At 38.3% G+C, this 129833-nt stretch overlaps 2 protein-coding genes and 1 long non-coding RNA gene across 6 annotated transcripts; 2 read left to right on the forward strand and 1 right to left on the reverse strand.

Moving 5' to 3' along the window:
• Nucleotides 1-324: 324 nt before the first annotated feature.
• MET (MET proto-oncogene, receptor tyrosine kinase) lies at nucleotides 325-69702 on the forward strand. Of its 2 annotated transcripts, XM_053942196.1 has the most exons (21): nucleotides 325-1529; nucleotides 13672-13863; nucleotides 25716-25850; nucleotides 27248-27421; nucleotides 32696-32856; nucleotides 34024-34126; nucleotides 34337-34473; nucleotides 36931-37104; nucleotides 38003-38102; nucleotides 46274-46492; nucleotides 52348-52494; nucleotides 54540-54696; nucleotides 55515-55655; nucleotides 58048-58278; nucleotides 60678-60758; nucleotides 61382-61563; nucleotides 63119-63228; nucleotides 65768-65933; nucleotides 66829-66965; nucleotides 67106-67319; nucleotides 69329-69702. In XM_053942196.1, the coding sequence occupies exons 1-20, from the start codon at nucleotides 330-332 to the stop codon at nucleotides 67314-67316; spliced, it is 4158 nt and encodes a 1385-aa protein (XP_053798171.1). In that variant the 5' UTR covers nucleotides 325-329; the 3' UTR covers nucleotides 67317-67319; nucleotides 69329-69702. The 2 variants fall into 2 exon arrangements, with proteins under 2 accessions (XP_053798171.1, XP_053798172.1); XM_053942197.1 differs by lacking the exon at nucleotides 52348-52494 and having other exon boundaries at nucleotides 68111-69702.
• Nucleotides 62267-89751, reverse strand: LOC128787770 (uncharacterized). Of its 2 annotated transcripts, XR_008430833.1 has the most exons (5): nucleotides 89519-89751; nucleotides 86485-86582; nucleotides 84421-84497; nucleotides 70156-70225; nucleotides 62267-62407 (listed from the first exon to the last, which is right to left on the reverse strand). It is a non-coding gene; the product is annotated as an uncharacterized LOC128787770 (long non-coding RNA). The 2 variants fall into 2 exon arrangements; XR_008430832.1 differs by lacking the exons at nucleotides 84421-84497; nucleotides 86485-86582.
• On the forward strand, nucleotides 89460-121193 carry CAPZA2 (capping actin protein of muscle Z-line subunit alpha 2). Of its 2 annotated transcripts, XM_053942199.1 has the most exons (10): nucleotides 89460-89548; nucleotides 102902-102965; nucleotides 104902-104953; nucleotides 105601-105664; nucleotides 106226-106432; nucleotides 107577-107656; nucleotides 110462-110540; nucleotides 114033-114104; nucleotides 116653-116715; nucleotides 117589-121193. In XM_053942199.1, the coding sequence occupies exons 1-10, from the start codon at nucleotides 89510-89512 to the stop codon at nucleotides 117727-117729; spliced, it is 861 nt and encodes a 286-aa protein (XP_053798174.1). In that variant the 5' UTR covers nucleotides 89460-89509; the 3' UTR covers nucleotides 117730-121193. The 2 variants fall into 2 exon arrangements, with proteins under 2 accessions (XP_053798174.1, XP_053798173.1); XM_053942198.1 differs by lacking the exon at nucleotides 89460-89548 and having other exon boundaries at nucleotides 102857-102965.
• Nucleotides 121194-129833: the final 8640 nt, after the last annotated feature.

Below are 129833 nucleotides of genomic sequence, written 5' to 3' on the forward strand. Positions count from 1 at the left end.
AGTCAGCTGATTTAATGGCATTGTGGAAGTACTCCTCTCTCTTTTGCTGCTCTACAACATGCCAAGGGGTCTTAAGAAATTCATCATAAGAAAAACCTTCTGTGAATTGTTCTAAAGGCAGTGAAATTGGTACCTACAGTGATTGTAGCGGTTTCTAGTACAGCTATTATGACACTAAGCAAGATTGCAACACTTCTTAAACTGAAATAGTTCAGCTACTACATGCAGCCTAGAAACAGATTTCTGTTGTCTGATAAACTGACGGTTTAGTATATGAAATATAACCAGTTTTTCCATTAAATATATTTTGACAGATTAGATCTCTGACAATGAAGCCTTTTACTGCATATCCTTCTGGGTTTATCGTATTCCTGTTTGCCTTGCTGCAGAGGAGCCATGGGCAATGCAAAGAAGCAGCTAAAAAATCAGAGATGAATCTTGGTGTAAAATATGATCTTCCTAACTTCATTGCAGACACACCAATTCAGAATGTAGTTTTATACAAGCATCATGTTTATATTGGAGCAGTCAATAAGATTTACGTACTAAACGAAACTCTCCAGAACATTTCTGTGTACAAGACTGGGCCTGTTTTGGAGAACCCTGACTGTGCACCATGTGAAGACTGCCGAGATAAAGCCAATTTATCTAACAGCATATGGAAGGATAACGTCAACATGGCACTGCTTTTAGAAACTTATTATGATGATCAACTCATTAGCTGTGGTAGTGTGTCCGGAGGCATCTGCCACCGTCACATCATTCACCCTGACAACCCTGCTGACATTGAAAGCGAGGTGCACTGCATGTACTCACCCCAGGCAGATGGAGAAGCAGATAACTGTCCTGATTGTGTTGTTAGCACTTTAGGAACCAAAGTTTTGGTGACTGAAAAGGACAGGTTTGTCAACTTTTTTGTTGGAAATACTGTGACATCTACATTTCAACCTCCCCATGTGCTGCATTCAGTATCAGTTAGAAGATTAAAAGAAACGCAGGACGGTTTTGAGTTTCTCACAGATCAGTCTTATATAGATATCCTCCCTCAGTTCCGTGACTCGTATCCTATTAGGTATGTCCATGCCTTTGAAAATGATCACTTTGTCTATTTTTTGACTGTACAGAGAGAAACTCTTGACTCACAATCTTTTCACACTAGAATTATTCGCTTCTGCACTTTAGACTCAGAGATGCGTTCCTACATGGAAATGCCTCTTGAGTGCATTTTTACTGAAAAGCGAAGGAAGAGGTCCATCCGAAAGGAGGTATTCAACATTTTGCAAGCTGCCTACGTAAGCAAGCCTGGTGCAGCTCTAGCACACGAAATGGGCCTTGGGCTCAACGATGATATCCTCTATGGTGTTTTTGCACAAAGCAAACCAGACTCTTCTGAACCAACCAACCGATCTGCTGTCTGCGCCATCTCTGTGCGAACCATCAATGAGTTCTTCAACAAGATTGTTGACAAGCAGAACATGAAATGCCTCCAACACTTTTATGGGAAAGAGAGCAAATACTGCTTGAACAGGGTAAGTGATAATTTATTTGTTACATTTTGGGACTTTTGTTCTCTCTTTGCCTATTCCATTGCCAAGTATCCATCCCTTCAGTTTCAGTTACAAAATGTAAGTCCCTGATCATTGCAGATTGCTTAGCATTGCTGTTGATTATCCCTAAAAGGATTAGTTCCTGTAAATTGAGTATAAAAATTGCTGAGGTCCTATGGGGCTAAAAAACATAGGTTTTTGTTTGAGAAACTATGATACAGATAACTGGAACATTTAGGTAGTTATTTTTTTTAATATTTTAAAAAAGTATTGCTAAGCATTCATATTTATGTGCACTGAAGAATCCCTGAAAAACATCTCTTACTTAAAAGCATGTTAATGCTGAATCACTGCCCTTCTCAGAAGAAAATGAAAGAGCTGGTTTGGAATATGGCATGAAGAGCCAGATTGTAATGTAGTTACTCATGCTTGGTACAGAAACAGTTCAACTGACATCAGTTCTCTGCTAGAAAGTGTCAGTGAAATCTGTATCAGAATGAGGGTGGGAGGGTTGCATTTCTGTACACCATGACTTCAGGAGGTTGCTGCTCTCCAACCATATGAAATTCAGTAAGCAGAGGAAGCACAAAAATTTCCCCTTTCCCGTCTGGCCAGTGCCTGTGCTGGTTTTAGGTCTTGTAAAAGAAATACAGAATCTGGGAATTGGGTACTTAGAACAGTTACTTTGGAACATGGAACTTTCAATCATCTGCTTACAAAGCAGGCCCCTAAATATCCTACCTGGGGAACTTTCTGTTCTCCAAGACAAGAAATTTAGAGCTCAAAGGTGGCACACTGTCTTCTACCAGAGGGCCAGAGCCTCTGTGGTGGGGCTCTGCTCAGCCAGTATGAGGCCTGTGTCAGGACAGATCAACAGCTCAACCTGCATTTAGAGGTGTTTGGTATGTGTCATATCCCATTGCTGGGACAGCTCAAAGTGAGAGTGGGAGCCACAGACCCTCTTCACCCCGACTATCACCAGTGTCCCCTTCTGCACAGCTGCTCAGCACAGGGCATCGGGTTAGGATTTTGATGCAATGCCCTGGTTGGAGGTGAGAGTCTGTTTTGTCAAAGAGAAGAGCTGCTCCCCACTGCCAGAGGTGAGACAGGGCAGTCTGGGGAGAAGAACCCATTACAGAGACCCTGTGGCTTCTCCCCAGTAGCAGGAATGCACTCAGAGGGGGTCTGGAGTGGTCTGAGCATAACCACAGCAGCCTTGGCATGTGGGGATGACTGCTTATAGCAGTCTCCAGGTGTTCAACACAGATATAGGTATTGCCAGTGGATGCTGATACAGCAGCCCCAACAGACATAGCATTTCATTCCCTTTTTTTGTGGGAGGAGGACAGGCAATTTGCAGAAACTAAAAACAAGTTAGAAAACATTCAGCACAGTACCTTATCTCTCTTCACTGTGTTATTGCTATCCTAATTTTTCATTTCAGGTAGTAATATCTTCTCTTTTTTTTTAAATTTTTTTTTCACTTCATTTTTAACAAGAACCATTGTCCTTCTCTGAAAGTATTTTATTCTATATTCCTGGGGTATATGATTTGTGAATGACTGTCTTTAAACCTCGTGGCCTTTATCTCATTCTGCTCTTGCCTATACGCACATTTCATAAGGTGATCTCTTCAAAGCAAAGTGTACCATTAAAATATTGACAGTATAATTTGCCGCTTTTCACATGCTGGGAAGTACTTTTGTGTTTCAAAAGCTTTTCCAGAGTCTGCTGCTGCTTTGCATATCAGAATGAATGTCTTGCACTGCCGACATGTTTATTATAGTTGCCTGTTTTCAAGAAATGTCATCAGAGCTCTGATTTCTGCTGCATTAAATTGATAAAGGGAAAAATGTTTCTATGATTTCTTGTGATTCTTTTAAATGGCATAAAGACAGTCAGAAATCTTTGTCCTGATTGTTTGCTTAACACTGAAATATCAAGACTCTCAAGCTTTGCTGTACCATTTCCTTTGCCTTATTCCAGCGGGCTCATTAAGGCTCCAGTAAAAAGTGTTCTTTGAGGTTTTTCAGGTTTCAGCTAGCCAAAGAGATTGGCAAGAATTTGCCAACCATCTTTCGTACACCTGTTTTTCTCTGGTGTGTAAAGTAGACCTGAAGGGTTGGAATGTGGAGGAAGCGAAGGAGCAGGCAGAAGAAGGAAGGCGTGTCATTTCTTATGCTTGGCCCAAAAATGTCAAATCTGGTCTTTCCTGATCCTGCTGGAGATTAAATAATAATTAATAAAAAAAGATTCTCAAACACCCCAACTCTTCTTAGGCCCTTCTTTGTACATTGTAAAAGTGTACATGAGGGCATAAAACATTTTCCCCCTTTTTGTAAGTCACCTTCAACTTAAAAGAAAGCTTTTATAAAATCTGAGAGTTTGTCACAGTTTATTGTTGCGAAGTTCAAAACTTGTTTTTTGTAATGTAGCCAAGATGATCTTTCTCTTTGATGTCAAGAGAATAAAACCACAGATCACTCATGCAAGTAAAAGTCACTGACCACTGCATAATTAAGTCATAGGACAGTGAAAACAGTCCAGCAGTGAATATGGTATACCACTAACTTCAATATTAAAAAGAAAAATGAGCCTCTAGCACTCTTTGCAAGGAAATGCTCTCTGATAATTTACAGTTAGAGTCTGATTGATGAAAGCTATTTCATGTTATCAAAAAAAGTCCCATAAGACAATTGTACATAATTTTGTTTGACTTCAGGTAGTCCATCTTTTTAAGTGGCTGTCCCTCAGGACTGTTTCATCTGAGGCTTCTGAAGGTAGAATTAGATCAAAATAAACCTGAATGACAAATCCAAAACACTTCCTCAAATTTTTCTTCTCAGATTTAAAGCAAAAATAAGAAAAACTTCCACTCATCTTGATGTATTAGGCAAAATTTGTTCTGTTTTGGCCTTGTTTTCTAAAGGAATGAAGTTTATATGGTCATGCTATTTTAGGTCTGTCTTTCTGTTAGTTGTCCTTACAGCCTCAGCAATAAGAAATCTTAAAAATGTGAATTCAGGTGTGAATCCAGAGACAGGTCCCATATAAGCTCAGGCTATGGAAACTGATGAAATTTTAGGATTACCTTTCTAAACATCAGAAGGAGTCACAAGGAAGGTATTGCCCACCCATGGGAATAGTCTCCACCAGAGCTTAGTTGAAGAACAAAGTCAACCAACCACAAGATATAAATCCTGACAAAACTGTGCTTCACTTACTCCAGTGCTCATGGAAAACTTCATAAAATCAAAATAAAACATTTCCAGTTGTGTTTAAGTGTAATACATATTAAGCCAAAATCTGGGCTCACTGAATTCAGGGTTAGGAACAGTGAATCCGATGGAGCATCTGATTGATGTCAGACGTACTTCAGCAGAGCTGTGACCAGTTAGTACTGCCTAATAATTTCCTTCAGGGAAGAGCTGGCTAACTCTTAAATGACAGCAAGATGGAAACAGAACTGGCTTTGAATTAAAAGAAAAATTGGGAGTAATAGTAAGGAGGTTTTATTGCTTGAGTCAGGACAAAGATATCTGAGAGCTAGCTGCTGTGGGGGGTTTTGAATCACTGTTCAGCAATCTCCCACTACAAAGAGAAAACTGGATGTAGTCTTGAAGCAAAGTTTATTTGGTCAGTTAGTCATTATCAGCCCCAGTGTGGTATCCTCAAAGCAGAGGTGTGCTTAGATGAGGAAAGGAATGCTTCTTACTTCATTTGCAGACATAGTCCAGTAGTGTGCATCTTTACCATGTATTAAATGGGATTTTTCAAGTGAGGAAGATGAGTTGATTTTAGCTTTGGCAATCTCAACTATACATTTCAGTTGTCATTAGACAGATCAGGATCTTACAGGCTTTTTTTTGTCCTTTCTGCATCTCTTATATGATAAACAATAAATAATATGGTAAGCCAGATTACCTGACTTTAATCATTATGGACTTACATGATAAAACACCTCTAATGATGAAGTCCAAATTCAGCTCTGTAAAGATCTTATGTCTTTGTTTTTTCTATAGGTAAGTTCAGGTGAAGGCCTAAAATACTTAGCTCTTAAAGGAAAAGAGAAGTCACAGACAGGCTTTTGCCGCCATGCTCCCAGAAAGTGTCATAAAGCAAGACAAACTGGCCACAATTCCTGTTAAATGAAAGTCACAAACAGTTGGAAAACACGAAAGGAAAACAGAAGATCACCAAAACAAAAAATAAAGGGAGGGTAAAATAAACATATGGTGATGCTTCTTTATTACAATTACACACATGACAGACGAGTAAAATTAGGTTATGCTTATATTGTAATGGAAGAAAATAATTGCTGCCTTCTATCAGGAAACCGCAAAGGCACTTATTGATCTATCATCTTAAGGCTTTGTCTAAGAATATTTAATAAAATAAACAGAGACACATAACTCTTTTGAGGCCCTGTAACTATAATATTTCACACCATTTGGCATAAAATTTTGTCAGTTTTAAAAATAGCAGCACATATCTCTGATTAAAATGGGTTGTTGTAAATTACTTAGGTAGTCTCACAGCATGGAGATGTTTTTATATTGCAAGTAGAATGTGACTGAATATTTTCCCTAAAAGTCAGATACCAGAATCCATTAGATTTTTCGGGTCCTTTATTCCTCTGGAAATGCTATATCAGATGGCATACAGCACTCTGCCTGGGCATGAAATCTGTTCCCATTTGTATGCAAGTTCCTCTGTGGGGTTCTGACATCTCAGAACAATAAATGAGGAGGGCAGAATGATGGGCAGAGTGCACTGGCACCCTTTAAGACATGCTAAACCCTAGTAACAAGGGGATAGGCTGCATCCTGTTCTGCTCTCGCTGCATGTCTGCTGTGAGTCCTGGCAGTACTGAGGGTCTCTGCTGTGCCTGTACCCAGTGGAGGGCAGGCAGGGTGTTCTCACCAGCCGGCTCCCCTCCACCTTTAAGTACATGGCCACCTACCCATATGGCCATGGAAAACCTGACTGGGGCAAACAGCCAGGCATAAGGGATTGCAGGGAGAGTCTGGTCTCCAGTTGAACTGCATGGGAGAGACACAAGTATGAGTGTGTAGGGGTGAGGTATGAGCATGGCTGTGGTGCTGGGTAAGGTTATCTCAGGCTGAATCAGATTTAGCAAACACTTGGCTACAGAGGTAATGGCTGATCCATTTCTGGGACTGACCACATGGACACCCACATGAGGGACAGGACAAGGAAAAAGGCAGGTCAGGGAGTTCTTTCAGAAAGTACCAGACCACCCTGAGTGGTAGGTACCTGTGCAGACTCTTCCAAGCCCCAGGAGCTGTGGAGTTTGGGGGCTAACCTCTCAGTCACCAATGGCTGCAAAAACTACAGTTTTCCTTCTCCTGGTGTCCAGTTAGTGACCTGTCTTTCCTTGCTTCACCATGCTGCATGGCGTTTTATCATCTTCTTGATGAAAGCTGGATTTCTCTGTGAAAAAGTAGTATCCATTAAACTACCATTTTCTGCAAAGGGCATAGCTTTATCAGCCAGAGTTACTAATAATGTTCCATTTCCAGACTTTTTAATCAAATTGTTCCACTGAAGGCAGGTTTCCCTATTGGTTATTAGTGTGGAAAAGTGACTCTGCTGCTTTCCTCTGGAATTGCACAGAAATCATTTCAGGCAGAAAGTAATTTTAATTTTGTTAAAATTAATATCTGGTCATGTGGTTTTTATGTCTCAGTTTCTGAAGGCCCTTAAATAAATCTAAAGACTAGAACTGGACAAAGTATAATTTTCTTAGCCTATGTAGCTTTGCAAATTAGAAAAATTCTACAGCCTCACAAAAAGAGATGTCCAAAATGTATGCTAGTAGTTATATAATACCAAGGACACTACCTGAAGATGTATAATATACAGATTTGAGCCGCTTTTCCTGGGTTCAAACCAAATTCTAAGACTCCTTAATCCCTGATTAAGTTCACTTCAAAGCTGCTGATGACTATTCTGCAATGGGACCATCTCAGCCCCTTCTGAAAGATCTGCTTGGATTTCTTTAAGCACATTTCCAAGTTCCAGAGAAAGAGAAGCTGATTATGCAGTGCGCTGTGTGCAGATCTAAGTCCTGGATTCAACCCACCTTGCTTTGGCAGGTGGTTGACACATCTAAGCAAGCAATGAATTTTCCTCGTGTTCTGCTGCCAAACAATGAAGAGACGCATAAGTCCTGACAAAGCAGACATCTGCCTTTCAGCTCACTCAGCACCCACCTTGCCTCAGCAGTTTTCTACTTACTCTACTTATTGTGACTCAGGACCACATCTGGCCATCATTATTGCTCACTAAAGCAACAGTAGGTAATTACTATCCAGGAGAGAGCTGTGTTACTCAAACTTTCTAGGTGGCATGTGGGTTTCTGATCTCAGACAGCTTTTGCATGAGACTGGAATTACTCCTCATTTCCAAACATACAAGTAAAACCAGAATCAAATCCCACAGTAAATTAAAAAAAAAAAAAAAATAATGCTGAGGCAGAAGATCCATGGCATAAATGGTTCAGAAACCAAGTGTAAGCCTCATGAAATTATTACTTGCACTGTCTACAGGGTATGTGAAAACAAAGAAATGCTATGATCTTGCAGGAAGTGATAACGACAGCTTAATTTTCTTAAGGCAGATGTCACCTGCTTTTATACGCAGCCTGTGGAAATTAGGGCAGATTGCATGATTTTCTTCTAGTTTCTTGAATTCTTTCTATCCCACACATGTCTTGCACCACTGTTTTGGCTAGACATTCAGTTGTTGTGCAATGTTTTGCTGGAATAAGGGTCTCCACACTCAGCATTATCTTTGGATAGCTGGTCTAGATGGAATTCCCAGCTTTTCTATTTTACCACAGCTTTCATGTCAGTAAGGACTTCTATGAAAAATGCACCTAATAGACACTACAAATGTACAGCAAAACTGCTTTCATCAGCACAATCTCTCCAATGCATTACTTTATTTCTTAAAAAATGTGTAATTAGTCAACACCTCTTCTTTGATAATCTGTATACTGAGTTAAATGCTAAATTAATATAAAGGAAATCAGCAAAACACAAAGATTACTTAGGTCCATTTTGTCTGCTGAATCAATAGGATTTACTTAGTGCTAATGCACTAACCAGATTATGAGAACTAATGCAGTACTGTTCAATGACAAAAGCAAATAACTCTTTGAATGATCTTGACAAAAGAACATGAAATCATCTTAATTTGTATTAACTAATTACATTTAACATAGATGTTTTTTTACCTATTTCCTTAAGTGGAGCTTCAGTACAGTGATTTCCCCATCTCATTTTAGTAGTAGGTCATAGCAACAAGTATTAAGAGCTACTGAAATGATATTGTGTAAAATTTACACTGATGGAGTTATTTTAAAAAATTTACTCTGAGAAAGGAACATGCTTTCTCTGTATTCCATGTAAAAATCTTCGAATTGCCTTCAAATACATGAGGAGTATTGGAAGAGGGGAAAGGAAGAAGAGAGAAACATTTCTTTGTTTAAAACAAAAAGAGGAAGAAACTCTTTTACCTTTTAGAGTAAAGCTTCATTTGCCTCAACAGAAGTTCTTAGAAACAGAGAACCCAGTCCCCTGTCCCAGACATGTTCTGTCCTGCATGAACACTGGACTGAGTTCACAGCACCCACACACCCTCAAGGTGTTGTTCATCAGTCAAGAAGAAACCAGAATCACTGTGTCTCTGCTCCTATGGGAACTGTTTAGCACATGAATTGGTTTCCACTGGCAAAATTGTGCCCTTCAATATGATTAATTTTTCCCTTCCTTAGGATTACAAGAATCATAATTACCATGATGATGATCAAGTCATTCTCGTCCTCAGACAACTACCTGGCTTCACTGAATTATTTGGGCCAGAATTGCATTCTTGTGTTTTCAACAGAGAGAAGCAGTGATCAAATGCACTTCTCACCTGAAGATAAATAATGCAAACTACCCAGAAAATTAAGGTGTATCAAGAACAGCAAAGTTACATTGGCTGAAAATACATGGAAATATTTAGAGAGGAAAATATGATAAGGTTCTTCTGTGTTCCTCATGGTTACTTTTCCTGTTTAGAATCTGTTGTACATGTAAATTCTTCACCATTGTGTGTTTGATTCCAACAGGACCCACTCTGAAAACTGTAGTTTGATTATTCATCTTAATTCACTGACTTCCACAAGAGAAAAGACAAGGAACTTATACACTCTCATAGGTTTTAATGGTCTTGGTAACCAATTTGTTATGTAGAATCACCTTTTCATTCAGAAACTCTACAATAGTTTCTTTGGAAAAAGATTTTTGCCATTTGCAGACATCTGGATCCAGGTCATTTAACAATAGCTTATTTCTCCCTACTCCATGTTATGCCACAGACCTCAAGGGTCTTTTCCAACCTAAGGGATTCTTCAGCTCTATGAAAGGAGAAATGCTGTTGGCTCTTGTAGGTGACCACTTCTCTTGAGGGAGAATCCCAGAGTTCCCAATAGCAGAAAAAAATGTTGATATTTAGAATTCTGGTTCTTGACAGCCAGCAAGTTAAAAGTCATATAAACAAACCAGCAGGAAATAAAACTCATGCATATTCCTACTTTCATTGAGCTTTACATCATGACTGCACTATTTTATGATTGGCACTAGGAAATATTACCTAGTTACTTTCAGACCATTTCTCCAATTTGTCAAATTAAATTTTAATTTTAATGTTGTCCTCCAAGTGGCTCACAAGACAGTATGAAATGTTCTGCAGTGATTAAGTCATTGATCTCCAGTTTATTCAAGACATTAAACATAATATCAAGATATTATACATAATATCACTTTCTATATGAGCACTGCACTTAACTAAGAGCAGGTTTTGACTAGCTCTAGAAGAATGAGCCTGGAGGAATGTTTCTCCAATTTGCAGTCACTGCAAATTAGAGAAAAGCTCACAAAATATATTTGGATTTTTGTTTTTTCATGGTTATAGTATTCAGACCAGAGACTAGACTTTTGGAACATTTTTCTGACACTGACCTAACCAGGTATTTTTCTGAGATTTTTCACAAGTTTTTGTAAGAATTCCTTCCCCGCTTTGCACTTTTGGCTTCAAATATGCAACTCTGTCTGAAACATTTTATTTTTATGCTTACTGAATATGACATATAAACCATCAGTTAACTGCAAAACAGTGACAGCTCCTGATAGCTCAGCTCAATGATGTCTAGAGACATTTTTGGCATGTTTGTCTTCTGTGGACCAAATCAGTGGTAAATTGCAGAACACCACAGCTTCCCTTATGAACAAATAAGATAACATTAACTATCTTCTGTCCTTCTGGACACAGCTGTAAGGCAGGGCTTGCTCACACCTCACTGCATTCCAGCAGCACACCTGTGCCAGCTTAACAGGAACAAAGCCGTCTCTGTGAATCACAGGCACAATTGGCACCTCTTGTCCTACAAGAGAAGCAATGTAGCTGAACCCAGGCACTTACCCATGCTCTAATTGTCCATTTCAATAGTTGTGTGATTTCTCAGTGGAACTTGGCATGATATCCAGAGTGCATCGTCTGACATCAGTTATTTTTCCACATTGACGGCCAAATGGATAGTTATGTGTATACTGGGAGGGAGGGAGGAAGAGAGAACCAGACTTAAAAGTGTTAATTTAAAGCAGCATGTTTCACAAAGTTTTCCCTGTTATCAATCTTCCTTTAGTTTTCTAAGTAACCTTTTAATCTCTACATTTCTACTCAAAGATCAAAGGCTTCCCATTTCTTGAACAGCCAACCCTACATTATGGTTAATCCATGAAGTGCCAGGTTTTTTAAGAACCATATGTGTAACAATCTGCAGGTTCTTCAGTAGATAGACAAAATTATGGCATCTGTGAAGAAGGCTGAGCTGACTTTGTGGCTAGCTGACTTTGGAGAATCTAAGAAAGTGTCAGGGTAAATAGGAAAATCTGACCACTTTTTCCGAAGAGCTTGAACAGGGTTTCATGAGGCAGCATGTTAAGATGTTTGAATTGTGCTGAAATGACTATGTAGGATGAAGTACTTTAAGTTTAGCACAGAAACATCTCTCTGCAAAGTCTTTGCTTATGGAAAAAAGCAGTTACAGGAAAGAGCAAAGATCCCATGTTGGGGGAGGGTAAAATCAGAAATCTGCCTTATTTCAAAAAGCATGAAAACTGTACATCTTTCTGCACTTGAACTATTCATACTCATTGTATGAGTAATCTGCACAGATGTTTCAGAAATACTTTTACACTGGGTAGGATATGAGTGCCACAGAGTACAGCTTTTCGCTTGTTTGATGGCCAAAACAAAGAAAAGCCAAACTTGCCCACTGATGATTTAACCCAGTCAAATACTGGGTTAAAAAAAATAAAGTGTGTTCAATGTTCCTAGTTCAAAGTATTAGTTCAATTCCTGCTGAAAAAAATACACTGTATATTAGCAGTTAATAAGAAAACTAATACAGTAAAACCTTTAGTATGTGGATAACCAAACTGTTAAGTCACTACTGTACCACATCTAATTTAGAAGCCCTTTTTTTGTATCATTAAGACACTGCACAGAGATGTCAACTGCTCATTTGGTCTGATGTAGGCTTTCACCAAATGCTACAGTAAATTGACAGGGCGCCTTCAGAAAAGCTGGCACCATTGCTGACTGCAACTCCTAGGGACCACAGAAAACCTCACTCACCAGTGCTGTTGCTGGGCTCAGCTCAGAAACTTCACAATTCAACAGCAAAGGGCTGAGCTACTAGGTTGAACATTTCGTTGATAATATTTTCAGTGCCTTGGGTTTCAGTCCAGAATTCACCAGTTAGGCCAACAAAAAATTCTTCATTCATTGCTTTCTTTTTCATACTTTGAGGAAAGACATCTAAATCTAGAAAAGAAGACGATAAAATTTTACTTCTACATGCTCTTTAAGGGTATGATGCAGATCTATTTGACTTAGTAACTAGACTCTTGACTGTCTTGAAAAGGTTTCATTCAAGCTTCTTAAAAGATCTTTTAAAAACATGTTTTTAAAACATATTTTGTGACAAAAAGCAAATCAATTAAAAAAATAGGAGAAGTTAAGCTCACTACTTATTTCAAAAGAGGGAACCACCATAAGATCCTTTATAATCTTCCTAAATGCTTATTCATTAAGTATGTCACAGTGGGAACATGCTACATGACTTCCAAATTTGAAGTGGGTAAAGATAACTTAAGGGATTCCTGATTATTATCCTTATACATAATGTCCCCAAAACAGATTATATAATATCAATAATAATGAAATTATCAGTTAATAGATTACTATTGAATTGTTAGGAGGTTATATTCTTTTTCAGAGATAACTTAAAGTTCATTGTTCAAGACTTTTTCCAATGAAAATTAAAAACATGCAATCTCTATTCCTCAAATGAAAGAGAAAATCCTGTAAATGCAGCTATTATTTTAGTACATTCAAGACATCTAGAGATCAGATGAAATAGTGCATGAGCCATAGATGATTAGTACAATAATCTGAGTAATTATCAAAATCTGTCTTTCCCTTAGTTTCATTTAAACACACAATCAGAAACCTATTTTTCCTAACTTACCTCCTGTTTCTTTCTCTGGCTTCTTCTCCACTTTAGTGTCTTATCTCTGAAAAAAGGTGGTGAAAATAGAGGGAGAAGAATATTGGAAATTGTTATTTTAATGTAAAAAATCACGTTGTTGTTAGAGAATCTTTTTTTTAGGAAACTGTTTCAGAAGTAGGTGTGTCACTGGGCAGGCTCTGCAGTACAAGAATTCTCAGACTTTTGGAGAAGCAGCATTAAAGAAGTCACTGTGAAAAAGGATAGCTTGATAAATGTGCTTATACACGTATCATCTAGTTAAATAAAGACCCTATGTCTTATTCCTGCAGACATGATTTTAAAAGTTAATAGAAACATTCCCATAACATTAAGAAGTTTTTGCCTTCCTCATGGAACATCATAACTGATGAAGCAATTAAGTTTGAAACATCTTAAAATACTTTTGGTCGAATGCATTTGTGCTAAATGACTTCATTCTGACAAAGATCTATTGCTACTCATAAAGACAGTACTCATCTGTACTTCATTTTCAAACAGGCTTTTTCAAGAAATGCTTCGTACTGCAGAGCACAAGATGATGAATATCGCTTAGAAGTTACGACTCCTCTGCAGAGGGTTGACTTGTTCATGGGCCAGTTCAACAGTGTCCTGTTGACTTCGATATCCGTCTTCACCAAAGGGAACCTTACCATTGCTAACCTGGGAACTTCAGAGGGCCGCTTCATGCAGGTAAATATTACCATATTACTACAGTAACTTCACCATAAAAAGCCATACTAGCGTTTAGCAGGATGGTGAAATGGCAGGAGAATTATTACCTCAGTTTAAAAGGGCGTTAGAAAATTGAAATTACCAAATAAAATACAGCTTCTGGAATATAAGTAAAGTGTCTAATAGAACATTCAGTATTTTAAGTGTTTACCTGGAGTTTGTGGTTTGAAACAGTGGTTGAGGCAAATTCTACCATGATCTCCAGCTGTCTTAGTTCACAGAACACTTCTGGTCCATATAAACAAGAGTTCTTTCAGAGAAGACTAAACTGAAATTATGGTCTTGGATAGACATCAGATATGCCTCAACTCCAGCTGGGGCAGAAAGGTCTAAAACAGTGACTGATTATTTAAACAGCTTCAAAAATACACTTCGTATGTATCTACACTCTAGAGGATCAGATTAAATCTATTCAATGTAAAATGCCAAGACAGTTTATAACGTAGAAGCAGGAGCCTCAGCATTAGTTGTTTCTCTATACTGATCCACTCCTCTGGCACCAAATTCCTTGCTAGTGTACCCATAGCTTATGATTCAAAGCTGTAGAATTGAGATTAGCTCCTTCTCCACCTACTTTCAAGTTTCTCTGAATGTGGATTAGATTTTCAGGCTCTTGCTCACTCCTATCTCACTCTGTTCTTTTGGATTACTGTTCTTCCTGTCCTAAAACAAGTTTTTCTTTAAAAAGTGATAAGTCACCCTCCTGAGTAGTCTATCTCCCTCCATTAAGTACATAACTAATCTAGACAGGTAGATTATACTACATGACTTCTTTGTAGGTGACTAATTAAATAGATATAACACATACAAGCAGCAGTCTTTTAAAATCTTGGCAGTCAAAATCAAATACCAGAAGACAAAGACAATATACTTTGAGTTCACCCAACTTACTTCAAGCACTATCATCCTGTAGTAACTTCTTTGGAGAGCTTGGCTCCTCCAGGTGCCAGAGGTCAGCCTGGATGTGCATCTCAGCCTGGATCCTTCTTGCACCCAAGGAGCTGTGTTATTTCAATTTACCAGTACTATTTGTCTTTTAGGAAACTCCCTGAAATATCAACAGCCTTCCAGCCTTCTTGCTCTGTAGGCTATAGAGAGTCATCAAGGTTAATGAGAAGACCATCAGTTGCTGTGCCATTCCAGTTTTCCCATTTCCCATAAGCTTCCATTAGAAAATAGTTGGGCATGTGTATCCTTTAATAGAACTAAGCCTTTCCTTTCTTCTCTCCCTTCCCTTCATTTTCTTGCTACATGCAGTGCATAGGGTTATATATTGTTCTCAGTATATGCACCCTGTCTGGATAAAGGGAATCCTATGCCTCCAGTCTTCTGCTCAGACTGGACACAGAACCAGCTGCATAATACAAATTCTGTAATGTTTCTACAGGCAAAGAGTTCAAAGTGATTTGCCACAAAGGACAGATGAAAAAGTAGAGAAAATCATGTTTCACTTCCCCCCCCTCCCCACCGCCAAAAAAAATTAACAAAACTTTCAATGGCGACCCTGCCAGTTTTATCTTAATTTCCCATGATGACCTTGGTAAATTTAAGCTGCAGTTCGTCTTCTGTGCACAAAAGGCAAATGCTAAGAGCTACACACTGAGCATGGGCCCAAACTGCACTCTGTTCTTGGAAGCAGATAGTGATTCACACAGCGAAATGAGCAATTTGTTTAACCTTTCTGAACTAATTTCCTTATCTACAAAATACAATTAATAACAACTACTCTCTTACTCCCAGCATTACTTCTGGGCTGTCACAAAGCTTTTAGGAAGGTTAGGTAGAAAGCACAAGGGAGCATTATTTTTATTTATAATGTTCTTTAAATTATTCATTCAAATCCTGCAGCACACACTTCATTCAGATGTTTGCCCAACTCAAGGAACAATTAAATATTTCCAGAATACATTTCCCATTCCAGGTTCAGTTACAGATCAGAAGAAAAGGCTATTGTGTAAACTGCACATGGCCATTAGCAGAAATATTCTCATCATTGAATCAGACTGGCTTCAGCTACAGGGGGAAGTCAGCATTGGGCTCATATTGTACTAAATCAGAGCTCTTTCTTTGAGGGTTGGGTGCAGCTAGCAGGAGAATAAGCATACTGACTACCTTTAATGATACTACCTCCAAATAAAAGGTTAATTTTATTTGTTTTGTCTTTAAATGATTTTGGAAGGGATACCGGATCTGTAGGATACAGAAAACACTGATTTTTTTCAGATTTGAATGTCCTCTTACTTTTTTTTTTTCTCTAATAGTGATCTAGGAGCTCTTTCAAACATGGTCATTAGGAAATGCCCAACTAAAGTAGATTTGTAGTGTTTCTATGGAAATATAGCTATTAACAGCAATGAGATTTAGATCATTAAAAATTAAGCTATTATATGACCATTACTGAAGTAAAATGGGTAAAAAAATCAGGATAATCTAACAATGGCTTAATTCATCAAAAAGATATCCCCAAAGACTTACACATATTTTTAGCAAAGAAATGTAATGTTCTTTTTTGTTTCATTCACAAAACTGTTGGAATATATCACAAAGAATCCTCAGCTCTTCACTTATGCATCTCACTTTTGCACAGTCATTTGCACTGATTTTTTTAGGTCTTTGTACAACCAAATACTGAATTTTCCTGTGCAATCTCCTTGTAACTTGTAGCTATTCAAAGCTGACTTCAGACACAGGCATGCTTTCAGAGAAAATTAGTTACAAAATTCTACCTATCAGGGAACCTGTTTTAAAACTGGTTGTAATGTGTTAGTATTTTGAGAACATACTATCATGCCAAGTATATTTAAAAGCAAAAGAAAAAAATACTAATATATAGCTTTTTATATTTAGAAAATCAGTTCAGCCCTTCAAGAGCACCCAGTTCATCTTGTATCTTCTTTGAAATACCAAACCTTAATGTATTTAGACAATTTGGTTTCTGATATATATATATATATATATATATATATATATATATATTTCAGTACTAGCAGCCATCCATGAGATTAAAAGCAGTAGTAATACAGTAGCTCTGTCTTTGACAACAGCACCCTGAAGTGTCCAGGTATGCATCAATTTGGTGAAAGTAATGCACATTTGAATCACATTTTTTCTATATTAATTTAGGGTTTCTTTTAGTTGTTATGAAACACTTTGTGGGGGGAGCAGGGGGGTACTTTTGAAAATTTGGTGATCTTGCATTTAAACTGAGTTGAAGCTCCGAGCCTGCGCTGTGGAAGCCAATAGGTGCAGCAGCAAGCTATTGAACCTGAGAGAAATTTATTTGAAAATGTTTCTCATATATGCCCATTATACTTGCTTATACTTGATCAGCAGCCAACCACTTGTGTCTGTCTTTTTTTTCTTTCCTCTTTCCTGTCATCTTTCCATCTCCTTTTGTTTTTCTTCTACGCATCACTTTCTACCTTTCTGCATTCCTCTTGTCTCCAACTCTATCTCCATCTATTTTTATCTCTTTATCTCATGGCTATAGCACAGCATTGCTGCAAAATTCAACAGAATTAAGATGTATGTTTTTCCTTCTGTAGGTGATGGTTACCAGATTCTGGGGTTTTGATGTATTTACAGATTTATCACAATCAATAGTTCCTAACTTTACAAGTGATTCCCCCAAAGCTTACAGCATTGCCCATCAGAATTGCTAATAACCCAAGTCAGAACATAGCCCACATTTTACTTACTTAAAAAAAGCTTTCTAAAGAACCAGTAATAATCAGAATGCAAAAGCAGGTATGTTTTATCTAACCAAGGAATACTTACCTGTTGTTGTCTGCTTTTAGTTTGATAGAATAGAATTATTCACTTGAACAGCTTTGGAAAGCACTAATACTGGAAAGTAAATATAGCCTCTTTCACTAAATGTTTATTTTTTTTCAGCCAAAATCTGGAACTAAAATAAAATCAATCTGGATGGTCCAAATTCAGAAGATGCATGTGTTCTTCTAAGGAGGATAATTAGGGCCACGAGGCGAATTCCAGATCTCTCCTGAAAAGCACTGCAGCCCATTCACATACTGAGCATGTTTTGGCTGCCTCAGAAATGTCAAATCTGTATTTGACCATGAATAGATTGGAGTTTGTAGTTTACTAAGTATTGTGGAGTTTCTGTTACAAAACAGACCAGTAATAATTTTTCTAAGACAGCTGACATGCATGAGACAGAAAAGAAAAATGGTTTTACTTCCTTCCTAAGCTGGAGCCTGACAACAAACTTTTTTTTTTTCCCTTCTCTTTTTTTTTTTTTTCTCTGCTGAGAAGTTGCAGCTGTTTCAGCCTTTCTTATTGTGCTTGTTTTCAGACTGTGACTGGGAACACAGACTGTAACTACAGCTGTTGGGTGCAAAGTGAATCAGGTATTTCACAGTGGTTATTTGATTAGAAAACAGCACCCAGTCACACTGCTATAGTTGAGGGAATCAGATTTTCAGCTGGTGTAAAACAGTCTTACTCTGCTCAAACCAAGCTACTCTGAGAATACAGAGTATTCACAACTCTCTTCACAACTGGAAAAAGACACTTATATTACCAGCCAGTATTTTGGGAAATTAGAGTTTTGAAAAACTATAATTTTGTGAAAAAAAAAAAAAAAACACTCCATGATATATTGAGATAAAATATCTTTTTTTGTTTTTAAGGCGTTTTGGGTTTTTTCTACCTAAAACTGGCATTATTTCAGAGAGTGTTTTTAGAGTGATGATGAAATGAGTTCTTCAGGAAGGGGAAATCTTTGTGGTAGCTCTGGGAAGTGGGAACGTCTACCAAGATTTATTCTTAAAAGCTCACATTTGGTCTGGCCATAACATGAACAAGAGATCGATGCCCTTGACATAGCAGAGGCTGGATTTCAGCCTGAGAGTATGTTTGGAAGCAGAATAGTGCACGTGCCCCCACACTTGACGCTGGCCTCAGCAACATAGCACCCCAGCAAAAGCACCACAACTGCTTGTTGGTGACCTTCTTGAGGAAGAGGGGACTAGAGAAGTTTTTGCTGTATGTTTTGCAGCTACAATGGGCAACCACTCTCAATAGATGCAATTTTGGCTGCAGGGCCACCTCATCCTTCTGATTATGCCAGGGAAACTCAGTGCACAGTGGGGCAGTAGTAGTACCAAATGAGGGACCCCACCACGGGCCCTCTCATCTTCATGGTTCAGTGGGACATTCATCCATCCTGTTGCTTCTGGAGATGAGGAAAGGGTCTTCCCATGGGCATATATAGACTCTTTGAGGTGCCATCAGCCACCTGCTGGCTGTAGTCCTGTCCCATCTGGCTGAATGTGAGCCAGCTCTAGCTGAAAAGCCAAGCATTAGCAAACCATGGTAATGCGCTGTCATGTCTGAACAGATTCTGGACAGAAAATGGCTTTGGGCACAAAAATCAAAGTGTGATGGTACAGATAGGCCCTGCTGAAGTACTGCACACCAGGCAACAGGCCACTCATCCTCCCAGGAGGTTCTCTGCACTTGTTAGACATGCAACAGTACAGATTAATGTAAGCCTTATTCTAGAACCATTATATCCCAGTATTTTTAACCAGACTTTTTGCTACGAAAGGTTGTATGCGGTTGTAATGAAGGTTCAAGGAGCAGAATTCTGGCAGGGGCTAAGATGCATAAGGGAGAGGTATGAGGCAAGTAAAAGCACACAGTCATACCTTTCTCAGTGCCCTCCAGATTCTGGCACTTAGTGACCCAGAGATACTCTGAGCTGGAAATTGCACCCGTATTTGTCACTTAATAGTAATTTATGGACTCCTTTCTCTTCAATTTTATTGCTGTTTTTTAAATTCATTTTTGTTTTCTCTTCTGTGGTATGCTGTGACAATGACTTTCATAATTTTATTCTGCTTTGAATGATAAAGAGCTTTTGGGGTTTTCCTTTACCTGCTGCCTTATCATTTCTTTTGTTGCCTTTGATTCTGTCTGATGAGGTATAGGAATGGGGCACTCAAAAATCAGTGGTTTGGGAAATTCTCACACACTAAGCACAAATTTGTTGTCTTTCACATCCAAGTAGACAGAACACTTGATAAACACACTCATTTCCCAGGAATACTTATGATTAAAAACAAACACCACAACCAAACTTTAACACATCTCATTTCCCCAAAAAGAGAGAACTTAGCATGTGTTGTAGCTGTTTTCATAGACTACATGCCAGGGAACATAATGTGTGCTACAGAAATCAGTGAAAAAAAACCATCACATCTGCTTTTTATTTGTAACTGCATTCAAGGATTGGGAAAATTTGTCCCAGAATTCAGCAAGAGAGCCAAGTCTTCAACATTGCTCGCCTCTTGCAAACAGCAAAGCAGCAAGACCTCACCACTCCAGGAATCAAGACTCAGAGCCATGGTGCCTGTCAGCAAAATGAGTTGACACAGAGCAATGAAATTCAGAGCTTTGCATCTTTCACTATGCTCAGCCAAATCCAGTTTATACTGTAGTGTACTAGAAGCCACATGCACCTTTGAATTTATCAAATTCCTCTTGATCCAGTTCCTGTCCCTCTAGGCAAATGCCATTGTGATAAAACCCACCTGTGCAAGTGGCACGCCATATTGCAGTTGAAGCAAGTGCAAGAAGGTCAAGAAATACATGAGCATGGACTTTAAACCCTACAGAGCCTGGAGAAGGAAAGAGTGATGGGATGCCCATGGAGTCAATGCAAAGGCTGTCCTCAGTGCCCACTGTTGTTCTATCTCAGTGGCCCAGCAATTCATCTGGCTTTTCAATACTGGCAGTCTGACCTGTTTAAGGCTGCTAAATTCAGACTGTGCACACAAGCATTTGTAGGAATGTGAGTAGCTGCAATCCTTCCATCTTTAAGCCAAGAGAAAACTGTGGCAAACTCTTGATAAAGTAGCATTTTCATATTGGTAGCTCAGCTTTTGGCATTTATGATAGCAAGTTTTTCTGTGGTAAAGAATGTATCTTGATTCTCCCAGGGGAAAAAAAGGTATCAAACACTGCATAATGCAAAATCCATGTAGCCAAATTAAAATTAACACCTGGTGCTGAATAACTGGTTTGAGAGCACATATGTTTTAATATTCAGTTTGAGTAGAAAAGCTTACACTCTTCAGAAGAGATCCATTATATTCTTCATGGATTAGAATGATATACAGCATTTAGAGAGCTACATATGTGCCCTTTGCAAGGCTAGGCTGCATATCCCAGGGCATTTGAGGCGCTGCACAATATAGTTAACCCTGAGCCTATCTCTGCTGGATAATGGCATACACCTGCCAGACATCTAGGGAAAAATAACAATATGATACTTAGACTGGATTCCTTTTAGAAGGCCTCTCATTTTTGCAAAGATATTTCAACATGTAGACAGTAACATTTGTAATTCAATCCTGCTGACTAGCAGAACTGAGCATCAGAATGATTTTTAAAATAAGCTGTTGCATGCTGATTTTTAACTCAAGTTATTACAGTCTTAATTTGCCATATTACAGACAAACCTAGACTCAAGTCTTCATGTTTAACATTAATACTAGCTGATGGCAATGAAATAATATTTAAATTAATGATTTTAATGTTCATGGACCTAAGTGATCACTGACTTCAGTATAAAGAATACATTAATATATTCATTAATTAATTGACTGTTGGCTGTTATCTTCATAGAAGTATTTCATGGAAGTAGTCTGAGCTATGCTGGAAGAAAATTGTTTTCTTCTAAATGGAGAGAAATAAATATTGTGTTTGTCATAGTTACTGCTATTGAACATGATTCTCAAAAGATATCAGAACAGCCACACATTTAAATGAAGGGTCCATCTAGTTCAGTGCTCTGTCTCCAGTGGTATTGACCAGTGAATGCCTAGTGACCCAGACACACATCGCTACCTTCTGCTTCAAGTCTCCAACTATTTTATTTTCTGGGAATTTCCTGAGCTATTGATTTTTGTCTGTTTAGCTCTTTTCATGTACCCGTGGAGTTTCCCTTTGAATATGCATTTCTCTTGCATTCTCATCCTTTGGCAGGGAGTACCATAGGTCATCAGATATTGCTAGGATGTCATATTCTTTTGTTTCCCTTGAACCCAAGTCTTGTTTTTGTCTTTTGGTGGTGTTTAGAATTTTTATTATAATTAAATCATGGAATAATAGAATCATGTAGGACTGGAAACACCTCTAGTATCGAGTCCAACTATTAACCTAACACTGCCAAATCCACAACTAAACAATGCCCTTAAGTGTCACTTCTACATGTCTTTTTGAGTCACCAGAGACTCAAACACTTCTCTGGGCAGCCTGTTTCACTGCTTGACAGCCCTTTTAGTGAAGAAATGTTCTGTAAAATATAATGTAAACCTCCCCTGGTGCAACTTGAGGCCATTTCTTTTTTTCCTATCACTTGTTATTTGGGAGAAGAGACCAACCCCAAGCTAGTTATAGCCCCCTTTTGGGAAGTTGTAGAAGAGAGTATATGGTTGGTCTCTACCCACTCATGATTTTCTATTTCATTTTCATAGAGATTCCACATGTACCATACTCAATCATTGTTCATTACAGCCTTTTGATCATCTCTTTTACTTTCTCTGAGATTTTCCCCTTTTTAACATGCTCTTTTTTGCCAGAAGGCAAGTAGAACTGCACAGAGATTTTAAGTTTCAGGCAAACCATGAATTTATATGATATCAGGGTGTTTTCTGGTCTGTTCTCTAATCCTTTTCTAATAATTTCTAAGTTTTTATTAGGTTGGTTTTGGCTGCTGCTAAGCAGTTAGATAACTATCTAACATATACTGCTTTAAATTAATTTTCTTTGTTGTAGTTCAGCTGCCATTTTATTGCCTTGACATGCTGTCTTGTAAAATCCTTTTCTTTTGCTGTCCTTCATAGTCTGTCCTTATCCTAACCACCTTGAATACCTTCGGATCATCACAAAACTTTATAACTGGACTGCTCAACCACTTTTCTAACTCATTTATGGGTGTATTGAACAGTATGGACCCCAGCACAGACAGCTTGTGGAATACATCTGGTGACTTCTTACTATTGCAGTCCCTGACCATTTACTACAAATGTCTGTTTGTTCTCCTTTGGTTAATTATCGGTGCTAGACCTTCCTCACTCCTAATTGCTTGAGTGGAGGCATGGAAATAAGCTTTCATTTCTCTTATACTCTGGAGAAATGCATGGTTAATAAATTAATTACTGAAATTAAAATAAAACAAAAAAAATCCAATACCCACTCTCCCCCCACAAAAAAAAAGACCCTCAAAACCCCCAGGATTTTATAGTCTTTGCAGAGGGAAATTCTCCTGTAGTACCGAACCATTTTCATGGTAGTGGTCCCTGTGTGTTGGTGTGTCCATGACAGATGAAATTTATGCTGCGCACATACCAGCTCAGTTCCAAGCTATAAAAATCAGAGCTTTATGAGAACGACATTGGAGTCCTAAGTAGCCTCTTCCTCCTGCTGTAGAAGCTTTCTTCAAATTGCTTTTTTTTTCAGGATTATGTTGGATAAGGGTAAGATAGAATTTCAAGGACTGGGCTGATGTGTGCAAAAATCACACACTTGTATGGACCAAAAAGAACATTTTTACATCTAGTGTCTGTTATAGCAGCACTGTAGGCTGGTAGATTAGTTCTAAGCAAAATCTGAACTTCTATTCCATGAGCTAGGAAGTGTAATCCGAGCTCCCTGTATGTCATGAGGTCAAAGTCTAGTCACTTGGGCTTTGAGCAGGTGATTTGACTATCAACCTCAGTAAAATAAAGGTCAGTCAGTGTTTAAAGTACCGAGTAATTTTTCCAAGATTGTAGAGATGTATCCAAATTTTCATGTATTGCTCTGTGGTTGGAATGCAGATGTGTTTAAAGAGTTAACACTGTGGCTCAATCAGAAAGAATGCTTGGCAATAAGAGGAAGCCTGGATTAATGATGGAAAAGAATTCTTAGCATTTTATAGCAGTGGGTATTCGAGATGAGACACGGCTAATGATCAACTAAAAAGGTATTTGCAGCTGTGGTGCTACCTCTCCCCATAATGCCAACATTAATCAAGCTTTTTCATGCAGCTTTCCAGTCCATTCTATTTTTCATTGTCCTGAATAGAAAAACAGAGCTCATGCCCTATTACACTGAGTCAGAGACCATACTTCTGTGTCACCAGAAACGATCATACTTTATTGATTTCTAAAATCTGTACTTTCTGTGCTGTGAAATAAATCCATAGCAAAGCCCGTAACAAAGCCAGTTTCATTTTTAAAGAAAAAAAAACCTCTTGCAACCCCAAACTATAAATACCTCTGGGATGTGAAGCAGTTATCAGCATGAATTAACTGCTCATATATTTTATTTAAGTCTTGAATTACATCAAAACAGCAGCTATAATTACAGCATCTCTAAGTCTAGTTTTGGAGTCAGCCATCTTGTTGAAAGGCCTTGGCAGTGTGAAAAGCCAGTGAAATTGTGTAAGTCAATGTCCTAGCTGTTCTGATTCTGCCTTCGGAGTCAGAAGAAAAGCTTCATTATAGTAAAAAATGAAACGTTTGACATACAAGTTATTTCCAGAATGGCTTCAATCTTTTTAAATAATGAACCTCATTGAATCCTAACTTCTCAGCAAATGTTGATTATCTAAATTCCTTAAGTAAACTACACATGATACAGCTTTTGAAACATGAACATGAGCTTCTCTCATGTAAGCAATCCTCTGCCTTTGTTGCCTGATGCTATCACATTTGGGCGCACATCCTTCTGGATTGCAGGCCCAACGGGCCCAAGCCTATAAAATCTTGCTATCAAATAACCAGCCCGATCTGCAGATGCTTTATGCCTCTGCTTAACAGCCATGACTCATCCCGTTAAAGTCAACAAAGTTACAGTAGTAAAGTTAGGCGTGTGTTTGCAGGAATGGGCCCAGATTCTCAGAAGAATTTAGGTAACTCAAGATGCAGAGAGATGAGTAGTGAGGGAATTTCATACTAGTGTGACTAATCTCCCTAAGATCTCCTTAAATTGAGAGAGAGAGAGAGAGAGGGGGAAGGTTTTAGCAAAGGGGCTTCAGGATGACTAAATTAGGCTCCTGTTTTGGAGCATCTCCTAAAAGGAGCCTCCACCGTTCCCTGTAATTTAAGAAGTGCTTTGAATGCTCAATCCGGCTCACACAGAAATCAACAGGAGCCAGAGCTCAGGGTGCCCAGCCAAACCTTGCCAGGAGCTTGTCAGAGCAACAGCCATCTGGGCTGCTCTGGGTGTTGAGCTCTGGGTACTTGTGGCTCTGAGGAGTGCCCACAGCGGTGACCTGCAGTGCCTGACATAGCTTTGCAATCTAACTGCCCCACGTGCAGCAAGACCAGAGGCTGTTGACACAGGGTAAAGTTTGCTTTTCAAACTGAAGGACCAAAGTGAAAATAGAAGGAAATGTTTTTGACTTTTGAAGACCTGGAGTTTTAAGATTCTTTTAAATAGATATTGTAAATAAAATTCTTCATTCTTAAATGTATAGGACTGTCTAAAATGACCTATCTTCATTTTTTGTGGTGACGTATAAATACCTGAAATTGAAGGGCTAGGAAACATGCAGTGACTCCTGCATATTTTAATAAATATGGTGTATTTTGAGGATCCTCCAACACCCATGATTTTGCTGTATTAAATAAAGTAGATTTTATAGCATTTTAATCAGATTATGATGGAACATTATGCAAAATATTATGCAGTGTAATGCAAAGTAATTAATGCAAGCAGAGAACATGAGATAGCTGAGCAGCATGCATTTGGGTTACATACTGCCTGCTGATTTTCAAAATTTCTTTCTTTCTTAGATAGTGGTTTCCCGTTCAGAATCCACAACTCCACATGTCAGCTTTCAGCTAGACTCCCACCCCATCTCTCCCCAGGTTGTTGTCAAGAATTCACTAGCAGATGATGGCTATACCCTGGTAGTGACTGGGAAAAAGGTGAGTGGTTCATAATCTAATCCTCCTGTGCCCTGTGTAAACCTGCCTTCAGAGCAGCAGCTATCAGTAAGAGCAGCTGTTCACACTGCTGCTTTCTGCACTGCATCTTCATGGCCCTGCCATTCCCTCAGAACACTGGGGATGCAAGTTTCCTCCAAGATACATTAATTTCCCCTGCTAAACAAACTGGCAGACTAATATTGAGAAATGTTTAAATAATGTAAGAGCTGGTGATATAAATCAACAAAAGCCAGGAAATGCAAATTTTAAGGCTGAAAATCTGTCCCTAATTCAAGTGCTTGCAAAGACAAAACACACAATGACTTAAGAAAAGAATGGTGCTCAGTTTCCTGGCTATTCTTGGTTTGTGTCATAGCATTGTAACTTTTTAAGGACGGTTGTGTGTGCAAGAGTTACACTCATGTCTTTAAAACTGTAAGTCAGTAAGGCTTGAAAATTACTTTAGCATGTAGTCTACAAAGAGTTAATAAAAGATGAGGAGCAATCATAAATATGTTGTTGTCATAAGTAGATATGCATTGAAGAATAGGTTTAAAACATCAGCAGATAATATTATGGATAATCCTAAACCATAATCGTAAGCAATAATTTGACCCCTTGAGTTCTATAAGGACTTACAGAAATACATCAGCCATAAAGATTGTTATAAATCATTTACTAGAAATGTATGAGTTATTTATAAGAGTGATCTTCAGCATATGTACAAAATAAATTTAAGGAAGGTCCTGAAGTATAAAGGAATATGAGGCACTTATACAGTAATGTAATTATATATTGATTTTAATATTTTGACCAAAAATAATTCTTACATGTTTGGAGTGACTATTTCATAACTATCCTGATATTTTAAGTAATATAAATTTTAACTTGTATTTTAGGTAAAGTATGGGGTTTTTGATGATAGGTGTTAATAAACAAGTACATGGGCAGTCACATGCTGTAAGTGTGCCACAGATATTAATACAGCTTCACCAAAGCTGAAATAGCCATCATGCCTATTTTTACAAATGTATAAACTAAGGCATACTGAGATACACTGTATAAACTAAGACACACTGAGATACAGAACTGGGAGGAGCACACTGCTGTTTTCTTTCTCCATCAGCAAAAAATGCTATCTTGCTGTAAACACCAGATGCTGGTAGTAACTGTATATAACATTAAGATGCCTTTAGGGTTTCTCCCAAGCGAATTTAAAATCATGTCAGTTAAATTACTTATAAGATCCTATAATTACTGAACTAAAGAGAAGTCGATCTGTGGCTTGCACATCTGAAATCTGAGTAGCACCAGCATGCTATGCATAAATAGAGATTCTCCTTGCCACTTAGTGCATGTATTAAAAGGATGTATGCATCATGTCTCTCCATTGACAGATAACAAAGATCCCTCTGAAGGGGCCAGGCTGCCATCATTTCAGGTCCTGCAGCCAGTGCCTGCTGGCACCAGCCTTCATGCAGTGTGGCTGGTGCAGCCAGCAGTGCCTCAGGTCTTCTGAGTGCCCCAGCAGCACCTGGACCCAGGACACCTGCTTGCCTAGGGTTTATGAGGTAAAGTGGTGGATTTCTCACATTTATCTCTTTAGGGAGGAACAGTCTGCACTCTGTAAACATTTTGTATTCATGTAATCATGATAAATTGTCAGCTTTCCTCAACTTCCCCTCAGCCTTAATGTCCGTGAATCCTCTGACTGAATGCACATGGTCTCCCTGAGTAGTGTGGGCTGAGATGCTCATGGATGGACAGGTTTGTCTGATCAACCCTACCAGCCTTGGGAGATCCTTGGCTCTACAAAGCACTTCTGATGGGTCTGAGCCAGCCTGGCAGGGGTCTGACAGAAAAGCCAGTCACAGAAAGGAGCATCCCTCGTCTTAGGCTTCTCTCAGAGACAAAAGTGGAGGAAAGCACTTCTGTCCAGAGCCACCACAGCCTGATCCAGCACAGGAGGTCTCTGGCTCCCACTCTTCATCCATCCCCATGCTGGCTCCAATGCTGGAGGAAAGCCTGGTGTTTCTTTGTGAGAAAAATCCCTTCTTTCCTCTACCCAAGCTCCTGGAGAAGTTGTTTTTCCATAATATCCTTCCCTGCCTCCTTGTTCCTGTAGGTCCACTTGGCACCAATGAGGAGCAAGCCTGTAGCTGCACCCCCAGGACAGGGGCAGCCAGAGGCTGCTGCCAGCCAGTCAGAGCTCATCAAGGGGGTGTGAGAACAAGAAGGCACGGATGAGCAGAGAGCTGCACTGGCACGGTCCAGTTTTAATTCAGCTATGGTTAATGCGGGATTTGTACTGTACGTGGGACCAGATCTTCCGGTGTGAAGTGTGACATGACTGTTAAGGCAGAGGTTTGTCGGGCAGTTGATAGACTAGAAATCAAAGGGAAGGACAACCATAAAACTTTCTGGTAGCATTTACTAACACAATCACTTGTGTTAGTGCATTTAAACTACATTGTGTAGTTAAAAATACATTTTCCTTTATTAGAATACAACTTATAAACAGACATGAAAGTTTGATATGCCAAACTCTTAGAAAGGGAGAAAAAAGTGGGTTTTAAATAAATAATGTATTTCTTTCATCCAGGCATATGATTTCATGTACAACAATATTTTCAAGTTTCAATGTTTTAGACAAAACTGCTATTAATCTAGAAAGAAGTATAGAAACACATGTTTACATGGTTGGTTTTTTCCATGTTCACCTTTCAGACACAAAATGTATGATTATCACAGGCAAAATTCAGTGAAAAAACAACGAAGAGTTATAGGAATCAAACCCAAAATGGAGGGAAGATGGAAGGGGGAGGGGCAGTTTGCCTGCCTTATATGTCCATTTACTAAGGGCAGAGGAAATGCACAAAACTTGCTAATGCAGAATGTGAACAGTTTACTTCTCCTTTATACAAAAATACATTTATTTCAAAATGGTTATATTAGATGGTGAAATAATCCTTTCCAGCCTTAGTCTGTATGAGACTGAATCACCAATTCAAGGGTATGCAGTGAGAATTAACTCTTACATATTTTTCTGTACCTCTGCAGGCCCAAGGTACTCACCTATCCTGCACAGTTTTTTTCATCTTTTCTAGAGCTCAAGCACCATTAATGTTTTTTAATTTGCAAACTTTCCAGCAGTGGCTATATAATTCCATAGCTCAAAAAATATTTCTCAGGCTCTGAACTGCTTAGTTTCTGTTTTTCAAAGGATCTGAACTCATGTAGTCCTCTTTAATTTCAGTTTTGAATGTGTTCACTTACCAGTTTTAAGAACCAAGAGCGTGGAGCCCATGCACAGGCACTTAGACCAAGAGCCGTGTCCCCCACAGCCACAGTCCCTGTGAAGTGCTGGGAGGGGAGCACACCTTGGACATGGGGCTGGGTAGGTGCTCCCCTTCCCCATGTGGCTCAGCCCAGCCTGCTCAGCACAAGTCCAGTCTGCCCCTGTAATGAATATGGATCTGTGACACTGATGGATCTTAAAGTGAATCTCGAATTACTACATGCCGATGTTGGCAGAAGTTGCTTCCAGAAGGTTTGTAAGGAAAGAAAATGCAGCCGGGTACTTAAATCCATTGGATTGCTAGCTGTTAAGACAAATTTCATGCTCTACTGGACCATGACATTTAACATGATTACTGAAAAAAAATATAAAACAGATTATTCATCATCTTCTGATCTGTCTTCAAACTCACATGCATAAAATGTAAGAAACAAGCTAGTTTTGTTCCTAACAAACAGAGGATGACCTGCTTTTCATAGTATCTGAAATTCAGTCCAAACCTCTCCCTAATATTTTGCAGCTTTCAGAGGGACAGATTGCTTGAGATATGTCATATGATCACTTTAACCTGAGGGAAACAGATTGCTCCCTGAGGGTCTGGTCCAGTGGATGTTAGCTAACTAAGTGTTCAATGACGTTTTCCCAGGTTATTACACAGACTGGTGTACAATGGGAAAAAAATTTTTTTTTCCTCTCGGGGGGATGGTAGAGAAGAAGCCCAGTGTTTTCCTATGGAGTCCTGCAGATCCTTTGTCTGCTTTAAGCACTTTCCCTTGGAGCTGTGGGTTGGAGAGGTGCAGTCTGCCCAGACATAGACAGCATAGTAGGGCAGACACTGGGACACATCCCCTCCACAGCCAGGCTCCCAGTCTGCTCCCATCCACTGCCAACAATGAGGAGTTTCATCAGCCTGGATGAGCAGTTCTAGAGAGAAGCCAGGAGGGAGTCCCCTCGGAGATCACTTGGTGCTGGAACAAATTGCAGGCATCTGCACATGGTGTTCAGGTCACGCTAAAAGGTGAAGGATATAAAAAAAGAAATAAATTGGTCTCCCTTCTAATTCTTTGTTGTGGTTAAAAATCTGACATGGTTTGTTGTTGTTTTTAAAGTGAGTCATTTTAGCTGGCTTTTGTATCAGACGTATCAAGAACATCAGGCCTTCTGCTGTCTGTTTAGGTTGGAGGCTTTGCTGGAAATTTCACATGTGGTTGTACATGTTCTTGTCTTTGAATTAAAATGAATGAGCCAATGAAACTTAAATAAATAGGTATTTTCTTCCAAAAATGTATTAAGTATATAAGTGGATATTAGCTATCAACATAAATAAAAGGAAAACACAATGCTTTCAAGTTTTCCAAAAACAAAAAGTTAACTTTATCCCTTATCCAAAAGTTCAGAGAGCAGCAGAATGACAGGCTTTGCAGTGGACTTGCTCCATGTTATCAGTGGAGGTAACATAATATTTTTTTTAATCTTGCATTTCATAGCATTTATAACTGGTTTGATTGTTTTCTGTTACTACCATTGCAATGTAAGTACACAGAAGAGACCTACGTATACCTCAATTCAAAGACCAGGAGGTTCACTGTCAATTCTTGTCAACACTCCCAAGAAAAGGTCTGGAAAACCGCATTTGATTTTCAGACATTTCATCATACAGAACAAATGGAACAAAAATAAATCTTGAATAAAAACGGGGGAATTTGGCAGAAGTTAAAAACAAAACTTTAAGATTTTCTTTATTTCTTTTTTGCTATCTACTTAGAGGTGTTGCCTCCTAAATGTGTTGACAGAATGTACTAAATGCTTGCTACCCCTCAATTAAGGCACATGGGTTGCCATGACAAGTCTCTTTTGCCATGTAAGATTACTAAAAACGTGTTTGGTACCTTCAGTTTTTATTCCGTACGGCTTTGTGAAGCCCTTATTTTGCTAACTTGTGGATTACATTTCAAACTCTTCAAATGCCACATGTCAATATATTGTACAAAACATTGGGACATCCTGTACTCCCACAGAGCAATTTCATTTTCTGCTAGGGTTTTGTTATTTCAAAAATAGATAATGTGCTGAGATATTGACCAGAGTGGAAAACTAGAATCTGAAGTCAAATCCAGATTTTGAAGAAGAAAATTCCAAAGAAACAAAGAAAAGTTAAACTTGGGAATAGCACAGATTTTGTGGGCACAGAATGGCTCCAAGCTTATAGCTGCAGTTGTGTGTCAGGGGGCCGTGTCAGTATCACTCCTTTTTTACGATTTGTACAAAAGTGCTGTTCCTGCATAGGTTCCCTCTTTTCTCATTGAGAGCTGATTCAAAGCTCTTTAAAACAGAAAAGGTTCGTCCTGGCTTCGGTGCATTTTAAGTCAGACCCTTTGTCTGGTTTCTAATGAGGGCAGTAAATGTCCCCATATATAATATATGGTATAATTCTTTTGAAGTATTCTTCAACTGCCTTTCTATCTACAATAGTTCATTTGTGAGAGTCTTGAAGTATAGCTACAAGAGAGTTGAAAAGAAATGTGCTGTCTTACTGGATTTCCAGATGAAATAATAGCCAAGTATCACTCAAACACTTTCCTTTCAGCTTGAAAATTAAGCCGGGTCCTTTGAAGGACACAGCTGTATTGCATTTTAGGGACAAAATTATTATCACTAAAGCATTAAGTTTAAGATACTTAGGCACTACAATCACAAGTATAAATTCACTCTCATTCCTTTCATTCTTTTTTGTTTGTCTAGTGGTACTGGTATGTTTGCAAAATTGTGCAGTATTGTTGAAAGTCCTCATAATTCCTGAACTAATATCTTTTCTTTTTGGTGGGTTTTGGTTTTTTTTTAACTGACAGTACTAACCGGTACTTTTACTGAGTTTTGTAAGATTTCTATAGTGTTCCTGCATTTTTCCCACCATTGTTATATTTTACAGGGCAATTTACAATACACACACACAAAAAAAAAAAAAAAAAAAAAAAGTATTTCCTTTGTAGATTGTCTCTGTGTTTCTGAGGGGCAGTTTATTTTTAACTTGGAATTAGAGGTGACCAAATGTAAAATGTTTAAGGAAAGAATAGCAGAAGTCATGTTAACTTTATTACAGTCAACGCGATATTGGATTATGGTGTCTTTGAAGATACTTCACTCTGATCCCAACTTTCATCAAGCTGGCAAAAAACGGTCATTTGGGGGCTCTTTTGTGTTCAGCATTCAGCTTCTAACAAAATAAGTATATTGTATGTTTAACACACCAGAAATAAGATGTGAAAGACCAGAACTGCAGGATTTAAAAGACTATTACAATGCACAGCTTGTTCAGTGCCCCTAAACACTATCTTTCAAAGCTTTCTAGTATAGGTCTTGTTATTTATTGCTACTGTCATAGAAAGCTCAAAATGTGACAAATGAAAGGTGAAGAACAATTAAGATGAATGCTAGAACATAGTCTACCAAAAGAAATGCTTTTCTAAAATTATTCCTTTGCCCATTCTTTAGCTCCAAGTGAAGTTCAAGAAAACCTGATTCAACTAACACAATATTTTTTTAACAGATTCTCCCAAGCAGTGCTCCCATAGAAGGCGGGACAAAATTGACACTGTGTGGATGGGACTTTGGATTCAGCAAAAATAATAGATTTGAATTAAAAAATACTGTAGTCCATATTGGAGGACAAATTTGTCCTCTAGAAGCAAAATCTAGCAACAAAAATAGGTAAGAAACCTAAAATACTAATTTCCATTTATACAAATGTTCTTTTTGTGTATGGATTTTTTTGCAAATACAAACATTCAGCCTATAAGTATCATTCATCTCTGATTCTGAAATTTCAAATTTGAAAAAATCCAATGGTTTAATCAACTAACCAAGAAAAACAATGCTCAAAATGGAGATGAAATAAATCTAGTTTATGCCAATAGCTCCTGCAGTAGTTTTTCTAATCTGTCTGTGAAATGCTGTTCAACATCTGTGGAAGCTGGCAAGAATGAATCTATTCAAAGGTTTGAAAAGGGGGCAGTTCCTTTGGCCAGGATCCTGCTAGGCTAAGTCATGTCACCTCTGTCTTCCTGATCTGTAAAGCTGCTGGAGAGAAGTGTGAGAAGGTATATTTCATCATCCAGAAGCTTATGACCATCAACTGCACCTCTCCTCCTCCTCCTCCGAAATAAGTATCCAAGACACAGGGATAATGGTTAAGTTTAAGACTGTTGTCTTGCAGAAATACAAGTTCAGTGAATATCCTCTCTCTACTACCAAAGCAATTCACAAATCGTGGCACAGCTTTGCTGTTCACATACATAGCAGTGCAGATACTCCAGCAAGTGTTCCAGAAGTGTTGAGCACTCTCCTAACTGCTGTTCTGAAGAGTCTCAATGGAAACAAGATGATTTAAGGAGACTAGATTATGTATGAGACCATGTGAATGTAATATAATACATTGACACATGGTGCTGCAGAAGCTCAAGTTTAATTTTTGGTAATATTTAATTTTTTTGCAACAAACTTGTGTATATTATTTATTTTTTCTAATGCTATTGTCTGCCAAAATTTGATATTAAAGGAAATTTTTTAAAAACCCATTAGCCATTGAATTGAGGTATTTATTTTTTCTGTCATGCTTCTTTTTTCTGAAATGTATATGATATACTAAAATTATTTTCTCTGGCCAAATATTATAAAGTCCACAGCATTTGTATTTATTATTAAGGAAGAGGGCTACAGTTCTTTTAGCTATTATTTCTGAAATGTCCGTGTTGTGCATAGATTGATGATCTGTTTAGTATGGATTCCCCATTATTATGAGTTTGAAGTGGTTCTATTTTAATATGAAAAAATCAATCAGAAAAAAATGTAATCCCATTTTTTCCTTGTTTTCTAAAGGCTGGAATGCACAGTTCCTGCTGCAAAAAGTCCAAGATTTAATATATCCAGTAGTGTCTCTGTTGGACATGGCAAAACACTATTCAATACATTTTCATACGTGGTAAGCACTAGATTAAACTTTTTTAGTCAAAATTAGCTTCAATATTAACTGTTAGGGACTCCTCATGAGTCCAGTCCAGCATGGTAAATTCTGTATTCATGTTGGCTTTATTGTTACTTCATGGAAATGTTAACAAAAATTTTAAGTCCTCCTCTTTACGTTTTGAAAATAATTTTATAATCCGCTGGTTTTATTATTACCTTCCCTTAGAATCCTGTAATAACAAATATATCTCCCACCTATGGCCCCAAATCTGGAGGAACATTGCTGACTGTAGCTGGAAAATACCTAGACAGTGGGAAATCCATGAGGATTTTTGTTGGGGAGCAGCCGTGCACTTTGAAAAGGTAATGTACTAACTAAAACACAATGCCTTTAATACTGAAATGTTTTGATCAAAAGCCTTAGAGTTAAAAAACGAAACTCAAACATTTTCTTCCCTCTCCTTGTGTCACTTATTGGGGAATTTTTGCAAAAAGCAGTAAGTACTCTGAGTTTAGGATACTTGAAAGATTTCTAGAAGGGACTACAGTCCTCTGGAAGTCTTGTTTATTCTGTAATGTCTTCATTAACCTTATTAAAAGGTTGCACAGAGAAGTGTCAAATCAGCTTCTAATGGACAAGAAACTGCTTATTTCCCATCATTTTTGTCACCCTGGTTCCCACAAAGTCAGCCCTCTCTCTTGTATTAGCAAGAGCTGCTGTTCGTGCAGCAGCTGCCAGTGAACAGCCAGTGGGCACAAGTTACCATTTCCTACTGCCTGGTTGGGTGGAAACCTGACTAGGGAAACCTAACCATGTCTATCCCATGCAGAGGAGCACTGTTTCTGCACTGGTATCAGAGAACAGCCTACAGAACAGAGGCAGCATCAGTTTGGCAGCATCATATTTTCCTGGTATTTCGAAAACTGTTTTGGAGGTTTAAGCCAGAATTTCTTGTGACTCTGTACTGGATCCAGTAGGAGCTCAGTCACAAATCTTTGATGTGTTCTGTGTGGAAATGCCTGTATAGCATTATATATAATAACTATATATTATTATATAGTTATAGTTATTATTAGATATAATAACTATAACTATGCTAAATAATAACTATATAACAGCTGTATATAAATGTTAAATACCAAGCACAGATTCTCTGCTATGGCAGATGAGTTCTGAATTTGGTAGCCATTCTACCATGGCACAAATCCTACTTGGTTCTGTGCTTAGGAACAGCAGGGCAATTCCAGAATTGTCACCTTTGTGGACGAGGCAGAATCTGGCCCACTGTGTTACAGAAACAGGACATCCAGCAATTCCTCTGAAATTTGAGCATCATAAATGATTATGGGAAGTCACAGTGGTAAAACTTCACACTTGTGGAGACCGTGGGGAAACAGTAGCCTATTAGTTAACGAACGACTCAGTGTCAGGAGGGATGAAATTTATTCTTTACTGCTAAATGATTTATTGTATGCTCTTGATCAAATCAGCCAAGTCTGACTAAATCAAGAAAAAGGATTTAAGATATTCAACTCTGATCACTAAAAAGATTTTCATAATTTCTGTTCCTTGATAGTTAGGGTTGCATTTCTTGGTGTTTCGTCTCAACTGGTCAACTAATGGAGAAATATATAAACATTTTGGGAATTATTCATTTGAGACATCTACTATGGGGGTGGGACAGCAGCCAGCTCAGATACAGATGTTGGTCAGGTGGACCTCTAGGTATTGAACAACAGCTGAGACTTACCCAATAAGCATCTCCAGCACCCCTCTTTCTCACTAGCCAAGTTGTATGGAGACTTCTATGCAGGTCTTAACCAATTTCTCAAGGCAGGTGTTTCTTTAGCTAAACAGGCAGCTTTCCCCATTTCTGAGGGCAGCTAGAGCAAGGTTTGGTTTTTTTTTCCTTTAAGAGATGTTTAAAAGCTTCCAGATACAGATGAATGAATCACTATGCTTTATGGTGAACCCCACCTTCCTGGAAAGCTTCAGAAGTTGTAGCAAATGCCCCTTTTGTCTAATTTGGAGACTATCTTACATTCTATGAGAACAACCTCACTTGGATGGCCCATGGATGTGCTTGGGCCCAAATCACTGAAACCAGCTGGAAGAGTTACATTTGCTTCTCCAGTCAGTTGCCATCCTTGTCTCTTTTGTGCCGTGCTCCCTCTGGCCCCATTTCATGTGCTTCAAACTTCAGGATCCTCCTGTGCCCACTCACCCACTGAGCTCAGTGTAGAAGGAAGAAGACTTCCATGGTCAAGCATGATAGCAAGGGAAAGGTGAATGTCCCAGAGACTCTGCTAATGTGCTGAATTCAGCCAGCTCTTCTTGGATTTTCTCCTTCTTCTTTCTCCTTTCCCTCTGCCTGCCCCTTGGCATCTGGTACAACCCACACGAGCACTTGTACTTGAGGTTTTTAATACAGAGTAAGTCCTGTGGATTTGAAAGAGGCATTATCTTTTGGTTATAGCAGATCAAATAATTCTCCTTAAACCTGGAGTGTGCTCTTGTTTTCCAGGCTGGAAGCTGCCTTTGCAGGGTTCAGGGGCTCATGGGGTTGTCACCAGTACAGAGGCAACACCTTCCATCAGGCAAGGTGCAAGTCAACTGAATTAAGATTAATCTTGAGCTTAAGCCATGCTGTTGCAATTTCTACCTTATGTCATGTGTACTTGTTGCAATTTGATTATCCAGCAGGAAAATCAATGACATTTTTTTACAAACAGATCTTTAGGCAATGTTGGGGCTCAGTAAAGGACAGTGTTTTAAGCCAAGTACATGTTTTATAATGGTGACAAGCAATCTGTTTTCAGTCCTCCCAGCATATCGGCGAGCACTGTGGAGTGCTACACTCCAGCACAGCAGATTCCCCAGGAATATCGTGTGAGAATGGAAATCGATGAAGCTATTCGAGACACAAGCAGCCATTTCACATACAGAGAAGACCCAGTTGTTTTAAAAATTCATCCAGCCAAATCTTTTCTTAGGTGAGTAAAATTTTCTTGAAATAAGAAAAGCAACAAATGAACAAATAACAGCTATACTGCTTAGCAATCTATCAAAAGAAATTGCATTTTTATCTCTATCTTCTATGCCAATTGTTTCTATTATGGTGCAGTTGCAGAGGGCAAATCATTTCCTTTCAGAGGTGAAGGAGAAGGGGGAAGGGTGCCTCTTTTCTCTTTGTGATTTCACTCCCAGCTGCTGCTGAGCCTACCTGTGATGTCCTGCCGAGATAGCCACTGCACAGCTAAGTGTGTCTCTTGTGCTGTGTCTGGACATTACGCTGATTGCTGAGGAAAATCCTCTAATGTGACAAGTCAGCGGACTCAGTAGAGCAAATGGATTTTAAAATAGTCTAAATCCAGTGCTATATAAACATAATGAATATATATGTATGGTAGTATGTGTGTATTTTCAAGTGACATATTTATGGTCTCAGTAGCTCTAATCCAAGCCATCTGCCTTTGCCAAAAAAATGTCAGCAGTAGAACAGACACCTTTTTCAGAACCATTGAACACAATAGGTGAAATAAGTTAGTTAGCAAATACAAAGTACAAAAAAAAGCGATCTCATTTAAAATTTACACATTTGTTTTATACCCTGGTTTATCACAGTTTTAAAAATTATTTTTCTTTTCTTTTTTTGATTAGTTGTTATAGTAAATGTAAAATCTGTTTCCCAGAAAAATTGTCTCATTGCTCAAAGCTATGTATTTGCATTTATCCAGTATATATCCATAATTCTGGTTTTATGTTATCATTTACTCTAAAATACAATTTGTAATTAACATTACATTATCACAGCAGTTATTTATCCTACTTATCTTCTCTTTTTTTTTTCCTTCCTTTTTTTTTTTTTTTTTTTTTGGTAAATTTTCCTAGTGGTGGAAGTACAATCACAGCTCAGGGAATCAACTTGAACTCAGTGTGCTTTCCTCAGATGGTGATTACTGTACCTAAACTAGGAATGAACTTCTCTGTGGTGAGTCAGTCTCAAAGAAGACAGTATATTATCTTTTCATCTTGGTGTGGTGAATTGTTGTGAATTATCAGCCAAAATACTTCAACTTTTGCCTTGAAACTTTGGGGCTTCTACTGATATTTTGGTGTTTTCTGCAAAGACTGTTTTCACTGTGCAGGAAAAATTCAAAACAAATTTGAAATTAAGGTTAGGATAAAACAACTGTTTTTCCAATAAACCTTTTCCAAAGAAATAAGGCTAGTACAGTATCTGATAAGAAGATTTATATATTTCTATTTAACAATACAAATTCAGTGACTAAACACACAGCAGTGCAATATAGATATGTCAGATTACATGACAGGTTCAGGCACTACTGCGATACTCAAGTGGTGACTGTGGATGTATATCAAAGGAAGGGGAAGAGTAAATATATAAAATCAAAAGTAGGTGTTATTTTTAAGAATTTGTGATTGCCAAAATCTCTGCTGGGGAAATCTGTCCTAACTTTGTTAATTCAGCAACTAAGTTTTAAGGTGGGTTTGGGCTCTTGCCTTTGGGTACCTCTGATGAAACAGCAGATGTCAGTCAGAGATGTAAGTCTTCTTTTTTTTTTTTTTTTTTTGTTCCTGAGTTGACACTACACAGTGTCCAAATATAAACACAGATATGACCATGTGATCTGCTTCAATTTTTATAGGGCAAAGATGGCATTTGTTATCTAATTTTACTGAAACTGCTTTCTGTAAGCTTTTGTCTACATATTTGTGTTGTACCTCCAACATTTTCTTATCCTGTAAGGTTTGTTTAGTCTAACTGAAGCTCAGTTGACCTACACTCTTTATGACAAGCTACTTACTGTTCATATTCTCAGCTTATTTCTAATGATCATCATACACTGTTTCCTGAATTGAATTCTAACTATTAGACTTAGGTTTGCTCAGAGCATTTTAAATGGTATGTCTGCAAATTTGCAGTCTTTCATAGCTTCAAGGTCATCATATTCTTCATGATCCTAATTTGTATAATATTATGAGTGTCAGGACCTGAACTTCCGCAGCATGTAGTCGTGGCTTGTAATTCAATGGGTTCAGATTTTAATCTAAAGATCAGTTCCTTTCCAATGAAATACAGTGTTAAGTGTTATCAAAAAATCACTTTACCCATCAGTCAGAAAATAAAATCTTTCAGTGAAATGTACCAAACTCAAAATTTATTAGATTTTTAGTAATGTGAGCATAATTATTTCTAAGCACAAAGGATTTTGAAGGAAATGATCGTTGCTGAAATCAAGTCTTGAGATTTTGCTTTGTGTAAAGATAATTTGTTTGCTTTTTCTATTCCCCTATGGGAATATGCAATATTGCTTCTCTTCAGGCCCTGATACTGCATACCTCGTCAAATATTTAGGACTTCTTAGAATCTGAACAGATTTGAAGGATCTGGAGTTTTAAAGAAAATCCACTGTCAAAAGTGACTGGCAGCTCCAGGCAATAAACAGCATAGAATTTACTCTTTCTCCCAAATATTGGGGAGCAACACTTGCCTTTGAGCAGTGTTTTGCTTTCATCCTGCCTCTAACCTGCCGTTGAAAAAAGACATGGTCTTAGTCAGAATTATCTCCTTTATTCTTTTTCTTTTCATACTGTGCAGTGTGTTAGACATTTGCCAACAAACAAATCTCCTGCCACTGCTGACCTCTAAAAAATTGCACCAGTGTATGAGCAGCTGTACACAAGTTCATTCTCCCTGCACAAAAGGTGGAATAAAACCTCAAATGGATTATAATCCAGAGTGTTTTATACTTTGACATTGCCCAAGCAATATATTTTTGCTCTATTGAAATTAAAGGCTTCTGGCACTCAGTTGCCTTCTCTGCCTCTGTGGCAGCCATTTATTCTGCCACTATTCTCTACCTCTAGCATATTTCTAAAGGAAGAGTATTAATTCTCAGGTAGAAAGGGAAGATTCATAAGTGGCAAAACAAGATTGTACTGTGTAACTGAGGAAATTTCTGGTGGTGGATGCCTATGGCTGTAGTCTTACCCATCCTGCACTGGAAGTTCTGGGCGCTCTGCATAGGAGATATACCAAAAACCCCCAACATTTCATCTAGTCATTATTAAAATGAACAATGATAAACTATTTTCAGCAGAGATCTAGAACAACTATCCCATTTATAAAGGAGAAGACAGGTTGTTTTCCTGAACAGACCAAAGAAGTGCTCAAGAAGTGCTATAGCTGAGGTTATATATCTTTTTGCTTCCTTAGTTTGGGAGAGGATAGCTAAATGAATAATTTTTTTTAAATTGTTATTTAATCCCTTTTTCTTTTCAGTTTTCTCTCACTAGCCTTCTCCAAGAAGCTGCTTTTGTCAGCAGTCAGAAACTCTGGCTCTTGGGAAAACCAAAGTCAGCACTGAAACACATCCCAGAGCATCAAAGGAAAGTACAGCTGGGAGGGACCACAACAGTGAAGCATGGCCCACTTCCCTGTGCCAGGAGCAAATGTACCCAGACCACTGCCTAACAGATACTTGTTTAGGCTGTTATTAAAGCTCCTTGTGAAAGAAATTTCACAATCTTGCTTAAACAAGCTTTAGAGAGAGCTGCTCTACCTGCTTACCTAGTGGTTTGGAAAGACTTCTTTCTAATAATTAACCCAAATCCTGTGGCTAATTACTTGTCTTCTTGTTTAACCCTCTGTGGATACAAGCAACAGATTATCAGTGTCTCCTGCTAATTTTATATATTCACACTAAATTATGATTCAGCCTTTCTCTTTTCCAGTTAAAACAACCAACCACTCCAAATTCTCCTGATAAATGTTGTTTCCTAGAGCTCTACTCATTCTTTCCCCCACCTCTCAGACCCTTTTCGATTTGCCTAAAAGTGGCGGTGCCCAATTTAAAATGGGTCTCACCTTTTCCTGTCAGCTCTCCGTCCTCAGGTTTAATTGTGGCCTGGAGTCCTGATGGAGTCACAATGTGGGTGGAGGGTCATTTCTGTAAACAGCAGGAGCTGTTGGGGATGCTCTGCATCCCAAACTCTCGGGGAGCAGGGTCAGCAGACATGCCCTGGGGCATCTGCTTTTCTCTGCCTCTTTCCATCCCAGTGGTAAGGGATGAGTGGTACAGCTGATACAAAAGTTTTTCTGGAAGAACTTCCTATAAAAAGTGCAGTTACACTGAGACTGAAAAGTTTTGGGCATAATATGCCAGCCCCCTGTAGAAGAAACATTTAAGTTGAGCATTTCAGCTTTCATGTTTGTAGTTTAGTATCTGAAATTTTTTCTTCTATAGAGCAAAAAACGCCTTGTTTCCATTTTACAGTATTCTTTTCATATTTCTTTAAATTTCCTTAAAATTGTTCAGTACTGTGTTCACACTTGTGTTTATATTACATTTTATGTTAATACTGCCAAAATAATACATTTTGCCTTCTTTGAATTTATTTCAATGAGTGAAAAAATTTATTGAACCATATGTTTCAATAATTGCAATGTGTTTCTTTTTAATTTCTATTTCATGAGGTCTTTTGATCATTTGTTCTGACTAGGGAAAAAAAGTAGGAATTTAGGCAGTGCTGCATAAATTCCCAAGAGCTCTAGAGAATGCATAAGAATACAGAAACCTCACTTCTGTTCACGTATCCAGTTCCTATGTGAGATACACAAGCAGGGAAGCAGCTCGTTCCCTTCTTTCACTGTGCCTGTAAAAAAAAACCCAAGGCACAGTTTTGGAGTAGTGTTTCGTCGGGAACCTGTGCTGTAAATCATGCTAGATGATTCTTCTGCACCTGAAGCGCTTGGGAATAATGGTTGTTTTCTTTGAAAGCCTGTAGTTTGCATTGATTCTCCCAAAGTGAACAAGTGGTCATTTGGGATCCTTTCTTGTAGTATTTTTAATATTCCATCTATTATCTAATTTCAATATATATTCCCACTGCCTAATCTCTTCTAACAATGAATGTTCCAAGATATGCAAGGCTGCAAAACTAAGAAGCATTTTTTAATACATGATCTTCAACAACTGACCCTGTAGTTATGCAAGCTCTTCTCTTTCCACAGACTTTCAATTATCTCTTCAGTAAGTAGTCTTTGGAATGTTCTTCAGCATTTTGTAATTTCTCGCTGGCAGGTGCCATTTCACAGGAGAATTTTAAGATGCTGTAAAGTTTGTTCAATATTTACAAGTCTGTAAGCAATCCATACTCATATTCATCAGGATGCCTCGAATTCAGCAGTGAGTGTCTACCTTAGAAGTATTAAATAATGATGAAACAAATTCCCTGTAAAGTGTGGGTACTGAGTGTGTGATTATTGAAGATATTCATGATTCCCTATCCGAAGGCATCTAGGCTTGGATCCTCTATCTCTCTTGACTCCATGGCACAAAACTGCCACAGAAGCCCAGTGAAGAGTTTCCCCACAAAGGGGAAAATTCACCTTTCTTTCTGTGCCAAATCTGTAGCTCATGCACATCTCCTGGCAAGAAAAGGGTACAGCAGGGTATGTCAGGAGAAAGCCACTGTGTGAAATCACCAGGGTGCCAGGGAGGCAGTGTTAAAAGGTACATTGGCCATTCCAAGCCCAGGGAGGAATTTGGACTCCCAGTCAGTATTGATCATGTTGTGCAAAGGGCTTGCTCTCAGACCCAAGAGCAAGAGACATTTTACTCTACCTTCTGGTGTGATGATCTGATAGACTAGAAGTATCATCTCTGATGCCTTAATCCAAGAAGAAAACTAAAATAAAAAGGCTACCAATCCATCAGGATCATTCATTGAACCACCCGAAATGGCAGCAAAAGGCAATGAATTTGCTGAAAAACCCTCAGGATATGCTGCTTGAGTGTCACTGTTTTACACAGAAAAATCTTCTGAATGGGCTTCTCTTCATGCTGGACCTGTATTTTCTTCTCTTTCTATTGAGAAATCATCCTTTGGCAAGGATGGTTGGAGAGTCTCCAAGTCTGTCTTTAACTTCATTCATCTTTCATTCTCCACTGGAACTCCAAAAGTTTACTTTTTATGAAAGAACAAATTGGCCCTTTTCTCCTTTTTGACAGCTGCAGATCCTGTAATGCACATCCAACTGCCCCTCTCTAATCTGGGTCAGCTGCTGGGAGACCTCTGGAACTCAGAGATCCTCCCTCATACTTTTCCTGTTGTTCTATCAGATGAAAAAGAATTGAATTGGGCACTGAAGTTCAGGTTCTGTAGGTCAGGTTTGAATTAATTGCCTCAAGGGTCATATTTTACAAATGGAAGAAGAATACATACCTTAAGTGATGAGTCATATGCATTGTGCAATGGATTATTATTCCCTTTGGGATATAGCATTTACTTATGCTTGTGAAATGCTCCATAATTTTCATATTTTTTCTTCCTCTTTGTCTTCAGATGTAGATTATTGTCACAAGAAAAATGTAGGCTTAGCTTTTAAAGTGAATGTACTTTAAAGTTTAATTAAATAAAAGTTAAAGGTGCTGGGTGATAGGCAGTATCTTAATTGAGAAGGCAATAGATTGAATTAGGGGGGTTTTCTTGGAGATCCTCAATCCAATATTTCTTGAAAACTAAACCATCATATTCTTCAATTGCTAAAACCAATTTCAAGGTAAAAATGTCATGTCAAATCATGTACCAATAAGGGCATTGCAAATAAGATTTTTCTTGACCTTACCAATCAGTCACATTGCATCCCCTCCAAAGAGTATTATTAGATTTTTATCATTTTCTGAAAGCTTCTGCTTCAGAGACCAGTCTGATAAAGTAAAGTATCTGATTCTAATAGATAGCCACAAACAAAGTTATGAATACCACTGCTATTCATTTAATGGACATCACTCCTCTACAGTAGATAAAGAGTCTAATAAATTTACATTAATCAAATAAATATAATGATTACTTGGGACATACTTGGGTTTATAATTATATATATTTTAGTAATCCTTTTTAAGAATTGACACTATATGATAGATATCTTAATGAATATTCATACATCATGGGAAAGTATGGCTTGATCATCCATTATACTAATGATGCATCTTATTATTTCCATACTAATTGAAATTAATTTCTAGATCTATGTGATAGAACAAAGCCTGAGATATGGTCAGTTGTGCATAACAGTGTATTCAAAAGAACAATCTGATACTGTAAGCAGATGGACCAAAAATCTGCCTTGTGTCCCACAGTTTACCTTGTTGACATGGAGGTTAAAAAAGTATTTCTGAATTTCTGCTAGGAATATAAATGGGCTGTTAGATACACAGGTGCAAGTCCCATTAGCATCACAGAGAGCTCCACCAAGTTATTTAACTGCGTGCTGAACTCATAGCTCACAGACACGTAGGAGCTCTAAAACTGTAATGCTCAGATTGTTGAAAATGTTTCCCTTGGCAGATTCAAGATTTCACAATATTATTCACAGAAACATGAATTGCTGTGGTGATAACAATAAGCCCTGATTTGCAGATAACTAATTTAATCCCAGTTTTCAAGCTAATGTGGCTATATAAGCTGATACAGCCTGAGTGGTTATATCACTGATTTGAAACAGCAAAATTACATTGCATTAATTTAAGCTAATTTCAAAGCTCCTTCAGGCAGCATTTGATAATGAGAACAAATTTATTTTGAATAACAAAACAGAAAAATATGTATTTTGGCCTTCTCTGGATGCACAAAGGTATTCAAGAGCATTGTTGATCTTCCAAGGAAATCTCTTGTAGAACAAATGCAAGATTTATCATGACGAGGTGCTTAGCCCCATTCTTTCTGGGACACACATTAGATACACTCCTTTATATATGTAAAAAAAGAAAAAGTTTGATCTGCTCTCAGGGCACAGTGCACAAGGGACTACTACTTACAGAAGGTTTGTAGAGTTGGAAGAGAAATACTTCTGTGGAGCTGAAGCAACTCTGTTTGTGCCAGAAGTCTTTCAACCATATCGTTGGTAAGCAGCATGAAGGGCAGGCACAGGAAGGGGGTACACAATACAAACAAGCCACTCTGCAGTTTGTGTGGAGCAGTCCAGCATGCACTGTGCCTCCCACTGGTGTTTGTAGATGTGCTGCTGACATCATAAGCAAAGTACTCCTGTAGAAACGTTCACAGTCTAGACAAAATTGACTCTTCTAGAGCACCATTAATCTAATTAAAGATTAGATTGTTGTCTAAAGTGGATTAAATGAAACCCACTCTAGATGAACCATTGTCCCTCTGTCAACTGCAAAGGCAATTCAGACGAGTCCTGCATTTTGTACATCCGCATAGCACAGAGCATCCTCTGGAGGGTCTTCATGATCATGATCCCCATGATCATGGGGTGCACCAGCAGCTTTTCCCCATTGCAGGCTGTCATCAGGAGTAGTGGCAGGTGTGGCTTCGTGCCTGTTGTCAGGTAACTCCTGCACTACAGTGGGGGGAAACATCTTATCCCTGCTGGTCCGAGATACAGTGCAAGTCATGTCCCACAGGCAACACTCTCAGCAGGAGCTTACATGACTATGTACCAAGTGCCACACATCTGGGACCTTAAGTATACACTTTTAGAAAGAAGACAAGATACATTTTGCTGAGCTTTTGTGACCCAGAATCCACAGTAGCTTTGGCTCTAAAGCCCTTTCTCACAGAGTCCATAGTGCCTTTCTGGAAACATAGCGACTTAGCTGCACTGTGGGTAAACAGTGCTTTACTTCTGTTTTCCACTATTCCAGTTAGTATTGTTGGCTTTTACCTTGTCCTCTGGTCCCTTACTATTGCTTTGGTAGTGAAAAAGAAAGAGAAATCCATGTTGCAGTCACTGTGACAGGCTGGGTAACCTGAACTATGGCTGCTAGTACACCAGGCTAGCCTCCTGGTGGTCCTTGGTTTTGGAAATCATTTTCCGTTAATTATCTGCAAAATATTTACTTTAAAAGTGCTGTGAACAATCAGGCCAGGAAGCTTGTTTACTTGAACATTTCCTCAACAAGAGTGCAAACACCATTGACATGAAGTTTTTATACTTTTCTCCCAGCTAAACGCTGTGTAGCACTGATCAGGATTTTGCTTCGGTTAAAGAAGAACAAGACCCTTGGTGTTTATTTTCTTGATATATGTGTATTGTTAAAGAAAGTTGCATTAATCAGTGACTTCCTCTGCATGTACATACTGCAATTACCTCTTTTTTCTTTCTTATAGGCGTGTAGCCACCGCTCTAGCTCAGAGATAATCTGCTGTACAACACCTTCACTGAAAGATTTCAATCTCCAACCACCCTTTGTGACCAAAGTGTTCTTTATTTTTGATGGTGTCAGCTCCCTGTACTTTGATTTTGATTACGTAAATAATCCTGTATTTAAGCATTTTGAAAAGACAGTGTTCATCTCAAGAGGCAACCAAAATGTTCTGGAAATTAAGGTAAGAAATGCTGAAATAAGTTTTTCAATTATTTGCAAGTGCACATCAGCAGCACAGCATGGAACAGACATTTTGATGAAATAAAGGAAGCCCCAAGGAAGCGAGGGCAGAGAGAGCACTGTGTTCAGTACTGCATTCACCCGAGCCTGGTTGTCACCATTTAAAAGACGAAGAGCTGAAAACAAAGATGTGTGTACCAGGGTGGTTGTTGTCATCAGGTGAAGTGGGAGAGGGGTTTTCCTTGTTCTCATGGGAGGACCACACTGCATCAGCTTCTGACTGCAGTAAGCTGCACCACTAGTTCAGGATTAAACATGGCCAGCAGCCCAGAACATGAAGTATATGGTCTGTACGCGAGCCCTGGCTCTTACTGTCACATGGTTATGTGTCCTTCCTCACAAAAGATGTGGTCTGGCTTCTTCAGTTCTCTTGAGCTGAGGGAAACTCTGGCCTGTGCACAAAGTCACTCATGAGGATCAGTCACTGCTGTAGCCTAAATATTTATAGATCCATGAAAAATGCAAAGTTGATGCTGAATGCCTCTTCAAAGTGCACTGAGGGTAGCCTACATAGCACTGAGAAGCATCTCTTAGGAATTTGGGGTCCTCAGTAGCACAGGTCACTCTCTACTACAGTGCTGTGGAGAAAGTTAAATCCATTTTGTGAGAGTTCAATTTCTTGAAGTCTAGTTTTTTTCTGAGTATTAAATAGAAAAGGTATAAATATGGATATTTCTAGTTTACACTGAGTATGTAAATTTATGAAAATTTATTGGCATTTATATGTTATTTACATAGATATCTATCATTTATATAAAATATAATTGATAAAAATGTTTATGGAAAATAATCAGTCTTAATGCTTAGGTAGTTTCTTTTTGTCACTCCTGCATAGCTCTGTAAGCCAAAACCTTTCCCCTATTGCAATGAAGAAATCTTAAAGTCCTAAAGTCTTTGAATCCAACATGGTCCAGTGGGCCAACTTCTGGGCTGCAAGACATCAGAAGGATTACTTCAGAGTTCCTGTCAGCCATGTTGAGTTCCAGTCAAACTCTGCATATTAATCCATCTCTGCAAAGTGTTTTAGGCAAATGCCAAAGAATAATTGGTCTGATTTTTACTTTTTACATTGTTTTTTCTGCTTGAAGCTCTTAGCCATACAATCACTTCTTCCTCAATGCAGAACAAAGCTCTTGCTCAGTTATGGAGATACGCTAAAAAGAGTTCTGGTGTGCAGGTCAACAGATCTGGGAATATATAGCTGCTGCATGGCTCAGTGCCTCTGTGCAATGACAGCAATGTTTTCCAGTATTTTCCAAGTCATGCATATCAACCAGTTGGAAAGAGGACTAATTTGGGGAAAATTTCAGAATAATGTAGATTGGAAGGAACCTCTGGAGGTCTTCATAATCTAACCCCATTGTTCAAAACAGGGCTAAATTAAAAATTAGGTCAGGCTGCCTATGGCTTTGTGTAGATGAGTTTTGAAAATCTCCAAGAATGGAGATTCTACATCTTTAAAACACTCAGCTCCACTAGCCTTGCATTGTCTATCTTATGCTTGAGCTCCCCTCCTAGCTCAGTAACCCTCTTCTGTATTTCATCCAGTTTGTAGTACCTCTCTTTCTGTGGAGTTCAAAACTTGACACAATTCTCACAATTCAGCTCCACAAGTACTAACCAGAGCAAAACAATCACCTTCAATCTACTTGCTTTGCTGCTGCTAAAATGTGTGCTGAGCCTTCATCACTGAAGTGGCATCCTGCTGCCTAATTTCACATTATGGTCCAGCATATCAGTAATTTTATTAAATCTGATATCATCTGAAAGCTCAAAGACAGTGCATCCTATATCTTTGCCCAAGCTGTCAAAAGATTTTAAGCAGTATTGGTTCCACTATCAGCCATTGACAAATAAAGATTTGATCTCTGTCTAATCTGTTTTTCACTCATTTTATATATCATCTACACCATCCTAAGTTTTTTTAATTGCCCAGGGAGATTGTGTTGCAAAACTTGCTAAAACCAAGGCCTGCTTGTCCAATGCTCTCCTTTCATCTAGAGAGCCAGTCCTGTCCACCTAGAAGGTTGGGCAGGCAAAATACACTCTTGGGAAACCTGTGCTGACTGTTCCCAATTGTGTTCTTGTGCTTCCTCTGCCTGGAAGTGCGTCCATGAGGACTTGCTCTATAATTTTCAGAGACACAGAGGGTCAAAAATTAGTTGGATTTTTAACTCTCTACTTTGCTTACTCTTTTATTCTCCCTGACGAAGTCTCTGGTGCTGTTTATTGCTGGGAAAAAAAGATTAGATAAGAAAGGCTGACTGAGGATTGTCAAAGTGAGAACTGACCAAAGTCACAATTTTGTAGTACTGACCTGTGGTGATGGCACCCAAGGCAGATGTCTCCCTAACCCTAATGTCCTGGTTATTTCCTGACAACCAGCTGGAGAACAGCATTAGTGAAAGGTGGTCTGCTAGAACAAAGCATGAACAGGCATCAATTTAGCATCTTCCTCTAAATAGAATTAGTTATAGTGGGGTGCTTCTATCAAAACTATGAGACAACTTTCATAAATTTTAGTCAGGAGCCAAAAGAGCATTACAAGCCATATTGGCAACACTTTTCCCTCACCCGTACCCACATTCAAAAATACACACACACAAGTTTACATGCCTCATCCCTCATGATCATATTTTGTGGAGTAATTAAGCAAGCTCAGCATGAAATTAAATGGCAGCTTGCTTCAGTGAACAGTCTGTTCTACCAAACCAAAGTTCTTTTATCTCTTTCTTAATTAGTTTCAGAGGGGCGCAGGGAGCTTTTATCACAAGTTTTTCAATCTAACTAATCTAGTGTGACATATTTGGCTTTTGTCAAATGACAGTGGGTACCAATTGAAATGTTCTGTTTGGTTTCCACTGATGACCACAAGATGTTTTTGTAAGAAAATGTTATACACAAGAAAACATTATGTTTTCTATTTAAAACACAGTCAGGGCACTGTGTGCCACAAATGCCAGTCCTCCTTGTCTTCAGTGCCAGCCTCCCAACATCCCACATCATCACTGTCTTCCTCTGCCAGCTATGTGGCTCTTTGAAGTCTCTTGGTGCCCACCATGCTTCAGTCAAAGGGGTCATGACAGAATGGTACCAGACAACTCTGCTTCAACACCATGAAGACACCACTTCAGAAGGGCTCCCATCTCCTGCCAACATGGGAAGCTGTCAGGGCGGGAGAAATTCTGGTGTTTCACTGCCAAGTCTGCTGAAAAAGATAGAGTCCACTTGCTGCCTCCTCCAGAAGCCACTGATCCAGACCTGCAAGCTGGGCTGCTGACACTCAAGAGCATCCTAGCTGTGGAAAAAAAAAAAAAACAAACTTCCCCCCCAAAAACACACACCAAAAAAAAAAAAAAAAAAAAAAAAAACAACAAAAAACAAAAAAAAAAACAAAAACAAAAACAAAAAAACAAACAAAAAACAAAACAAAAAAAAACACCTAAGCAACAAATAAATAAGAAAAGCATCTTTCTTCTGTTAGCCCAGAGGCCTGGTCTGTTCTGGGGTTGTCATTGTGCACTAATATGGTGCAGGGACTCTGTGCATTGCTCTAGAGAAGGCCTAGGCTTGGGCCACCAGAAACTAAAGTATATTTACAAATATAAATCTTCCACTAGAGAAATGCATAGTACAGTTGTAATTCAATGTGTAACAACTGGCATGAGATCTTGGATGTGCTCTAGCACTTCGGTCTTAAAACTCAGAGTAGGACAAGACTTACTATATTGCCTACTCTATTCTTAAGTCAGTGTAACTCTTTATGAGACAATGCTAAGGAAATCTTCTTGCCTCTTTATAGGTCACTCTATTGTCAATCTTCTTTCACATCACATAGGAAATTGCTACTCTCAAAACCTGGTCCAAAAGAGAGCAATATGGAAATTGTGGTATTTTTGAGCAAGCTGAAGAGAAACCTCTGCAACTGCAGTAATTCCTTCCCAAGTCAACCTGCTCACTTTGCTTAGGAGCCTCAAAAATGCTTCTGCCACCAGTCTCAGAATTTCCACACCTTAGTTTGTTTACTGTTCTGCTGCTGCTTTTAGTTTTACCCAAGTTATTCCCATCCCTCTAAAAGTTGTGAGGTGGCTGTGCTATCAGATTGGGTTGCAACAGCTACCCAGTACAGCTAGAAGATTAACTTCTCCAGCTTGCATTCAAGGGCCTTACTCACCAAGAAGGGTGTAATACACATTTGAAAAGTGGAAATATTTTTTTCCAGTTCTCACAGGAGCCAGTTTCCTCCTTTTCTTAAAATTGTAGGCAAATTCTGTTGTCCCGAGAAGAGCAAAACCACTATTGAAAGCGTTTTGAAACTCTTAATATATTTAGATATCATAGTGAATATATTTGAATCTATACTATATTAATGGTAACGTAATGGTCGTAGTTATAAGTAAAAGCTACCATCTTTATAACTGGCTAAAGACCACCTTAGGAAATACAAGTATGATTTTTTTTTCCATTTTTCCATCAGTTTTGGTGGAGAAAAAATTCTAGGCTTTGGTGTAGAAGAAGAGACCACTCAACCACACTCTTCAGGATAATATATTTATCCTGAAGATGGAAGAATTAAATTCAGGTCTTTTGAGGTGCATCATTCAGAGGAAAGATTTGAACAGGAATGGCTCACAATCTGCCACAAGTCTCCAAACGAAAAAGCAATAAGCATTCATATGCTCCCTGGCCCAGGAATATTTTATTACTTAACACCAAACAGAATGGCTTTGACTAGACAGAAGATAGAGTGCAAAATGGACTTTTATGGCCAGCAATTAAAAATCATTTACCTGGGGTGTGGCTTTGCCATTAAAGTATGACATTAAGCTGGCTCTCCTATACGTTTATTACCATTTTCCCAGGGCTCAGTCTCATTCTGAAGCAGATCTAAAACATATGCCAAAGTAAGATTATTTTTTGCCCCTCAGAATGGGGTTCTTGTTTTCTTTCCAATATACACATCTTCACAGTGGTGTCAGCTGTGATACCTTCCCCCCTTCTCATGGAAAACTCCCAGATCCAGCCCATATAAATAGCCTCTATTAGTCCCATACTCCTTTCTCCCCTTCGATCCCACTTAAAATGCCTCTTCTTTCATCTTGAACTGGGCTGTACATGGGCTAGGGCAGCTCTTAAATAGAGATGTGCTCCTGAGCACAAAAGATCCTAAACTTGGCCTTTGGATTCTGCCGCCACAATAACAGAAGCAATAATTTTTCGTCCAAGTCTGGGATGTAAGAGCAGGTTTTCTGGGTAAGAAGTGTGCTTTTCATTCTTCATCTTTACCAAGGTTTTTTCCTTTTTGGTCTGTGGAACATGATTTTAACAGACTTGTGTATTATTTTAATTAATTACTTCTTTTTGAAAACTTCATTTCTGCTACCATAACCACTTGCAAAACAAAATGTTTGAGATGCCTTTAGCTTGTGGATAATACAATGCCAGTTTTGTGTAAACAACAGCATTACATAATGTGTCCTTTCTTGAACAAATTATGCAAAAATCTAAACAGGACCAACAGGATTAATCCCTCAGACATTTAAAATTTCAGAAGTCTGTATGAGCTGTATGAGTGACAGCAGATTTTATCTGTAAAGTTACCATCCTACACTGGCTCCTCTGTCAAAGTCACATTTACATGAAATAAGCCTATACATGCATATTGACAGAACAGTGTGAATTCTCATTAGTCTTTTATTTCACCATTTATTTTTCATTAAAAATATTTTCCAGGCTTGTAACTACTTCACTTTTATGAGATGTTTATGTAATATGAAATTGATTTTTTTTTCCAAGGGAAATTATATTGATTCAGAAGCTGTTAAAGGCGAGGTCCTAAAAGTTGGAAACAAAAGCTGCGAAAACCTTCTCCTGCAGTCAGAATCTATTCTGTGTACGGTTCCCAGTGATCTCTTGAAATCCAACAGTGAGCTAAATATAGAGGTGAGGCAACTACACCGCACATGAGATATTAATGCCATTTTTATTATTATTCACAGTGTCACTATTGAACCAATAAACTTTAAGTCTAAATAAAATTTAAGCCTAAGCCTGTGCTTACAGAGATATCTCTGTCCCTGTTTGTTTGGGATGGAAATTCAAATAATAACAGCTATTTTAAAATCAATATGTTCGTCACTGTTGTTATTACCTGTTTGTACAGAGACTTTCTGGAGCCTTAGGCACAAAGTAGGACCTGAACTAAGCACAGAAATAAAATTATAGTTATTAATCCAAACACAAGAGGAAACATGTGGGGAACAATGAGAAGCTATAATGGAGTACTTTTAGTTTGGAACTCACAAGCTCTTTTTTCAACAACTGCTGCAGTCAAGAGGATCAAATCTTTCCCGAATAATTTTTTTTGTCTGCATTTTATAATTTCGTTTCAGTTCTTTTTGTAAGAAGAAGACACTTAGGACAAATGATTGAGTCATTGCTTTAAAGGTGGTCTCATTAGAGTCATTCAGTGTGCTACTGCAAATTTAAATTATAGACATACCGATTTATAGAATAAGACATAAATCTTTCAATACATTTGTATTTTTTTAAAGATAAAAAAAGAGAAATTGGAATGGGATTACCTTTAAACTGTGAAACTGCACTCTGATTCTCTGAAAACAGTGGAGACTTTGCTGGTCATGTAAGTGGTGTTAGGATCAAAGTCTATGTAAGCTCTTTGAAGCAGGGACATCTGTTTTTTCAATGTCTTTAAGACATTAATCTCACAGGATCCTGGTCTGTGAATGATATTCCTATGTGCTACTGCAACCTAAGTAAATAGTAATAATTAATTTGACTTATTATCATGGTAACTAGTAATTTATTTTAATATAAATTCCTTTTTTAAAGTATTCATTTTCTTGGATATATCAGGCAAACTACAAAATTAGATGCAGCTCTTCCTTTTGGTGTAGGTCTCCCAGATTTCTAAGTGCCTAGTTTCATATAATACTTGTGCACAGGTTGTATTCAGTTAATATATTGTATTTTTACACATCCAAGTAGGACTAACATTGCATTAAATTAGTTCTACTCTGATATTTTCTTAGCTTCTAAGAAACAGATATGTGTGACATGTTTCATGCACAGAAAAGAACAAAACATAAAGGGGTTAAACAAGGTTTCTACTTGTTTACTGGCAAGGAGACTCAGAAATTGTAGTCTGCCCAGTGAAGAAGAAAATTTGCTCTTTTGACGGGCAAATCCATCATTACAGTACCCAGAGGGATGAATTCCACAGGAGGAAGAGAAAAGATGGCCAAATGCATTCCAACTGACTGAGCTAGTGCTGTGTGACCTAAAACAGTTTTTCCCTGTTAGCTCCTTGGTGCTTGTTTGGTTGTTGGTTTTTGGGGTTGGTTTTTTTGTTTAGTTTTGTTTCTTTAAACTGTTAGCAAGCTAGAATCTGGCAAGGGACAGGCTCACATGACCTTGAGAACTAAAATGCAAGCATGCTGTCAACAAGAGAGTGAGTTTGATGTTACAGCATATTTATGCCAGAAGGACACACATTAAAGACAGTTGGGCTATTTTTTTTAATGTGCGTGTCAGCCCATGTAGCATAGGCCCATTCCATGCACTATATGAGTAAAAGTATGAATTATACATTTTGAATTAGCATCTGGTAACAGTGGAACCCTGTTATCCAGAGTGCATGTGACTGCATGCTGTGTGTGCCGTGTGTCAAATACAGAGCTGTGTTACTACCAGAGGTGGTAGTAACCTTCTCTTCTCTTGAAGGTGAGAAACTAGTCATAAACATTACCAGAGCTCTTGAAGGTGAGAAACTAGTCATAAACATGTAGCTCTGTTTTCATGTACACCAATATAACAATTTCTCCACTCACAGGGTCTTATTACAGTACAGCATCACAAAATCAAGATTTAATGCATATGAGACATATCAGCTCATACTTTAGTACTAATAATCTAGTTCTTACTTGTCTTTGGAAATCATTGCACTATTTTTTTCTTTGTTATTTCAGTGGAAGCAAGAAGTTTTGTCAACAGTTATCGGAAAAGTGCTGATCCGGCAAGATCAGAATTTCACGGGACTAATTGCTGGAATTCTTTCAACATCAATCTTAATTTTTATCTTTTTGGTGGTTTTCTTCTGGAGAAGGAAGAAGAAACAAATCAAAGGTCCATCATAGTCAATTCCATCAACTAATTCCATTATTATCTTAGATTTTAAAAACTGACATAATTTTATGCTTTGCTTAACTGCCTTGCATTGCCCTGTTGTAACCTGTCAGCAGAGGTTTCACAATCAAGTCCCAACATTTAGTTGCATTTTGGTGCTTGGCAAGAGCCTGAACTGGGTGAAGGGCCACATTATGCCTTAAGCAGAAGGATTTCTGAGGAACTCTGAGCTATTAGGAAAACTTAGTAACTTCTTTTCCCTAATCAGCTTTGGAAGAGGGAATGAGTAAATGACATGCATGGAATCACAAGTACTTCAGCTTCATCCAGTTGCCCTGTATTCCTCCAGGCTGTGCCTGAGTTGTGTAAGACACAGTGCGCTGCAGTCTCCTGGTCTTTTTTTACCCCAAATCAAGAACTTTGTCAGACTCTGGTTCTTCTCTGGCCCCTGTGTCTGAGTTTCCTTCCAGTGGGAGCTGCCACACTATGTAAGGTGGGAGGAAGAGAAGAGCTAGTGTATAACCAAGTCTTGTCCTGATGCACTGTCACAGTCAGACCATGAAGCTGGCCCTAGAGTCTTCAAAGTAGTCTCTGATCTTCCATTATAGCTAAGAGTGGGTCTTCAACACAAGATTTTTTTGCAGAAAATCTTGCACTCTAAAAATAGCTCAAGTTCAAGTCCTGCATATCTGCCACAGCAACAACTTTACCCTCTTCCCAGCAGAGCAGAACGTCTAAATTTAAATAAATAGATAAATCAATAGTGGCATAACAAAAACATGAGGATTTTCTAATACTGCTTTCTCCTCCCCCTTCAGATCTGGGAAGCGACCTAGTTCGTTATGATGGCAGAGTGCACACTCCTCACCTGGACAGGCTGGTGAGTGCAAGGAGTGTAAGTCCAACAACAGAAATGGTTTCAAGCGAATCTGTAGACTACAGATCAACTTTTCTAGAAGGTATGCCTCTAATAGGAATCAGTATGGAGGATATTTTACACATCTTGATTTTCATATGTCTTCAGAGGATATCTATTTTGATCAGTATCCTAATTTCAGTGTCTCATCTGATTTGTCTGTGTCTGCATTTTTGGGACTCTCATGTGTTCACAGGCTTGCTATTTTAACTGAGCTTCTCAGGTGCTTCCCAAGATTAAAGTGCTTAGGATTTTTACTTTTACTCAGGCTGAAGGAATAAATAAAATACAATTAGCAAAAACTCTCTATAAGTATGCTCCACAAGTTCTTAGGAGCTAGTGTATATAGTGATTCTGTGCTGTCATAAGATCCATCACATCATGTACGAATCCCCTCAGAAAAGGCTTGATTTTAATAACATCAAGTGGCTTCAGGTTTAGTGTGTCCCAGTGACTTCCTACAATTATAATAAAGCAGTTCTGTTGGCCTGACATGGGACATGGAGTTTTCTAAACTGATATTCTTTTGTCTGTTAATGCCCCTCCTGTAATATGGGATATTGTATAATGCAGAAATGTTAATTTTAAAAATTAAGCTAAAAAGATATGAAGATTGTGACAAATTGAATGGATCTCCATGTGCACTGTTATGCCAGTCTCAGGGAAGAATAATCCTACACCAAATATATTTTTGTGCTGTATAATATGATTTTAAAGTGGATATTCTTCAGAAGAGTAGTCTGCTACACTTATCATACCATGCTAAGCTTCTTTAACACGTGTGGAGACCATGTTCTGTGATTACCATTAAAGAGCCTTTATCTTGTACGAGTTACCACATTATAGTATGTGAGATATCACAGATAATTGTTAGTCTTGGTATAGACATAGTCTTGTACTATTTCAGGTGCTGCTGTATACAATGCAATAGAAATAACTCCAAATCTTTAGTCCACCTTTGCAAGCCCCAGTCACAGAGCTATCTGAGACACAGGCCTGTTCCCAGCTTCCCGTATTATTCTTTAATTACTGCCACCAGCTCGTACCAGAAGTTTTTTGATTGAAAAATTTCCAAAGGGAAAGAAAAGTCTGTGCTACTGGTTAGAAGGGAAAGTGGTACATGAGACAAACTATGCAAAGATCCTTGGTGGAAGGTAAATCCACAGTGGTCCTGCAGCCACTGTGTACTGGCATAGCACAGTGGAAAGTGCATCCAAGAAGGGTGTGCATTTATCTAATGTTCCTGTAGCAATGTCCATGTCAATATTATCAAAGGATGAAATAAAAGAAACATTAGAAAACATGCAGGTTTACATTTTGCAGCTGTTAATATTATTTTGCAGTCATGGCTAGATTATTTTACTGTGTTTATTAAATAGATACTTAATATTTAATAATAGTTAGTTACAAATAAATTTATTTGTAAGTTGTAAGAGTTGGTATTTTTGCTCCTAGATAAAATAACAGAGTGTTTCTCAGCACCCAGAGTGATAAAAACACTTTATAAAAATATCACAAGTTTTATGCAGAATTAAATAAAGTATGTCTGTACAATTTATTTTACTTTTTGTAATAAGATACCTGACAATTTCTGGGGGTAGATTTACTCCCCCTTTTTTTTTTTGTTTTTGACCCTAGACTAAATTCAGCTCATCAACTCCACTGAAATAATTTCAAACTGATATTGGTATAAACTAAACAGAGTTATTTCATTCAGTCACACAAAATGCTAGGAAAAAGGTTTTAAACAAAACCAGTTTTAAATACCTGAACAACATGCTGTTGATAAAAAAAATCTCAAAGAGATACTCCTAGATTTACTGAAATATTTTAGTTTCTGCTATATCAGATGGCTCATGTTATTTTCATGAGTAGCACCAACTGTAATATCTTCAGCAGTTACAGGAAATGAATCACCTCTAGGCATTTCCCTGGTTGAATATTTACCATTGGATAAATACAGCTAGTCACCAGCCTTTTGGAAGCCTTCGTGAAGTGTAAAGTTCCCTACCAAATTAGAACATGACAATAATAAAAAGCTTCATGTTTTTAATTGTTCCTTACCTCCTCCTCCTCCCATATTGCTGTCATTTTTCTGTTTTAATCTTGTTACTCCCATTTGCTAGAAATGCTATAACCTCTATCTGGCAAGAAGTGACAAGGCTTCATTCCATCCCCTCAGAAAAGTGGAAGTTTTGCCATTTTCTTTCATAAAAGTAGAGCTGAGACAAGCATAAGTTTCTAGTGACATGGTTTTCCTGGAGGTTGGCAGATTACCAATGCATATTTTCATTTTCCCTTTTTGACCAGAACTTCCGTAAAGCCAAGCCACTTCCAAACTGATAAAATCAAACCTTTCTTACCAATGCAATAAAACTCTTAATTTTTCAAGGAGAAGTTTGAAAGGATTATAACAGTTTCTGTTCATTTTGCAGATCAATTTCCAAGCATGTCTCAGAATGGATCATGCAGACCTGCCCAGTATCCTCACTCTGACCTCTCCCCGATTCTGTCTAGTGGAGACTCAGATTTAGCCAGTCCACTTCTCCAAAGTAATGTCCACATAGACATCAGTGCCTTAAATCCTGACCTGGTCAAAGAAGTGCAGCACGTGGTTATTGGTGCCGACAGTCTGATCGTTCACTTCAGTGAAGTAATAGGAAGAGGTGAGTACTGCAATTCTTACACTGCAAACTGCTCCTCTTTTTGCACACCCATTTGTTATAAACCATTCTGAATAAGATGTCTCTACAGAGATTTTTTTCAAGATTTTTAGCTCTTATAGCATTGCATGCCGTGGACTGAATCAGGAGGGTAATGAAGGGGCTTTCCTTTGAAGTCAGTGCATCTAATCAGTTGGAGAAGACGCCATCAGAAGGAAGGAGTCTGCCAACTAATGAGGCTCTTTAGAACTCATGGACTTGCTGGTCCCCCTCCAGCTGCCTCACTCTCACCCTTTTCCAGGCTACAGAAAGCTCAGCCAGGGCTTCTGATCCATGAGGCTGTCGTATGGGAGTGAATCTGCCACAGGATATTATGTGAACCTAAGGCACCCAGAATGGCAGGGGATGCTGAGGCAGGAACACAAGTGCCCTCAAACTTAGAGCCTATTATCTGTCAGGATTGCTACATGGCACAGGAGTCTCCCGCAGTCATTAGTATATACAGTAAAAGTCCCCATGGCCCAGGTGAAATGCCCACACCCCTTTTCCCTACTCAAGTTTCCACCAGCTCTGAGGAATTTGCTGCTTGTTTCCTCCCAGCAAATGCTCTTCCTATCACCTCATTCCTCTCATGCCAGCTGCAGAAATATGTAGCTCTTGATTCACTTCCCCTTAGTTTTGTCCCTGATTTAGCAAATCTCCTATTTCTCTAAATTTCTCTCATCACTCCTATTCTTCTACATCTTCATAAGCAAGTTGCCTTTACCTTTCACAGCCCAAGCCAGTATTTCTGTTAGGGACATTTTTAAACTCTGTATGATTGAGTACCTATTAGTAACCAAAGTACAAACTGTATTTCAGTATTTCTACAGATCATGCATGAGAGGTCTCTTGTTGAGTACCAGAATACTGATAAAAAATTGGCTATAAATTATATTCTTAATGCCTCTTCTGCAGGACAAGAGCCACAAATCAAAATGTGTCAGTGTGTTTCACGTCTATGTATTACACTTCATTATCCCCAAAGCAAGGGTGGGCCTTTTTCTTTTCTTTTTTGTTTTGGAAAACTCCAAGTAATTTCCAGTTTTTTAAATGTCGAAAAATATCTGGAATAACACCAAGATAATTAACGTTTTAAATTTTCTCCCTTCTAACCAGAAATGGGCCAAACCCCAAAATATTTTAGACACACCCAATCCAAGCTTTAGGATTTCTGCCCAGGCTCCAAGCAATCCAAGTCTGATGGGATTTTAGTTGCTTTTATAAAACAAACTTTGGATTAATTTTACGTCAAGCCAAAAGCAAAGCCAGCTTGAGGTCTGACCAGAGCTTATGACTGGAATGTAGTAAAATTAATCAGATTGTCTTGTCCTCTGTAGAGCTCACACTTAAGAAAAAAAAAAAATTATGCTTTCTAACTGCAAATATTAGTATTTTAAAAGTGTCCAGTAAATAGTTCATCTGTGAAGGAAGCCACAACAGCATGTTCATAATTTGATGTGGAGAAATTAATGTGTAAACCTGGTGCTCAAACTTCACTGTTTCCCAAGCTGGTAAACCTGACTTCTCATAGTAAGTTTTGGTAGACAACATCATTTGCTTGGCAGGAAAGCACAGGATTTCTCTGTCCCTGGCAGTTCATTCTACTGCTTAGACCATGAGAAAGAAGGCAAATTTTGTTCCTCTTCTTTTAGTTATATTTTATACTTGGAACTAGGCCATAGAAAAAACTGCCAAGTGGTGTCATCAGTCTGTGATCAGTAGAGCAACTCCCAAACCATCCACAGCCAACACATCACTTTTAACATTCAACATTTTCCATGGAATAGCAAGACCTGAGAAATCCCAGAGTGGTTGTCCTTTCCATCAGATGGATGAAGTTTGTACAGTCCAGTGGACCACTTGGCATTGGCTTGCATATCACTGGGAACCACCAATCCAGTGGTCATGTCAGCTCCTAACTGCTCCCCGTGCCTTCCAGGTGTCGTCCTTTGACACCCATGTCACAGGAGAAGATGATGGGAATGGGCTGACATGGGTTTCATGTGCTTAGTCATTACAAGAACACGAAATATTTGTGGCGCCAGCCTTGTCATTACTTATACTCCCCATTTAGGTCAAGAAATACCAATTGTGCTGCAAGTAGAGTTTTCAGTTTATGTAATGGTGGTTTTATATAGTGGTGGTTTTATGTAATGGTGATTTTATGAATGGTGGTTTTATGTAATGGTCCGATTCCATTTATTTTAATATGTTAGTTAGGAAGTATATATTACAAGTGCTGGGAATTGGATAGAAATGGAGTGTGATCACTTTCTTACAGTATAATTGCTACCCAGTGGAAAATACCAGAAAGCTAATTTTACTTCTTAAAGCCAATATTGCTCATTTTTTTTATTCAGGACATTTTGGCTGTGTGTACCATGGGACATTGCTGGATAACGATAGCAGGAAAATTCATTGTGCTGTGAAGTCACTGAATAGTGAGTTACATGTTTAATTGTGAGATGTTACTATTAATTCCAAAGATAACTGGGGTGAACCAGTAAATTCCAGTGAAGCATACATTCACAAACAAAGATTCTTAGTTGCAGCTGAATCAGATTTCTCTTTGAAGCAATTCCAGTTACTCCAAATTACCACAACACATTGGCATATATTTTTTACATCAAATGAGATGTCCATATATTTCCTCTACAAAGAAAAAAAAACTCTGGAAAATAAGGGAAAGGTAGTGTCATTTCTTTTTTCTACTGAGTACTGAAGATTTGGGTTTAGAAGTTAAATTGCTGAAGAGTGGGCAAAGCTGCTGAAAAAACAGGAAGATAATATAATAACATTTATTAAGGACTTTACTCAAGTGTTGTTATTCAATTTTAAGTCATTCAAAATAAGAAATGGAGAAACAGAATTAAAATTACCAACAGGCTGTATTTGGTCATTGTAGGAAAACCAATGCACATAACCTCATTGTAATGTGGGAAGTGGAGAGCATATTTGTAGTCTCTCATTATCACTTTGTTGTGCAACGACATGCTGTAGAGAAATGAACCCTAGTTTGTTTCTGTTTCTTTTAATTAACTCCTTTTATTACTGGATTTCTCAGGGATTACAGACCTGGAAGAAGTAGCTCAGTTTCTGAAAGAAGGAATAATCATGAAAGATTTCACTCATCCCAACGTTCTGTCACTCCTGGGAATCTGTTTGCCCAATGAAGGATCCCCATTAGTTGTTCTTCCATACATGAAACATGGAGATCTTCGAAACTTCATTAGGAATGAGACTCATGTAAGTACCTGGTGAGGCATAAAAGGTAATGCAAGTCTGGCCACGCCCTGCTCCAACACTTAAAAGCTCTCATAATTACATTACGTCTGCAACTTGCTGCTGTAACTACACCTTAACCTTTAGCACTTGCTTAGTCTGGCATCGAGCCCAGCCACAGCAGTGCCACTCCTTCCCCTCCCCCTCAAATTCCTCTCTAGAATGTTTCCCAGAAATTATCACCAATAAGTATTTCTCATTTCCCATCCATAAGCCTCTTTATAAACAAATGTGTTCATGAGATCTATGTCCATGGGCCCAATCATCTGCTGGTTAAAGTGGCACACCTCTGTTGACTTTAGCACAGCTGTACCAGTCATCAGCATCTGCTCTTCCAACTCCTAGGTAAGGAAACTCTGTGTCCAGCTAGTGTCACGCTACGTTTATTATCAATATTTTTTCTTCTTATCTTAAGAAAGAAAAACAGGAGCTGTTTTACAAACTAGGCATACTCTCTTATCAGCAATCTTCCCCATTTCCATTGAAAGACTGTAGATTCCTCAAATGTGCCTCACTGCTTTCTCTCAAGTAGGAGACCACAGATCTTACCTCTTTATGTAAGCCCACTTTACATGTAGTATTTCACCTATTTCACAGTGTTAGGACAATATAAAGTGACTTCTGAGCCGATAGGATTTTGTCCTTGCTTTTATTGCAATCAGCAATAGCCAGTACAATTTAAAAAAAAATCATTTCAACAAATTTTTGGAAGAGTTAAGCTTTCTGAGGCTGGGACCTGCTCCCATTTGAGCTTCTTTCATTCTACAAGCACCAGGGTCCTTGTCTGTATATAGTGCCACAGTCCTTCCTGAAATAAATGGAATAATGACCACAGTTGAATCAGATTGTTCCACAGAAGAAAATTATAAGGAGCAATGTCAAAACCACAAAAATCTGTAGGATCCTTACTATTACAAGTCATATGGTTGCCATAAAAGATTTACAGGTTTATGTTTATATTTATTTTGATATTTAACATTTTGAGTATCATTTCACCATGTAGTCAAGAAGAAAGAGTTAACAATCATTGCCAAAAATCTTCCTCTGGTAACTGCTAAGGTCTCATTTGCCATTTTCATGACATCATACTGATGCACCTATTTTGTCCCAAATAGGACTTTCTCTTCTCTTGGTCATCTCCAGCTGATGAGCTCCAAGTTCACAGTTTGTACCTTCTACTGAGTTATATGCTATCACCCCTAAGTCCTAATGTGAATTTTGTGTATCATCTGTAATGCTGAAGTTCCAGCATACTGTTGCACTTGTCAGGCCAGGTTATGCTGCTTATGCTGCAAACTCTACTCTTTTGGAGACTGTCAGCTCTTTTGTTTTCTTATAGCGTGATTTCTCACTGGGGTAAGAAGCTGACCTAAACTTAAACCAGTTTCACACAAGCACCAACCTTTCTTGATCATTCTGGTGGCAGGAGAGGTGTGTAAAACCTAAAGAGTCACAGCATAAAGCAGTCCACTCCATAAGCCTCTGCATTCATTTTATCATAAATGTTTGTATTTTACAGAATCCAACAGTAAAAGATTTAATTGGATTTGGCCTTCAGGTTGCAAAAGGAATGAAATACCTTGCAAGTAAAAAGTTTGTCCATAGAGATTTGGCAGCAAGAAACTGTATGTAAGTACAAACATCTACTTTCAGCCACATTACCACACTCTTCTGTGTAAAACAGTGAGATGAGATGAGATGAGATGAGATGATATGAGATAAACTGAAGTTTCCAGGATTCTGCTATTTTTTTTTTAGTAAAAAGATGGTGTTTTTTTCATTGCTCTGCAATTATACTGATGTTTGCCTTGCATACTGATGAGCTACTCATCTTGCTAAGGGCTCATTTCTTACACATAAGCTTTTTTTGAGTGTGAGAAATAAGAAAGCTGAGGTGAAAGTGTAGCCTCTCAAAATCATTGGTTAGAGTTTAAAAGGCATCTCCTAAGGGAAGTTAAACTGCTGTTGCCTCAACTTGCTGTGCTTCCACCCGGCCTCTTCAGAAGCAGCATGTCTCTGCTGCCACACCTAACCAGAAGGGAGAGGAACACAGGGGAACTTTGTGAGAAAAACAGGAACACAAAGAAACACCAGTGAGACCTCTTGAAAATAGTCTTTCATTACATGAGTATGAGCTTACTTTGGCTCAACTAGGCACACAAATTAACATTCAGAGAATCTTACTAGTGTCTGGGAAGCCAGACAGTTCAGTTCCCACAAAGACAAACTGATACAGGAGTTGCCAATATGATTATGCTGATTTATCACTGTTGTGAATTAATGAGGCACAGCCTTAAACATTAAAGTTTATTTTTAGCACATCATAAACTGGAATTCTGGCTGCAAAAAGGTAATTAACCTGTGACATCAGATGTCTTATTCTTTTTTTAAGGGTGCACACCTGTGCAGCTGAACAGACTCTGAAAAAGATTTATTTTATTGCAGGTATTGTTTTTTTTAAGGGATGAAAAAAGCCACAAGCAGATTTTCAGATTTCCTAAGAAGAAATGCATTGGGTTACTGAACAAAAGACCTAGTTTATCTAATCAAAGTCTAAATGGTGGCAACAGGACATTTCCCTTGGCCTACTGTCTCTTCCTTGAGTGAGAAAGGAACAGTTCTCAGGGTGTCTCATGTGACCACTGAATGACTGCTTTTGTACTTCTATAGGAATCAGCACTTCAGAGCCTGGAGAGCTGCTGCCATAAGACCCGTTTTCCCCAGTGGCCATGTGCAATCCAGCACTCAGTACAGGCCCTGCTACACTGGTGATGTCTATCAGAAAGAAAGCCAGCAAGCAAATATAGCCCTCAGGGACTCTTAACTCTATCCCACTATCCTGGAAGAGGTGCAGGAATCTGCTATGTCATAAACAGGACATTTCCTGTTGACCCATCAAAGTTCCCTCCTACTCCCTTCATCAGATTAAGTTACTACATCAGTAAATACAGCAGATGGTTCTGTCCCATGCACTGACTTCAACAGACCAGAGTTGTCCAGACAGAAACCTCATAAATTCAAGACAGGGAAATGTCACGTGTAGACACTGAGAGAGACAGGATCATTTAGCCTAGAGAAAGTTCAAGGGGATCTTATCCATATGTATAACTGATATGGTGGATTAAAGAAGAGGAAGCCAGATTCTTCTAAGTGGTGTCCAAGGACAGGCCAAGAGACAGTGGGCACAAACTGAAATAGAGAAAATTGCATTTAAACATAGTAACACTTTTATTGTATGGATGACTGGCCCAGGCTGCCAGAGAGGTAGTGGAGTCCTTATCCTTTCAAATATTCAAAACCCACCTAGTCATGGTTCTGATCAACCTGTAGTAGCATACCGTGCTTTGAGCAGGGGAGATAGTGGTGAGCTAAATGATCTTCAGGGGCCCCTTCCAACCACACCCATTCTGTGTCTGTGGGATGTTGTAAAGCCCAAAAGGAAGTGCTTGCTGTGACTAGGTCTGCACATTTAAAGATTGATAGGCTTGAAAATGCCCACACCCACACTATGTCTGTTTATAACAATGATACCACTTATCAGGACAAATACCAAGCTTAGGAGAAGCAAAGCTAAGGAGGTCTTCTGGTATGGCTGAAGTTGTAATCCCAACAGAACTTTTGTTATGCCATAATTTTCCCCCAGAACAGACACCAAACTCATCCTTAGTACACAACAACATTATTACATAAAGGCAGTCACTGAGATAATGATGGATCTAAACTAAGAGTAAGTAGGAAAACTAAGAGTAAGTAGGAAAACTAAGAGTAAGTAGGAAAGGTGATGCATTAACTTGGAAATAGAAATGAACAGGTTTTAAGGATACAGAAGGAAAAACAGCTGTGGAAGAAATTATGTAGAACTCAATCAGGATGTATAGGCTATTAGTAAAAATATTTTTATACATAACAATTGTTTTAAAATAAATGTAATTCAAATTGTATTATCAAAAGAATATCAGTAATTTCCTGAGTTCATTCACTGTGTTAAATGGGTGTCAAATATACTTTGCTGCGCTTTTGTTTCAGTGTTACATTAGTTCATAGATGCCAAATAAAGTATTGCCATCCAAAGTCACAGTCTCAAAAATGCCAGTCAGTCATTATAATCCACCAACACGGTAAATCTTGCCCACTCAGTTGCAAATAATACCTTTTGTCATTTCTCTAGGTTGGATGAAAAATTCACTGTCAAGGTTGCTGATTTTGGTCTTGCTAGAGATGTCTATGATAAAGAGTACTACAGTGTGCACAATAAAACAGGAGCTAAACTGCCAGTGAAATGGATGGCTTTAGAAAGTTTACAAACTCAGAAGTTTACAACAAAGTCAGATGTGGTAATGTACAAACATACTTGTATCACTTATTTATTTCTTTTATATTGCCTGAGGCATCTTTCTGATATTTAATTAATGGAACAACTCCAAATGAAAACTGATATTTGAATCTGGCTTTTGTTCACATAAGAATAAAAGAGTCTTTCTACATCCAGAAAGTGTATTTGTCCCAATCACTAAGCAAGAAGTTGTTGACCTGATTATATCTTACTGCTCAGGAAAGAATTAGAGGTTTAACCTTGTTCCAAGGGAAACTAAGGACATTCCAAGAAGCCAAGAACCATGCTGTAAGAGGGGCTCTGGAAAGCTTGACAGAACAGGTTAACTTGGAGACTTGTAAAAGTTACATAGTTCTCCAAAATACTTTATTTGCTTTATAAATACTTACTGGCTGCCTACAGCAATCTCAAGTTTTACTTGACCATTTATGAAGAAAAAAATTTTATAATGAAGTCAGTTGGCTGTATTGCTTTGTATTTTAGCTCTCTGTTCAATCCAGATTCAGATTGACCTATGATGCATAGAATTTTCACCATGTATATTGTCTTCAGCACATATTTACACAGAATTAGTCAGATCATCAGTTTATGTAAGCTGGCAGCGCTCCATTAACCTCAAAAGAAGTCTGCCAATTTATACCAGCAAAGTGGCAGACCTATAGGCTTTTATTTTCTTTCATTTACTTAGTTGAGATTCTCTGGCTCTTTTTTAAGTGGCTCCTCAAGTCCCTACACCATTTATTAGCCCACTTAAAAGAAAGCTGAATGCAGTAAAACAACTTTTCAAAGGGAAAATCCATGCCGTTGAATGCTTAAATCTGTCAAACCATCTTCTAAAACAGGAATGTAAAGCCCTCCAACCCTTTAACTTTTTATTTATTTCTTTGTTTTCTTAGTGGTCCTTTGGTGTATTGTTATGGGAACTTATGACACGAGGGGCACCACCTTATCCTGATGTAAATTCTTTTGATATAACTGTTTACTTACTACAAGGAAGAAGGCTGCTGCAACCTGAATACTGCCCGGATCCACTGTAAGTAAATAGTTTGCAAAGGCTTCTGCAAATGCTGATGATTCTGGTACTATAGTAACTGAGACTCTGGGAGGAAAGAGAGAGTTAGGGATTTTTTAATGTGATTTCATAACTGAACGGTTCTTCTATTTGAATGGCAGGTATGAAGTCATGCTGAAGTGCTGGCATCCGAAACCTGAGATGCGTCCAGCATTTTCTGAACTTGTTTCAAAAATATCAACAATCTTCTCCACTTTTATTGGGGAACACTATGTTCATGTCAATGCTACTTATGTCAATGTCAAGTGCATTGCTCCTTATCCTTCTCTTCTATCGTCACAAGACAACACAGATGTGGATGTTGACACATGACGGGTATGTCTGAAATTAAGGAAAATCCATTCTTAGTTGTATGAACAAAAAGCAAAACATTTTGTCCACTAGTTTTTACTGCCCGGTCTTAGTGAGAACACTGTTGCACATGTTTATGTTGTTGCCCAAGTTGCACTAGTACAAGGACACAATATTGTATTGTTTAAGGATACAGGATTCCATAAACCATCACAGTAATTTCCAAGTATGTGGAGAACGCCATCAATTTACCAAATGGAAATGTGGTGTGCTACCATTCAGAGTTAGTTCCCACAAACTGTCATTAATGTGTGCTCAGACCCAAGAACAAATGCCATGAAAGTAGAACATCAATCAGTATGGCTGGAAGGACTGTTACTGTGCATGTATTTTAGGATAACGAGCAGTGCAGAAATGGTTTTCACACAAAAGGCCAAGAAATGCAATGAGAGTTACAAGAGTTTAAAATGTATTTTCATCCCACATGGGGAAAACTTTGGATTTTTGAACTACATCAACAAGGTTTCTAAGAACCTAGGCAGCCAAGATAGCCAGCCTTATGGTGTCTTAACAGAAATCAAAATCAAGAAATGGTGTGCAGTAAAATAAGTATAGAAAAGTATGATTGAGTAAGGAGAGGGTGAGGAAGGCCAAGACAAACTGGAAGTGAACCCGGCAAGGGATGCAAAGAATAACAGAACGGGCTTCTACTGGTACATTAATCAGACAAGTAAGGCCAAAGAAGGTGTTTCCCCTCTGTCAAACAGTGCTGGTGGATGAAGAGAAGTCTAAGTTGCTTAACTTTCTTTCCTCAGTCTTCAATGGCAACATTTCTTCCCACACCTCTTGAAAGGATGGAGAACAGGATGAGGACTGGGAGAGCAAAGCCCGTCCCACTGTAAGCAAAGACCAGGTTCATAACCACCCAGGGAACATGAATGTGCACAAGTCTATGGGACCTGATGAAATGTATCCCAGAGTCCTGAAGGAACTGGCTGATGCAGTTGCCAAGCTGCTCTCTATGATATTCAAAAAGTCACAGCAGTCAGGGAAAGTCCCAGGTGACTGGAAAAATGGGAACAGTGTACCTATCTTAAAGAAGAGAACAGAGAACAGAGAACACCTGGGAACTACCAACCTGTCAGCCTCACCTCTGTGCCTGGGAAGGTCATGGAACAGATCCTCCTAGAAGGCACAGGAAGGACAGGGTGATCCTTCACCAGGATTCAAGACACCAGCACAGTTTCTCCAAGGGCAAATCCTTCCTGGCCAACCTAGTGGCCTTCTATGATGGAGTGACTACAACAGTGGACAAGGAGAGGTGTAGAGATGTCATTTATCTGGGCTTCTCTAAAGTTTTGCCCCCCACAACCTAAAGAAATGGCTTTAGGCCTTCTTTTTACTCTCTTCTTGGATCACACAACCCAGTGAATTATCTACTCTTAATGCTAAGTTATGACCAGAGAAGCAATTTTGAAAAGAGACAGTAAATAAAACTTCTATTCATTAGGGAAGAGTACTATAACTGTAGGGCAAACATCACATGTCATTTCTGTTCCTGTGGAATTCTGTGCATACTACTGTATAGTTTGTTTAGAATAGGATAAAACTGGGTTTGCTGGTGTAAACACATAAAGTATTCTATTTTTATATTAAAAAAAAAAGTTTATTTTTAATGACATTTACAAAGTTTGGTTAGGCCACAAAATACTGCACTGTGAACATTTCAGAAAACATATGTCAATGTACATGATTAAAACTGTAGCAACCTTAAGAAATACTGTGTAAATATTAAAAAGGAAAAGAACCGACTGTAAACACACTCCACCCTAAGTATAATATCTCCATTGCTGCAGGCCAACCATTTTAAGATCTTCAAAGAGAGGTAATGCAGATAAAGAACTGATATAAGGGAGATATATTGTTCTTAGGAGAGTGTATTATAACTGAAAGATTTATAATGAGGGCACAGTGTGTAGGCAAGCTATGAGCAGATAATATTGTATTGTGTTTCATCACCACTTTCATTTCAGAAATGAACTTTCATGTCTGCTGAGAGTGATACTAATTGTAGATTGCTCAAGGACAAAAGGCTTTGCTGCAGGCAAAAAAGAATCATCTCTATGGTTGTTAAAACAGCTAAGGAAGTTAATGACACATAGATTTGGAGAAGTTACTCCAAACTTGTACGTACATGCTTAAGGAATGCTGCAATGTGAAACAGAGGACATTTTTACTGTTTGTGAACTTTTGCTTAATAAAGTTAATGTTGTGTCTGGGACACCTGTAAGAATATGTGATTCTGGTAAAGATTTGATGTTAGCAAGTTCATATATCAGCAAAGAGCTGAATGGTACTTATGTTTATAGTTGTTGTCATGACCGAATAAACATGTTATTAAAATGAATTATTGTAATACATTAAGCTCCTCATGCTAGAATTACTGCTCACATTGAGTATTAAACTAACAAGTCTGTCTGTACACTTTTTCTGACTAACATGGGAAGAGCAACCTGTGCAACTCTGGGAGAGAGGGGAAAAAACTCAGAAATCTAAAAATACAAAGTGCAGCAATAAATCAAACACACAGTTCATCAGCCTCCTAGCTGTTAATACATCAGAGAAAGATACCAAATATTTGTTGTCAACAACTATGGCATAGTTTGGTTGAACAGGAAGCCTCTTGCCTAACCACAGGCTCTACTCATGCAGAGCCTTACAGTTCTTGACTTGGGGTGGCATTTGAAGCTTAGAATTTTGCTATCGTAAGGAGTAACTGCATGGCCCAACAAGGATGCCAGCACTTGTGTTTGGTATCTAAGTCCCTAATTAGTCATGATCCACAAGAAATTTCAATTACCTGAATCTGTGTCCCTCAGGGTCATCCATCCTGCGTTTCATGTCTGTAAGGTGTTTTGTATCTGGGACACCTGAAGAGAAAAATCCACAGGGCTCTTGGTTCTTCTGAAGCAAGTGGAGCCAGCCACACCCTTCTCCCACACATTTCCTCCCAGTTACATGAGATGTCTCCCACTGAATTCACAAGTTTCCTTTTGTGAAGTGTATTTTAAGTGGGTACCCCACAAAAACTGCAATACATACCATCCTGTGCCTTTCTAAGTCAGATCCTACAAGCTTATTTCTCCAGCTTGTTATCTCAGGGGAATATTTTGTACTTAACTCACTCACAAGGATATTTCAATGCACATTATCTCATTGACAGCAGGCTGAGTACGAGCTAATGTGTGCCCAGGTGGCCAAGAAGGCCAGTGGCATCCTGGGTTGGATCAGAAACAGTGTGGCCAGCAGGACTAGGGATGTGATTCCTTTCCTGCACTCAGCACCAGTGAGGCCACACCTTGTGTGCTGTGTCCAGCTCAGGGCCCCCACAATTTAGAAAGGATGTTGAGATGTTGAAATGTCTCCAGAGAAGGGCAGTAAAGCTGGTGAAGGGTCTGGAACACAAGTCCTGTGAGGGGCAGCTGAGGGAGCTGGGGTTGTTTAGCCTGGAGAAGAGGAGGCTCAGGGGAGACCGTATCACTCTACAACCACCTGAAAGGAGGCTGTAGCCAGGTGGGGGTTGGCCTCTTCTCCCAGGGAATCAGAGACAGGACAAGAGGACACAGACTTAAGCTGGGCCAGGGGAGGTTTAGGTTGGAAGAAGTTCTTCACAGAGAGCGATTGGGCATTGGAGTGGGCTGCCCAGGAAGGTGGTGGAGTCACTGTCCCTGGAGGTGTTTTAGAAAAGACTGGATGTGGCACTCAGTGCTATGGTCTAGTTGACAAAGTGGTGTTAGATCATAGGTTAGACTCAATGGTCTCACAGATCTCCAACCTAGTTAATTCTGTGATCTCAACTAATTAAAAATAGTATTTATATGCTCCTGTCATTTCAAAATATCAGGAAAACCCAACATCAAAACACATTTTCTCCAGACATATTGACTTCTTAACAAAAAATACATATGCTCAGTTTTACCTCCAAGTATATTTCAGGGAAAAGTTCAGACTTGATGATCTCCAGAGGTCCCTTCTAACCCTAAATATTCTTTTATTCTGTGAAAAATGCATTGAAAATAGTAGCTAAGAATGAAAACATTCTGCTATGTCACAAGACCAATCCATTTTTTTATTCTAATTATTTATATTTAATTTACTTTCCAATAAATTTTCAGGATTTCCCTGAAAAGTCAGTAAAAAAATCTCCAAGGTTTTAAAACAGTCTGCTATTAATACCAGGGTCTTCAATCTAAACCAGCGTAACACACAGTCAAATGATGGTCTGAAGTTGAATACCAGATTTGTAACACATTCCTCTGATTACTTCTCATGATTTCTCAGGGATGCTATATATTGCATTTTTGAAAGGGTCAACAGAATCACAAGCTTCCCATGCTCAGTTTTTCATCCTAGTAATTTTGATTATAGCAGGTACACACTGCAGCAGATCTGCAGCTGACTTACGCTGGCAGGCTTCCCACCGCAGGAATATTAACAGTGCATGGGGCCTATGGTCAAAACATTAATGGTTGGCCTACACAAAAGCCAAGAGACTGAAAAATAGGGAGGGATATCCTCACCCCACAGAAATTTTCCTGTTGATTTCACACCAACTTTTTGAGTGCACTATTAACTCAACCATTGAGAGTCATTTGCCTCTATTTAGGAAGATTTTTAATCCATTGAGAGTAACTTGCCTCTATTAAAGAAGGTTTTTAATACATCCAACAGTATTAAAGGTTTCCAAAACACAGGAAAATGGTACACAGTACCACTGGGTTGCTAAGGCTTAGCATATTGCTAATTTTCTGTCTCTGGTGTTAAAATCAGTCATGGAGACCTACATGCTTTAGGTAAATAAATTATGAGGTTGCGGTGGCAAAAACAGTACATGTGAGAAACTACAAAAGGGCCTCAAAATAATTTTGTACCTAAAGATCAAACTCACCCTTCAGAAATTTGATTTCTGGGATTTAGCCATAATACTATATCAGAGGAAAAGGTCATAGCAGATAAATGAAATAGAAATCATAATAGGTTTTTTACTCACTAAGCAAGACATCTATTCCTGAAAATTCCAATTTCCATTCTTTTTAACAAACAGGTCATGAACTGAGTATTCCGAGCATGAAAGAAAGACACAGGAAATCTTAGGATTGTGCCAAACTGATTAGTAAAAACATTTACAAGAAATTGTGATCTCACAGACAGCAGGGAGAACTCAAAACAACTTTATTGACTCAACAGACACCAGCCCAGTGGAAATCAGTCTCTCACTCCAGAACTGTGCTCTGACACTAAACCTGATTTTTTCTTTTGCAATCCCCATCCACCTGCTAACACTACAGGTGCATTTACTTACAGCGAGGATACCAAAAGAGTCTTTCTGATTAAGCCTAAGCACTTGTAGCCACTCCATGACCTCCTGGGGGACAGAAGAGAAAAGATTTCTGTTTTGTAAGAAAATCTGCTTCTCTGGCTGCTGTTACTATTAATTTTGGTGTTTTCCTTTCAAGAGCCAGCAGCCTCCTCACTACACACAATGCCTGGGGAGAGACCCTCAGCAGAAGGTAAATCCTTGCCATATTCAGCCCAGGGAGACCCTCTGGTTTGTGTGTACTTTTCTGTTTCAGTAGGAAGTACTTTGAATCAGCCTGGTGCTCTTTGGAGGTTCATCACTATCTGCCAAACGTTGTCTTACATGCATTACAATTTAACAGGGAAGGCATCCTTGCTCGGGCCTCTGAGGCTCTGTGCACTCCTACAATCACCATGCCAGGTTCTAATTATCAAGCACACAGTGAGACCCTCTCTGGCACAAATCACAGTTGAATATCCTCCTTTAGGATGTGAAAAATGTTACTGCCAAAAACTTTAGGGTGCATGACCAAACATGGATACCTCAGCTGCCAGGAGGCTGCAGCTCACTGGGGCAGTTGGCATGCTTTGCAAGTGTGACAAAACTGAACACAAATGCTAAAAATAGAGTTTGAAATTTAATTAGGAAGGAAAAAAAAGCCCTCCAGACAACAGTGTTATATTCTCTATCTTGTGTGGCTCAATATAAAATAAAGGGAGTTTAAGAAAGACAGTGGAGCTGCAGCCTGTTGGACCTCATGGTGGGGAATTGATGGCAAACATATGGAAAGATGTGACAATACATACACCCTCGTCAGCAAGTGGAACATAACAAAGAGTGAGTCACATCCAACTCCAATTGTATGCTATCAGTTTCTTTAAGCAAACCTCAGAAGAGAAGACTGCTACAGGCATGACAACCATCATCAGAAGTTAAAAACCTTCATCATGTGACTTTCACATTTTGTAGACAAATGTAATTAAATTAATAGCTTCTTCATTCATTGTCAGTTACTGGAAATGTATCTATTGAAATTACCTGGTCTGCTGAATCTCTAGCCATGCCTATGTGATATATCTGTCACCTGGGCACAAGAATTGCAACAGCATTGAAACATTTCCCTCAAAGGTCAATAGCTCAATAACTGTGAAAATGCTCCAGCACTGCTGTGTCCTCCATATAGCTTTGAGCACCAAATTGTTGCAGCGATTGTCAGAATTTTTGAACAGTAGCTCTGAATCAGATGGGAAGAGGGTAAAAAATTGTCAGGCCCATGCAATTCCCACGAATCACGTCACTGAAGTGATGAAAACAAACTCGCCTCATTGAAAGGTGTAACCTGGCCTGCTGTATGAAATGCAGGTAAACAAAAGGCATCTATGTCAGGACTATTTCTACTTCTTTTTATGAATATTAAGTTTAGTCAAAAATATCCTGAAAAAAGACCTGTACATCTTCAATAACAGTGATAAAATACTTTTGCTAGGAATCTTATTATTAATTTGTATCAGCAGGATTTTCTTAAGACCATCACAAAAATACAAAGTAAATTATTTTAAAATATGTTCAAATCTATGTCATGTATCTAGGAGCTTCAAAACGTATCTGCAAATTCATTTGGAAAAATTAAGGGAAATTCTATTGCCCATTCTGGGCACCTAAAATAGGTTTTGTGTCTCTGCCTCTAGTATCTTCACACTACCAACAAGGCATCATCACATGGAGGTTCTGTGCACAAATACCTACCCAATATTATTCTCTGTAGATAATTCTAAATAGGAAGATAAGGTCTGGATGGTGATGAACAATATGTTTATATTATTACTACTGTGACGAACAAATCATTATTGACACAGCACTTCTCTCAAGACTCCCCTTTCAAAGTCCCTATAGTATTTACCACAAAATTTTGTAGTTACATATTTTACTGCATAAAATAGTGAATGGTGTTAAAATAGTAACTTCATTGCAGGGAAAGTAGCGTCCCTGAAGGTTAATGGCCCATACTGAAAAGCCAGTAACAAATGTCTTTGCTTAATGAAATGCTTGGTTTAGATCATATTTTTCATATTGTGCTTCTGCACTAGTCTGCCAAGTAGATCGTATAAAACAGACTCATGACTCATTCATAAAGTACAACATACAGGATCAACACTCTGGTATTTTCAACCTGAATTCAAATCAACATGGTCTCATCTCAGTGAAAAAAAATCAACAAAAACCAACCCACTAAACTTCCTTTATCACTTGAATGAGAATACAGAAAACTTTTTCCAGCATTTCTACATTCAGCCACAATCAGGAAATTAGAGACCGCAAGAAGATCAAAGGATTTTACTGCTCAAGGTACCCAACATTATTTTCTACAAGTTTAATGCCACTCCTCCCCACCACTCTTACTAACACTCCTAAATAGCTAGGTCAAATTTTATGAGGAGTAATTTTAAAAGCTGGAAGAGCTTTCTCTGGAAAAAAGCCATCTGTTTGAAGTGCTCAACTGCAAGATCTGAAATGCTTCCCAGCATTTTTTCACTTCCCAGATGTACTGCAAGTTCCAAATATCTGAGCATAAAGTGACATATTTGCACAGTTGCAAGGGAGCTTCTGTTCAGTAGTGAAGCAGAACTGAGCAGTAAGCTGTCAGATACAGGGGATCTGAACAAGGAGGGCTGCTGCTTTGGCTTATCTATGTTTTGCAATGCCAGTGTTATGTTTTTCATGTATATGAAAGTTATCCACAAATGCAGACACTTATGTTGTGCAGTGGGTTTTCTTCAGATACAGATTGCATATATATCACATCTTCCCACAGAGCCAAGCTGCACTTAGAGAATATGAGAGATATTCCTCAGCCTACAATCATTTTTAACTCAAGACAAGGGAAAACTGATAAAAAGCTGTTGAAAAAGCATCAAATCCATCCTACCTCTGTGATCAGCTAATATCAGTACACTGTTCAACATGAAGCTATTAAACAGTAATGCAGATCACAGCATACAGCTCAAAAATCAATCACTCTTAGGAAGACTTGTTAAGGAAATTATTAGCAAAATAATTTGTGTTTAGGAAATACTGAAAATTGTATAAGTGTCTTCATAAAAGCCTCCTTGTTTCCTTTGATGATGCTTCTAATTAAACACTCTTCTGATTAAACTGCTAATGAAAATTTCAGCCTGCTATGATAATGCCTACTGCCAAGGCCTGAGGAGGAAAGCTGACTAGAGAACTAGCAGAAAGAACCAATTTTGGAGATACAAGTTTTCCTTTATTATAATGAATACAACTACCTAGTTTGGAGAGAGTGCTTTTCATACATACATTTCAAAGCACCTGCACAGAAATACAAGGCTGGAAGATGCATCAGGAGATTAATTGGTCCAACCCATGTCACTAAGAGTAGACACACTTAAGCTGCCTTGGCAAACATTTGTCTAATGTTTTCTTTTAAAAAACACTTGTACAAGCTACAGGGATTTCACGGTTTCATTATTTGTATAGTGAAAAAAAAGTTCTCCTGGGTTTTTTTTCTAAATCTTTGTCATTTGGTATGAGACTTATATCCTTCTTTTTGCCCCAACACTGACTACATAGCCAACAGTCAGATTACCTACAGAAAAAAAATTCAACAAAGATGCCCCATCTTAATCTCTTTTTTTCTCAGATTAAAAAATCTTTTCATCCCTTAGTCATAGCCTTTATTTTCTTAACATATTATGTTTCTTCTTGCTGGTTCTTCCCAGTTTATCTTTATTTCTTTCCCTCTAAAATGTAGTGCCAGAGATAAACTTGGTACTCTCAAAATGTACCACTTTATAGAGTGATTAGGTCAGCAGCTGTGTTGTTCATGGCTAAACTAAGGCACTAATAATATAACCCAAGCTGCCTGCACAACCAACATACTACAGCACATTACATGCTTAGAGTTTTTTTTTCCACAGATTGAGAAATGTGGTTCTAGGTGCAAACAAGGCAAATAAGTAACTTGCCTGAGGATCTTTCTGGTCATACAAGTTAGATGGGTCTACAATACACTGATACAATCCTCTTTTTTTATAAGTTTATATCCTACTTTTGTCTTGAGATTATGTCCTTCCCCTAACTCATTCTTTTGTGATTACCTTAGTTGAACCACTGCACTCAGGAAAGCTGCCTCAAGAGAACAACTTTTAACCAAGGAGCTAGAGCAAAGCCAGGAGCTCAAGTTAGTTGGAACCCTAATCCTTTATACCTCGGCCTGCATTAAAAGAATATTACATTCATTTTACATAATACATATATCTAAATACATATGTATTTAGTGGTTTCACACTTCCTTTGTCTCTATTTTAACTAATTTTGATCCATTAACTTTGAATAACTTGCATAATCCAGCCAGACAATACCAATGAATGAGAGACCTCTGGCTTCTAAAACGGGAGCTGTACAAAAAGGAATTTCTTGAGCACTTATTCATAGATGTGTCAGGCAGAAAACAGGTCAGATTCAGGAAGCAGAGCAAAGCTAAGAGCACAATAGAGACATTGTTCATGGTGTAATAGGGAATTATGATATTTAGAAAGATGGAAACATTAGACTTGGGTAGGTGAGGGAGGAGATGAACTGAGGCTCCACGTTTGCATTGTTATACCAACCCTCCTGCCACTCTCTCCCTCATGTCAAACCTGATGCATGGAAAAAATGCCCAAGGGCCCCAGGGGGTGTCTCCTTCTAACAAGTGCTCTCTGAGGCCACTGACCCTGACAGAGAGCTCTGTGAGACTGCAGCCAGTGGGCAAGGGATGAAGTTCTCTCAAATTCCTGAGAGAAGCTGATTCTTCAGCAATGCTTACACACACACTGGTAATGGCAGATTCTGTGCAAAGACTGGCACAGCAGTTAAAACTCACAGGCAAGCACATTGACCATCAGCTCCCTCTACTGTAAAAACATTGGGATATGTTCTTCTGCCACACCACAGCTCCCCAAAATGCTCAGATTTGACAAAAGTACTACTCTGAAGCACTGTGACTAAGATCACTGGAAAAATGGATCCTGTAGAACCGGCAGACAGGAAGACAGCACAGATTTTTCTTTTCAGTTCTTGTGGTTATGATAATTGAGTTTTCAGTCTTCTTGTATGCTGCATATATCCATCTCTAGTTCGTCTCAAAACTAGAATAAATTTCATGATCTTAATCTAATATCTTACAAACAACTGTAAGCTACAGTCTACAGAACAGTCTGCTGCAGTAACTGCAGTCCTGCCTTTATTAGTCACAATATTAATTTCTAACAGAAAATGTAATGGTGTGGACCCTAACCTCTGCTGATCATTTTCCTAATTATGATGTTTTGTCTTCCTGAAAAGGTTAAAATTCTGACTAGTCTCAATATCTGATGGCTGTGTCCATCTATACTGAGGGCTATTCTTGGTTCCAGCAGAAATCAGAGACATTTGCAGCACAGCTCAGTAACATAGTTCCATTAATTGATAAGATTTACTCAAAAGTATGACTTGAAAGGACAGAAATATTTGCTCAGGCCAGACTGAATTAAATTAATAGTTTAAACATAAAAATACAAGAGGCTGGCTTTTTTAAGAGAAACTGAAATATTTTTTGTTTTAAAATTGACCTTATTTTTTAATGTTAGACTAAACAAAAGTTTAATTTCAGATTAAACCAGTGCCCATGGTTTTACTCAGCATGAAATCCAATTAAATGATCAAAGTCTCAAAAGTCAGCCAAGAGATCAACAACAATGAGGACAGCAGAGAGGCTCTGAGACTTGCCCAAGAGTGGATAGTCAGAGCCTGTAGTAAAATTTTTATGTAATGGAAAGCAAAGACACAAGATCAGAAAGAATCCAAACAGCCAGAGAAGGGATCAATAGCCTATCCATGAAAATGGCTCATTTATTGATTACAAAAAGGAGAAGGAAGGTGTTAAAGTTGTAAGACAGGGATAGAGAGCTGAGCGCTGAGATTCCAATTTGCTTGGATGTTGAAGAACAGAGACAAAGAAGAAGATGAAAGAGTGAACAGATGAAAATAATATGATCAAGGAAGGTTAGCTCAGAGGAAAAGGACACATCAAGGGGATGGGCTGAAAGCACTGAAAGGGCACTGAAAGCTAGCAAGCATCTCCAAGTAAGGAACCTGAGAGACAGACAGAGCTGACCTAGACAGTAGGAGAAAGGGACAGGAGGCGAGGACACCAGCATGTCTGACAAGCATGGGTTGGAAAGGTTTCAAAAAACACCCCAGCTTCTCATGCCATCCTTTCTGTATGCTGTAGTGCAGATGGTCACATCTCATCCTTAGCCATGGGCCTCTAGAGTCCTCACAGACAGATAATGAGAGAACAAGGATAAAAAGCAGCAAGTCAGTTGAAACTTAATGTTTACTTTGTACCACTCCTTTGATAGGAATAGAATAGTCAAAGCAGATAAAGCTGCTTAGAAATAGGAATTGACAAAGTATAGCAAGTATGTGAGTGGAACTTTATCAGAATTATGCCACCACTCATTAATCTGTATCACAGTAATGGTGTTACTTTAAAGTTAACACCAGTATTTCAAAGCAAAAGGTCTTCTGGATCTCTAGCAACTCACTGAAAACCCTTTACAGCTAATCAGTATCATTGCTTCAAAGGAAATTAAACTGTCTCCACCCAGTAACTCTAGTGGCATTTGATCTACAATTGGCTTGAAGTTAAAAATTAATTACCCTTCCAACATATTGATTACATGACTATAAATATAAAAGCAGCAGCCCAGAACAATGTACACTGACCCTCTGTTGAAACAGCATGTTTGTTTTCAAAAGGAGCTAATTAAGTTCCCGAGAAGAGGCAGCAGTAAAACTAAAACCAACAGTGCCATCTAGTGCGTTGCTGTAGTCAGAGCATCACACAGAATCGCATCACTCTTTATTTCACTATTTCCTAATGCTAACAGAAAAGGACTGATAAATTAATGCCACACTCTATCTGCCTGAGGTCCCGAGTCTTACCAGTGGGGAATATAAAACTTCCAGACAAAGACAGTCTTACATCATATTTACATTTGTATTATTAATAAAACCTCACAGTTAAATCTACTTAGTAGATTTAACTACTGACTGTGAATTAACTGAAATAAAGTTCTACATTGACATTAATTCTCAGGTTCTAAATAATTTTGTTTCAGAACAGCTACACTGAAACATTTCTGTTATTTTTAGATGTTATCTAGGCTGAGAGGGGAGTTGTTCAGCCTGGAGAAAGCTCCAAGGGGAGCTTACAGCATCCTTCCAGTATCTGAATGGGCCCAAAGGAAAGCTGGAGAGGGACTTTTTACAAGGGTGTGGAGTGACAGGAAAAGGGAGAATGGCTTTAAAGTGAAAGAGGGTAGGTTTAGGTTAGGTATCAGGAAGAAATTCTTTACTATAAGGGTGGTGAGACAATGGAACAGGTTACCCAGAGAAGCTGTGAATGCCCCATCCCTACAAGTGCTGAAGGCCAGGCTGGATGGTGCTTTGAACAACCTGCTCTAGGGGAAAGTAGCCCTGACCACTGCAGGGGCAGGCAAAGTGGGGGGAGAGGGCACAACTAGGTGATCTTTAAGGTCTTTTCCAACCCAAGTTATAATCTTTATAATATGCACGAAAAGAGAGAAAAAATTCTGCATATGTTTCAAAGCTTTTTATTAGAATCACAGAATATGATGAGTTGGAAGGGACCCACAAGGATCATCAAAGTCAAATTCCTGGCCCTGCACAGGACAACCCCAAGAATCACATCACATGTGCCTGAGAGCACTGTCCAAATGCTTCTTGAACTCTGTCAGGCTGGTGCTGTGAACACTTCCTTGGGGAACCTGTTCCAGTGTCCAAACACCTTCTGGGTGAAAAATCTTTTCTGAATATACAACCTAAACCTCCCCTGACTCAGTTTCATGCTGTTTCTTCAAGTCCTGTCACTGGTCACAAGAGAAAAGAGATCCGTGCCTGCCCCTCCTCTTCCCCTCGTGAGGAAGTTGTAACTGCAATGAGGTCTCCCCTCAGTGTCCTCTTCTCCAGGCTGAACAGACCAAGTGACCTCAGCCACTCCTCATATGGCTTCTCCTCGAGGCCCTTCACCTTCCTCGTGGCCCTCCTTTGGATGCTCTCTCATAGCTTTGTATCTTTCTTATATTGTAGCACACAAAACTGCCCAGAATACTCACTGTGAGGCTGCCCCAGTGCAGAGTAGGGCTGGGCAATCCCCTCCCTTGCCCAGCTGGTGATGCTGTGCCTGATGCCCCCCAGGACAGGGTTGGCCCTCCTGGCTGCCAGGGCACTGCTGACCCACATTCAACTGGCCATCGACCAGGACCCCCAGCTCCCTTTCTGCAGCACTACTTTCCAGCATCTCATTCCTCTGTACCTACATCCAGGGCTCCCTTGCAGGTAGAGAGAATACAGATTCGGCTCCCTTTTCCCAAAATCCTATACAGTCCTCCCACTGTATCTAGCATCATACTTGGCCCTCTACACTACACTAAAGTACATTCATTGTCAGCTTTTAATATAGATTGCCTTAAACTGCAAAAGAGATCCTAAAATTAAGGCTCTATATCCTGCAGCAGGAAAAGAAAGATTACAATCTCTGTGCCAATTGCCTCAGATCCCCTTCTACCCTAAAGACTCATATTTCACTGGGTTTTTTTTTTGTACCTATAGCCTGGTATCATTAATCTTTAATCCATAAAATATAGTGTCAGGCACGTCTGAGTTGACATTGGGTACACAGATGTGTGCAGCATGCACAGAAGTCAAGCACACATCCTTCAGACTTTGCAGCATTATTCATCAGCTTCTCCCTGACATCAGGGGAACTAGTCCATTGACATTCACTGAAAACTCTTCACTATTTGTTTTGGTTTCCCTTTTGTTTTGTTTTGGTTGGCCAAGAGAAATTCCTGTAAATGTTAAAACATAAAACCCTTGCTATGACATGGACCTGGCCCATTTTAGTCCACTCCTCTCCACCTTGTGCCATGGGCAGGCTCAGGCCCTCACCACTGTCCTTCCCAGCCTCTGCCATGAGCAGGGCTGGTCATCAGCATGTGACCCCACCAGGCTGTTCACCATACACACAACAAAACCCCAATTCCCCAACTTTGGCCAGGTTTAGAGAGCTGCAACAGACTTTTGTGACTCAATCAGGGTTTATTAACAGACCATTTGAAAAATCCTTCCCTGGAATACAGCCCACAAGAAGAGACAGACTATACTGCATGGAAACTGGGAAGGGCAATGTGCTGTAAGGAAAAAAAGTACATGAGATCTGTTTCCCTTTTCTCCCCACCTTCTCATTTCCCCACTCTTTTCCCAGGTCTTCTCTTTCTTCCCTGGCTCCCAGGAGAATTCCCAGCTGACAAGGCAGCGAGCAATGGTGGAATCAGCAGTCTGATGTGGCTCAGAACAAAGACTGTGACTAAAAGGAATGTAGAGCCAAACCCAGAAACAAGTGGCAATGAAGAGCTAGAACCACCATGCTGTGGTGTGGTTTTTACTTTAAGTTTGTGTTTGCCCACTATTCTCCTCCCTAATCTCCTCCCCTCCCGAGTTGCCAATCTCCCCAGGCCATTCCCTAACTTCCTCCCTCTCAAGTTGTCAAGCCTCCCTATCCCTACCCCTTTTCCCAGAGTGTTCCTTGTCTATCTTGTAGTATTCGATACCCCATTTGTTGCTTTGTATTATCCCCCTCCCCTGCTCTCCCTGATAGGTTTATAGAATGTTAGTCCTGCCCTAGATACCTTCTCTACCATGCCCTCATTGGTTAGTTGCCCTATACCAGTCCCCCTATAAAAACCTCTGCACAACCCCCTCTCCCCCCCCCCCCAACTTTTGTCTTGGGGTCCCAGGTCATGGACCTGGTAAATCCATCCAGTTTTACCCCAAGTCCCGTGTCGTCGTTATCTGTTCCTGCACCGGACCAAGCAATAACTGGGAATAGCGGAGCTCACGGGGGGAAGGTTGCACCTCTGCTGTCGCTGCCCAGCACGCCACGACAGCACACTGCGACACCACCAGAAATTAACAGATGCAGCTCCGACCATCGTGTACTGCTCAAGGGGACAGCCAGAAAAGCATGTGTGATGACACAAGGTGTATGAGGAAGCTGGACTCAGATACAGCAGTTCTGTATGTAAGCACAACCAGGTTTAAAAACAGCTCTTAATATCATTGTGTCAGCAAGCAGCACAGGAAGGCAGTGGTCCACCTGTGTCTTACCACCTATACCATCTTTCCTTCTAGGTCTTTCATAGGTTATCAAACTCTCATCTTCTGCTACCATTAAATTCCAAGAAAACTGTCTTGTCCTGTGTTGTACCTGAAACATCTATAAAGGCACCTTGCTGCTCTTCTTCCCACTTTCCCTAAAAATTGCTTTTAAGGGCCACAAAAATTTAGAAAACAAATAATAGGGAGACTAGAGAACCCTCTTCATCACACTAGATGGTGTTACTTTACATTTCTAGATATCCCACTTCTGCTTGTAGCTCTTCATCACTTAATCCTACACATCACAACAGAAACAGGGGATTTCTTTTTTTGCTGCATTTCATGATCTGACATGAGAGACTAAAACCAGAACTTCAAAATATTACTGTGAGGAAGGAAGTGGAGCACAGTATTTGCACTAAGTTTCCACAGATTGCAAAAGCCTGAGCTTACCATTTGGGAAGCATGTGCACTAGGCTTTTTCTCAGACTAATACTGATCCATATCAGTCAGGGATATCATTATAGCACAGCAACAGGAATTAAAACAGGCACAGGTATGGAGCAAATGCAATTCTCTAAAAATTGGAAAACTGGTTAAAGCATGTGTGGAATAAAACTTTGTTCCCTTTCAGGGTCAAAAACATTTTCTTTGGTTCAAAATAGTTCCTCTAGATATTACAAGATATTAAAAAAATTACTACCAAAATGCAATTACAGTTCTGAGATTTTCCATTCCCAGTTAATCCATACAAAATGCTTTCTAAAGTGCCACAAAGAGGAAAATGACAGCATTTTTTTTAGTAATTATTCCTTTGTGCTTTTCTTGAACTTGGAGAAATGAAACTAGTAAAATCAGACCTTTAATCTTTGTGTTACTTTTTTTCTGAGTTGCTCTTCTTAAAATTGCTCTTCTTCAAAAAGTTACTTCTTGGGGAGTTGTTGAGGACATTATGGTGGGATGTATTTTCTCTGGGTTTGCATTAGAGGTTTGTCAATTGTTTTCATGACAGCTGAGGGAGAACTACCCCTATAATGCAATTTACTGCAACAACAAAAAGTATTTTCCCTCTTTACAAACTTCTTGGGAATAAACAGAATTGTTAATTTAATCAAAAACTCATTCCCATTGAGATAATGAACAGTGGAAATACTTGCGGGGGGCAAATTCTTCCTTTTAAACAATTGAAACAGGGTTTGTCAATATTAAGCCTATGAAGCTGGTCACAGCTGAGTTCAAAACAAGCATTTGTTGATTAATAATGCTTGTTTTGAACTTATTAAATTAATAATAGACTGGGTAATTTCTGCACTAACTTTGTTATGCCTCTGATACTAATCTTTGCAACAGACCTCTGTACCATTATAAACCAAATTAAGTGTAGAATTGAGGCCTCAGAATAAGAAAATGTAAGGGGTTTAAGTCAAACAAGTTGAATGCTATCTTGGGGCAATGTATAGTGATATAAAACTTATCATTCCCTCAGACACATTGTACATTTATCTGTAACCTTCCTTGATTCCTGCTCATTTTATTTACCTGACCTTATCCACAGTCATCATCAGCTTCAGAATCCATGTGGGTAAAATCTTGGCTCTCTTGCAATCTCAAATTTTCTATGACAACAGAAAATTGAGACCAATGCAATTACTACAGTCATATATAGGACTATTTTCTGCTAAAGTCAAATGGCAAGATAAAATCTCCAGTATCTTTTTCATCTAATGGGGTTTCACTGTCATCCAGTGCAGTGTTAAGAAATGACAGCTCTCCCAAGGAAGCAGATCTTCGGCTCTAAGGCCACAGGTAAGTCCTGACTGCTACAGGCAAATTGCACCACTGTCTTAACCAGTCTTTGATTAAACAGAACACTGCAGAACAACAACAAAAAAGGAAAAACAAAACAACAACAAAAAACCAACCAACAAACAAAAAATTTACACAAACAAAAGAAACATATTTTAATAGACCAGTGTGATTTATCAATACACAACATGGCAACTGTTTCAAAAGTAGATTATAGAAATAATGTTCCTACAAGAACATTCGGACGCTGTCCTAACTTTCACAAATATTTAGCATTCAGGACTATTATTGAGGTCAGAAGCAAGTGTGCTCAAGTGCTTATGCTGTTTATGATTCAGATGCCCAACATTCAAAAATAAAATTATTTTATTTCAAAATCCAACCTTCTCTTCCTGCTATTTCTTTCAATATGTTCACAAGGTCAAAAATTAAGGCCCCACACCACTGTTAAGCAGCATGAAGTACTACTGACTCTCTGAGGCACTTTTCTCTACACTAGCCCAGAAATTCTCAGCTCTTTACTCACATCTGCTTGAATGGTTTATCTTTATTGAGATTTTATCTACATGAGACTTTCAGGTCTACAGAGAATAAAACAAAAAAGGAATTTGGACTCCTACAGTGAATTTCAACTTCATTAAACAAATCAGCACATTTACCATTTCCTGTTGAAAAATAAAATTGCCAAACAATGTCTCCTTTAGAACTAAAGTAAATAAATCCAGCTAGAAGACTACACTTCCTTTTCTTTTTTTTTTTTTTTTTTTTAATTCTGTTTTTTTCCTGTAACAATCTGATGGCTGGGAAGAGCAGTGCTCCAGCTCCTTTGCTCTCTCCTCAGTTTTGCTTTCTCCTGCTGCTTCCTCAATCTATCTTGGTACAGAGCAAAGGCAAACAAATAGGTACACCAAAAGAGAGTGAGACTGGTTCAGGCTGGAGAAGTTTTGGACTTGCTGTAAGGCACACTGCTATCTTAAGAGTCCTCTTTATGGGGTGCAGAACCCTTACACTTTGATTCTGGTCTGTTTCCTAATGCCCAGCCTGTCCTCTTCCTTTGTTAATCCTAATTGTACTCCATCTCCATGTTACCAAGAGCTACCAATACAGCATTCCTGATGTCTGAGTAGGAGCTGCAATAAAGGCAGTACAGAAGTACAGCCATCTTGGTACAAAGTCCTTTGTGCATAAATATGTGATTTACCACTTTGAGTTCAGCTTCCCTAGGGAGCACAGAGCAGTGCTGAACTACAAGTGTAGTCCTGTCTCCTTTCCCTTAGCTTTTTAACTTCAGCTGCCCCTTGTGCTCTTCCCTTGGCCCTTGTGCCTCTTCACTGGTCCATCACCTTCTTTCCTTTTGATCTTCTACCAGTAAAAGGGGATTTGGCTGTCATAATACAGGTACTAATATTTAGACAGCTGCATCTGAACTCATATAGACAATAATTTTGTCCTAAGACAGGTGTCTTAACTAGGTCAGATGAATCTCACCTTTGGAGTGCTTATTTCTCCCTGTTGATAGAAGCAAAGGGTCATGAGCTGAGACTCAGGTGTTTATCAGCTAAATATCAAAAATGCTCACCAATAATCCAATTTTAAATACTCAACAAAACTTTTTACAGATGATTTAGTTGACCATTCTACTGATTCTGTAGCCTGTATTCTTCAGACATAGGGGAACTGATTGTAGGTTTCTCCAAATGTGTTAGTTATCTTTGCTGTCTTAGTATGTTAGCTTTTTAAAAGCCACATTGTTAGCTATTAAAATGTTGTCTATAGTGGCCAACTTATTTTCTTTACCTGTCCTTTGACTCCTTGAATATATTGTTTGATAAGATTTGCAGACTTGCAAAAGGGCTTAATCCAAAATTCTCTGAAGAAAGAATTCTGATTTCCTGCTGAAATGTAAAAGGAAGTACTGTCAAGCAAAGAAGATTAGTGACTTCTTATAAAACATCTTTCATTACAGAAAATCTACAGAATGTAGTACATCATCCAGGTTAAACAAGTAGGCCCCAAATACACCTCTCATGAGTTTCTCCTTTGAGCTGATGCAATAGATAAAATGTAAATCACCTGCCTTGATGAAAAAGAATGAAAAAGTGATTTTTTTTTTCTGCATTGTTTATCTCAACATTCAGGGCCAGTGCAGAAGGACAGAGGTGTGGCTGTGCTAACCACTATGCCACATCACCTCATTGCCAGTCTTCAGCACAGAAACTGCACTTCTCTCAAGCCATATTGGTAGCCCTGCAGGGAGAACTTGTAGTGAGGAGCTCTGTGCTCTTCCTCCCAGTGCTATACAAGGGCCATGGGTCTGGCTCTACAGAGTCAATACAGGAAAAAAAAAAAACAGAAGCAGTTCAGTAAAACAGCACAGTACTTGACTGGTAGCTCTACTATGTCTGATCAGATTAAGTAAAACTCAGTAGCTGTTGTTTGGGGAGTGGGTGTGTTCTTTTTATAATTAATTAACTTTTCTCCCACTACATCACTAAACCACATGCTGCTCATCAGACAGATTTGCTAGCCCACAGTGAGCTTCACACAGTGGGACTAGACAGCTGCTAAGACATGTTGCTTACTAGCAGTAAGCAACAGTATATTTTGCTGTTCTGTGTGTAATTGTAGTGCAAATTAGTCTTAGATCAATGTGTAGAGACACTGACACATGAAAAAATATGAATTTTGTATATGAGATTTACTGGTTGGAAATTGGCTGTATTCAATTTAAAACAGCAGGCAGAGATATATGACTTCATAGAAGATGTGTTTAAATTCCAAACTAACTCATGTGTCACTGCTATATCCAAAATCACTTCTCAGTCTTGACATCCTTAAGCCTCATATCCTGAAATATTTTCTGCATCTCCAGGATTATTTTCAGTCCTCCTTTAAAATCCCCCTGACAATTCCATATTCTTCCTGAGGAGACACACAAACAGTCCAAAATACTTTAGTCACAAAAAACAAAGCCACAAAGTCACATTATTTTCTGCACGATTATTTATTTCCCATTAACTCCTAAGGTCACGGTAAAGTACCTGTGTGGGTACTATTAAGAAGATTCACATCAGTTTCTATGATGTGAACATTCACTTCATCATGTTAGTTTCAGCAAATTTCCAAGAAAAATCTGGTGTAAACATGGTACATCCAACAGACAGGTATATTAACTTACAAGAAAACTGTTCACATTTATCTGAGAAGATCTTCTACCTTTTTGAACTATCTTCCTGATACATTTTAAATAAAGCAATACCCATGGCAATATATGGCAATATCCCCCAGCTGGCAAATCCCAAGGTGTGTTAAAAATTAACAGATGCATTTCACAGACCTCAGGCAGTTTATCTTACGACTCCTGGGTGGAAATCGTAAAGTACTGTTGCATGACACTGAATGCTGTACAATGCTGTTCTCTGCTACAGACTATTACCTTTTATTATTGAGATATAAAATCTATAATATATACAAAATATTCAAAACCCAGATATCCCTTAGATGCACATTTTCTGTTCTATACTTAACTCTAAATCTAGCAATGGTCTTATCAAACATTAGCTTTAGTTGTCATTTATCTTGTTCCTCACATAAATACACTACTGTTCATTATCTTTATCCTCCATGGCTTCAGGTATTTTAAATCTTTCTTCAACTGTCCTGAACCAGCCATGTTGTCCAACCTATATATTAATTATTTTTACTTATTTTATTTACATGTTTGCATTATATACTAGCTTTATTTGTGCCATGAGAATACCCACATTTGGCTTGAACCACTTTTTGTCCAATTTCATTTTCCTTCACTTTCATGCGACAGTCCTCCTACAGCATCTAGAGTAACAGCCCTAAAAAATTCTACAGATATAGGCATATTTTGCTCTACTGCACGTTGGCAGCATTTGTGCAGAAATACTCATGCAAGAAAGACAGATGTGGATGAACTCCATAGCATGACAAATCCTTTGGCTTGAAGCTGGCTACATTCACACCACTAACCATGACTGATTTAGGTGTATCTCAGTACCTGTGATTTTCCTATCAACGATCAGCTTTTCCTTGTTCACATAACTGAGATGAAGTACACTGTGCTGGACATTAAGAAATTGTCTTTTTAAATGTTACCAAAAAGTAACCACTAGCCCACAGGCCATCCTTGCAAGTCATCATCCCAAGTCCCTGTGTAGCCACAATGTCACATTGCTGGATGACATTCTTCACGATGTCTTAGTCTGAAGACTAAGAAACTTCCAATCTACTTATTTTTCTCCCATTGATGCCATTCCATGTCCAATCTCTACAGTACAAATCACTTCACACACTTCTGTCGCTGATATTAGACTGAGCTTCCCACAACCTCCCACAGCACCTGTGGGGTGCCCAGGCCTCGGGCACCCACTGAGCACCTGCTACACTGGGGGCTGAAACCTGGATATTCTCCTCCTGTCTGGGGGTTGGCCTCTTCTCCCAGGCAACCAGAGACAGGACAAGAGGATACAGGATCCCCCATTTTCCATTCCCAACGCGCCCCTCTGCCCCGGGATCCCCCATTTTCCATTCCCAACGCGCCCCTCTGCCCCGGGATCCCCCATTTTCCATTCCCAACGCGCCCCTCTGTCCCGGGATCCCCCATTTTCCATTCCCAACGCGCCCCTCTGTCCCGGGATCCCCCATTTTCCATTCCCAACGCGCCTCTCTGCCCCGGGATCCCCGCCCGCCGCGCGCGCGCACAAGGCAGCGCCTCCGCGCGGAGCGCGCGCGGGTCCCGCCCTTCCTGCCGGGAAGGAGGAGCGGGAGGGGGCGGGAGCAGCCGGACGGGAAGATGGCGGACCTGGAGGAGCAGCTGTCCGACGAGGAGAAGGTAGGGATGGGTGGCTAGGTTGCGCCGAGCCGCGTCGCCCTCCTGTCCTCCGTCCCTCCGTGCCGGCGGGGCTCCTGTTTTAGCGTGGCCGCGCAGCCGGGCCCGGCCGCAGGAGGGGCGGGCGGAGGGTCGGGGTTGAGGCCGGGGCAGGGCCGGCCCGGCCCGGCCGCATCTCCCGCCGCGCCTTGTACGGTGAGGGTCTGGCGGGGGCGGCGCCCGGGGCCCGGCGGGGGTGGCGGCCGCACCGCCGGTCCCCGCGGCCGCCCCCGCCCGGTGTGCGGGGCGCGGGGATGGCAGGGAGAGGCAGAAGAGACGCGGAAGGGCTTTCCCTTCCCCCACCTCCACTTCCCGTTCCCGAGGCGCCGTGCCCCGGCCAGCCGGCTGCTCCGAAGCACCCGGCCAGCCCCGCCGGCTCCGGGAGGAGATGGGATACGTGTGATTTACGAGAGGAAGGAGCTGTGGGGATGAGGAAGGCTCTTTTGCTTCCTGCTAGGAGGCAGTAACTGGGGAAGTGTGAGGTCAAGGAGCAGAGGGACTGTGTTAGAGATGTACCGTGTACTCTTTTTGTGGCAGTTGGGAACTCAAATTTAAGGCAGATTTTTCCGGAAAAATCTCAAAAGGAGCAGGATGTTTTGTGAGACCTCAGTTATCACTGCTCCTTGTCATCCTCTGGGGGATCCAGCTTCACAGCAGCTGCCTGTTTTCAAGCTAGGGTGTGGTGTTCTGTGTACATGGTGTCCTGCTTCTGCCTTTATGTAATGCATGCTCTTGCTCCCTTTCCACTTTAAAAACTTATATTTTCATGTTTGTGGAAGTTGTGAGATGACACAAATGTCGAAGGCATCAAAGACGATATTTCAAACTTATTTGAATTTAGGTTTTCTAAAATATCTTAAGTGGTTACAGTAAGACAGGTTTTCTGTTTGGCCCTGTTTTATAAGTAGAGTTGCACTAATATGAATAGGAGTGTATAGCACCTAGATCTTGCTATCCTCTTCCCAAGAGGTTTGAAGACTCTGCCTTCCTCTACTTAAATCACATTTCAAGGCCACCTCTCTGTTGATACAGGTAGCAATGTGATCCAGAAGTACAAGTGGTAATTGCATTTTTTCTAGCCCCTTATAGAAAATACAAGTAACATTATTCAAGTACATTGTTCCAGAAGGTATGCTGAAAATACTTTGACTACAAGTTATCTTGCCATCACTGAATGGTTAAGATTGGAAGGGATCCTTGCACATCATATTGTAGAGTCATTTAGAGCAGGTTGCCCAGTACTGTGTGCAGGTGGCTTTTGGAACTCTCTAGGGATGCAGACTCCACAGCCTCCTTGGACAACCTGTGGCAGTGCTCGGTCATTCTTGCAGTGAAAAAGTGTTTCTTGTGCTCAGATGGCACCTCCTATGTTCTATTTTATGCCCATTGCTTCTTGTCCTGTCAAATAATAAAAGACAGAATGGCAGTTTTATCTTGTCTCTGTATGATCTTGGCAGCACTGCCTGTGCTTTTGTGGCTGATGGAGTTAAGTTCTGAACTTTCTTCCACTCACTGATTTAGTTTTTCCTTTTCTCCAAAAATGAGTGCAGAGACTCATAGAGACTCTTCCTGCCTTGGTATAAGTGAACGGAATGAGCACTCATCCATTGTAAATTTAAATTGATTTCTCCATCAGTCCCATATAAAATTGATTTTCCTGTATGAGTGGAATTTTCCAAGCCTGAGAGTATATTTTATTGGCTAAGAAACCAAAGATGGGTAACACTGCAAACTCGTGGAAAATAGACATGTGATACCTTAAGATTTTATTTCTGATGCATTAAGTTATGCCATCGTTGTACAACAAAAATGCTATTTCAAGCATTCAGTTTTACTCAGCTTAAAAAAAATCAGCTGGATGGCATTTATAGTTGGGATGGCATTTATAGTTGGGACTATAAATAAATGCAGGAGTAGATGCAAAGAGGCAAACATTGATTTTCATGAGAAATAAATCACGTTGCTCCTTTATATACTTTCCTTCCGTAATACAGAACTGATAATATTGAAGGCTGATGCAGATGATGGTGGTGATGTAGCTTTGTAGATAATTTCAGTAGAGACATAACCAGAACCCTGAAACTCCTCAAACTCAAGGATAAAAGAAGTTGAACCAAATAACAGAACTCTTTTTGTCTCAGACTTGTAATGATGTATGAGCACAAATAAGTAAGAAATCGAGTGATGTAATGATAGGACAAGTTCAGAAAGGTTTTTGCTTTGTATCTTACTTCATGCTTAGTCAAAATATTTTAAGTGTTACAAAGGCAGTAAGCAGTTCCATGTACCTTAGTATTGCTGGATTTAAGATGACTGTGTTTAGCTGTAGCATAATTCAAGTTTAAAACCAGCAGTGTTTAGCATAATTGAGAATATAGAAAGGGGCATAATTGGAATAATAGCAAACCAGATTGTTACAGTTCAGGTAAATAATCTTTAAAACCAGGAAGGATAAGAACCAGAAAGAGCATTTCAATATTCAAGATAGTTTTGAACTCAATCTTGTTCCTCAGATTCCCATTTTTAAAGAGATTTTTGAAGCCTTGTTTTTCCTTCAATTACACGAGTGTTGCATCATTGCAACAATATGAGGACCATTTGTAGCAAATAAGGTGTGTAAGATTTGTGTGGATCCAAAGATATGAAGTTGGACCATTGCCAGTGAAATGTACTGGTTTTAGCATCCAGGAGCAGCAATTTTCCAATGCTAAAGACAGCTTTCGTGATCCACGGTGTTTTGTAGCTGCATTATTCACGTAGGTCACTGAAAGTTCAGAAGCTTTTAGGTATGTTGAATAACATAAGTTTGTTTGTTTATTGATTCAGTTTGTTTATTTAAAAATGGGGTGTAAGAGGTGGAAATCTTGAAGCCCTGAGCTCTCAAGCAACAAAGTCATCACTTCAGCACCCTTCCTATAGATAATGCATCATCACTTAACAGGTTTTGAATACAAAACCTATTCATGTGCACAGGATATTTGAAGTTTTGTTAAAGTCTAGTAACCATTTTTTGCAGTTCAATTTTATTGTTTTATCTAGAAATTGTTTTCTTACCTGTAGCTACATAAAAACTAATAAACATACATAAAAATTAATTAGCTTATTAGTGGGAATATTAAAGGTACAATTTATCTACATGAGTGTAGGCCATAATTAATTAAAGGTACTGATTTTACTGTAAAAGTTGCATTTGCTAATGTAAATACTCATTTCCAAACAATGGCACAAATGAAAAACACCACAAAAACATTTAAATCATAAAACTCATAAAACCAGTGTTTTCTAGTCCATTTTTGGTGACTTGAAGGGACATGTTTTCTGTATATTTGGTTGGGGTGTTTCGTTTTTAATGCAAATTTACAAAGCACAGGAGTTAAATAGCTGTGTATGACTTGAGATATGACCTCAGAAAATCAGGATGCCTTCAGGGAGGAAAGGATAACACATGAAGTTTTGAAATACTAAATTAGCTCTTGCATTACTTAAAATGCTGAACATAATAAATTTGGGAATTGTCAAACATGTTTTTTGAAAAAAGGAACTACACCTCTTTCAGTAAGTTTATATCCCAGTAGTTTCACTTTTTCAGAAAAATGGGGTTTAACAGTGTGATTAGAAGAAAACTTCACTTATAATGAGGAAGTTGTCCCATTTGTCAAAGTGAGCCTGGATGGCTTCCAGGTATTTCCTGGTGCATTGGGTAACTTTGTAACTTCTTCAATTTGTAGATTTTGACACCTAATTGACCTAATAAAGTTAAACTAAACTCTGCAGTGTAGTTTTGTCAGATTAAGGAAAACCCATTTCTTATTTCAGTGCTTTGGAATGAAAAGTTTATGCCAGTAAAATGAATCTTTCACCTATAATGTTTTCTTTACAGCATAATACTTTGGCAGCAAATTGCACTTACGTGTACAAGCCCACCAATGTGAAAGGCTCAGGTACTTTTCTCAATGCAAATATAAACCTTTTTCCTAAAACGTCTTTGAAAGCAATAGCAGAACTTTTGACAGAAAAAAATTGTTACTTTTCTAATTTACATGTGTTAAAGCAATTCCTGTGCTCTACATCGTTCATTTTGAAAGGATTTAGAATTCTGACTTTCAGAATTGTGTCAAATGAGACTTGGAGACTAGATGAGTAGGAGCTGCATTTGAATAACCTTTTTTGGGTATAATGGCATTGTAATCTATAAAGTAAACTTTAAGTCTTGCAAGTGTCCTTGATAATATTTTGATGAAGTTCTTTAGTAAGAATGAGGAAGTTAGGAGTGCTTTTCAGACTGACATGTAATTCTGAATATTGGAGGCCTTCCAACATTTAAGATTTTCATGTCCATCTCAGGATATACATGAAAATGTGTGTGAAGATAGTATGTTGTCTTGACTTAGGTTTTTATTTTTAACTAAAAATGCATCAATACCATTGAGATTAATCACTCCCTTGGGAAACTGTTAAACACTGTCTGAAGAAGTGATCATATACTGTATATGTAACTGCAAATAATTATTTGGTTTGCTTCTACACTCATACTGTCTGGAAGAAATTTCTGAAGGTAACTCAAATGCTGGTTAGTCAAAATAGGCCAGTTTAGATAAGGTTGCTTAGGGACTTGCCCTTTGAGTTTTGGGTATCTCCAGGAACAGAGACTGTACTAGCTCTCTGGGTGAGGTGTTGCAATGTTTGTCTAAGCCCACAGTCAGAAACTTACCCTAGTTTATAATTGTTGCAGCTTGCATACAGTGCTGCTTGTCTTTTACTGTGTACCTCCATTGTAAGTTACTGTGCAAAGCAAAATTGTTTGCCTTTTTGACAAGTGAAAAGTAATTACTTGAAGCTTGATGATGAATACAAATGAAACCTGTTATTATAAATTAAAGATCAGTGATTTCTAAGACTTCAGGTCATATATTTTTTCCTTAGTACTAGTTTGAAGAAATCAGGTACACTTTGGGAATTTTGACTTCTACCATGTTAGGGAGTATTACGGTATTCATAATGCAGTGACATCTCAGGACCATCAAAAGCCCCCTTCTTGCTGTCTCTGTACTCTCAAAACTTCTTGCAGAAGCTTGCTGCCTAGGAAACCTCATAGCTCAAGTAGATAAAAGAAACAAATTGAAGCAAAAATAGAGTAATAGGACAAGTTATTGGCAAATACAGAGATGAAACTGGAAACATTAATTTATGATATAATGGATATGGTTCTACCTCCTACCAATACAGTCTTCAACCCACAGTTCTGCTGTGAAATTCTGTTTTCAGTTGGTTTCAATATTGGCAGTCAAAAAGGAACAGGAAAAGGGATTTAGCTGCATTATTTAGCAAACCCATGTATTTTTTACAGGCAGACCTGAATACTATTCACTTTCAGGTTCTAGAAGTGGGATGTAAAGGAGTTTAAAGTGCTTGTTGAGAAATGAAAGCAGGTTTTTGAGCATGTGGTAATTACTTTTTAATCCTTGAGTAAAAAAATTCTGAAATGTAAAATACTTTCAATATTTTCTTAGCTTGACAGAAAGCATTAAAACCTTGAATAGGTAACTTAGAATTGTAAGATGCTGGAATTGGGAGGGGAGACATAACAGTTACGGTGGTACCTTAGTCTATTGATTTTCATAGAGCAAGCTTTGTTGTGTTCCTTTTCTCTCCCCACTGCTGTTGAATCTGGGCTTAATGTCCTTGGGCTATCTCATTATAACAAATTATCTCGGTGCTGGAAGAAGAATCACTTTAAAAACTTGGGCTTTGTAGTAGAAGAATACTTTGCAAATATGAACCAAGTGCTTTTTAGCTTACAGTGGATACCACTTTGTAAAGACTGCTGAGAAAGAGAGGCCTCGATGCTGCAACTGAGGATCATGTGTGTTCATGTCCCTGTAACAGGATGTCTTGGGTTTTTATGTGGAGATGACACTGTTGGTTTCTTTCTTTGTGAAGTCTTAGTGAGCCATTTCTTGTAACATTTGCTTCTCAAATAAAACTTAATGCTTTTGCTTTTCATTAAATGTAAAATTTTACTACTTTTTCAATTTTCAGTGAATGACAGCAAGGAAATAATTTTTTTTGCAAGGAAGTAATTTTTTTATGCTGCTTATCTGTTGTCTATCTGATCCATCAGCTTAAGTATGCAGTTGCTCAGCTACAATTGTATATATTTATATATAATTATAATTAGTTGCATATAAATATATACATTATACAATATATACATAAATAGCTGTGTATAAATATATATATAATAAAATGTTTCTAATTTTATATGCTTAGGAGTAATAAGAATAACTACAGAATAACATGGGGGAGATTTCTCTTATTTCTTTAATGGTTAGTCTTGTGTATTACTCAATATCCTTTCCTTTCATATTCCTTTTTGCTGTGTCTGATGCAGTGACTTTCAGGAGTCCTATTTTGAGTTTGGGTTTTTTTAAATCTTCCCAATATGATGTGGTGTGTAAAGTGATTTTAAGATGGAGACTTTTATGATATTTAGATACTCTTCTGCTGAAAGGTCCTACAGTGAAGTATCCACCACCTTTCAAAGTGGCTATTTTTGTGAAAATAAATCTCATTATTGAAGTCAGGTTGTCAGGTAGAAAGAATGCAGCTAAATTACCACACGTTGTGTAAGATTTACTTTTTGCAGCACTGTTAAGGGCTAGTACTGTTACATATTCTTAAATATTTGTGTATTAAAAGTAATTGAGGAAAACACATGTTCTCCAGATGCAATGTAGCTTTAGGCATTACAATTAAGGAAATGTCTGTTCAGTCAAAGCCATAGGTATGGAATGTGCCCCTCCTTTCCTGTGCCACAGAACCACATTTTTACAGTGTTTTTTTCCTTGGCTCTTCTAGAAGCAGAAGTGAATTGGATAGTGCAGTGAATTTCCAGTTGAGCTTGGTAGGAAGGCAGTTGAAGCAGTACATTTATATTCATTGTCTCTCTACCAGAGTCGCTGCCTTTGTTCCATGTTTATGTGAGATGATGCATGTTTTGGGATGCTGTTTTGCTGTTTGAAGTTATACCCGTGGGTATGGTGAGGTTTATGAGATACTGTGAAGGCAGTTTGCTGCTGACATGGGGTAATTCCTTTCTCACAGTTTTGTTCTCAGAGCTTGTCCAACTGTTTGAAGGCTTTTTTGCCTCACAAAACTGTCAGCAGCAGGAAGCAATAATAATTGTTTAAAGCTCTTTTTTTAGCTAAATTGGTTGTTGTCTTCTTGCCACCTTCTAAAGCTATTCTTTATCTAGATCAATTTGCTTGTCTGAATACTCACAGAAATAGATGAGCACTGATGATACATAGGAGTTTGTAAAAATAGTGGTGTAACATCCTGGGAAGTATCTAACCTAAAGATTTAATGAGCAATTGGAGCCAGTACTACCAAATATCTAGCTATCCAAAGAGGAAGCCAGTTACATTTTCTTTAAATACTGAAGGGTTTACAAAGTCAAAAACTATGTTGATGTTTGGATAGAGCATCAAGCAATGTATCCTGCAAATATTTGAACCTTAGACTGTGCTCCTTGATGTGTTATATTTGTCAATGCAAAATTCAGTTTGAGTGGTAGATGTCAGAGTAGTTTTACTTTATAAGGAACAACAATGCTGCATATTGAAAAGTAATGGTACAGCTCCAGCTGAACTCAAATCACAAGTTGGAATCAAACTCAGAACTAAATAAAACTAGGTAAGTATTATGTCCAGTATCACTTCAGTGAGTACAGTCTGTATCCCTTATTTTGAGTGTGACTTACAGATCTCAAGATCTGTATGAGGCAAGAGAATACAAACTTGCCTCATTTAACTGATGTCTGTGTAAATATTTATGTGACTATGAGCTAATTGTGAGAAAACCCTGTAGCTAATTTAAGTGGGTCAGGACAAACCCATTTGTTTAGTTGCCTGCAGACAGGTTTTTAACAAGAGCTACACAGAAGGCATGACTGAGAACAGAGCTCTCTAGTCTCTGCTAGAGAGAGATGTGATGTGATATCTCATCATCTATTTTTTGCCAAACACAGGTTTCTCTGAGTGGGAGATTTATTGTGTGTTGTAAGATAGCAAGGGTACCCTCAGGAATCCGGAATGTAAATGCATGATATACAATGCTTTGAGCCTGCTGTAACAGTGATAAAAGTAACTTTAAGAAGCTCTTTTTATTCCCCTTGTGATTAGCAAAAAAGTTGTCTTTACGTGGAAATTATTGTGGGAATCTCTCTCTTCCTTCTTTCTTTTAGGTAAAAAGGGGTTTTAGTATCTATTTAGTATCTATTTCACTATTTCATTTTATTGCTTTGGAAGAGTGAACTTTAACGTGTTAGGAGTGTAGAGGAAGGGGTGAGTCTCTCTGCTGCAACGAGTTTACAGCTGAATTTCTGAATTTGAAATAGGGGATGTATAGGAAAGAGTAATGGTGAGTATATGGTTTCACAGTATCCTGCTTATCAGCTTGTTTTTGCTGTGCAGCATGGATGTTGATTGAAGGAGTGAGCTGTCAGGGTGCCTAGCAAACAAAACTGTGAAATAACTGTCTTTCAGTCGAGTTAAAAGGGGGAAAGAAAAATGAAAGCAGGAGAGTTTTAATGTCTCTGTTAGTGTTAGATGCACCTTAGCATCTTAGTCCAAGGAGTGAGCTGCCTTGGCAGAGCTGACAGTGGCACTGCAGAGCCCTGCAGTGGGAGCACATTCTCCTTGACCATATATAGGCACATACAGCACACAAGGTCAGGCTTCTCCAACCAGTGTCACTTCTCATGTGGCAGGAACAGGAAGAGTGGTCTCGGAGCATTTGAAGCTGCTATCTATAACTTCTTAAAAATAAAATAAACGTCAGAATGTCTTAGGCTGGAAAAGATAGAGGAGTAGGATTTCTCTTATGTACCTGATGGGTATCATGCATTGAGAAAAATTAAATTGTGAAGTAAAGGAGAAGTATGGAGGAAAAAAATAGTTTTAGCATAACTGCCACCATTCTGTACATTACTACGTTGTTCTTTGCTAGTGTAGTCTGAAAACTGCAAATATTGTTGTAACTGAGTATAAGAATTTGTTGATAGACCAACTGTTTTAATCCCTAGTAGAATAAAGAATTAGGCATAGTGCCTAATAATTGTATTTATCACATACATCAATGCTGTCCTTTTCTCTTTTGCTAGGCTTCTCTGTATGAATTTCTACCTTAATTGAAATAGTTTACTTTATAAAATCAATAAGCTTGTAGGTTTGATAAACTTTTAACTGTGATGGGTAGCATTTGACTTCACTTGAATTGTGAAAGTAAATCTTGCTAGCTCTTACCTACTGAGAGCAGACTTCAGTTTAAGCAAGACTGTGAGTGGTGTAAATGTGAAAACTGGATAAAGAGGGTGGCTGCAGTGGGGAATGCTTCCCTTCTCAGTGTTTCAGAAGTCATTTTTATACTTTTTTTTTAAACTTGCTCTCAGTTTCTGTACGAGTTGTCCAAATTAATGCTCAAACCTACACAAAGACACGATTCATAAAAACATGTAGATCGGGTTTTTTTGCATTCAAGAAATTTAATATAGAAAATGCATGGTTCCTTACATAGGTTTGTGGTAAAAGCTGTTTTTTTGTAAACCAGTGGTGATCAAATGTTTTGGATTAGTGAAGTCTGAAGTTTATAGTTTCTTGCTACTCTGAAGACTTGAAGCTGAAAACTGACTCAAATCTACATCAATAAAACACTATAGTAAACTTTAGGTAGTGTTTTGGGAGTAACTACTGTAATAAGTGGAGAAACTTCAGGTATTTTATGTCTCTGGGTTTTCTAAAGGAAAACTCAACTGTAACAATTTTTTGTTACTTGCTGATACTTGTATGAGTTTCTTGCACTGTGTGTAAAGGAGCAGTTCTCTTGAATGGAAAAAGGTTTTGTCGTTTGGATTCTTAAGATATTATGATGTTTCTGTATTGGCTTGCTCAAATACATTTTTAGAAGTCTCAGTGCATTGAATAATCAGCATTGGTTGCAATTGTAATGCACCTGATTGGTTTTCTTAAAACTATTTTCAGCAGATACAACTTCCTATCTTAGTTTGACTAAAGAGCATTTTAGCTTTTTGCCTATCGCTTTATATTACCGGTTATGTACATTTTTAGAACATCATCTTTTATACAGAGTATCCCTTTGTTTTAATTGTGCTTCCCCGAGTGATAGCTGAGGCTTTTTGCTGCCAAAAGGGGGAGATCTTCATCTCGTAGAGGCTTATGGAAGTACATTCATTAATCATTCTGTATCAATCTGGGTTTGAAAAACAGAAGCCTCCTTTAGAGCATTTATTTCTGGAAAAATTCAGTGGCAATAAATCTGTAACTGCTTTTCAATTCTAATGTGTTAAGTGAGACTACTGGATTTAATTCTTTTATATGGACTTCCTGTGTGTATGAATTGGGGAAATAGTGGCTTTATCAGCTACTCATCACAGAGAAGTTAATTCAGTTTAACTGCTGAAGGAAAGAGGATTACTTTTAAATTGGCTTCACAAAGGCAGGTTAGCAAAATACAGAGTATCCTAGCTGATACACTCTCAACTTCTGAAAACACGTTAGATTTTTTTGCTTTTGTAAACATGAATATACTTTATACTTGATGAGGTATTCATTGCAAATTTGCATGGTTGCTTATCTGTTATATAAAACGTTTCATTTATGATGAATTTTCACACAAAAAAACTATACGTGAGAAATTGAATTTACTTTTAAAATGTTTATAAAAAGTAATGTGTAGGTTGGTCTGTCGTGAGGACATCTGAATGCTTTTGAATGAGTATTACTTATGGTGTAGCTAATTTGATAAGAATAGTTTTTACTGATAGTGAAAAAAATAAGCAAAACCAGATTTATATTACCAAAACAGCTGAAAATGAGGTAGTGGTCCAGTTTTAGTATAGACCTATTGTCTCACCTTACAGCTGTTACCAGGTTAAAGCATGTGGTCATTCAGGGTGCAGTTTGGGCACCCATGTTTTGCTTAATTTTGCTTCTATAGCTGCTGCCTGCCCAAAACCTATGGACCTGTTATTTCACAACTCCACGTGTCTATAAGTCTTGTTTCTCTGCTTGCCCAGAGCTAACCTGGCCTTGGCAGGGCTAAGCAGTGCTGTTCACCTGAAGTCAATGAATCAAGAAATGCTGTTCCTTTATCTTGAGCTGGGAGTCAGCCCAGTGATAGTCATGCTGAAATCACACAACTAAATACTTGCTTTTCAGGGCTGATCCGTGGTCCTATTAATTGGTGTCATGGTTTAACCCCAGGCAAGCCACCAAGCCCCACAAAGCCACTCAGTCACTGCCCCACCAGTGGGATCTGAGAGAGAATTGGAAGGGTGAAAGTAGGAAAACTCATGGGTTGAGATAAAGACAGTTGAATAAGGAAAGCAAAAGTTGTGCATGCAAGCAAAGCTAAACAGGGAATTAATTCACTGTTTTCCATGGGCAGGCAGCTGTTCAGCCATCTCTAGGAGAACAGAGCCCCCAATCACATGTAATGGTGACTTGGGAAGTCAAATGCCATCACTCCAAAATCTCCACCCCTTCCTCCTTCTTCTCCCATGTTATATAGTGAGCATGATTTGATGTGGTGTGGAATATCCCTTGGTCAGTTAGGGTCACCTGTCCTGGCTGTGTCTCCTCCCAGCCTCCCATGCACCCCCAACTTCCTTGCCAGAGGAGTTCTGATGGTAGGTACTTGAGGAAGCAGACAAAGGCTGTCTGCAATCCAAAATGCAGCATTTAGGTTAGAAAGTTGGGAACTTTTCCATTTCCATTATCCAGCTCTGAATAGTTGTGTTCTGTTAGTGATCTGAAAGCTGCATGGGCTGGTCACTTGGGATCTCATGAGGGTTCAGTACTGCTAATGAGGCAGCTAAGTGCTCTCCCAGGACATTTTAACTTGAACCACCTCTCCTGGAGACCCTTGTCTGAAATTTGGCCCTGTCAAGAAGCAGGGGCCCAAACACTAGCTATATTGCTACCCTCAATTGTAAAAACTGTTTTCTTGTCAGTTCAAGAGCTCTAGCATGCTTAGAGAGTTCCTTTGTAGTTTCAAATACAAAGAAATGTGTAAATGTAATGTGTTCTTTTATTATTTTTAGATATTTTTAATGAAATGTGTACTTCTTAAACACCCTAATTTCAAACAGTGCTCCCAAGCACTGAATCTTCCAGCACTTCATTCCATAGATACATCATGGAAGGTGTTGGAAAGGAAAACTCTGGTTCAAGTAGTATCCTGTATTTGAATAGCAACACCATACTGAGGATGCAAGAGAGCTTTAAGTGTCTGGTGAACTTGGATAACTGTAAAGGATAGGAACTTTTGCCAGATTAAGTTAGGAAACCAATATTTAGTTAGTTCGTTTTTATAATGGGTGCTTTTAACAGTGCAAGGAGGAGAAAGATAGAATCAAAGTGTGTCCACTAAGTGTCATTCTGCAAGTAGGGTAATAGTTGAAAAGTTTAAAAGTTGTTTTACATTTAAAAAGTATTTTTGTGGGTTTTTTGCGAGCACATGTGTGGAGCTTTGTAGTGAACCAGCTCAGGGACCTGGTCTGAAAAAAAGAGCAATAACTTTCCTGATTTTGCTCATTGTGCTGTTGTACAAGGGCTTGTGCAAGCAGAAGGAGAGAGAAAGCCAGGGCAGGTGTGCATACTTTCAGTGAAAATATGGGCTTATGCCGTGTTTGCTCTGCAAGAAGTTGTGGCTGAAGGCCATTAATTACTAATTAAGATCTCAAGGGGTTTTTTTTAAGCTTTATCTGTTGGTACTGTGGTACTAAGAGATGCAGGTGAAATTTAGTGTCTATGCAGTGTTTTTAAACTTAATCTGTCTGTGCGGACCTTCTGTAAGGTATAGAACCATATGATATGTAGTAAAATTGGAAGAGAAGCTTTGAAGATCAAATGCATCTTCATCATGGTTTTTGGTTGTCTTGGGGTTTATGTTGATTCCCAGGCATCCATGGACTGAAAGCTGACATAGATTGTGAATATATTGTTGATCTTATTTATTATATTCATCTTTTCCTGTTTGCCAGTAAAAGAAAACATGAATGACTCAATTTCACCATCTGCTTCCATCACATATAATCTCTATTATGTTTGAAGAGGTGGAACTTAATTGTCTGTGTTTTTAATAAAGACCAAGTAGTTTAAATAATGTGAACAAATATGTGATACAGTGGGAGCTGTACAATTTCATGTCTGGCTATTAAAACTCCATAATGCATAACTGCTTTGAATAGGAATGAATGCAAGTATATACAACCACATGATTGTTTTTGTATTTAAGGTGCGTATAGCAGCAAAATTCATAATTCATGCTCCTCCTGGGGAATTCAATGAGGTGTTCAATGGTGAGTATCTGTGTGCTCTGCCCTTTTATTTAAGGTATCTATATCCAAAATTGCATTGCTGATTATTCTCCTGAACTTCACGTAGCTTATATTGTTGCAGCTCCCTTGTATAATGGCTGGTTTTGTAGCTGGGCATGATAAGCTTTGCAGTCACAAGACAGCTTGAAGTTTAAAGGCAAAACAAGGGAAGTACTGCTTTTGTTTGTGATGTGAGAAGGAGCTTTGTTTTGAATGAGTCATGAATTAACAGTTGCAAGGATTTCTGTTTAGAAAACAGATACTCTAATTTTTCATCTTTGGTAGACAATTACATTTTTCAACAAGAATTAAACTAGCAGAAATTAGAATGGTCCTTTTAAGAAGGAATATCATTACAAATACTTAATGTTGAATGCACAAAAGACTACTACCTAGTGCCAGTTGTGGAAAGAATATTCATCTTCTCCAAATATTTCTAACCTTTAAATTCTGGGCACACTCCATTTTACTAAATGTATTGGTAAACTGAAAGGAAACTTACAATAAGGTTCTTTCAACTGTTGTTGTCTGAACTTTACCAAAGATGTTATTTGTTAAAAAAATAGTTGTTTGTCTGTCATCAAGATATTTGGGCATACAAACAGTATAAAAAGGCAGGCTTTATAGTTGTGGCTTACAAATGTTTCTGAAGCTAGATAAGTAAAAAAATAAATGTGGTATACTAAACCTGTAATCAGTGTCAGATTGGAGAGAGTTTGTTAAAGAATGCAATGCTTTTACAAGTACCTTGTTCTTAGTTAAAATGTGGCCAGCTGATTATTATTTAAAATTAGTAAGTACTTAATTTTTGAAGTGAGCAGCTTACTAACTCAGCTTTCTGAAGATTATTAGAATTTCTTAGAGTAGGCCTGCTTATAAGCTTCATTGTTGTGCTAATTCATAGCTGCAACTAGCTGCTCAATAACAGAGTATGATGTCTGACCAGTAAGATTCAGGCCACCTTCTTAAAAAGAGAAAGAAAGCTTTTAATTCCAATTCTGAAAATTGTGGGGTGGGCTGGTTGATTTTGTGTGGGGTTTTTTGAGTATGTGAGGTGTTTTTTCTCCTTTGGGGTATTTTGTGTTTTGGGTGGGAGAATTTGGTTTATTTCAGGAGGGTTTGCTTGTTTGTTTTTTAAAGAAAAAAATACCTTAAATATATTCCAATTTTTTTTTTACTTTTCACTTGAATGATACCTTGGAAATATTTAGAGGAGGTTTAATATGTTCTGGCAAGACGTATGATTGGTTAGTTAATGAACAGTGACTTAAATTGTTATTCAAACAGCACCTAGTAAAGTCAAGTACATAAATAAGAAATTTGCTGCACAATAAATATTAAGTAATTTTGAGGTGAGTATTTAAAAATGCGGGTGTTGAAACACAATGCAACAAGTATTGACTTTATTCTATATTCATATATTTCTTGTATCATGGTAGAAAAAATGCTATTGTGGTGTATAATCTTCTGCCTAGTAAGTGTCATTTAGGAATGAGACAAAAATGGTAGGGCTTAAAAACCAGTAAGTTCAATGCATACCATATCGGTGTCATCAGAATTCAGTAACCATAACATAGTGTGAGGGAGTAGGTAATATTTTAAAGGAAACTTGGTAGAATTCTGTGCTGGTCTCATTCAGAGCTTCTCTAAAAACTAGATGGACAGATTCCTAGAGCCTGTAAAATACAGCTTAAATCTCTTTGCCAGTTTGTCTTGGAAGAGATTGATTGCTATACTATTATTTTAATTTCATTCAGTCAAAATTATAAAATATGAAGCAATAAATTTCCTACCTAGTAATCTCTGTGAGTATGGAGTAGGGTTTTTTGGTTGTTTTGTAGTCTGTTGATACTTGTTATGTGACTGAAACAAGTTTCTGAGTTAACTGTACTTATATGTTGTAAATGCCTCCTTTCAGATGTTCGGTTGCTGCTTAATAATGACAATCTTCTCAGGGAAGGAGCAGCCCAGTAAGTACCAGATGTCACATACTCAGTTGCATAAAAGCAAGATGTTTCTTCAGTAGGACTTGCATTATCAGTAAGCGGTTCATTTAAAGATATGTGCTTGGCAAGTAAAACCCTAATTGTGTGTGCTGGGCATCTTGGATCAAGATTAAATTCGTGGCAGAGGAGAGATCTGTATTGTATCCTAATGATTAGAGCAACTTTCTGTTTCATGGTAGATGTTACTTGAACATCTGTAAGATACTGCATCCTTAGACCCTACTTCTGTATCAGAACATTATGCCTACTGTGCTTTCATGCCAAAGTTAGTTTCATCTGTAAGAGTGGAGATATGTGGCTTAGTAGGTTGAATCCCTGTGGAATTTAAACTTTATCTGTTCCTCCAGTTTCTGTGGGTTTTTGTAAAGCTTATGTGTTTGTCTACATCAGGTTACTTCTGAATGTAAATTTTTGTGTAATGACAATTGGAATCTGTAGTACAAGCACTGAGTGAACCAAAGTGATTCCAAGAATTTTGGCCTTCTACATAAAGCATTAATATAATTTTTAATGCATCATTGCCCAGATTATTACCTATTATTTATATCCCTTTACTGCTACTAAGGAAGATTGTGCTTGATGAGGCTTTTGTTGATTTTTTTCTCTTGTAGTGCATTTGCACAGTACAACTTGGACCAGTTTACTCCTGTAAAAATTGACGGTTACGACGAACAGGTATGAATACAGTGAAATACACTCTTCCTTAAACTGTTAAAGATGTTCTGGTATTGGAACAGTTCTTGGCAAGAAAATTGAAAGAAAAGCATCTGCCCTACCAAAAGGTAGAGGTTGTGCCCCTTCAATAGTACTAGTACTAGTCCCATAAGTAAATCACTCAAGGGTATCTAAAGAACTTGAAATTTTAGTCTGCAGTGTTGGCTGAATTCAGTGTTTTGTAGCTGTAAAAACAATTTGCTCCATCGTTAGTACTAGAAGACATTAATTTCTGTCTTGCATTGTTTGTTGCAATAAGACAGTAAGATTCAAGATTTCTTTTTCTGAGGAAGTGTATCATATTCACTTTCTCTTCTCTTGCTGTATGCATATTTTGTTTAAAATGTAAGACTTTGGGTGTGATTAAGCTTCCATTAAATACAGGATATAGTTAGATTTGGCATGGCATTTTTTTGTTTTTTACTGAATAACAAATGTTATTAACTAATGGTTTAATAAATTTTATATAATATAAATATATATATGAATAAAATAAATTTTAACTTAAATTTTATACTACAGGTTTTGATAACAGAACATGGTGATTTGGGAAATGGAAAATTTCTGGATCCCAAGAACAAGATTTCTTTTAAATTTGATCACTTAAGAAAGGAAGCTACTGATCCTAGACCCCATGAAGTTGAAAATGCCATAGAGTCGTGGAGAAATTCAGTTGAAACAGCAATGAAAGCATATGTGAAGGAACATTATCCAAATGGTGTCTGCACAGTAAGTGCTAAATTACATAACCACTGTACCATGATAGAGAGGTAAAATTTTAAAAGGGAGCTATTTGTAAACCAGAAAGACAGACAGCATTGACTGTAAAGAATTTATTCCTGTTGGGGGTTCATGAGTAATGCAGGAAAGCTTTAGAAATTTAATGTTTTAGCTATTGGATTATTAGTGGGTGGTTATTGCAGGTCATACTGCAGATTTACCTCTGTATTTGAGCTTTTTTATTTAAATTTCTTAATGCATTTAGACATTTTGTGCACTGCTGCAGGTTGATCCTGTTGATCTTGGCTGTCTGGCTGGTTAGAAGGGGAGAAGAATTCCGTAAAATAGAAATGTCTACCTTGACTTGGTTTCCTGACAAAACTGTCTTAGTAAAGCAAACTGATTTTGCTCCATCATATCCCCTTTATATCCAAGTGCTGTATTCTTATCACCAGAATTGGTGGTTCTGATAACTTCTTAAAATAAGAACTCTTACTCTGTTCTAAAATAGTATTTGCTTGCTGTTACAAGCCCTATGACTATTTAAATCTCAGCACTCTGATCTATTGATAGCTGTTCTGTGCTTTATGTGACAGAAAAATTAACTAGTGGGGGGGAAAAAGTAAATCAGCTGCTGAATTAACAAGTTGAATTGGATTTCCAGGCAGTCAGATGAGTTTCTGTTCCTGTAAAGGAAACCAGATTGAATGTTCGATAATTTTTAGTATCATTTGATTTGGGGGCATAAAGCAGAAAAGAGGACCAAACCCACCCTTTTTGCTATTCTGTACAGGTTTAAATTGTCATATAGTTGGTAGAATCGCTGGTGTTTGAAACCGAGCTGGTAATAAATATATATTGTCTCAGTAGTCACTGTTATAGGCTTAGAATTCCTGTAGTGGTAAAAAAAGTTCACAATATATAAAATTTAGTTAAGATGATTGGCCATCAGGTTTTTAAATCTCAGATATTTTCTGCATTGTAATAAATACTGTTGTTTCATGTACAGAATATTATGTATAACCATAATGATTATAAAATGAAATTTTAGTTTATGTAACAATAGTAGAACAAAATATCTAAGCAGTTTGAGCAAGGTCTACTCAAACTTTGACTGTTCTGGTTTTTGCTTCTTTCTTTTTTCTTAATTAAGGTGTATGGTAAAACGATTGATGGACAGCAAACCATTATTGCATGCATAGAGAGCCATCAGTTTCAAGCAAAAAATTTTTGGTAAGTTGCTGTATGGATCCACAGACAGTAAAATACAGCAAACTGAGTAAGTGCCGTTACACTGATAATCCTTAGTTCAGAGAAGTAGGTGGATGTGTATTTTGATTGGGACCATTCTTCTCTCTTCACCCCACTCCCAAGTTTTTCTGCCAAAACTGTAGAAATCTCTTCCTCTGTGGTAAGTAAAATGGCAGACTGTGTATCTGCATCTCCTTCACAGAACTTTGGAAAATTCCATATTAAGCATATGATGTACGTGATTAATTTTCCTGTTTATCACACTGACGCCAATACTCATGGCTGTCTTCCCTAAAACAGTTGCTTTGGCTAGTTTGCTTCCTTTGTGACTGACAGAATAAGAACAGCTCCTTCTAGTTTGAATTTCTCAGAGAAAGAATGTGACTAAAAATCACATTGCAGTGGGACTTAAGTGATCAGTTTTGGGGTTAGGCAGATAAAGGTGATTTTGGATTAAATAAAATCTTACAAACTGCAGCTTTCTTTTCTTTTTTCCTGGACTTGGTTGAATGATGTTTTCCACAGTCTGAAGTGAACTTTGGATAGCTCCATACAGGAAACTGGCCAGAGTTGACATAAAACATCACAATATCAGAAATAGGTTAAGGATGTTATATCCTAAAGATAGCTTATATATGCAGTTGTCAGAAGAAAGGTATTTCATTATTTGGCTTGCTATTTTGCATCTGCTTGCAATTTATATTAGTAATCCCACAGTAATGAATGGAAGTACAGAAACCTCTGGGTTTTGATTCTGAAGGTGGATATTACATTTCTGTTGTAATTTCAGCATGGGTATGTATCAGTTATTTGCCCAGTACACTGATTTTTATTGAATTTGCATAGCTAATAAATATTTTTTCTTACTGAGTTAAACTTGACTAGTTAAGTCTGCACGTTTTACATCAATATTAGAAGTAACCTGAAATAATACTGGTTTTCTTTTTAGTTTGGAAGTATGAATGAATTTTGATATTCCAAATAATTAATTTTGTAGTCTTTCAAGAAGAGGAACAGATATGCAGCAACCTTTTATAGATGGAGAAAATCTTTCTTGAAAGTTTTCTTTAATAAAAGTCATGATTGGGCATCTATGGGTAAATATTGAATATGTTTTTAAGAGTTTTTCAGGGGTAATCAGACTCTAATGCTTGCTCTTAGCAAGTTGTAATAAATGCATATTGCTTTGGGAGATTTAGAGATGGAGGAATGAATTCCAATTTAAGCAGATTCCTCAGTTATCCAGCTATATGGCTGGATATCCAGCCCAAGCCACAGCCAATACTTATTCCCAAGGTGTTCCAGCTTTTTAGGCATTTGCAAGTGTGTCATCCTGCTATGGGAGTAAGTTTGTTGGGTGATAGAAAACCATATATAACAAAGAAAAATACTTTGTGGTTATTTGAAGTACTATCAATGTAGTAGGATAGATGTCTTATTAAAGAAAGAAGAGGAAAGTTAATCTCTTACAAAACATTCTAAGTCAGCCAAGCTAAATAAAGAAATGGTGTTGTTTTTACCTTAGAGCATTTCCTACAGAAAAATCCTTCTAAACTTGATTTTTTTATTTTTTTAATAGCAACGTAAGGACAAAAACGATAGCCCAGAGTGGAAACAACTGTGGCCATGTTAACTTCAAGGGACCACAGAGTGGCTGAGAAGCAAACAAATTTGTTAGCTAGCCTTTGAATCCCTGGCATTCAAAAACTAGAATTGTATCCGAGGTATAATCCAGCACGTAAGCTTTCTCATAATCAGTGGGTCAGTCTATAAGGCTGCTAAGTGTCACTAAGTTGGGCAACCCTTTCAGTTTTCTTAGCAATGCCAACAAGCTTCTGAATTGTCTTAGTCTATATATTTTCAGTGATAATTTGGCTATTGTCTGAAATAATAACCAATGGTTTTATAGTTGAGTTACCATTGTTACTATCTGTGTCATTATATAGATTCGTTAGTAGCTCTTAATTTTAATATTTTATGTCTTTCTTTCCCCTTGCTGAATGCAGTGGAATCTACACCTAACATTAGCAGCATTGGAACACCTAGTATCAGCTTTCTTTCCTTCTTTAAATGCAAACACAAGACAAATCATGGACTGCTGCAGTGCTTTCTTAATTCAGCTCTATAGTACTAACCTTCTAATCCACTAATCTCATAGCTAGATAAGAAGATGTCTAATTTACAGGAAAGAAATCAGGTGAAACTACTCCCCATACTGTTTTCCAGGTGTTTGAAACTCCCTTTAGGCATTTTGGCAAGGATTCTGAATTTGTGGAAGGAAACTGCAAGGAAATAGTTGTCCTGGCAGGGAAGTGCTAGAAGAGCTAAAGACCTAGTTACAGTTAAATACTGCAGAAAGTCTTGTTACTTTAATGTTCCTTTGATTCAAGCTTTTGATAGCTTTAGCTGAAGTGTGACTTTGGCTGGTCTAGCAAAACATCCAGGTCTTAGAAACAAAATACTGACTGTGTGTGCCTAACTAATACTACAAGAGAGAAAAAACATTGGAGGCTTTAGGTATTTTCAGAAGTTAAGTCTTCCTGTTAAAAGGTCCTTAATAATAAACCTCCTTGGTCCACATCGAAAACTGAGGTTAAATATTTTGGGAAACAGTTCTGTTCTGTTCATGATTGATTATGATACTGAATCTTTAGGGGAAGATTTCCTGCATGTGTAGTTGCACTGCAAATTTCATTCTCTGGTTTCCTTTGACTATCAGTTGTATGTTGGGATTTTTTTCATAACCAATGGGGTGACATCCAGTTTCTGTTTTACTGTTTTTTTAAGGAATGGCCGTTGGAGGTCAGAATGGAAGTTTACAATCACCCCTTCAACCACTCAAGTGGCTGGCATCTTGAAAATTCAGGTATGCTTATCTCAAACTGTGTCCTGAGCCATAAAGTCTCCAGTCATTATCAAGGGAGACTCAGGCCAGTGTGTCAAGTATGTTAAGGGAAAATGGGGACACAATAAGCAAGGCAGCAATGCTCATTCACTTAAGTGTTAGTGACTTAATTTGCATATTTATCTAATCCTTAAAAACATGAAATATGTGTTTAATGTAACGATTCAGAGGACTTAGGAAGGTGTATTCACCTCAGCTAGGCATGTATTTCTTCGGTTTCCTGTTGAATTCACAGTGAGACAAGCCCTTCCTGAGGGTAGGCCTGTTCTGAAGTAGAATATTTTTTCGTCTTAACTGATAGTGGGGTTTTTTTAAATGTTATTATATTGTTCAGAAAGGTGGAAACCTTTTGTTTCACCAATTCCACTATTAGAAATTTTTTGAATCTGTGTATTTTTCATTCAGAATTTGGCTTTTCTGTTGGCTTTAGAGCATTCAGAAAGGAGGAATTCCAAGCAGGCAGAAGTTCTGAGACCAAAGGAAGTCTGACTGTCATGTGGTAGGCAGGAAGACTCTACTTCCTGGATTGGTTCCCTGGAATGTGTACACGTCCATTGCAGCAGTTTATTGAAACAGTCCTGGAATCAGGGACTAGAAACAGTGCAGTCTGACTTTCTGTGTAGTACCTTGTTTTGTTTTTTTTTTAACATGACAGAGTCAAGTTTCTTTTTCTTGCTGCTTTTGTGCCCCCATGAGTTTTGCTTGTCCTTACTGCTCAGTGATGACTGCAGAAGGAAGATGCAAAGGAATGTTTTTCTAGCCTGAGGCTAGGATGTTATTTTAGGATGTGATAGCTGTGTTTAGATTCACGCAAGCAAGGGGACCCTGAATTTGTTTTCCCATGCTGGTGCCAACATTTGGAATGATAGTCAAAATGTGAACACCCATTATTATGTTGTCAGATCACAACAGTCATGGTAAGCAACACTTTAAGTAACTTCTAGGCTTTTTAAGACTTTATCACTTAAATCCAACTTGCAGCATGCACTTTTGGTTAATGTCTTAAGAGGTTTTCCAGAACAAGGAAGCAGGTGTCCACCTAACTCTTGGAAAGGTTAGGGGAGCAGCCAAAATAATAGTCTGAACGAGGAATTCATTCAGGTTCAGCATTTCCATTTGGGCATCAGATGATTTTGTCTTTTTGTACTATTTCACATAATTAATCAAGTCGTTACTTATATTCATTAAAGTCTGTGTTCTGGAGAGTGATGAAAAGTTCTACTTTCTTGCTTGTGTAGTAACTACTTGTTTCACCAAGGAATTTTGAACTCAGTTTTAAATTTTTAGAAATGGTGTACAATTTCTTCAGTGTATGTGGGAATGCTCTGTCTTCACCTCACAAAACAAACAAACAAAAAAAGCACTTTAATTTTTTCTATTTAAGGAGCAAAATATTTTTCTAGAAAGTGAAGCCTCTACAGCATTAGTATAATTTTAGAGTACTAAAATTTCAGTGTTGTTTGCAACATCTTTGACAGCAATACACTATTGCACTATTTCTGATAAGACCTTTCATTAATAAAAGTTAGGAGAAATTGCAGCATCACCTGCTATCTTCAGATATCTCCAGTTTTTTAAGATCACTTCCACAGTTTCTTCCTTTTTTTGTAAATTTGGTTAATTCTGATGTAGGAGATTCTCAATTGTCGCAATCTCTTCTGTTTAATTTTCTTTAATTACATGTAAGTGGAAAAGCAAAGGCAGAGCCTTTTACTCAAACTAAGTCCCTGTGGCATTTAACATGCTCCAACTGTGCATGGAAAACAATGATAAGTGTACTGGTTACTACTTTTATCTTTTAGATAATTTGTTATTCTCATCCCTCCTTAGTTAACCTTTCCAAGAGGTTCTGTTCATAAACATCCTCCTTCTTGTAGTCTTCTGAACCCAGACCTAGCATTCTAGAAGGATGTCAGCAGTGAGGTATAGTACAGAACAGTTACTTCTTGTATTTTGTTTAAGACACATCTCAGAATTAGATTTGACTCTCCATCTCTGCTAAACTTTCAGGTCTGAGTGTTAGCCGAGAATATGACTCAGTTACACAGATAAGATGTTTGTACTGGTGTTGGCCTCAGACCACAGGGGAGGTTTGGGCTCTCTGCAGTGAATCATGATGGACAAGGGGGAGCACTTAAATTTCTTTGGGTTCTGCTGCTTCATTGGGAGTTCTTAGAATTGTGCACTGAGTAAGCACTTCTTATCTTTTAGGAAATTAATTGAAAAAGACTGGCAGAGGTTTTACCCAGCAATGTTTGATTTGAAAAGAAACTTCTTTTGTGGTTAGGTTAATACCTTATGTTCCAAAACAAGTATTTGACAATAAGCAAAATAATCATTTAAGATGGATCATAGGAAATAATGTTTGATTCATATAGGAGACCTTTCCTTATGTGTGTCTTACTGTGTGTCTTGGTTTTTCTGTTATTTATAAAGTTCAGGGTCTTTTGCATACATGATCATAATGCATAGGAAATTATGCTATTTTGTATTAATCTCAAAACTGTGTTATGTTGTCTAATAAGGTGAGACACAAATGTCTTCATTTTTCTCATAACATCAGCTATGTTGACTATCATGACTTTATCAAACTTGTAAAAAATCTTCAAAGCTGCTTGTTTAAATGTCAATGACCTGCATAGCTTGTGTATCAATTATTGTTAATGATCACATGTTGTTCTATATAGGCTTCCTGATTTTTAAGTTTTCCAACAGTTTTATTAGGAACTAAGTCTTCATATCTGCCCCAACTGTATTAAAAAGTACTAAAGTTAGCTTGGATAGAGATTTAGTGTTCTGCAAAATAATCAAGGAAGCTGTCCTGTAGATACAGCATTTCAAGCATAAATAATTTCATTCTGCTTTGCTATCTAACATTGGGAACTGCTTTGTCTAGATAAATACCAGCATTTGTTATGAGACATATCTAATAGAGGGAAATATCAAACCCAGACAGAGCTAGAAAGAGAAGCTTAACATTGCACTGTCCCTAGAAAACAGGGACACCCTAGAAAACAGGGACAATTTGGGGAAGCAGAAAATCTTCCCAGTATCCTGATATCTTCCCAAAACTATTAGAATTTTAACTATATCTTCACCATTGAGAATGGTCTAGTCTGTTAATTTCAAGAGTTTCTAGTAAGGTCACATAAATAAGGTGTTGTTATCTTCATGATGTTAACCAAAACCTAAACTTCTTTGCTTGAAATACTGCTTAAGGCATGTCAACTCAAATTATGTTTCCAGACTAGCCTCTTCACTATTTCCGCTCAAAACCAGTAAATTCTACATTGTTTTGGTTTTCTATTTGCTTTTGTTCTGTAACATTCTGTATGTGGTTTTGACTGATTTGTATGGGTCTCTTACTATGATAAATAACACAACACTTTGATTTTCCTGCATGTTGTTGATTTGTAAAACTTGATATGAGGTTCTTTGTTTAATTTTCTGTAGGTTCACTATTATGAAGATGGTAATGTTCAGCTGGTGAGCCATAAAGACATACAAGATTCTCTAACAGTGTCTGTAAGTGACCTTTAAGGGCCTTAGTGGGTATATTGAAGTGACTTTTTAATTTAAAAATAAAAGCAAGAAAAGCTCAGTTTTGAAAAGTTTGTTCTTCTACATGTATGGAAATTAATGTTCAAATTTACAGATATTTTATATGTAACATTTACTACTTCTACCTAACATGTAGCTAGCGTTTAAAAAAAAAGTTTAAAAAAAGAATGTATGCTTGCATGTGGCTTATATAAGCTACATTAACTTTGACTTTAAAGCTTTCATTAGCTTGTTGTCAGTCTTTCTGCACTTCTGTTGTATATAAACGTCAGTCTGCAGAAGGACCTATAGAATTAATTTTGCAATGACCTGTAGAATTAATTTTTGAATATGAAGGAGATTTGAGTTAAAACAACTGACTTTAGTAGTACAATCTAGGAGATGGCCTCCTTTGCTCACTGGAAGATCAGTATGCTAAAATAGTAAACAAATGGTACCAGTTGAGAAGCAGTAGTGGGTATTCTCTCTTCATTTTCTCTGTCTGTAACTGGTGCTGTCAGTGTCTTGCTGTGTACAAAAAGCCCTTTCAGAGATGGTTCAACTTGAGAATCATAACACACTTCTTATTTAAAGCATAATTTTTTTCAACTTCTTGCCAAATGGATTATTATAGTAATGGGGAGTAAACAATAAAAATAAAAATTGTTTGGAAATAGTACCAGATGTGTCTTTTAAGGATTGATAATGTTCATAAACAGTTACTACTTCTGAAATGTCTATAATGGCGTTTGTAAATGGCAAGATTTTCTGTTGGAGTGCTTTTTAATAAAATTTAAGACAGTGAGGTTAAGCTGACAAAGAGAAATTGTAAAAGTGAACAGTAGAAGTATTTTAATGATAATGACTAGCAGTGGCCAATTTGGCTCAATAGCTCAATTCATCAATAAAGAGCATTGTTTGTTAATATAAAGCAAGGCTTGTTGGCTTTTTAGTTGCAATAGCACCAGAAAAAATGGGGGAATGTGGTGCCAACTGATAACACTTCTGGAGCTGTAGATATAAAATTACTTCTGACTCCCTGGAGCAAAGGGATCTATTTAGTGTTTCATTCAAATAAGAGTTGCTTCAGGGAAGGTTATGTGGATGCAGTTCTCCTGTCAATAGGTTTTGCCTCACTTACTGCTGGGAAGAAACTTAATCCTGTTTTGCAATTCGGTGAAGCAGCAGCAGACCGATGAGTAGGAGAACATCTTTAACATAACTTAGCTAAAACAAAAGCAAGTATGCTGGTGGTTACCAATTTTTAACCTTGGCTGTGAGCTTCATAGAGGGCAGAGGCTGTACAAGATCATATTTCACACAGAAGTAATGGTAGGTAGATTAAAAGGACCCTCAATGACTTCTCTTTTTTGTTGTTTGTAAGAGAACCCATTTAAAAACAACAGAAATAAATGACTGAAAAGTTGTCTTGTTGCTAGAGCTGTGAATAATTCTACTGAAGGTTATTTTCTTATCCCTTGTTTTCCTCTGAGACAAATAAGACGCCATACCTCTGAATTTTTCCTTTCATTAACAGAGTCTTTGAGAGCATTTTCTCAGTTCACTGAAAAGTCAAAAACTTTTCATTTGTTCATCTGCTTTCTCTCTGCCTCTTCCTGCAGTTTCCAAGAGCACTTTCACAGCTGTTAGGTGCAGTTTCACTGAAACTTGGAACCAGTTATGTTTGATGTTGTCAGAGTTTTCTCCAAGTCTTTGCTTTTGCAGGAATGAGGGATTACATGGGACAACAACGCTTCTAACTTTCAACAGCTTCTGCAAAAGCACTCTTAGGAATGTCTCCAATGCTAATTGGAAGTTGGGAAATTCATGAACCCTCACTTCCTGCTGGAGGCTTCAGCACTTCAGCAAATACACCTCCAGATTGACTGATGGGGCATATTTTATCTTTAATAAAAAAACACACTTGCATCCTTAAACAGTTTCTTTTCTGACCTCATCCTTATCAGTCTTGATGAAATTTGCACCCTCATTTTTGCAAGATGTATTTGGGGATGATTTTGGAATACCAGATACATAAAGTCTGGTGTTTTCCTCAGCTTAGTCTCCAGATTCAGAATGTTTAGTGGTAAACAAATCTGTTTTGGTTTCTTGGTTTCTTCTTCTATATTCTACTATAACTTGTGGGTTAGATGCTCTTGACGTTTTCTTGAATTTGTACTGGAAATGTAGCATTGATAATGTTGTTATCCATACTTCGCATGTTTTTAGAGACTTGAGTGGGCACTGTAATTTTTCCAAATGCTGTTCTGTATGTCTTTTTTCACACCATAGAATTCTTAATCAAAATATGTTAACGACCATCTTGGCATTCCTTATACTTGTTGCACTTTGATTTTATTTTTATAACATCATCATCATATGGGATATGCCTTTTGGATGAATGCTCAGTTTTGGTTTAGCCACTGAATGGTCAAGTGTTCTCATCGAGTCTACCTGACATGACTCATAACTATAGGAAAAGCACAATCCAACTGGTCCTACATCAGACCTAATTCAAATGTTTTTTTCCTAGAATGAAGCCCAGACAGCGAAGGAATTTATAAAAATTGTGGAGGCTGCAGAAAATGAATATCAGGTATGTTGAAACAAATACTGTATTCTTACTCATATTTATAGCATTACCATATACTTAACCAAAGCTAGTATTCTATAACGAGCAAGGTAATGCAGTTCCGTATAAATAGATTACATGTTGCTAATTCTGTCTTGCATTTTCACACCTTCTGGTGATTGTGCTCACCTGCCTAACATTACAACAGAACTAATCTTTTGAGGGCAGAAAAGTTCTTGCATGCTTAAGTGTCAGCAATTCTAATGTTATAAAGCATTAGTGCATTCCCTAAGTGGAATTTTTGTACAGATACTGTTCAGAGGCTACTCTGATATTAGCTTTGCTAAATATGACTATAGGCATTACCTCTTTCAATTAGTAATTTCAAAGTTAGAAAAGTGTGACTGTTGTAGATACCCTCTGCAGACGTGGGATACATGTTCATCGGGCCTTGAATATAAGGTAAATTTCAGACACTGTGTTGTCAGTTTGAAAGAAATACTCTTTAATAAAAAGTTTTGAAGTATCTATAGTATGCATTATATTCAAGTTCAAGTAATGTTGTTGACTGACTTCAGCATCCCCACAGGAAAAACAGTGGAAGACTTTTCTGTCTGGAATTAATGTCTGATCAGCACTTTGTTCATGCTGCTGATTAACCACACTGTGGCTTGCTGAAACACCTTGGCTATGGCCAGGTTTATTATATGTCTCACTAATTTTTTTCACGTAGTCTCAATCTATATCTAGCAGCTTTTCTTCATTAAATACTATTTCAATTCAGCATGTTTTTATTAAGCCCATTTAGGAAGTAGCAGGCCACTGAGTCATAGAATGTTTGTGGCATCCTAGTTGTGTTTTTCATGTCTCTGTTTTGTATGACTTTGTGTTTGACAGACTGCTATCAGTGAGAACTATCAGACTATGTCGGACACTACTTTCAAGGCCTTACGTCGACAGTTGCCAGTTACCCGCACCAAGATTGACTGGAACAAGATCCTTAGCTATAAAATTGGAAAAGAGATGCAGAGTGCTTAAAGTGAACATTGCATGACTGGATCATTTTAGTGTCCTTGTATACAAATAAAAATTATTACAAAAAAATATTTGGAACTGTCAAATCACCCAGTCAGCATGGGCTTTTGCCATTGAAAATCACTGTAAGTAGTTTGGTTAGAGCACAAAGCTTAGCTAATTGACTTCTTTTCTTTTTCCTTCCTTTCAGAGGGTTGCAACTTCACTATAGCTGAATATCTTCATTTAGAGTTTCCGTTGTACCTTTATTTTTTTATAATGAAGAGACCATGCCTTTAGTTTTCAATTACACATTAAGAACAGTTGGAAAAAATATTTTTGCATATGATAACCCTTCCTCTTGCTTTCATGTGAAATGGACAACTTGCAAAATTTGCTGGATTCCTTGTGGAGATCAGTAACATGCATTTCTAGGTCAAAGTCAAAGTGGAGTTTGCCATAGATGCTGTTTTTGAAATCATCAGTCCTTTCATTGTATGTAAAATTGGGAAAAGCATTTTCTGTGTCATTTAAACTTAGAAGACATACTTGCTAGCCCCATGGTAGTTAATTTTTTTTTTTTTTAAAGAAAAGGCCAAGGTCTAAAGCTGTTTAAAGGTTTTGAAACTAAATAAAAGTACTTACTCCAGAAATGCATTTAATGCTTTGTTCTGACAATTATGAGTTCAAACTCCATCTGCCTTCCAGGTTTTTTTATCGTAAAGCTACAAATGTATTATAACAAGGCATATTGTAATATATATAATCTTGTACTCATTACTATGTCTGTTTATTTTTTCTTGGATTGAAATGTACTAAAAATCAATGTGACATTAAAACGCAAATTTTCTATTTATTTGAGTATCAGATTGCTTCCTGATATAGCCTATTTTTGGTGTTTCTAAATGTTTTCAAAATTCTGCTTGGAACAACCACAAACTTGTATATTTAGGGATTGTAACATCATTATTGTTTTCATCTGCATTAAAAAAAATTCTGCATACGGAAGTCTACTTTAAACCGGTGTATTTTAGCTTCATATTGGCTACAGAAGATAGAAGAGATTCCAAGACCAAAAATGAATACATTTGTTTGGAGAATTCTTTCTCACTATCTCATATTGAAAATGGATGTCAGTTATCTAAAAACACAGACTTTGTTACAAATGCTGTATAACACTTCCATGAAATGCATAGATTTCATTTTTAATTGGATAAAAACTTGTTTTACAATATGCTACCTACTTAAATGCTCATAAATTAAAATTAAACAGCTTTTTTATTTTTTAGAAGGCAGGTGTTTATACACACTCCTAAACCAGTAAAGCTTACACAAATGTTTTATGTCTTTGTTTACAGCATGACCTAATGACCTAAAACTTTCAAGTTACAGCATAGCAAGAGAGTCTAGACTTGTACTGAGTATAAAAGTGTACATATGAAGTAATTTGTTGTTTGAATTTTAATAGCAATATCCCAGTATTCTGTTCTTCAGTGCTCTCTTACACAGAGGTATAGAAGTTCCTGAAACTGCTGCTACTTTACAGTACTAAACTGTATAGTAGATGAATTTGTTCTACCACAGTCTTCCTGGATAGTTGCCCTCTTGATTGTCTTTATAGTTCAGCTCCTGAACCATGTTATTCTTTTCAAATTGGCTCATGAAACCTGCATGTGAGATAATAACAAATGCTGAGTCACTGTCAAGTCAGTCTGTCAGTCTTAATCAAGATCTAAATACAAACACTATTGAAGAATTTCTTCCAACATATTTAAGAACAAGGTAAAAAAAGGCAGTGAATGGACAGTTAGGGGAATTGTTAATGGGCAACATTGTGCAAATAACTTTTCTAGCTGTTTAGAATGTTGCAAATTACCAGAATCAGCACTGACTAAAAGTCAGAATGCTATTTTTCTTACCTGAAATAAAGAGCTAGTTTTAAATATATTGCAAATAAAGAGGTATTTTACTGTGAAGTACTCTATTACTGTATTTCCCTCTCTGTTTGTTCAGTCCTGTGATAGTCTTAATTTTTTATCTTGAAAGAATTGCTTCCTTCAGGTTCAATTCTACCAGTTATAACATCTTTACCACTTATAACATAAGTAAATCTGTGTTCCTTATGTTTTTTCTTGTGTTAATTTTTAGCCTGTGAGACAACTTTACACCCTGAATATCAAATTTATTAAGTTATAGCTTCAATAAAGCCATTTGTAAGTAAATCAACTATTCTGTTACATTTTCAAAATGGTGTGCTATATCATATTCAGGGGTAATGACTCCTCAGATGAAGCTGACCTGCCTATCAGCTGAAGCACATGGCACAATTGGAGTTCTTGGTTTCTAGCAAAGGATGTCAGTTTTTGGATGTCACTTGCACTTTTTTTTTTTTTTTTTTTTTTGTTTCTATCCCTACCACTTCTAAATTGGAGAATTTTAGAGCTTGCTTGGTAGGTTTTAGGGTATATTCTGTAGGTAAAGCACTTTTCTCTGAGAATTTTTGCTGTGGCAATTGTCTTAATGTGAACTACTATTTGTTTATATTCTATTTTTAAATATAAAGACAAGCTTTGTATTGTTGAATCTTGATGTAATAGACATTATGGCTTGTAAAATGGACTTGTAAAATGCTTGTGTTTTTGAAGTGTATTACATCTTATGTATCTTAGTACCCCTTTATATTAAGGACTTTTAACTTCTGCAAGTAAGCAGCTGGTTTTTTGCAAACATCTGCAACAGGAGTGGTAGTTCTGCTTTCAGGTTCTCCTGAGCAGCCTGGTTTTGTATGTCTGTCTTAAAATTCACACTGTGGGTAGAATGAAACTTTAAAATCATTGTAATTTTGATTACATCACTACTGCTGCTTACTGCTCTACATGCTGATAACAATTCTGCCATCTGGTTCCACTGGGAACATTGCAACACAGTTCATTAGGAAATGGTGATTCAGCCAGGGCTAAAAGCATTGTGTGAGGCTGAACATCCTGACAGATATGTTCTCTTTAGGAGACGTCTCCAGACATTTCTGTGGCAGCAATGTAGTTTGCGCAGTTTGGAAATCCCTCTCTCATCCCCTCATCTCACAGACTGGTTTGGCTGTCAAAGCCATTTTGGTGCTCTTGAGTTCACTTCCTTTTTGAGAACTCAGAACTGGGACCTGGGCTCTGGGTGTGCACCAGGTGCCTTCCAGCTCTGAATGGTGACCTGAATCCATAGCAGTTGAAACCATCACCTACCTACCCACAACTACCTGTGCTGAGGATGTCTGGAGCTTCAGACAAAAGTGGGTCTCACATTTCCAGACTGTAAATACTGTAGGTATAGAAGTTTCATCAACTGTTCAGTTCTGTGGATTCACTCCTATAATATTGAATTACTTGCTGACACAGACATAGCTTCTGCTGCATTTGTTGACTGGAAAGACTGAAACTGTTCTTCATCTGATACAATTGTAAACTAGGTTTAGATTAAACTTAGTTTGTTCATAACCTTGAAGTGTCAATTTTTGTGTGACAGTGTCAACTCTGAACTTTTTTTTTTTTTTTTTTTAAGGGGAAGATTTGCATCAAATTTTAACCAAAAAGGTCAATTTTTTTTCTTCTACAGCTAAAAGAAAGGAACTGTGAATATGCACTTTATTCCTTCTGTGAAAATGAATGTTTAATACTTGGTAGGTTCCCTTATTAGCAATATTTTCCTCTGCTACTGTGACTTTCTTACCTGTAACAGGTATTGCCCAGCATGATGTTAGTCATGTGCTCATCAGAAAAAAGGGTCGGAGTGATAATCATTGTCTTAAAGGATACATTTAGACTTTGCTGTGCATCTTTTCTTTGCAAATCAGTAAAGTTGTGCAGGGGAAAATCTGTCAGGTTTGTTCCTCTTCAGTCAAGAGGAGTATGTAGGGACTTTTTTGTCTGACTAGCTGCAGTTTGAAATAACATCAGATCAGAAACAACTTCTAGCTTATGGGTTGTAAATATACCTACTAAAGTAGGTATATTGTAGTTGGTTGGATGGTTTGGGAGGATACCGCCATATGTCCATAATGATTTGTAGTAATTTCAGTTTTGCCTTTAAATGTGCTTAATAATTTTCAATTTCAAGTGTACACAGAGTACAGCTGTTCTAGGCATTAGTGAAAGAAATGAGACTTACTTCCTTTAGTAAGTAGCTTCCCAGTATGCCACTCAGTTTAAGTTACCCTTCAAGATTATTTCAGAATTTACTTAAAAATAACAATACAGAAGGCTGAGCTGCAGCTTTGCCACACCACTGTGAATGACAAGCAGCATTGTAAAGAGGGGTTCAGAAAGACATCCTCACTATCTCTTTCTTAGGAAGGAAAATTGCCCCCAGAAACCTTGTCCCTTACAGTGTAGCAGTGTGCTTGTGGTGTATCTGACACCTAAGGTACTTTCTTCAAACACAGAGAACTGAGTTTTAGTCTCCTGAGGTAAAGAAGGGACTCAGCTTCCCTGGAACAAATGTTCTTACAACTAGCTAAAAGAAAATGAGGCTATCTCGTCTTTTGCAATTTAAGTGTTTATGAACATAATTGAAAATTGCAGCCACAAGCTCTTGACTGCAGGACAAATACTTAGTTTTCATTCTCTTGGACTGCTGTGGATGGAAAGTGTTTCTATGTGCCTGCTCCAGCAGCCTCCCTGCCCGCTGTGCCAGCTTGCTAGGGTGGTGAGTGGTGGTGTTGCATCTGTTGCAAAGGCTGGGTACTAAAAGTTAGATGCCCAAAGGCAAAAACATTCAAGTTGTTGCTGTGCTGTGAAGGTGCCAGAAGACTGAACTGTGCAGCAAGGGGCCCACAGATTAGCCCTGGGATTTGGAATGCTGCCATGCTGCCTTTTCCCAGGTGAGGCAGCACATCCAGTTGTTACAAAAGATGTGTCAGTAAGATGATAAAAGGTACAAGGCTACTCTCAATTATTATTTTCTTTAAAAAATAAAGGTGCCATGTGTTTCCATTCCACCACAGTTCCTGCTCAGCCTGTGACAGGGAGCCTGATGCTGCAGCTCTGAGGAAAGGGTCAGTTCAAGTAATGTTGTGCTGCAGGAGCACAGGTTTGATGGAGGCTGGCACAGCACTCACAGCCAGCGTCTGCACTGTACAGTGCCTGTGAGCTGCAGCCTCTGCTGCTCATCTGTCTGGTCGGCCCACACGTGCTGCAAGTGTTGACTGAGCTGTTATCCCTGTCCTGGCACAGTCACAGTCTTAAGCCAGGCACAACTAAGACTGCTGCCCCTAATCCCCTGGTGGCCCTTCTGTTAATAACCTGTTATTTGGACAATGACCTGGGTCTAACCATGCAGTAATAACTTCCACATACTTTGGAAAGTAGGGAAACAGACTTGGAAAAGAAGCAAGGTAATTACTAAATAATATTTAAAATAGGAACAGATTTTAAAAATATATACATTTTCAACTTTGCTGTCTGGAGTAGAAATCAGAGCTTTCAGGAGCCATTAGCAGTTTTAAACTAAGTAGGAGGAAGAAAAATCTGCTTTATTCTTTCCTTTTACATGACACGTGATTGTCAAACCAGCTTTCTGATGCTGTAAAACTGGTAAGCTTTGCAAGTCTTTAACAACAGGAACAATAGGTAGCAAAAATGATTAGCCAAAAAGCAGTTTTGATTACAGATTCCAAAGCTGAATATTCAGTTGGAAGGTTTCTGAAAAATAGTGGTGTTAGAAATCATTGAATGGAATGCGAAAGCTTGGGGTTTTTTTCCTTCCAGCGTGACACCATCAGCTGCATCTTGACTATCTGTGGCAGGACAGACTTGTCTGCTTTGAAATAAATTGCTAAAGACCATCCTTCCTCTCCAAGTTCAAGTAGGTTTTGGTATTACTAATATTAAGGTAGATAGTAGGAAAAGATAAATCTGCCAGATCTTGACCTTTTTTATCTTAGCTGTGGGCATAAAGGCTTTTCCCCATTCTCTTTGCAACATATTTTAGGTATTTGAAGAGTGTCCCCAGACTGTAGCTGTTTGATTAAAGATTAAATACTGCAACTTCAATTTCTACATGAAATCCAATACTCTAAGCAATTTCTTACATCCTGCTTTTTGCTTTCTGCTTATTTTGTGATGCTTGTTTTTCTCTGCATATTGTTCATGTCAGCCCTGATGATACTGCAGGCTATCATGATGTTAAGCTGGTACTTGGATTTCCTTTTGCTAGAATCTGATCTTGATTGTAATAATATTCTCTAGTATTATTTTCATCAGCTATTAGGAACTTTAAAACCCAAAGAGATAAAACTGACCAACCAGCCACTGCTAGGTATGTGTGCCTGATGTTATCCTTCTCTACGGACTAAGCAGGTACTGGAAGTGTACAAAAAAAGAGACCATCTGTATCCTAATAATGTGGACCAGCCAGCACATGGATTCTGAACTGAGAGCACCTTGGCATGAAAAGATGGGCTGCTGTGAACTTTTCCAGGGATCATTGTAATCTAGGATATTGTGCCAACAACAGGCAATTTGTTTTTCAGTAGGTGCCAGTTAAAACTGAGGAGTTGAAATGCACCACCCTGTGCATTTTTGTGCTAGGAAGCACTTAATATGCTGCTTTCCTACCTTTTTTCTATGGAAAGGGAAAGGAATCAATGATCAATCAGCTAACAAGCTCTGAGGTGCATCTCACCTGGTGAAAACTGGATGGTACCTGGTGTAATATCCATGCAAGCACTTTCCATATGTGTGTAGGGACTGATCTCCTCCACCATCTAGCCAGAATGACTTGTATAGTATCAGAAAAGTGTGAGTCATTCAAGAGCCTGTTTAAAGTTCCTGTAGGCGTGTACTGAGTATGAAAGGTTCTTTAGCTGACCTTGGTGCCAGGAGCCAGCTCAATTGTGAAAGGCTAGACCTGAGAGATGCTGCTAAGAAAATAAATGCCATATGCTCATGAAGAATTGAAGTGCTGCTCCTATTGCAAGGCTTTGGTGCAAGGAAAATGTTTCTACAAGACTGATTCTCTGGGTGCAACAGAATTTGTTAATCAGCAATTAGTATGTGTCTTTTGCCAGTTTATTACTAAACTTAGTGAGCCATCATCTTCCCTTTAAGAACTTGTCTACCTCTCCTTAGCTAGCTCTTTCAGCTGGAAACAGTGTGCCTTGCAGTCCTACCAGCATCTGATGTGGCCAGAGTTACTCCACCTGAATGTAAATGAAGGGGGGAGTGTGCCGGTATATTATTTCCCAAGGAATAAATCCAGCTACCTGATACTTCACCCTCCTGGTAAGGTCCTTTCAGACATAGTAAAGTTGCTACCCAGGTTGTAGCTGCTGACAGAAAGTGGTAACCCAGTGCCTGGTGTCAAAACACAGGTGATGACAACACTGAGAAACAGGGCAGTAGCAGATGCAATCGGGCACTGTCACAACCAAAGATTATTGTTCTAGGAATCACGAAAGTTACCAACAAAGTAACATACCCAGTAAAAGAGGTTCCAAGGTCATAGATAACAGTGGGTTTTCAATGCAGCTGATGGGTTTGCTACATCACTACAGGCAGTCCTGTGGTGGAGATCACAGGACAAGTGTAATGAAAGAAACCATCAGGGAATGAGTAATACGATAGGTAGTAAATGGGGCCAGGGATATGTACAGGGATATAATGGGACTGCAGGTATCCACTGGTGCTTGGAGTACAAACACAACTTGTTCTCAACAAGTGGGTGGCCTATGACAAATGTGAGAAATGCCAGTATTTCCTGGGCTGCAGGCACCCACCTCACTCCTACATCTGTGACAGTCTCAGCTAAGGCTGTCCAACCACTCTTGTCTGTACAGTAAATTCAGAGCTGCATGGTAAGAGATAATAAGTAGGCTACCAGCCAGCAATAATTTATAACAGAGAAAGTAATTTTATATTGTGCTTACCAACAGTAGCAGGTGTGAGAAGGAAGAAAATCTCAACCAGGTGACTTCATTGCCTTGCCCTTCTGTGTTCTTCACAATCAGAAGGAGCCTGAACTAAAAAAAATTATATAAAAGCATAGATATAATGTAGAATTCACCCAGTTGGAAGAAAGGCCTACTGTGAAATCAATAAAATTAGTGATTAGATTAGATATTAAGAAGAAATTCTTTACTGTGAGGGTGGTCAGGCACTGGAAGAGGTTGCCAAAAGAAGTTGTGGATGCCCCATTTCCTGGCAGTGTTCAAGGCTAAATTGAAGAGGGCTTTGAGCATCCTGATCTAGTGGAAGGTGGGACAGTGGGTTGGAACTAGATTATGTTTAAGGACCCTTCCAACCCAAATTCTATGATATGACGTTCCATAAAATTTCTTCTTGAAATTATTTCAGGTAGTAAATATGAGCATCCCAGTTCAATGCAAGATATGCCATTGGCAACAACAATTAACACTAAGCTTTGTTTTCAGTTGTTGGGCAACCCTCGGCTCTGTACTAGTGGCAAGTTTCATTCTCTCTCCTGGACCCATCACCTGCCCACAGAGGGCCTGAGACATGCTGCAGGGTCTGTCAGATCCTTCTAACTGAACAAAATTATTTCAAAGACAAGGGCTTGCTAGGAAATGTCACTTTTGCAGTCAGGAGACTTGAGAAGACTTGAGAAATGGCCATCATGATTATTCCTTTCCAAACTCTCTTTCTCCTTAACAGATTCACTCAGGGTCATAGACAAGGCTAACTTAAACGCAATGTGGTACAGTGATTATATCACTACTAAAAGGGGAGACAGGATAAACTGAATTAAAGGATGCTGTGAAAAAGGTATTTGGATCTGAAGAATGACTGCTGGGTGCAGAAGAAAGAAGGCTGTGACCCAGCAAGAACAGATCAAGCAAAACTTTAGAGCAAAGGAGGGAAGAAAGTAGGATATGATGAAGCCAACTTGTAAGACACAATTGTTCTGTAGCCTCAATGTAAAGACAAGCTCATAGGGACCTTCATCTGTGGAGATGGTAAGAAGAAGAAGCTCTATGAGGGAGGTTTTCTAAGCAATGGTACACTGGATGGGGGTAGAAAGGAAGACAAGCAAGAAAGGAGAAAAGTATTGCATCAGACGAGGCGAAAGGATATTTTGGTTCTTGATTTTGCAGAGGCTTAACAAGATTTGGCTTGGGAGCCAAATCTAGCTGTGAAATGAGTAAATGACATGCCATTTAGATGCTACCTGCTTCCATGGCTTGCTCAATTCCTTCCTGCCTACAGGCAGAGCTGTTCTTGTCCTCTGTAATCATTGCCAGCCTCAAGCAGCAATAATTACCTGTATATGATCCAGCACTGTGACTGCTCGGTTTCCGTCCTCTGAATTTCTGGAGATTAAGTAAAATGTAACTGCCAGTGGATTTTTGTGCTTCTACCAATACACAGCAGGTAAAGATGCCATGTTGCAAATGCTAGAGGAAAAATAAGCTATACTCTGCTAGTTGCAGATTTCAAATGGGAGGAATTGAGACCCTTTTTTCATTCTAAATTGTCTTTTCATTAAATATATTATCAACACTCACTAAATTGAAGATCATGCTGAACATATTTTTCCTTAAAAAAAAAAAAAGTCAAGATACCAATCAGTGACAAAAGGCCATATCTTTTGTATCTCCCACGAATGCGCCTCCTAAAAAAAAAAAAAAAAGTGTAGATTTACTGTTTGGCTTCAGTCCAAGACATGGATGCGGGGAGCAAAGCTTTTGTCTTTTTGTCCTTTTCCTCGACCTCAGTAGGGGAGGGAGAAAGCAGTGCTGGTTCCCTCCGGGCTTTTTGCCATCTGTCTCTGCCTCCCTGTTTCTCCCACAGCCTCCTGTGACATACAGAACATGTGTGGATGCAGATGCCAGACTCTGACTTGTGGAGAGCTCCCTTTTGACCAGGGGCCAGCCTCGTAGCTCGATGATTCCTTTATGAATCCTAAGCACGTACCACCTTGTACAAATACTGACATGTCTTGCCCCACCACCTCTTACAAAGAAGGTTCATAAAATGCGTCAACGAATGTGTGTGTCCATTTCACAAAAATACGTAAGTGCACCTGGGGGATATTTCCATGGATTTAAGATAACCCCAAACAATTTGCTTTATCAAATGTGTGTGTTTGGGGTGGGGCTGACAGGGTGAAATTCCCATCTCATTTTTAGGGGAAAAAAAGTAAATAGGGAAAAAAGCAGCAGAAGAAAACAGGTTTGGATTTTTTTTTTCTTTTTTTCTTTTTGGAATTTGGTTGGAGTTTTCTTTCTGATTATGAAGTATTTTGAACACTACCCAAAAATACTGAAACTCTGCTCTGCGTTGTACTAGCTATTTACCAACACCTTCCTTTGCCCTCTCTTTGCACTGACATCTGATTCTTAACTTAGCCAGTTCTAACCTGGCTTTTGTTACTTGTCTTACAATTAGGACAGCAGGTTGGTTGAAGTTTTTGTCAGTAAAGATCTTAAAACAACTTTCAGGCAGGCTCTCTTCCTTCCAATGCAACTACTCTGACACATTACACAGCACCCTGTTTTCTGGAAGAGTACCCAGAGCCATAGACAACCTTTTGTTAATAATGGAGACAATTTTTTTAAGCTTTTTGACAAGAGGTGCTCAAGGCATATTTGACTTTTCCTCATTAGTATTGGTGGTGTGTTTTTAAATATTACTGTCTTTAAGCTGAAGATTATTCCTGTAATACTGTAATATCCCACTTTTAGAACGGGGAACAGAAACTTCAGTCTGGGCACACTGTTCAGAAGTCTGGAGTTGCATACTTTTGCAATATCTTTTTTTTTTTTAATAAAAATGCATTGATTAACTTGTAAATTAAGCATAAATTTTATTTCAGTGTTTCTTAGCTTATTTTCAATTCTCTGGATTGTGACTAAGGATTGTGCGTACTTTAGTTGAAAACAGATTTTTGGTATGTGATTACGGCATTTTATGCAGACTTTGGTATGTCTGAAAAGTGCTGTGTACAGGATCCCATGAACTCTCCTCCAGTACTTTCACTCACATTAGCACACTGCTTCAACCACTGCTGATTCCAGCTTATACTGCCATCTCCAGTTCAACCCTGATATTGTTTAATATGCAGCTGATATGCTTAATAGGTGCTCTAGATGCAAATGGATTGACATGGATGTGAATTCACATCTGGACATAGGCGTGCATACGTATGTACGTTGTTGTTTAATGTATATCTAGATTAAAAAGTCTTGGGCATAACATTGCTTAATGGGATTCAGTTGCTAATGAGGCATCAGCTGAAGGTCAGGGGGATGTCAGGCTCCTTTGACAGGAGCTGTCAAGCTGACAGTGTTTCCCAGTCTCACATATATATGTGGAGCTCATGCAGGTCTCATTTCTGCCCTTACTGAATGTCCTTGTGCGACTAGTGTGCCTGGCCATCTTTTGGCTGCCAAGACCCCAATGCAATCTTACTTTATAGCCAGGTTCCAAGAAGGTTACACGTTATGGGCCTAGAAGACGTCTCTCATTCTGATCTCTGAAATTATCAAACAAGATTTTTTAAGGTTTACTAAAATACAAAACATTAAAAACCCCCACTTCTTTGGATCTTGGACTACTTTGGACCCATACAAAGATTGGGTGGGCAGAATTTCCAAACTGCTGCTCAGTGGTCCCACCTATTCTTTCTTATTTGCCAGGATCCAAGCTCAAGAAAATGTCTTTCTTCTGAAAAGAAACAAAATTTCACTATACCTCATATTTAGTAACTGTCTTGGCTTCTGCTTCCTGATTTCATTTAGCAAAGTCATCAACAGTCATATGAGAAATTAGGAACTCTGAACTGGGTTTATGGCAAACAAATTAGTAGTGTTTACACTTACAGGTATTATTTTGAGGTAGGAACTGAGGCCTTGTGTGAGAAAACTCTAAGCAAGTGAGATAATTGAGTGGAAAATCTTAGCAGAAAGGTAAAACACTATTTCCAAAATTATTTTTGTCCAATGATTCACTTCAGCTGTATTCCGTCATCCTGACTTCGCAGATGAATGCCTGAAGCCAGACGACACTCAAAATGGTGTCTTTTCATAGTACTGAACAGTTTGCTTCTGACTTGTGAAATGCATATTTCAAGGCTTTGTATTTACTTGGAATTCATTCAAAAAGAACTGAGAGACAAGAGAT

The sequence above is a fragment of the Vidua chalybeata genome, chromosome 5 (assembly GCF_026979565.1).
Source record: "Vidua chalybeata isolate OUT-0048 chromosome 5, bVidCha1 merged haplotype, whole genome shotgun sequence".
Classification (NCBI taxonomy): domain Eukaryota; kingdom Metazoa; phylum Chordata; class Aves; order Passeriformes; family Viduidae; genus Vidua; species Vidua chalybeata.

What these genes read in the sequence shown, in the direction of transcription:
- MET (XM_053942196.1), top strand. Translation starts at nt 330, where the DNA reads ATGAAGCCTTTTACTGCATATCCTTCTGGGTTTATCGTATTCCTGTTT. An exon ending in CAGTGAAGTAATAGGAAGAG is followed by an intron (nt 58,279 to 60,677) that starts GTGAGTACTGCA and finishes TTTTTTATTCAG; the next exon opens with GACATTTTGGCTGTGTGTAC. An exon ending in TCATTAGGAATGAGACTCAT is followed by an intron (nt 61,564 to 63,118) that starts GTAAGTACCTGG and finishes TGTATTTTACAG; the next exon opens with AATCCAACAGTAAAAGATTT.
- CAPZA2 (XM_053942198.1), top strand. Translation starts at nt 102,857, where the DNA reads ATGAATGCAAGTATATACAACCACATGATTGTTTTTGTATTTAAGGTG. An exon ending in ATTCAATGAGGTGTTCAATG is followed by an intron (nt 102,966 to 104,901) that starts GTGAGTATCTGT and finishes GCCTCCTTTCAG; the next exon opens with ATGTTCGGTTGCTGCTTAAT. An exon ending in TTGACGGTTACGACGAACAG is followed by an intron (nt 105,665 to 106,225) that starts GTATGAATACAG and finishes TTTATACTACAG; the next exon opens with GTTTTGATAACAGAACATGG.